Below are 144,179 nucleotides of genomic sequence, written 5' to 3'. Positions count from 1 at the left end.
TAAATTTAGGCCCAGCACCCAGGCAGAGGAGAGAGGTCCGGTAACAGACAATCTGGCTTCATGTCAGCAGAGAATCAGTCTTCATGTCATAGCAGAGAATCAGGCTTCACGTCACCCACCACTGCAACAGTCCATTTTCATAAATTTAGGCCCAGCACCCAGGCAGAGGAGAGAGGTCCCGTAACAGACAATCTGGCTTCATGTCAGCAGAGAATTAGTCTGCATGTCATAGCAGAGAATGAGGCTTCACGTCAGCCACCACTGCAACAGTCCATTGGCATATATTTAGGCCCAGCACCCAGGCAGAGGAGAGAGGTCCCGTAACAGACGATCTGGCTTCATGTCAGCAGAGAATCAGTCTGCATGTCATAGCAGAGAATGAGGCTTCACGTCAGCCACCACTGCAACAGTCCATTGTCAGATATTTAGGCCCAGCACCCAGGCAGAGGAGAGAGGTCCCGTAACAGAGGATCTGTCTTCATGTCAGCAGAGAATTAGTCTGCATGTCATAGCAGAGAATCAGGCTTCACGTCACCCAACATTGGAACAGTCCATTGGCATATATTTAGGCTCCGGCACCCAGACAGAGGAGAGGTTCATTCAACTTTGGGTAGCCTCGCAATATAATGGTAAAATGAAAATAAAAATAGGATTGAATGAGGAAGTGCCCTGGAGTACAATAATATATGGTTAAGGGGAGGTAGTTAATGTCTAATCTGGACAAGGGACGGATAGGTCCTGTGGGATCCATGCCTGGTTCATTTTTATGAACGTCAGCTTGTCCACATTGGCTGTAGACAGGCGGCTGCGTTTGTCTGTAATGACGCCTCCTGCCGTGCTGAATACACGTTCAGACAAAACGCTGGCCGCCGGGCAGGCTAGCACCTCCAAGGCATAAAAGGCTAGCTCTGGCCACGTGGACAATTTAGAGACCCAGAAGTTGAATGGGGCCGAACCATCAGTCAGTACGTGGAGGGGTGTGCACACGTACTGTTCCACCATGTTAGTGAAATGTTGCCTCCTGCTAACACGTTGCGTATCAGGTGGTGGTGCAGTTAGCTGTGGCGTGTTGACAAAAGTTTTCCACATCTCTGCCATGCTAACCCTGCCCTCAGAGGAGCTGGCCGTGACACAGCTGCCTTGGCGACCTCTTGCTCCTCCTCTGCCTTGGCCTTGGGCTTCCACTTGTTCCCCTGTGACATTTGGGAATGCTCTCAGTAGCGCGTCTACCAACGTGCGCTTGTACTCGCGCATCTTCCTATCACGCTCCAGTGCAGGAAGTAAGGTGGGCACATTGTCTTTGTAGCGTGGATTCAGCAGGGTGGCAACCCAGTAGTCCGCACAGGTTAAAATGTGGGCAACTCTGCTGTCGTTGCGCAGGCACTGCAGCATGTAGTCGCTCATGTGTGCCAGGCTGCCCAGGGGTAAGGACAAGCTGTCCTCTGTGGGAGGCGTATCGTCATTGTCCTGCCTTTCCCCCCAGCCACGCACCAGTGATGGACCCGAGCTGCGTTGGGTGCCACCCCGCTGTGACCATGCTTCATTCTCATCCTCCTCCACCTCCTCCTCATCCTCGTCCTCCTCGTCCTCCAGTAGTGGGCCCTGGCTGGCCACATTTGTACCTGGCCTCTGCTGTTGCAAAAAACCTCCCTCTGAGTCACTTCGAAGAGACTGGCCTGAAAGTGCTAAAAATGACCCCTCTTCCTCCTCCTCCTCCTCCTGGGCCACCTCCTCTTCCATCATCGCCCTAAGTGTTTTCTCAAGGAGACATAGAAGTGGTATTGTAACGCTGATAACGGCGTCATCGCCACTGGCCATGTTGGTGGAGTACTCGAAACAGCGCAACAGGGCACACAGGTCTCGCATGGAGGCCCAGTCATTGGTGGTGAAGTGGTGCTGTTCTGTAGTGCGACTGACCCGTGCGTGCTGCAGCTGAAACTCCACTATGGCCTGCTGCTGCTCGCACAGTCTGTCCAGCATGTGCAAGGTGGAGTTCCACCTGGTGGGCACGTCGCATATGAGGCGGTGAGCGGGAAGGCCGAAGTTACGCTGTAGCGCAGACAGGCGAGCAGCAGCAGGATGTGAACGCCGGAAGTGCGAACAGACGGCCCGCACTTTATGCAGCAGCTCTGACATGTCGGGGTAGTTGTGAATGAACTTCTGCACCACCAAATTCAGCACATGCGCCAAGCAAGGGATGTGCGTCAAATCGGCTAGTCCCAGAGCTGCAACGAGATTTCGCCCATTATCACACACCACCAGGCCGGGCTTGAGGCTCACCGGCAGCAACCACTCGTCGGTCTGTTGTTCTATACCCCGCCACAACTCCTGTGCGGTGTGGGGCCTGTCCCCCAAACATATGAGTTTCAGAATGGCCTGCTGACGTTTACCCCGGGCTGTGCTGAAGTTGGTGGTGAAGGTGTGTGGCTGACTGGATGAGCAGGTGGAAGAAGAGGAGGAGGAAGCTGAGAAGGAGGACGTGGCAACAGGAGGCAAAGAATGTTGCCCTGCGATCCTTGGCGGCGGAAGGACGTGCGCTAAACAGCTCTCCGCCTGGGGCCCAGCTGCCACTACATTTACCCAGTGTGCAGTTAGGGAGATATAGCGTCCCTGGCCGTGCTTACTGGTCCACGTATCTGTGGTTAGGTGGACCTTGCTACAGATGGCGTTGCGCAGTGCACACTTGATTTTATCGGATACTTGGTTGTGCAGGGAAGGCACGGCTCTCTTGGAGAAGAAGTGGCGGCTGGGAACAACATACTGTGGGACAGCAAGCGACATGAGCTGTTTGAAGCTGTCTGTGTCCACCAGCCTAAATGACAGCATTTCATAGGCCAGTAGTTTAGAAATGCTGGCATTCAGGGCCAGGGATCGAGGGTGGCTAGGTGGGAATTTACGCTTTCTCTCAAATGTTTGTGAGATGGAGAGCTGAACGCTGCCGTGTGACATGGTTGAGACGCTTGGTGACGGGGGTGGTGTTGGTGGTACATCCCCTGTTTGCTGGGCGGCAGGTGCCAACGTTCCTCCAGAGGCGGAGGAAGAGGCCGAGGCGGCAGCAGCAGAAGAGGCCGAGGCGGCAGCAGCAGAAGAGGTAGCAGGGGGAGCCTGAGTGACTTCCTTGGTTTTAAGGTGTTTACTCCACTGCAGTTCATGCTTTGCATGCAGGTGCCTGGTCATGCAGGTTGTGCTCAGGTTCAGAACGTTAATGCCTCGCTTCAGGCTCTGATGGCACAGCGTGCAAACCACTCGGATCTTGTCGTCAGCACATTGTTTGAAGAAGTGCCATGCCATGGAACTCCTTGAAGCTGCCTTTGGGGTGCTCGGTCCCAGATGGCGGCGGTCAGTAGCAGGCGGAGTCTCTTGGCGGCGGGTGTTCTGCTTTTGCCCACTGCTCCCTCTTTTGCTACGCTGTTGGCTCTGTCTCACCACTGCCTCTTCCTCCGAACTGTGAAAGTCAGTGGCACGACCTTCATTCCATGTGGGGTCTAGGACCTCATCGTCCCCTGCATCGTCTTCCACCCAGTCTTGATCCCTGACCTCCTGTTCAGTCTGCACACTGCAGAAAGACGCAGCAGTTGGCACCTGTGTTTCGTCATCATCAGAGACATGCTGAGGTGGTATTCCCATGTCCTCATCATCAGGAAACATAAGTGGTTGTGCGTCAGTGCAGTCTATGTCTTCCACCGCTGGGGAAGGGCTAGGTGGATGCCCTTGGGAAACCCTGCCAGCGGAGTCTTCAAACAGCATAAGAGACTGCTGCATAACTTGAGGCTGAGACAGTTTCCCTGGTATGCATGGGGGTGATGTGACAGACTGATGGGGTTGGTTTTCAGGCGCCATCTGTGCGCTTTCTGCAGAAGACTGGGTGGGAGATAATGTGAACGTGCTGGATCCACTGTCGGCCACCCAATTGACTAATGCCTGTACCTGCTCAGGCCTTACCATCTTTAGAACGGCATTGGGCCCCACCATATATCGCTGTAAATTCTGGCGGCTACTGGGACCTGAGGTAGTTGGTACACTAGGACGTGTGGATGTGGCAGAACGGCCACGTCCTCTCCCAGCACCAGAGGGTCCACTAACACCACCACGACCATGTCCACGTCCGCGTCCCTTACTAGATGTTTTCCTCAATATTATTTGGCCCAATGTATTGTATTCAAATTCAGCGGGATATAAATTTGAGGCCTAGTATTTAGGCGCTGGGTGACCGGTATGGATTTAGTGACAGAATTGGACTTGGAAATGCACAGTAGCGTGTGTGTGAAGTTATTCTGAATGACCCTATGTGCACCTTGAATATTATATACCCTTTTAGGGATAGATTTCAAATAGCTCTGATATAGCAGGAACCACTAAATTATGAAATTGCTAAATTGGGAATTGTATTTCAACCCAGAACAAAAAATGTGCTTTGGCGGACACTAAATAACTTTCCCAGCCACAACAGTACAGCGGTAACGAGAGATTTAGCGGGATATAAATTTGAGGCCTAGTATTTAGCCGCTGGGTGACCGGTATGGATTTAGTGACAGAATTAGACTGGGATATGGCCAAAAAATAACCACACTATTGCTGGTTAAATGTACTTGGTGACGGGCGCAGCTTGCCCCTGATGTAGTATATGGCCAAAAAATGAACAGACTATTGCTGGTTAAATGCAGTTGGTGTCACAGCTTGACCAACCACACTACTGAGGGTTAAATGCACTTGGTGACAGGCGCAGCTTGCCCCTGATTTAGTATATGGCCAAAAAATGAACAGACTATTGCTGGTTAAATGCACTTGGTGTGACAGCTTCACCCTGATGTAGGCTTTAGCCAAAAAACAACCACACCATTGAGGGTTAAATGCACTTGGTGACAGGCGCAGCTTGCCCCTGATGTAGTATATGGCCAAAAAATAAACAGACTATTGCTGGTTAAATGCACTTGGTGTGACAGCTTCACCCTGATGTAGGCTTTAGCCAAAAAACAACCACACCATTGAGGGTTAAATGCACTTGGTCGCAGCTTGTGCTGGCGCACCACAAGACACAAAATGGCCGCCGATCACCCCAGAAAAATGTGACTGACAAACGGTCTGTGCAGCCTAAAAACAGTGAGCAATTGAGGATCAGCAGCTCAATGATCCACAGCTGCAGATCGATCAATAATCAAGTCCTTTGGAGGAGTTAATCTGCCTAATCTCGCCCTACTGTCGCAGCCGCAACCTCTCCCTACGCTAATCAGAGCAGAGTGACGGGCGGCGCTATGTGACTCCAGCTTAAATAGAGGCTGGGTCACATGGTGCTCTGGCCAATCACAGCCATGCCAATAGTAGGCATGGCTGTGATGGCCTCTTGGGGCAAGTAGTATGACGCTTGTTGATTGGCTGCTTTGCAGCCTTTCAAAAAGCGCCAAGAAAGCGTCACAAAAGCGCCAAGAAAGCAACGAACACCGAACCCGAACCCGGACTTTTACGAAAATGTCCGGGTTCGGGTCCGTGTCACGGACACCCCAAAATTCGGTACGAACCCGAACTATACAGTTCGAGTTCGCTCATCCCTAATAGTAACACTTATCTAATAAAAAAATGACAGGCAGAGGCAGGCCACCCCGCAGGGGCCGTCATGGTCGTGGTGCTGTGATTTCCACTGGCCCTGGAATAATGCCCAGTGTTCAGAGGCCACGTACCCTGAACCCAAAAAATTCGGAGAAAATAGTTGACTGGCTTACACAGGACACCCAATCTTCAACAGCTTCCGCTAAGAACCTTGACGCTCCATCCTCCTCCAGCTCAGCTTTGGTCACCTGCTCTCATGTTACCACTCTCCCGCCCGCCGCGACCACCACCACAGCCACCACTACCACCACAGCCGCTTCACTTGATCCCTCAGAGGAGTTATTTACACATCAGTTGGATGAAATTAGTGATGTGCAACCATTATTGCCAGAGGATGTAGATAACAGGGATATGTCTCAGTCAGGCAGCATTACACACATGGACGTACAGTGTGATGATGATGATGATGTTGTACCCGCTGCTGCTTCCTTTGCTGAGGTGTCAGATACAAGTGAAGCGGTTGATGATGACGATGTGTCCGTGGATGCCACGTGGGTGCCTGCTTGAAGAGAAGAAGAAGAGGGGGAAAGTTCAGAAGGGGAGACAGAGAGGAGGAGGAGACGAGTTGGAAGCAGGGGGAGATCGTCACAAGGAGCTAGTGGCACAGTCAGACAGCATGTATCGGCACCCGGGGTCAGCCAGACAGCACGCCAATCAACGCATGCTGTGGCCACCACCAGAATGCCGTCATTGCAAAGCTCAGCAGTGTGGCATTTTTCTTGTGTGTCTGCCTCTGACAACAGCGATGCCATTTTCAACCTGTGCCAAAAGAAACGGAGTCGTGGGAAATCCAATACCCACCTCGGTACAACTGCTTTGCAAAGGCACATGATGGCACATCACAAACGCCTATGGGATCAACACATGATGACAAGTAGAAGCAGCACACAAGCTCAAAGCCACCATCCTCCTCCTGGTCCAGCATCTTCAGCCACGTCAACCACTGCTGTCCTCCTTGCCACCTCTCAACCACCCGCCACTCCGCCTCTCACCTTCAGCAGTTCCTGCTCATCTGCCCACAGTCAGGAGTCTGTTAAGGAAATGTTTGAGCGTAAGAAACCAATGTCACAGAGTCACCCCCTTGCCTGGCGTCTGACAACTGGCTTGACGGAACTCTTAGCCCGCCAGCTTTTACCATACCAGCTGGTGGAGTCTGAGGCCTTCAAAAAATTTGTCGCTATTGGGACACCACAGTGGAAGGTACCCGGATGAAATGTTTTTTCTAATAAGGCAATCCCAAACCTCTACTCAGTGATTGAAAAGGAAGTTATGGCATCTCTGGCATACAGTGTTGGGGCACGGGTCTATCTGACCACTGATACCTGGTCTGCAAAGCACGCTCAGGGCAGGTATATCACCTACACTGCGCATTGGATCAACCTGCTGACGGCTGCCAAGCATGGAATGCGTGTCTCTGCAGCGGAGTTGGTGACACCGCCACGACTTGCAGGCAGGCCTACTGCCACCTCCTCTACTCCTCCTACTCCATCCTCTTCCATAACCTCCTCGGCTGAGTCCTCCTCTGCTGCGGCGTCTGGCTGCACATCAACTGAACCCCCCCAGCTCCCCAGGGGCTATTCCACATCCCGGATACGACAGTGTCACGCTGTCTTGGGGTTGACTTGCCTGAAAGCAGAGAGCCACACCGGACCAGCACTCCTGTCCGCCCTGAACGCACATGTGGATCAGTGGCTGACCCCGCACCAACTGGAGATCGGCAAAGTGGTGTGTGACAATGGAAGCAATTTGTTGGCGGCATTGAATTTGGGCAAGTTGTCACGTGTGTTGTGCATGGCACATGTGTTGAATATCATCGTACAACGCTTTGTGTCTAAGTACCCAGGCTTACAGGACGTCCTCAAGCAGGCCAGGAAGGTGTGTGGCCATTTCAGGCGTTCCTACACGAACATGGCACACTTTGCAGACATTCAGCGCCGAAACAACATGCCAGTGAGGCGCTTGATTTGCGACAGCCCGACACATTGGAATTCAACACTCCTAATGTTCGACCGCCTGCTCCAACAAGAAAAAGCCGCCAACGAGTATTTGTATGACCGGGGTGCTAGGACAGCCTCTGCTGAGCTGGGAATTTTTTTGCCACGTTACTGGACGCTCATGCGCAATGCCTGTAGGCTCATGCGTCCTTTTGAGGAGGTGACAAACCTAGTCAGTCACACCGAAGGCACCATCAGCGACCTCATCCCATTTGTTTTCTTCCTAGAGCGTGCCCTGCGAAGAGTGCTGGATCAGGCTGTAGATGAGTGTGAAGAGGAAGAGTTGTGGTCACCATCACCACCAGAAAAAGCCTTGTCATCATCGCTTGCCAGACCTGCGGCAACTCTGCAAGAAGAGTATGAGGAAGAGGAGTCAGAGGAGGAATGTGGCTTTGAGGAGGAGGAAGACCAACCACAGCAGGCATCCCAGGGTGCTCATTTTTGTCACCTATCTGGGACCTGTGGTCTTGTACGTGGCTGGGGGGAAGAACAGACCGTAAATGACATCAGTGAGGAAGAGGAACGGGAAATGAGTAGCTCGGCATCCAACCTTGTGCAAATGGGGTCTTTCATGCTGTCATGTCTGTTGAGGGACCCTCGTATAAAAAGGATGAAGGAGAACGACCTGTACTGGGTGGCCACGCTACTAGACCCCCGGTATAAGCAGAAAGTGGCGGAAATGTTACCAAATTACCGTTTTTCAGGCATGTGCACATGCCTAATTTTTCTGGCCTCTGGTGCTGCACTGTGGCTGCAAAAACAAAACAAAAAAAAGGCACATACAAGTGTCAATTCCCCTTCGTGATCATTACCTTGTTGTGGTGAAGGGGCTTGCGTATCACAATGAAGCGATCATCACCTCTATGAGTGTGTTGGCAATGTTGCCACACCCCAGATGATAAGGCCGTTGCTTCATTATGATCAGACCAAAAGCGATCGGGACGGTTGGATGTTTTTTTATAGAAAAAACGTAAATTTTTTTATTTATCTTTTTTTAAGTTGTATGGGTTTTTAATACATAAAATAAAAAAAATCATAATAAAGTCTCTTAATAGTTTATTAGAAATAATGCAGACAATTTAAAAAATCCCAACAATTCCAATACAAAGCAAGTACAGAGCTCAGAACTAAATTATTCCAGGATGTCGTAATGGTTTGTTAATTCGACAATGGTTAATCAATTCGACACACGTCCCCGGATAGGGGAGGTAACATGGATTAAACTGATAGGAATAGTACTAGTTAAGACACCACTCATATAGGGTGTCACAGCACAGTGCTCCGTGCACGCGCAGTGCCCCAACTTGGGAGTAAGAGGAGCGACCAAGCTGCTTTTTCCATCTCCCGGTTCCTAAAATCAATTCAGTTTGGTGTATCAGAGTTTCGTCTGTCACTGTGAAGGCAGTCGAAGATACCCGGCCAAATTTTTTTTTCACAAAAGGCAATCCCTGATATGGGACGTAACAGGGATTAAACTGATGAGAATAGTACTACAGAAAATACCACTCATATCGGGTGTGACAGTAAATTGCACGGCGCAGACGCAGTGACTGTGGCGTGGATTCAAACAAAGGGAAGGGAGCCAGCAATTTTTTAACCATCTCCCCGTTCGAAAAATCTATTTAATAAATGGACCCCAGATTGGGGACGTCACGTAACAGGGATTAAACTGATGAGAAGAGAGAACTACAGGAAATACCACTCATATCGGGTGTGACAGTAAATTGCACGGCGCAGAGGCAGTGACCGTGGATTCAAACAAAGGGGAGGGAGCCAGCGTTTTTTTAACCATCTCCCCATTCGAAAAATCTATTCAATTCACCTTTCCGGGACCCTTGGTGTTGTACGTGGCTGGGTGGAGGAAGAAACCTTCAATGACATCAACGGGACATGGCTAGCTTGGTATCCAACCTTGTACAAATGGGGAGTTTGCAGTTGGGCAAATGGACTGTTTGCGGTGGTTTGCGGTGCATTAAAAGGGGAGTTTGGTCTGTCAATGTCTGTGAAGCGGGCGTAACCCTTACACTACCTGATCGATACAACATCATACCTGATAGTATACACACGCTGGATGTTTTAAAAAAAAAAATTGGATTGTTAGGTGATTTATGCCCTTTATGGATTAAAATCCAACTCTGCGTCAACGATGTAATTTTCCATGGGAGTTTTGCCATGGATCCCCCTCCGGCATGCCACAGTCCAGGTGTTAGTCCCCTTGAAACAACTTTTCCATCACTACTGTGGCTAGAAAGAGTCCCTGTGGGTTTTAAAATTCGCCTGCCCATTGAAGTCAATGGCGGTTCGCCTGGTTCGCCCGTTCGCGAACATTTGCGAAAATTTGCGTTCGCTGTTCGTGAATGGAAAATTTTATGTTCGCGACATCTCTACTGACCATTTAAAACATTAGGGTAAGGGTCTGCTGCTTAGCTGACCCTCTAGAACATTAGGAGCGAGGGCAGCCTAATAAGCATGTTGATATGATGGAGGAGGAGAAAAGGAAGATTGAGCATATACCCTTTTTTGTGGTGGAAGGGGTGCATGGGAATACAATGTATTCAATACACCATAAAAGCCAAATTTATAGTGCCTTTATGTTCAGCCACTTTCCTCTGGTGGAGTAGAGAGGTCAGGGGCAATCCAGGCCTTGTTCATTTTGATAAGAGTCAACCTGTCAGCATTTTCAGTTGACAGGCGGATGCGCTTATCAGTTATAATGCCACCAGCAGCACTAACTACCCGCTCTGACAAAACGCTGGCGGCAGGGCAGGCCAGCACCTCCAAGGCGTAGAGCGCCAGTTCGTGCCACGTGTCCAGCTTGGAAACCGAATAGTTGTAAGGCACAGATGGATCACTGAGGATGCTGACACGGTCTGCTACGTATGCTCCTTCATCATCTTCCAAAACTTTTCCCTCCTTGTGACACTAGGCCGCGCATCAGGATGAGGGTGCTGGCGGGGTGTCATGAAACTGTCCCAGGCCTTGGAGAGTGTTGCCCTGCCTCTGTTGGTACTACTGTGTGTTCTCATCATCTCCCCTCCTTGGTTGCCCAAGGAACTACCTACTCTGCCGCCAGCGTTGTCAGATAGAAAATTTTGGAGCCATTTTTCCACAAGAACCTTCTAGTATTGCACCAATTTGCTAGTCCTCTCCACCACAGGAATGAGAGATGAGAAGTTCTCTTTGTAGCGGGAGTTGAGAAGGGTGAGCAACCAGTAATCGGTGTTGGCCAAAATGCGTATAATGCGAGGGTCACATGAAAGGCAGCCTAACATAAAGTCAGCCATGTGTGCCAGAGTACCAACAGGCAAGACTTCGCTGTCCTCATCAGGAGGATGACTCTCATCCTCTTCCTCCTCTTTGGCCCATCCACCTGAACAGATGGAATAAACCTGCTATAGGTACTACCCTCTGTAGCGGAGGCAACTGTCTCCTCCTCCTCATCATCATCATCATCCAATTTGCACTGAGAAGACGAAATGAGGGTGGTATGGCTATCACCCTGTGTTCTGTCTTCCCCCATTCCCACCTCTGCCACATGCAAAGCGTCCACCTTCAATGTGAGCAGCGAGCGTTTCAGTAGACACAGAAGTGGGATGGTTAGACTGATAATAGCAGAATCGCCGCTCACCATCTGTGTTGATTCCTCAAAGTTGCGTAAAACCTCACAGAGGTCAGACATCCATGCCCACTCATCGCTTGTGAAGAGCGGAAGCTGACTGGAAAGGCGACGACCATGTTGCAGCTGGTATTCCACTACTGCCCTCTGCTGATCTCAAAGCCTGGCCAACATGTGGAACGTGGAGTTCCAGCGCGTGCTCACGTCACACAACAGTCGGTGAGCTGGCAATTGCAAGTGCTGCTGTAGCGTTGCCAGACCGGCGGCAGCTGTAGATCACTTTCAGAAATGGGCACACACGTGTCTCACCTTCACCAGTAGCTCAGGCAAATTGGGGTAGGTTTTGACAAACTGCTGAACCACTAAGTTGAACACGTGGGCTAGGCATGGTATGTGTGTGAGCTTGCCGAGCTCCAAAGCCGCCACCAAGTTACTGCCATTATCAGACACAACCATGCCTGGTTCTAGGTTGTGTGGCGAGAGCCACAGCTCAGTCTGGTCCCTTATACCCTGCCACAGATCTGCGGCGGTGTGCTGTTTGTCACCTAAGCAAATTAGTTTCAGCCAGGCCTGTGGCCGCTTCCCCACTGCAGTGCTACATTGCTTCCAGCTACTGACTGATGGCTGACTGGTGCTGCAAGATGAGAATTCAGAGGTGGAAGTGGAGGAGGATGCGGAAGAGGAGAAGGGGGGTTGCAGCCACTAATGTAGGTGGTGGCGGAAATCCTGATGGAAGTAGGGCCCGCAATCCTTGGCGTCGGAATCACCTGTGCCATCCCAGGGTATGACTCGCTCCCAGCCTCCACAGCGTTCACCCAGTGTGCCGTCAGGAAAATGTAGCGTCCCTGGCCACAAGCACTTGTCCATGTGTCATTAGTTAAGTGGACCTTCCTAATAACTGCGTTGGTCAGGGCATGGTTGATGTTACGGGACACATGCTGGTGTAAGGCAGGGGCGGCTGGGGACTGAGTAACAAGGGACGGTCGCCACTAGGATGCGGAAAGCCTTAGTGTCCACAAGCCTAAATAGCAACATTTCCAGGGCCAGCAATTTGGAATGGTGCGAATTTAGTGCTATGGTCTGTGGGTGTGTGGCTGTATATTTGCGCTTTCGTTCAAAGGCCTGGGGTATAGATATCTGTACGCTGCGCTGGGACACAGAAGTGGACGTGCTAGCTGATGGTGTTTGCGAAGGTCCAGGTGCAGGGCTGGAGGCCTGCGTCTTGAACAGGGGATTGGCCAGCAGCACGTAACACAGGGGAAGAGGAGGCAGTGGTGTGACCTGCAGACACTGATTGTGGACCCAGGTGTTCGGCCCACCTATTAGGGTGCTTTGATGCCATGTGGCGGAACATGCTGGTGGTGGGGAGGTTGCTAGTGTTCACGCCCCTGCTCATTTTGGTACGGCGCAGGCTTCAAATGACAATTCTTTTATCTTCCGCTTTTTCCTCAAAAAAGCGCCAGACTGCAGAACACCTACTCCTTGGCAAGGGATATTTCTGCAAGGGGGTGCTCGGGGGAACAGTTGTGGGCCTCTTTCAGCCTGTTGCGGTGCTGCAGATCCCTCCCCCTCTGTACTGCTGTCCTCGCTCGGTTTGCCATCTTCCCAAGTTGAGTCACTGATTTCATGGTCCACCACCTTCTCTTCCACTTTCTCACTCTGCTCATCCTCCTGACTTGTTGACCTAACAAGAACCTCACTTATTGACAACTGTGTCTCATCCTCATCATCAACCTCATGAGACACTAATTGCCGTTGACTTATTGGCAACTGTGTCTCATCATCATCATCCACCTTGTGAAACACTAATTGCCGTTCCCCACCGTTATCTTCTTCTGACTGTGGATGCTCAAGAGTTTGAATCAGGGCACAAGATCTTCTCATGTCGCTCTTCAAGCGGCCCCAAATCAAGGAATGTCGCTGAAAAGAGCTCCTCAGGAGATCCGAGTGTGGGATCACTTGTTTGCCAAGACTCTCCATGGTGGGAGGAAGGAGGATCAGGATGAGCATTCTGTTGATCTGACTCTTGGCTACTGAAGACAGGGTGGTGCTTAACCGACTGGAAGCATTATCTGCTGCAATCCAACCGACCACTCGGTAGCACTGGTCTGACTTCTAGAGTGGTGTCCTGGGCCGCCTTGCAAACTGGGACATGAAGCTAGGTATCGTGGATGAGTGTGTTTCTTGTGCTCTGGCAGCAGGCACAGTTTCACCACACCCAGGGCCATGGCCTCTGTGTGCACCATCAGCAGCACGACCACTTCCCCGTCCCTTACTGCTCGCCTTGAGCATATTAAATGGTATATATGCTTGTAAGTATGTCACACGTAAAGTAGCGCAGGTTTTGTATGCGCAAATGAATTACACTGAATGTGACAGATATTTAGGATGCGCAAACGTTATACAGGAGATGTAGCGCAGGTAATGTCACTGTCACCGGGGGCCAAACAATTGCACTGAATGTCACATATATTTAGGATGCACAAACGTTACACAGGAGATGTCACAACATAAAATGCAACAGCTCTCTGCGAACTAAATAAAGTACAAAAACATATTGGAATGCTAATTCTATGCTAATAAAGTAGAGATGCTTGGCAAATACATTTTGTACAAAATTATTTGAGCCCATCTGCCGCACGTCTAGCCGATCTCTGTAAGAAGGGAACCTAACACTAAGTTCTACCTGTTAAGTGCCATGACAGTGACCACTGGGTCCACTTTGGTTTTTATCATTTTTGGCGCCAAAATGGCCTCCATTGAATACAGAGGATGCAAGTACCAACATGCATGCTGAGTCCACTACCCACTCCATACCTCTCCTGGTGTCAGGGGCTTCCGGTGAGTGAGGAGGAGCAGGCTAGGCTTTATGCTCATGATAATTAAAGGGATTCTGTCACCAGAATTAATTATATGTAGATATTTATATGTGTCCATTAGTCTTCATGCAGTGTTTACAATGATCCCTCTGTTTATGCTCTGTGTGCCTTATATTCTTATAAAAATCGATCTTATTCATATGTCAATCACCTCTGTCAGGAGCCCAAGAGGTTGTCCCACGATCTCCTGGAGCCCAGCCGCGCCCATCGATCCGGAGCCCAGCACCGCCTGCTACTTAATTTATTCACTGCACTATCCTGACGTCATGTAATCTCTGCTCCGTAGTCTCGCGCAGGCGCAGTGGACACTGTAGTCTGCGCCCGTGCAACAGCGGCCAAACAATTGCACGCAATTTAGCACAGAAAATGTTGTAGGTGTATTCACTGGGAGCGCAACAGTATTCACTGGGAGCGCACTCTGTTCCGCAATTTCCTTTGGTGCAGCTTTCGACGATAAGAATAGTTAATCCTTTACTGTAGAAATTTTCTTCTGTATGGCCATACAGTATTATCGGAGGCTTTTCAATGCAGGTACATCACTTGTTTCACCATACGCGTTACGGGTAGATTCACTCTCCCTTCCTCAGTGGTCAAGTGTCTGCCTGCCTGGCCTCCATTTTTATCCATTCCTTTAATTGCTTCCCAAATCTCGGACACCTGTTGTTCATGCTACTCCCAGTTGGCCAGAGAATCCTCCCACATAATCAGGGGATAATTCCATACAGCCTTAAAAAAAAAAATGGATTATTTTTTTTCCTTTTTTCCTTCTTGCAGTTTCCATGCGTTTTTTATGCGTTTTTTGGGGGGACACATGCGTTTTTTGGCCCAGATGTCCCAATTGGTGTGATATATTATTGTGTGAAATATAAACTTGATATCTGATTGCTAACACTTATAAAATGACTTTTTATAATAAAATATTATTAAACAGATTTTCAAGATTAAAATATCAATATAAAAATGTAAAACAATAAATAATAAATGTATCCGAATAATTGTATCAAACTCTAGGATTCCTATGAAACTTTCACGATTCCTCACATTTATTATTTATTGTTTTACATTTTTATATTGATATTTTAATCTTGAAAATCTGTTTAATAATATTTTATTATAAAAAGTCATTTTATAAGTGTTAGCAATCAGATATCAAGTTTATATTTCACACAATAATATATCACACCAATTGGGACATCTGGGCCAAAAAACGCATGTGTCCCCCCAAAAAACGCATAAAAAACGCATGGAAACTGCAAGAAGGAAAAAAGGAAAAAAAATAATCCATTTTTTTTTTTAAGGCTGTATGGAATTATCCCCTGATTATGTGGGAGGATTCTCTGGCCAACTGGGAGTAGCATGAACAACAGGTGTCCGAGATTTGGGAAGCAATTAAAGGAATGGATAAAAATGGAGGCCAGGCAGGCAGACACTTGACCACTGAGGAAGGGAGAGTGAATCTACCCGTAACGCGTATGGTGAAACAAGTGATGTACCTGCATTGAAAAGCCTCCGATAATACTGTATGGCCATACAGAAGAAAATTTCTACAGTAAAGGATTAACTATTCTTATCGTCGAAAGCTGCACCAAAGGAAATTGCGGAACAGAGTGGCAACTCCTGCGATCTTTGGAACTCCCGCGAAATTTAAACCAGCTTGCTGTATGGAGCGACTGAATAAGCCGGCAAATATTTAAAGCTCCATTGAAGCAATAGGGAGACAGCAGACGCTAGACGGTAAGCCAAATATCGATTTAAAGTTTTCTTCAATTCAAAGCTCATATCGACTTTAAAAGGATATGCTATAAGAGACTTTTCACATTATCAGGATTCCTGTGGACACTTTATGAACATGTTGCGCTCCCAGTGAATACACCTACAACATTTTCAGTGACATTCAGTTTTCCAAATTGGGATAGAGTGCTAGAAGATAATACCCCCTCTTCCCAAATAACAGCATATACTTGAAGTTTTTTGGTGTGATATATATTATTGAATTTATCGACACTATTGAGTCATATGAATATAGTGTCGATCATATCTACCATAATATATGTGACTGTAATGTTGTATATTATTGCTACATTGTTCTTATAAATTTTATTACTTGTATTTTATGGGGATTTAATAAATATTTTCTGCACATGTCAATCTGGGTGCCAAGTGTATGAGTGCTCGCTCATTACTCTATTACTACAAACCGGATTCCAAAAAAGTTGGGACACTATACAAATCGTAAATAAAAACTGAATGCAATGATGTGGAGGTGCCAACTTCTAATATTTTATTCAGAATAGAACATAAATCACGGAACAAAAGTTTAAACTGAGAAAATGTACCATTTTAAGGGAAAAATATGTTGAATCAGAATATCATGGTGTCAACAAATCCCCAAAAAGTTGGGACAAGGCCATTTTCACCACGGTGTGGCATCTCCCCTTCTTCTTACAACACTCAACAGATGTCTGGGGACCGAGGAGACCAGTTTCTCAAGTTTAGAAATAGGAATGCTCTCCCATTCTTGTCTAATACTGGCCTCTAACTGCTCAATCGTCTTGGGCCTTCTTTGTTGCACCTTCCTCTTTATGATGCGCCAAATGTTCTCTATAGGTGAAAGATCTGGACTGCAGACTGGCCATTTCAGTACCCGGATCCTTCTCCTACGCAGCCATGATGTTGTGATTGATGCAGAATGTGGTCTGGCATTATCTTGTTGAAAAATGCAGGGTCTTCCCTGAAAGAGATGACGTCTGGATGGGAGCAGATGTTGTTCTAGAACCTGAATATATTTTTCTGCATTGATGGTGCCTTTCCAGACATGCAAGCTGCCCATGCCACACGCACTCATGCAACCCCATACCATCAGAGATGCAGGCTTCTGAACTGAGCGTTGATAACTAGAGTTGAGCGAACACCTGGATGTTCGGGTTCGAGAAGTTCGGCCGAACATCCCGGAAATGTTCGGGTTCGGGATCCGAACCCGACCCGAACTTCGTCCCGAACCCGAACCCCATTGAAGTCAATGGGGACCCGAACTTTTCGGCACTAAAAAGGCTGTAAAACAGCCCAGGAAAGAGCTAGAGGGCTGCAAAAGGCAGCAACATGTAGGTAAATCCCCTGCAAACAAATGTGGATAGGGAAATGAATTAAAATAAAAATTAAATAAATAAAAATTAACCAAAATCAATTGGAGAGAGGTTCCATAGCAGAGAATCTGGCTTCCCGTCACCCACCACTGGAACAGTCCATTCTCAGATATTTAGGCCCCGGAACCCAGGCAGAGGAGAGAGGTCCCGTAACAGAGAATCTGTCTTCATGTCAGCAGAGAATTAGTCTGCATGTCATAGCAGAGAATGAGGCTTCACGTCAGCCACCACTGCAACAGTCCATTGGCATATATTTAGGCCCAGCACCCAGGCAGAGGAGGGAGGTCCCGTAACAGAGAATCTGTCTTCATGTCAGCAGAGAATTAGTCTGCATGTCATAGCAGAGAATGAGGCTTCACGTCAGCCACCACTGCAACAGTCCATTGGCATATATTTAGGCCCAGCACACACACAGGCAGAGGAGAGAGGTCCCGTAACAGAGAATCTGGCTTCATGTCAGCAGAGAATCAGTCTGCATGTCATAGCAGAGAATGAGGCTTCACGTCAGCCACCACTGCAACAGTCCATTGGCATATATTTAGGCCCAGCACCCAGGCAGAGGAGGGAGGTCCCGTAACAGAGAATCTGTCTTCATGTCAGCAGAGAATTAGTCTGCATGTCATAGCAGAGAATGAGGCTTCACGTCAGCCACCACTGCAACAGTCCATTGGCATATATTTAGGCCCAGCACCCAGGCAGAGGAGAGAGGTCCCGTAACAGACAATCTGGCTTAATGTCAGCAGAGAATCAGTCTGCATGTCATAGCAGAGAATGAGGCTTCACGTCAGCCACCACTGCAACAGTCCATTGGCATATATTTAGGCCCAGCACACACACAGGCAGAGGAGAGAGGTCCCGTAACAGACAATCTGGCTTCATGTCAGCAGAGAATCAGTCTGCATGTCATAGCAGAGAATGAGGCTTCACGTCACCCACCACTGCAACAGTCCATTGGCATATATTTAGGCCTAGCACACAGGCAGAGCAGAGAGGTCCCGTAACAGACAATCTGGCTTCATGACAGCAGAGAATCAGTCTGCATGTCATAGCAGAGAATGAGGCTTCACGTCACCCACCACTGCAACAGTCCATTGGCATATATTTAGGCCTAGCACACAGGCAGAGCAGAGAGGTCCCGTAACAGACGATCTGGCTTCATGTCAGCAGAGAATCAGTCTGCATGTCATAGCAGAGAATGAGGCTTCACGTCACCCACCACTGCAACAGTCCATTGGCATATATTTAGGCCCAGCACCCAGGCAGAGGAGGGAGGTCCCGTAACAGAGAATCTGTCTTCATGTCAGCAGAGAATCAGTCTGCATGTCATAGCAGAGAATGAGGCTTCACGTCAGCCACCACTGCAACAGTCCATTGGCATATATTTAGGCCCAGCACACAGGCAGAGGAGGGAGGTCCCGTAACAGACAATCTGGCTTCATGTCAGCAGAGAATCAGTCTGCATGTCATAGCAGAGAATCAGGCTTCACGTCAGCCACCACTGCAACAGTCCATTGTCATAAATTTAGGCCCAGCACCCAGGCAGAGGAGAGAGGTCCCGTAACAGACAATCTGGCTTCATGTCAGCAGAGAATTAGTCTGCATGTCATAGCAGAGAATGAGGCTTCACGTCAGCCACCACTGCAACAGTCCATTGGCATATATTTAGGCCTAGCACACAGGCAGAGGAGAGAGGTCCCGTAACAGACAATCTGGCTTCATGTCAGCAGAGAATCAGTCTGCATGTCATAGCAGAGAATCAGGCTTCACGTCAGCCACCACTGCAACAGTCCATTGTCATAAATTTAGGCCCAGCACCCAGGCAGAGGAGAGAGGTCCCGTAACAGACAATCTGGCTTCATGTCAGCAGAGAATTAGTCTGCATGTCATAGCAGAGAATGAGGCTTCACGTCAGCCACCACTGCAACAGTCCATTGGCATATATTTAGGCCTAGCACACAGGCAGAGGAGAGAGGTCCCGTAACAGACAATCTGGCTTCATGTCAGCAGAGAATCAGTCTGCATGTCATAGCAGAGAATCAGGCTTCACGTCACCCACCACTGCAACAGTCCATTGGCATATATTTAGGCCTAGCACACAGGCAGAGCAGAGAGGTCCCGTAACAGACGATCTGGCTTCATGTCAGCAGAGAATCAGTCTGCATGTCATAGCAGAGAATGAGGCTTCACGTCAGCCACCACTGCAACAGTCCATTGGCATATATTTAGGCCTAGCACACAGGCAGAGGAGAGAGGTCCCGTAACAGACAATCTGGCTTCATGTCAGCAGAGAATCAGTCTGCATGTCATAGCAGAGAATCAGGCTTCACGTCACCCACCACTGCAACAGTCCATTGGCATATATTTAGGCCTAGCACACAGGCAGAGCAGAGAGGTCCCGTAACAGACGATCTGGCTTCATGTCAGCAGAGAATCAGTCTGCATGTCATAGCAGAGAATCAGGCTTCACGTCAGCCACCACTGCAACAGTCCATTGTCATAAATTTAGGCCCAGCACCCAGGCAGAGGAGAGAGGTCCCGTAACAGACAATCTGGCTTCATGTCAGCAGAGAATTAGTCTGCATGTCATAGCAGAGAATCAGGCTTCATGTCAGCCACCACTGCAACAGTCCATTGGCATATATTTAGGCCTAGCACACAGGCAGAGGAGAGGTTCATTCAACTTTGGGTAGCCTCGCAATATAATGGTAAAATGAAAATAAAAATAGGATTGAATGAGGAAGTGCCCTGGAGTCCAATAATATATGGTTATGGGGAGGTAGTTAATGTCTAATCTGGACAAGGGACGGACAGGTCCTGTGGGATCCATGCCTGGTTCATTTTTATGAACGTCAGCTTGTCCACATTGGCTGTAGACAGGCGGCTGCGTTTGTCTGTAATGACGCCCCCTGCCGTGCTGAATACACGTTCAGACAAAACGCTGGCTGCCGGGCAGGCCAGCACCTCCAAGGCATAAAAGGCTAGCTCTGGCCACGTGGACAATTTAGAGACCCAGAAGTTGAATGGGGCCGAACCATCAGTCAGTACGTGGAGGGGTGTGCACACGTACTGTTCCACCATGTTAGTGAAATGTTGCCTCCTGCTAACACGTTGCTTATCAGGTGGTGGTGCAGTTAGCTGTGGCGTGTTGACAAAAGTTTTCCACATCTCTGCCATGCTAACCCTGCCCTCAGAGGAGCTGGCCGTGACACAGCTGCCTTGGCGACCTCTTGCTCCTCCTCTGCCTTGGCCTTGGGCTTCCACTTGTTCCCCTGTGACATTTGGGAATGCTCTCAGTAGCGCGTCTACCAACGTGCGCTTGTACTCGCGCATCTTCCTATCACGCTCCAGTGCAGGAAGTAAGGTGGGCACATTGTCTTTGTAGCGTGGATCCAGCAGGGTGGCAACCCAGTAGTCCGCACAGGTTAAAATGTGGGCAACTCTGCTGTCGTTGCGCAGGCACTGCAGCATGTAGTCGCTCATGTGTGCCAGGCTGCCCAGGGGTAAGGACAAGCTGTCCTCTGTGGGAGGCGTATCGTCATCGTCCTGCCTTTCCCCCCAGCCACGCACCAGTGATGGACCCGAGCTGCGTTGGGTGCCACCCCGCTGTGACCATGCTTCATCCTCATCCTCCTCCACCTCCTCCTCATCCTCGTCCTCCTCGTCCTCCAGTAGTGGGCCCTGGCTGGCCACATTTGTACCTGGCCTCTGCTGTTGCCAAAAACCTCCCTCTGAGTCACTTCGAAGAGACTGGCCTGAAAGTGCTAAAAATGACCCCTCTTCCTCCTCCTCCTCCTCCTCCTGGGCCACCTCCTCTTCCATCATCGCCCTAAGTGTTTTCTCAAGGAGACATAGAAGTGGTATTGTAACGCTGATAACGGTGTCATCGCCACTGGCCATGTTGGTGGAGTACTCGAAACAGCGCAACAGGGCACACAGGTCTCGCATGGAGGCCCAGTCATTGGTGGTGAAGTGGTGCTGTTCTGTAGTGCGACTGACCCGTGCGTGCTGCAGCTGAAACTCCACTATGGCCTGCTGCTGCTCGCACAGTCTGTCCAGCATGTGCAAGGTGGAGTTCCACCTGGTGGGCACGTCGCATATGAGGCGGTGAGCGGAAGGCCGAAGTTACGCTGTAGCGCAGACAGGCGAGCAGCAGCAGGATGTGAACGCCGGAAGCGCGAACAGACGGCCCGCACTTTATGCAGCAGCTCTGACATGTCGGGGTAGTTGTGAATGAACTTCTGCACCACCAAATTCAGCACATGCGCCAAGCAAGGGATGTGCGTCAAATTGGCTAGTCCCAGAGCTGCAACGAGATTTCGCCCATTATCACACACCACCAGGCCGGGCTTGAGGCTCACCGGCAGCAACCACTCGTCGGTCTGTTGTTCAATACCCCGCCACAACTCCTGTGCGGTGTGGGGCCTGTCCCCCAAACATATGAGTTTCAGAATGGCCTGCTGACGTTTACCCCGGGCTGTGCTGAAGTTGGTGGTGAAGGTGTGTGGCTGACTGGATGAGCAGGTGGAAGAAGAGGAGGAGGAAGCCGAGAAGGAGGAGGTGGCAACAGGAGGCAAAGAATGTTGCCCTGCGATCCTTGGCGGCGGAAGGACGTGCGCCAAACAGCTCTCCGCCTGGGGCCCAGCTGCCACTACATTTACCCAGTGTGCAGTTAGGGAGATATAGCGTCCCTGGCCGTGCTTACTGGTCCACGTATCTGTGGTTAGGTGGACCTTGCTACAGATGGCGTTGCGCAGTGCACACTTGATTTTATGGGATACTTGGTTGTGCAGGGAAGGCACGGCTCTCTTGGAGAAGTAGTGCCGGCTGGGAACAACATACTGTGGGACAGCAAGCGACATGAGCTGTTTGAAGCTGTCTGTGTCCACCAGCCTGAATGACAGCATTTCATAGGCCAGTAGTTTAGAAATGCTGGCATTCAGGGCCAGGGATCGAGGGTGGCTAGGTGGGAATTTACGCTTTCTATCAAATGTTTGTGAGATGGAGAGCTGAACGCTGGCGTGTGACATGGTTGAGACGCTTGGTGACGGAGGTGGTGGTGGTGGTGGTGTTGGTGGTACATCCCCTGTTTGCTGGGCGGCAGGTGCCAACGTTCCTCCAGAGGCGGAGGAAGAGGCCGAGGCGGCAGCAGCAGAATAGGCCGAGGCGGCAGCAGCAGAAGAGGTAGCAGGGGGAGCCTGAGTGACTTCCTTGGTTTTAAGGTGTTTACTCCACTGCAGTTCATGCTTTGCATGCAGGTGCCTGGTCATGCAGGTTGTGCTCAGGTTCAGAACGTTAATGCCTCGCTTCAGGCTCTGATGGCACAGCGTGCAAACCACTCGGGTCTTGTCGTCAGCACATTGTTTGAAGAAGTGCCATGCCAGGGAACTCCTTGAAGCTGCCTTTGGGGTGCTCGGTCCCAGATGGCGGCGGTCAGTAGCAGGCGGAGTCTCTTGGCGGCGGGTGTTCTGCTTTTGCCCACTGCTCCCTCTTTTGCTACGCTGTTGGCTCGGTCTCACCACTGCCTCTTCCTCCGAACTGTGAAAGTCAGTGGCACGACCTTCATTCCATGTGGGGTCTAGGACCTCATCGTCCCCTGCATCGTCTTCCACCCAGTCTTGATCCCTGACCTCCTGTTCAGTCTGCACACTGCAGAAAGACGCAGCAGTTGGCACCTGTGTTTCGTCATCATCAGAGACATGCTGAGGTGGTATTCCCATGTCCTCATCATCAGGAAACATAAGTGGTTGTGCGTCAGTGCATTCTATGTCTTTCACCGCTGGGGAAGGGCTAGGTGGATGCCCTTGGGAAACCCTGCCAGCGGAGTCTTCAAACAGCATAAGAGACTGCTGCATAACTTGAGGCTGAGACAGTTTCCCTGGTATGCATGGGGGTGATGTGACAGACTGATGGGGTTGGTTTTCAGGCGCCATCTGTGCGCTTTCTGCAGAAGACTGGGTGGGAGATAATGTGAACGTGCTGGATCCACTGTCGGCCACCCAATTGACTAATGCCTGTACCTGCTCAGGCCTTACCATCCTTAGAACGGCATTGGGCCCCACCATATATCGCTGTAAATTCTGGCGGCTACTGGGACCTGAGGTAGTTGGTACACTAGGACGTGTGGATGTGGCAGAACGGCCACGTCCTCTCCCAGCACCAGAGGGTCCACTAACACCACCACGACCATGTCCACGTCCGCGTCCCTTACTAGATGTTTTTCTCATTGTTATGGTTCACCACAACAACAAATATATTATTTGGCCCAATGTATTGTATTCAAATTCAGCGGGATATAAATTTGAGGCCTAGTATTTAGGCGCTGGGTGACCGGTATGGATTTAGTGACAGAATTAGACTTGGAAATGCACAGAAGCGTGTGTGTGAAGTTATTCTGAATGACCCTATGTGCACCTTGAATATTATATACCCTTTTAGGGATAGATTTCAAATAGCTCTGATATAGCAGAAACCACTAAATTATGAAATTGCTAAATTGGGAATTGTATTTCAACCCAGAACAAGAAATGTGCTTGAACGGACACTAAATAACTCGCCCAGCTACAGCACTAAGGACAGATTTAGCGGGATATAAATTTGAGGCCTAGTATTTAGGCGCTGGGTGACAGGTATGGGTTTAGTGCCAGAATTAGACTTGGAAATACACAGTAGCGGGTGTGTGTGAAGTTATTCTGAATGACCCAATGTGCACCTTGAATATTATATACCCTTTTAGGGATAGATTTCAAATAGCTCTGATATAGCAGAAACCACTAAAATATGAAATTGCTAAATTGGGAATTGTATTTCAACCCAGAACAAGAAATGTGCTTGAACGGACACTAAATAACTCGCCCAGCTACAGCACTAAGGACAGATTTAGCGGGATATAAATTTGAGGCCTAGTATTTAGGCGCTGGGTGACAGGTATGGGTTTAGTGCCAGAATTAGACTTGGAAATACACAGTAGCGGGTGTGTGTGAAGTTATTCTGAATGACCCAATGTGCACCTTGAATATTATATACCCTTTTAGGGATAGATTTCAAATAGCTCTGATATAGCAGAAACCACTAAATTATGAAATTGCTAAATTGGGAATTGTATTTCAACCCAGAACAAGAAATGTGCTTGAACGGACACTAAATAACTCGCCCAGCTACAGCACTAGGGACAGATTTAGCTGGATATAAATTTGAGGCCTAGTATTTAGGCGCTGCGTGACAGGTATGGGTTTAGTGACAGAATTAGACTTGGAAATACACAGTAGCGGGTGTGTGTGAAGTTATTCTGAATGACCCAATGTGCACCTTGAATATTATATACCCTTTTAGGGATAGATTTCAAATAGCTCTGATATAGCAGAAACCACTAAATTATGAAATTGCTAAATTGGGAATTGTATTTCAACCCAGAACAAGAAATGTGCTTGAACGGACACTAAATAACTCGCCCAGCTACAGCACTAGGGACAGATTTAGCTGGATATAAATTTGAGGCCTAGTATTTAGGCGCTGGGTGACAGGTATGGGTTTAGTGACAGAATTAGACTTGGAAATACACAGTAGCGGGTGTGTGTGAAGTTATTCTGAATGACCCAATGTGCACCTTGAATATTATATACCCTTTTAGGGATAGATTTCAAATAGCTCTGATATAGCAGAAACCACTAAATTATGAAATTGCTAAATTGGGAATTGTATTTCAACCCAGAACAAGAAATGTGCTTGAACGGACACTAAATAACTCGCCCAGCTACAGCACTAAGGACAGATTTAGCTGGATATAAATTTGAGGCCTAGTATTTAGGCGCTGGGTGACAGGTATGGGTTTAGTGACAGAATTAGACTTGGAAATACACAGTAGCGGGTGTGTGTGAAGTTATTCTGAATGACCCAATGTGCACCTTGAATATTATATACCCTTTTAGGGATAGATTTCAAATAGCTCTGATATAGCAGAAACCACTAAATTATGAAATTGCTAAATTGGGAATTGTATTTCAACCCAGAACAAGAAATGTGCTTGAACGGACACTAAATAACTCGCCCAGCTACAGCACTAGGACAGATTTAGCTGGATATAAATTTGAGGCCTAGTATTTAGGCGCTGGGTGACAGGTATGGGTTTAGTGACAGAATTAGACTTGGAAATACACAGTAGCGGGTGTGTGTGAAGTTATTCTGAATGACCCAATGTGCACCTTGAATATTATATACCCTTTTAGGGATAGATTTCAAATAGCTCTGATATAGCAGAAACCACTAAATTATGAAATTGCTAAATTGGGAATTGTATTTCAACCCAGAACAAGAAATGTGCTTGAACGGACACTAAATAACTCGCCCAGCTACAGCACTAAGGACAGATTTAGCTGGATATAAATTTGAGGCCTAGTATTTAGGCGCTGGGTGACAGGTATGGGTTTAGTGACAGAATTAGACTTGGAAATACACAGTAGCGGGTGTGTGTGAAGTTATTCTGAATGACCCAATGTGCACCTTGAATATTATATACCCTTTTAGGGATAGATTTCAAATAGCTCTGATATAGCAGAAACCACTAAATTATGAAATTGCTAAATTGGGAATTGTATTTCAACCCAGAACAAGAAATGTGCTTGAACGGACACTAAATAACTCGCCCAGCTACAGCACTAAGGACAGATTTAGCTGGATATAAATTTGAGGCCTAGTATTTAGGCGCTGGGTGACAGGTATGGGATTTAGTGACAGAATTAGACTTGGAAATGCACAGTAGCGGTGTGTGTGAAGTTATTCTGAATGACCCTATGTGCACCTTGAATATTATATACCCTTTTAGGGATAGATTTCAAATAGCTCTGATATAGCAGAAACCACTAAATTATGAAATTGCTAAATTGGGAATTGTATTTCAACCCAGAACAAGAAATGTGCTTGAACGGACACTAAATAACTCGCCCAGCTACAGCACTAGGGACAGATTTAGCTGGATATAAATTTGAGGCCTAGTATTTAGGCGCTGGGTGACAGGTATGGGTTTAGTGACAGAATTAGACTTGGAAATACACAGTAGCGGGTGTGTGTGAAGTTATTCTGAATGACCCAATGTGCACCTTGAATATTATATACCCTTTTAGGGATAGATTTCAAATAGCTCTGATATAGCAGAAACCACTAAATTATGAAATTGCTAAATTGGGAATTGTATTTCAACCCAGAACAAGAAATGTGCTTGAACGGACACTAAATAACTCGCCCAGCTACAGCACTAAGGACAGATTTAGCGGGATATAAATTTGAGGCCTAGTATTTAGGCGCTGGGTGACCGGTATGGATTTAGTGACAGAATTAGACTGGGATATGGCCAAAAAATAAACAGACTATTGCTGGTTAAATGCACTTGGTGTGACAGCTTCACCCTGATGTAGGCTTTAGCCAAAAAACAACCACACCATTGAGGGTTAAATGCACTTGGTGACGGGCGCAGCTTGCCCCTGATTTAGTATATGGCCAAAAAATGAACAGACTATTGCTGGTTAAATGCACTTGGTGTGACAGCTTCACCCTGATGTAGGCTTTAGCCAAAAAACAACCACACCATTGAGGGTTAAATGCACTTGGTCGCAGCTTGTGCTGGCGCACCACAAGACACAAAATGGCCGCCGATCACCCCAGAAAAATGTGACTGACAAACGGTCTGTGCAGCCTAAAAACAGTGAGCAATTGAGGATCAGCAGCTCAATGATCCACAGCTGCAGATCGATCAGTTAATCAAGTCCTTTGGAGGAGTTAATCTGCCTAATCTCGCCCTACTGTCGCAGCCGCAACCTCTCCCTACGCTAATCAGAGCAGAGTGACGGGCGGCGCTATGTGACTCCAGCTTAAATAGAGGCTGGGTCACATGGTGCTCTGGCCAATCACAGCCATGCCAATAGTAGGCATGGCTGTGATGGCCTCTTGGGGCAAGTAGTATGACGCTTGTTGATTGGCTGCTTTGCAGCCTTTCAAAAAGCGCCAAGAAAGCGTCACAAAAGCGCGAAGAAAGCGACGAACACCGAACCCGAACCCGGACTTTTACGAAAATGTCCGGGTTCGGGTCCGTGTCACGGACACCCCAAAATTCGGTACGAACCCGAACTATACAGTTCGAGTTCGCTCATCCCTATTGATAACATCTTGGGTTGTCCTTGTCCTCTTTGGTCCGGATGACATGGTGTCCCAGATTTCCAAAAAGAACTTTGAATCGTGACTCGTCTGACCACAGAACAGTCTTCCATTTTGCCAAACTCCATTGTAAATGATCCCTGGCCCAGTGAAAACGCCTGAGCTTGTGGAATGGCTTAGAAATGGCTTCTTCTTTGCACTGTAGAGTTTCAGCTGGCAACGGCGGATGGCACGGTGGATTGTGTTCACTGACAATGGTTTCTGGAAGTATTCCTGAGCCCATTCTGTGATTTCCTTTACAGTAGCATTCCTGTTTGTGGTGCAGTGTCGTTTAAGGGCCCGGAGATCACGGGCATCCAGTATGGTTTTACGGCCTTGACCCTTACGCACAGAGATTGTTCCAGATTCTCTGAATCTTCGGATGATGTTATGCACAGTTGATGATGATAGATGCAAAGTCTTTGCAATGTTTCGCTGGGTAACACCTTTCTGATATTGCTCCACTATCTTTCTGCGCAACATTGTGGGAATTGGTGATCCTCCACCCATCTTGGCTTCTGAGAGACACGGCCGCTCTGAGAAGCTCTTTTTATACCCAATCATGTTGCCAATTGACCTAATTAGTGTTAATTGGTCTTCCAGCTCTTCGTTATGCTCAAATTTACTTTTCCCAGCCTCTTATTGCTACTTGTCGCAACTTTTTTGGGATTTGTTGACACCGTGAAAATTTGAATCAACGTATTTTTCCTTTAAAATGATACATTTACTCGGATTAAACGTCTGATCCGTCATCTACGTTCTACTACAAATAAAATATTGTCATTTGCCATCTCCACATCATTGCATTCAGTTTTTATTCACAATTTGTTTAGTGTCCCAACTTTTTTGGAATCCGGTTTGTACATTTGCCTTTTAAGAGAGGGTGGGGTGATTCCCTCTATATGAGCTTGCAGCACCATACCTTAACTACTTGCTAGTGAGCCACCACAACCTACCACTAATTTTGTGCAGGTTACGCTAATGATATATATGGCAGCCAGATAAAACAATAGTCCTTAAAAGGACTTTTGGGTCTCTAACACCTTTCACAGGTAAACCCTGCCTGAAAAAAATAAATAAAAGATTCCTGTGCCTACACTATCTGTCCCTTCTGCTGCAGCTCGCCGTGACTAAGACTGAGCCGAACCACGTGTCATTGGGTGCTATATAGCACCCGATGACGCGTTCCGGCCAGCCAATCACTGTAAGGCCAGTAACCAACATGGCTACGGCAGTACAGTGAGTGCCAGTACTTCCCCGCACGTGTATTGGCTCTCAATGCAGCACTTTTTCCTGACAATGTTCATTCCCATACAAATTGCGTACGTTGTCGGCAGCACATCGCCTGTGTACACGAAAGGGTGTCCATGTGCTACCAACAAACATTGATTTTCTGTTCTCATTAAAGATAACACTGGACAAGTTTACACAAATCAATGGCTGGGACCAAACCTTGTACAATCATCAATGATTGCCCCAGTGTAAATAGGCCCTAAGGTATCCAGGCACCGAAAACAAAGGAGTAAGGCTAGGTTCACATGCACGTTGTGAAATCCGGTGGCCTGTTCCGGTAGAGGTTCTGGTCCCTACTGCAGGTAGAGCAGTTACAAAAAAAAAATAATCATAGACATTAAAGTCGTGCTCATACATTATGACAATGTGATGATAACATACTTTTACTTTGCATGCACTGCGCCATTATAAGTTGCGACATTTGCATTGTGTACTGGTGGGCACAGTGGGAAGAATGCAAACATGGAGCCAGACTAGGTAATACGCTGTTAAGGCACATCTCGGGAAGGGGAAGTGTTTGTGGACCAGGAGAATACATGGAGTCTGTCAGGTATGAGACGAGTTGCGCATGTGGCTGACATTGCAGGAGAGATCCGGAGGAGTAGAGGTTGGACTATGTTAATGAAAGGCAGCGACCTAGAGAATCCTGCTAAGCACTTGTGGACTATCTCCAGGGCCTTCACTCGGAACTGGACTGCTGTATTATTTCCAAACTGTTTCTATACCAAGGTTGGGTGGAAGCTGCAGTTAAGCTGTATTTCCAATAGAAACTGTAACTGACAAGTTGTGTGCCCTTTAGAGATTGTAACCACTAAGCTATGTGCCACCTGAGACTATAATTACCAAGCTGTGTGCCTATCTGAGAATATAGCCACCAAGCTGTGTGCCATCTGAGACTATAAACACCCAGCTATGTGCCATCTAAGACTATAACCACCAAGCTATGTGCCATGTAAGACTAAAACTACCAAGCTGTGTGCACATATGAGACTATAACCACCAAGCTATGTGCCATTGGACAGTCTAACCACCAAGCTGTGTGCCATCTGAGACTATAACCACCAAGCTATGTGCCATGTAAGACTATAACTACCAAGCTGTGTGCCCATATGAGACTATAACCACCAAGTTATGTGCCATCGGACAGTCTAACCACCAAGCTGTGTGCCATGTGAGACTATAACCACCAAGCTATGTGCCATTGGAGACTCTAACCACCAAGCTTTGTGCCCATATGAGACTATAACCACCAAGCTGTATGCCAATCTGAGACTATAATCATCAAAATGTCTGCTATTGCTTGTAACCACAGAGCTGTGTACAGTTTATCAACAGTTTTTGTCATCTTCTTATAGGATGCAGCATACAGTGTTTTTTGGGTCCTGACGGAGACACTGATCCAGAATTTAAAGGATCACTCAGGGTATTATGCCTAGCAATTATGCCTAGCAAAGGACCTGAGGGGCGGTGCATCCGGTACTGTATGTATATTTTTCCTGGAGTGATAGTTTAAAGTCACATTGAGATAAATTTGAACCTAATTTTACACAATACATGAGTAAAGCCAAAGTTGTTTTTTTTTATAAGAACTTTTGTATTCGAAAGCAGATAAACTGATCTGCCTTCCATTGATTTTGATGGGAGGGAATATGTAACCCACATCCAATCCTGATGCTTCCCTTAAAATATAATTTAGGGGTGTTGTATGTTCAAAGTCTACATCTCGAAGACCATCATAATGATGATATAGAAGGACCTTCCCATCTTCACTGTATCCCTGGAATTTGCATTCTCATATTAGTAACCATAAATCAGAGCAGCCGTGTGTGGAATTACACTGGTTTCTTCACCATATGTACATACAGTAGGTCCCGGACTGGGAAAGTTTACATCTTACTTCACATTGAGGTTACCATGATATCCAGCTACTGAGGTTGAGGGGGTTGTCAAAGTCTACTGAGAACTTCTACAAAAGTAGATCACACTGAACTTCAATAAATTTACTTTTTTAACCACCATGATAGGCCGGTTTGACCTTCATCAAGTCTGGGCAAAATCCTTTAGGGCATGGCCACCCATGGTATATTTTGTAGCAGAATATCAAAAATCTGTGCCCCGGGGCAATTTGTGTGTGGATTCCATTGTGGAAATTTTCTGCAGCTAGTGGATAAGATTTGGTAAATTCGCATCCACTTTGCTGCTACTGTAAAATCAGTGGATTTTTCTGCACACAGTTCCACTCAACATACACCATGCATGGCCTTATCTTTAGTCGAGTTGAAAAATAATTTAGAACTTGAGAGAACAGATGCACAAAAAATTGTAATCAAAGGACTACTATTTCTTCTACTATTACTACTACTACTCATACTGCCATTACTACTGCAACTATTTCTACTACTCTAATAGTATCAGTGTTGTACGTTCCATGGAGGCAGACCACGCTACAGGGTCCAGGAGGGAGGTGGACTGACAAGAAAACATTGCATTTTCATGCACACACCACTAGGGGGTGCTCAGTGCAAAGAGCATTTGTAACTGTATAAATTCCTATGCACTGAGCTCCCCCTAGTGGTGGCTACAGGCAGCTCGTTTTGTAATATATCTGAAGGGAAGCAGTGATTTAGAGCTGTATGCAAAAAGATTTATCAATGTATGTATGCTAGTTGTCTGATGTAAATACATTGAGGCTATGCTGTTCAGAATGAGCGTCGTATTTCTGAAGCTCATGTTCCATTTTTTTTCCGTCATATAAATTGGTGTAAGGCAGAGGACAACTCTTTTATTACAATTGTTTCAGCTCAATAAGAAAATGGACATTTGTAAGAAATCTAGAGTGTTGCACTTAGCGTTGTCTAGAAATGTTTGAAGCACGCGTACTAGGAACCTGGATCTGTGTATTCCCCTGGCTACAACATCATCCTATGATCTGGTGGATTCAACGAAGAGGACAATCAATGGCTATGTGAATGGAACTAATCACAGAAACCATGAACATGTCATTGAAGCACCACCCAGAAGATGGAACTTTTTGAAAAATATCCCTTTGATTTGGTCTGTAAAAGAAGTTCGTAATAATAGTCCTAATTTTGCTGCTATTCTCCTGTAGATGGTTTAATAAAGCACAAGTGTCAACCGAGTGTTAGAACAGGAGTGGGCAAAGCCCTTTTATTGAGTTCATATAGACAAACAGATGGCCAGATGTATTGAGTGCCACCGAGCGGAGGCAGAACACCTGAAAATAAATACCATTTCACCTTTACAATTCTATGTTTTTGGTGATTGTGTCATTTCCTGATTAGGAACAAAAATGTATCAAATGCTTCTACTAATGACATTATTGACTGTTTTTACATGTTTGTATCACAACTTGTCACCTACAGAACGTACGAATGTGCAAAGTCATTGAGCTGGTTGTTCCAGTTAGATACTGGTGGTACTTCCTTCATGGCGGGCACACTACAGGTGTATATACATGCCAAGCACTTGTCATAAAAAGAAATGGTCACATTTTGGTGATGATTGCCTCTAACATGAAGTGCTGAAGTTGTGTGAACGTTACCCTCATGTAAACCTTTGTAGTTAAGAGCTGGAGAAGAATGCACATTCAGTAATGGTCACGGCATATTACATTTCTGTTTAATTTACAAGAGAATCTTTTGTGGATTTTTTATACAATGTCCATTCAAGTAGAGCAGCAATTCCCAACATTTTTTCATGTAGGAATTCCTGACAAATAATTCCTTTCAAAGTGACCCTACAACCACCCCATCCCTACTTTAAAGGTGACTTGCAGGTGCTGTCTCCTGGGGAACCCACGTAACCGCCGCATCTCTAATTTAAAGGTGATTGCTGGTGGTTTCTCCTGGGGAATTCCTACAACCACCTCACATCCCCTCATCTTTACTCTAAAGATGACTTGCATGTACTGTCTCCTGGAGAGTCCCAGTAACCATCTAATCATTACTGTAAAGATGACTTGCATGTACTGTCTCCTGGAGAGTCCCTGTAACCACCTCATCCTTATTGTAGAGATGACTTGCTGGCGCTGTCTTCTGGAGAATGCCTACAACTACAACATCCCTACTGTAAAGATGACTTGCAGGTACTGGCTACTGGAGAATCCCTACAACCACCTTGTCCCTACTCTAAAGATAACTTGCTGGTGCAATCTCCTGGAGATCCCTACAACCACCCCATCCTTGCTGTAAAGAAGACTTGCAGATACTGGCTTCTAGAGAATGCCCACAACCACCTGATCCCTACTGTAAAGATTACTTGCAGATATTGTCTCCTGGAAAATCCCTACAATCACCACATCTTCACTGTAAAGGTGACTTGCAGGTACTGTCTCCTGGAGAATCCCTACCATTACCTCATCCATACTGTAAAGATGACTTGCTGGTGCTGTCTCCTGGAGAACCCCTACAACCACCTCATCCTTGCTATAAGGATGACTTACAGGTACTGTCTCGTGGAGAATCCCTACAACCACCTCATCCCTACTGGAAAGATGACTTGCTGGTGCTGTTTCCTACAGAATCCCTATAACCACCTTATCCTTGCTGTAGAGATGACTTACAAGTTATGTCTCCTAGAGAATCCCTACAACCACATCATCCTTATTGTAAAAATCACTTGCTGGTACTGACTCCGGGAGAATCCCTACAACCAACTCACCCCTACTGTAAAGATGAATTGCAGGTACTGTCTTCTGGAGAATGTCTATAACCGACTCATCTCTATTGTAAAGATGACTTTCTGGTACTGTCTTCTGGAAAATCCCTACAACCACTTCATCTTCACTGTATAGATGACTTGCAGGTACCATCTGCTGGAGAATCCCTACAATCACCTCACCTGTACTGTAAAGATGACTTAATGTTGCTGTCTCCTGGAGAATCCCGATTAACCACCTCATTGTAAAGGTCACTTGCAGGTACCGTCTACTGAAGAGTCCCTACAACCACCTTATTGCTAATGTAAAGGAGATTTGTAGGTATGAATCACTACAACCACCTCATCTCTACTGTAAAGATAACTTGCATGTAGTGTCTCCTATAATCCCTACATCTTTACTGTGGGAGTGACTTACAGATACTGCCTCCTGAGGAATGCTACCACTGTTCCTCACTGTAAAGGTTACTTACAAGGTTTTGTCTCCTAGGGAATCCTTACAACCACCTCATCCCTACTGTAAAGATGGTATGCAGGTACTATCTCATGGAGAGTCCCTACAACCACCTCATTGCTACTATAAAGATGACTTACTGATGCTATCTGCTGGAGAATCCCCATAACCACCCTATTCTTATTGTAAAAGTGACTTGATGGCACTGTCTCCTGGGGAACCTTTGAACCATGTTCCGCAGATTCCAAGGGACCCTAGTTGGGAAGCAATGAAGTAGTTATATTTTTCTACTGCATTTGAGAAACCCAGTGAGTACTCACCACTTTATGACGACCATGGTAATAAATATACCAAAAACAACTAACTCAAAAGACAAATCACCATAAAGCATTGTCTCTTGGAATAGGCACTAAACAGTGTGTCTTTCAGAGTCATGGTCAAGTCTTGATGTTCAATGTCTATAGGATGGAAACACTTTACAAGATGCCCTCATGCCTTTCTGTAACTTTTAACGCTTCATGCATACTGGCAGCTGACAACCTCCTGTTGATATTGGTGTACTTACACCTCAACAAGTTCCAAAAAGTAGTCCTCAAATCCCTGTTGAAGAAGGCATAGATCAAAGGGTTTATGAGTGAGTTGGTGTAGCCCAACCACAGAAGTGTCCTCTCCAGTCTGAGGGGCACGCAACTACACCTAATACCACAAATGAAAGGCCGAGCTGTGGACAGCAAGAAGAAAGGAAGCCAACAAAAGGTGAAGGCTCCAACGATTATCCCAAGAGTCCTGGCAGCTTTCTGCTCTCGTTTGAAGATTGAGATGTTCTTCCTGTCTTGGCGTATGAGCTTGGACAAGGTGGCAAATTCTTCAACCGCTTTGTTCTTTTTGGAGCTTTTTTTAGGAGCATTTTTTTCTTCTAAGCAATAAATGCCTTCTTGTTCAATGAGTCTTGGGATGTTCACAAATTTGTGCTTCTCAGCACTGATTTTAGCTGCTACAAAGATTCTCTGATACATAATGAGCATGACAGTCATCGGGATATAGAAGGCAACTGCAGTGGAGTAGACAGTGTACCCAAAGTCTTGACTTATGAGACACATCCTCTCCACGGTGACATTTTGAGCCCATCCGAACAGTGGTGGGAGAGTGATGGAGGCAGAGAGAAGCCAGACTATAAACACCATCTTTGCCATCAGTTTGCCATTCTGTCGTGCTGGATAGGTCAATGGACGTGTTATCCCAAGATACCTGTGGAAAACAAAATAATAAGGTCTATGATCTGTAGACACAAGAAGACATTAAACAAATGATCTGTGATTGACCAGAATTGACAAAAGGATATTATTTTATTCCAAACACAGCCCCTCGTCTGTCCATGGGCTGTGTCTGGTATTGTAGCTCTTCACTATTCAAGTGAATTGGGCTAAATGGCAATACCAGTCTCAGGCTTAGGCCACTTTCACAGTATTTAGTCAGGATTTCGCATTCGTATTTGTATGCCAAAACCAGGAATGGAACATACAAAGGATAATGGAGATTTTTGTGCCTTTTATATTCTTATTTTTGGACCAACTCCTGCTTTTGGCTTCCAAATACTGATGGAAAATACTGACCAAATACTGGCCGTGTGAACGTGATCTAAGGACAAGAGTGACCCTGTTTTTGTCTAATTCTGGAAAAAAACTTTAAATAGATTAACAACGTGACAAAGGCACAGGAATATGCCTAAACGTTTAACCTCCAATGCATCCAACCCTTGAAACACGAATAGGAATATCAGCCAAACCATTGACTTACAGGGTACTTACCAATAGATGACACAAGCGAGACAGCTTTCATCCTTTTTAAAGGCTATGTACACCTTTGGGGGCAATTTTTTATTTATTATTGCAGTGTACTAATTTTGAGTTAAAAAAAAAAAATTGTTGGCCTTTATTAAAAATATGGAGCCCTTTTTTCTGTACATATCTGAGATGCTCTAGAAGCACCCTTTGGATTTCGGTCTTTCCCGTCAGACCAGGAGCTGACGGCTCCTTATCTCTGCTCTCTGACATTATAAACACTCATTATAGCTGTTACTGATAGGGATGTGGCTTAAATAAGTGTTTATGACCTCTTAGTAGTTTAGAGATAAGGTTTATTAGATGACCGGCACAAAGTGAAAGTACCATTCACACACAGTTAAGTCAATATTTTTAATAAAGGCCAATTGAAAATATGATTTTTAGCCAAAAATGAGTAAAATGCAATCATAAACAAAAATTGCCTCCAAAGGTGTCCAAAGGTGTCCATCGCCTTTGACGTTTCATCCTGATTAAGCTAATTTGCACACTTTTGTTCCCCAGAAAGCATTGAGTAACGCTTCCACCACCAGCTGGATCTCAAGATCTACCAAATATGAGCACACTCAGCTTAATCTAAAAATCTAAATAAAAAATAAAAAAACACATACACACACACACAAAAATCTTTACACCCAAAACGCAGTCATTTAAACATGAGGCCACCAAAAAAGGAAACCCAAAATATTCAACCTTATGAGCCTGTGACTAAGAACAGAGTGAATCTCAGATACCCCCTCTAAGGTGACCAAATAAAAAAATGAATAAATGTACAATCTTCAAAAAAATCTCTTTCCACTGCCTGGGACTTCTGTGATGTCCATTCTAATATCACCTTGTGTGGTCATGGCAGCCAGTCATTTCACGGCACTGTGCGGTCGTGTAGCTATGCCAAGATTGTCTTCTGAGGTTTAGCGACATCCTATGGATTGTATTTTGAGAAAACCAGCAGCAGTAAACAGGTTTTTTTAAATTCTCTAAAATCCTCCACTCCCGTCATTGACGACAATGATGGAACTGGAGATCATCGACTCCCAATGCAAAATTGGTAAATGGGCAGTCCACCTACACGCCATATGTCGTTATAATAATCATGTTGTCTCATGAGTCAGAGAGGCTTTCTGGCCTGACACACCTGAGTTTTTTTTATAAAAATGACCTTGGACACAATGTGCGTTGCTAAAAAAAAGAAGTATCCATGCACATGGCCAAGCCGTCTTCACAGAGTCTTGCCAGTGACTCATTGGGGAACCTACGGGTTTGTACTGCAGGGTGGTAGGTGCTCAGTGTGTCATCATATGGTGCCATAACGCAGTTCAGTTATACTCCTCTAGAAGCAATGCTATAAATACCCCCGTAATATGGTGGCTGTCGAAAGATGAGACAATTTTTCCACGGTCTACAGACAGTTGGAGGCTTTTGGGCTTCCACTTTCACAAATAGTAAAAAACTATTAAAAAGACACAAAGAAATCTTTTGTAGTTTTGGAAATAAAGCAAAGTTCTATGGTAAGGTGCAGAGTATGGCTCCAGCAGGTTGTATAGCGGCTCTTTATGAGAATTGCTCATAAGGCTGATAATTATGGGATTTTACTAAAGAATGACGTAAAGTCATGATTTTATTAAAGACACGGAGGCGAGTATTGCTTTAACCTTTCTTTACTTCTACCATAGCAGCAAAGAGAGAAAATGGTATACAAAAAAGAAACCATAGTAACAGACTCCTCCCCCTTATCCCAGTATATCCTTCCTTGTCTGTCTGAGCTCTTCCTCTTTCTTTGTGTCTCAAACAGCGCTGGTCAACCGGAACAACAGACGCCGAAACCACCGGGTAACGAAAACACCCCTTGAACTCGTCGGCTTGGACCGCCAGAACTGGACCTCCGACCGGAACCGTGGAACTCTAAAACATGAAGCCGTAAGCCTCTCAACCTAGGAAAAAAGGAAATAAGAGAAAAACCTTCTAAGAGCATAATCCAGTGCATTAGAAACATAGGATCCACTAGTTGGAAACACAGCAACAACTTTAAAATTCTGACCATAAGGTAAATCAACAAAACATACTTACGTCAAAAAACCCAAAGGGCGGGTCCAGGGAGGGCAATACTCGCCTCCGTGTCTTTAATAAAATCATGACTTTACGTCATTCTTTAGTAAAATCCCATAATTTTATAACAAGACACGGAGGCTCCTATTGCTGGTTTAAAGCTGAGCCACTATAGAATCAAAAGCATGCGAAGCCGGTCGGAAATAAAACTCCCGGAAAGTGGAAGATCTGGACCAATCCGCCAACCTCATAACATCCTCCAAACGAGCCCCAGATAACGTCATGGACGTAGCTGTCGCACTGCGGACCGAATGTGCCGTGAAGATAGACGTATCAATCCCGGAAAGGGATAGAATCCACTTGACCCAGCGAGATAACGTAACACTGGTAACCGGAGCAAACGGGCTGCGAAACGAAATGAATAAGTGGGGGAGAGAAGGAGACCGCAGTGGACGGGTTCTGTCCTCATACTCGCGTAAGCACGCTACAGGGCATAGTTGTGGAGAAGTCGGAAAACGGGGGTAAGAGACCGACCGGATACTGGTTTTCGTGCGACGGGAAATGTTGAAGTGGACCCCCTCCGGGGTGAAGGATCTGGCGTCCCAATCCAAAGCACGCACATCCGAAACTCTCTTACAGGAGATTAAACAGAATAAAGTGACCAATTTGGCCGATAACTGACGTAATGACAATAGCTCATTTGAGGGCCAACTGACTAGAAATTGCAAGACATCCGACACATCCCAGGTCGACGAAAACCGTGGCCGAGGTGGTCGGGCCAAACGTGAACCCTTGAGTAAACGACAGACCAGGGGGTGTTGACCCGCTGGACGGCCGTCGAAATCGTTATGTCTGGAGGAAATTGCTGACCTAAAGACATTGATGGTGCGGTAAGCCTTCCCTGCCTCAAAAAGTGAGGATAAAAAGGCTAAGATGGAATTGACAGGGGCCGCAACGGGATCCAGAGTCCGGTCGACGCACCAGCGAGACCAAGAACCCCAGGCGGCTCGATAAGCCCGTCTCGTCCCGGGCGCCCAAGCGCAGTCCAATAAGAACCTAGCTGTTCCTGAAAGTCCAGCGCCTCCTTCTGGACTCCCGATATCTTGCAAGCTAGGAGGCGTAGCGACCCGTTCTGCAGGAGTGGGTGAAATTCTCCTGCAGGCCCTCGGAGTAGTGACACCTGAGTGGGAAGGAGAAACGGAAAGTCCACTAGAAGCTCCAGGATTTGAGGGAACCAGGACTGGGTTCTCCAAAACGGAACAATCAGAACCAGGTTCGCCAACTGCTGACGAACCTGGAGGAGCACCCGTGGGATGAGCGCGAAGGGAGGGAATGCGTACATCAACGCTTCTCCCCAATGTTGAAGCAGAGCGTCCACTGCCTCCGCCAAGGGATCCGGCCTCCAGCTGAAAAACCTGGGCAGTTGGGTATTCAAACGGGAAGCGAACAGGTCGACTGCAAAGGGACCCCATAGAGAGGAAATAGCAGAAAAAAACGTCTCGTCTAACTTCCAGTCGCTGGAGTCCGATATGTAGCGAGAACTCCAGTCCGCCAGAGTGTTGTGAAGGCCTGGAAGGTACTCGGCCACCACAGAGATGTTCCTGTCGAGACAGAATTCCCAAAAATCCTTCGCCAAATGGGTCAGAACCACCGACCGTGTGCCACCCATACAATTGACGTACCTGACCGCAGATATATTGTCCATGCGGAGCCTGATGGCTGAGCTGACCACACCATTGGCAAAACTGCGAATGGCAAACGACCCTGCTAGGAGTTCCAGGGCGTTGATGTGAAGATGGGATTCCTCTGGAGACCATGGACCGCCCGTGGACACACCACTGCAATGTGCTCCCCATCCGTGCAGGCTCGCATCGGATTCTATGACCAGATCCGGTTGGGGGCCCACGATCGCTCTGCCATTCCACACTGACAGGTTGTGGATCCACCATCTCATCTCGTCCGTCGTCTCTGCATCTAATGAGACCAAATCTGCGTAAGAGGCCCCCGACCGAAGGTGAGCAATCTTGAGGCGCTGCAACGCCCGATAATGGAGGGGGGCTGGGAAGATGGCCTGTATTGAGGAGGCCAGAAGACCGATTATCCTTGCCAAATGTCGCAACGACATCTGAGGTAGGCGTAGAGCATGCTTCAACTCCTTGCGGATAGCCTTGACTTTCGAGAGCGGAAGACTGAGGGATAATTCTTCCGAGTCCACCTGGAAACCCAGGAACTCTATGGATCTGGAGGGGATCAAACAGGATTTCTCCTGGTTGACAATGAAGCCCAAATCGGAAACGAGCGTCACCGTCAGGTGGAGGTGTCTCAACAAGAGAGCCCGTGATTGGGCCATGATCAAGATATCGTCCAGGTAGACGATCAGACGAACACCTCTGCTGCGAAGCCAAGCCACCACTGGGCGCATGATCTTGGTAAAGCACCAGGGGGCGGAGGACAGGCCGAACGGAAGGCAGGTGAAGCGCCAGGCCTGACCGTTCCACAGGAACCGCAGCAGGTCTCTAGAAGAGGGAGACACTGGGACCGTGAGATAGGCGTCTTGGAGATCTATCTTGGCCAACCAATCGCCTGGAAGGAGCAGATCCCTCAAAAGATGGATGCCCTCCATCTTGAAATGTCGGTATTGTACAAAATTGTTCAGGGCTTTCAAATTGATCACCGGGCGCATCTGACCCCCTTTCTTTTGCACCAGGAAAATACTGCTGATGACACCCCCACGATTCTCCGGTGCGCGTTCGATCGCGCCTTTCTGCAGAAGATCCGACAATTCCCTCTGAAATTGGGACCGTGCCGCATAGGACAGTGGTACCGTAGGGGGGGCTGGGATGGAGCTCGGATCGGCAATCAGATCTATTGTGAACCCCTGTACAGCAGAAAGGACCCATTGGTCTGAGGTTATGCCTGACCACACATGAGAAAAGAATCGGAGTCTGCCCCCGACTAAATGGTCTAAAAAAGGAGGGGGACGAAGAACATAACTTACCGAATGGTCGACGGGAGCCTGGATTCCCTCTGAAACCTCGTGACCTGAAGGGAGCGCCTCGTGATGGAAAAAAGGACGGCTGGTGTCTCTGATCCTGGAGGGATGCTCTATAATTAAAGGAGCCTCTGCCGGAACCTCTGGCATGAAAGTTGGAACGGCCGGACAGTCGGCCCCTAGAACTGCCGGCCCTGTTGGAAAAACGCCCTTGAAAGACTCGACGCATCGAAGTCTGGGCTTTATCAAGAGCCGTAAAAGCTCCTACATATTTCCCTAGCTCTTTAATAAAAGAGTCGCCAAAGAGCAACCCCTGGGCGTCCTTGCCCGCTTCAGTCAATGCCAAGTTCGAGAGCTTTGGCTCGATCTTAATTAATATTGCCTTCCGTCTTTCAATGGCGAGCGAGGTATTGGTATTACCCGCTACGCATATGGCTCGCTGGGCCCAACCTCTCAATTCTACAGGGTCTACCTGGCTACCTGCCGCGATAGCGGACTCAGCCAAATCGAAAATCTTTGCTAAAGGACCTGTAATGTCCAGTAGCTTGTCTTGGACTGCCTTCAAGGCCGCGTCTAGCCCTTTACGGGGGTTAAACCCCGTCTTCGCCAGAAACTGGACCATCTTTGGATCCACTGATGGCGTCTCGCACACTTTGTGTGGGATTAAAGGACGAGGGCACTCCGCCCGCAACTTATTACGCGATTCCTTACTAAGCGGATTGCGTATGCGGGCCTCCATATACTGCGCCACATGTGTGGCGGGCATCCATTCCGCGGAGCGGGGATGATGCAGCTCCTCGGGGTTAAACAGCGGTTCCCCAGACGGATCCAATAAGAGATCCTCTGCTGATCCCTGTTGAAGTAACGGGGTTTCCGGGTCTAAATTACGAACCGGATCCACAGCAATATCTGCCAAATCGTCCTCCACCTCATCCGTCAATTCATAGACGTTGTCATGAGTCTCCTCCTCTGACTCCCTATCAGAGTCTGACCTAGGCTCAGGTAGAGACCTGGCAGTCTTCCATGCCCGCGTTTTTTCTGCCTGGCGGGTACAAGCTCGTTTACGCGACTGAAGCGCGTTGTCTTGGGATGGGGATGGCCCATCAATCTGAGGTGTTCTGGAGACAATAGGAGGTGGTCCTGGAGGTGGGACCAAAACCTGGGTAGTAGTAGCAGGGCGCGCCATAAGGGCCTGAGATATAGACTGGGTCAATGCAGATGACATCGAACCCATGGCGGTTATAATGGCATTAGATATAGATCTTTGCAGTGCCATCTCATGGTCGTCCGGGTGGATCACCTCGGACCTCCTATCCTGCGCAGGGGAAACCTGATCTACTTGGGGGGCTTCACTAGGGGCCACAGAGGCAACGGAATTCTTTCTGACAGACATGGTGAAGTAGCAAAAGGCAGGGGTTAGTCACCCCGACCGGAGCAGCAAAAATAGCACTAGAGGAGAAAAAGAGAAAAGGGGATCATGAAGCCAAGAACCATAGTCAGCTAGTGGGTAGAAAAAACGGAATAAAACGGAACTTACAAGGCTCAAGAGCAGTGGAAAAAACCGCCAGGAGATGCGCTGTGCAGAGCGGAAGGTCCGGAGTGTGCAGAGCGGGGAAACGCACAGAGACGGCGAAATCTCGCGAGATCTCGCCATCAGCAGCAGCCGAATGAGGAAAAGCGCGCCCGAGATCTCGAACTCGCGAGACTTCGGGCGGGAAGGAGAGGAAGAAGAAGCAGAAAGCGCGCGCAATGGCGGCGCAGTCTGAGGTAACGAGGGACAAGGATGACAGGGCAGAGAAACGGATCACACGGGGGGGGCAGCGGAGAAGCCGCAAGAACCGTTATAAAGGCAAACGCCTAGGTAGAACGGCCACAGAAGTACCTGAACGAAAACATATACATATATATACGTACCCTAGATAAATAAATCTATATATACATGAGAGAAATATGTATCTACGATAAGAGTCTAATAAGAATCTAAGAACCGAACGAACCGATAATCCAAGCACATAAAAATACAAATATACCAGACCCTGAGCAATGCCACAGAGCTGGAGAGTACTTATCTGCCTGGTAGCAGCAAAGAAAGAGGAAGAGCTCAGACAGACAAGGAAGGATATACTGGGATAAGGGGGAGGAGTCTGTTACTATGGTTTCTTTTTTGTATACCATTTTCTCTCTTTGCTGCTATGGTAGAAGTAAAGAAAGGTTAAAGCAATAGGAGCCTCCGTGTCTTGTTATAAAATCAAAGACAACCGATTAGGGCTGTTCTGAAACTCCCATTATGCCACTGCATGCTGGGTGTTGTAGTTTTGCCACAGGTTACAGACGACATGTTCATTGGTTTATTGACATGTCCAAAAAGTTTGTAACATTGTTGTGACATTTGACAATAGTTGGCAACTCATGGTGTGGATTGCTTCGAATATAGGACTCCCTCTCCCTACTGACAGTCTCCACAAGGAGAGAGAGTACCCCCAGTACTGATAACCAGCGACTGTGGCCACATGATTCATTTACTTAAAGGGGTTGTTCAGGATTTTTTAATCTCCTCCTCCCCCCCAGTAGTTCCTGTGAAGAGGTCTATGCTTTCCTGCTCCCCTCCTCTCTGTGCTCCCAGGTTTTCATCACTTCTGGTCTCCACCTGTTAAATCCCACACAGACAGGGTGATGTGTGCCACTGCAGCCAGTGAATGTCCTCACTGTTGGGTCACTGCTGCTTGTAGACATGCCGCTGCTGAGGCCAGTAATTGACTGCAGCTGCACACATGACCCCAGGGACCAAAAGTTCAGTAAAGACAGCCTAAGAGCCTTGGAGCTGGAACAGAGTGGAAGGTAGCCATAAGTATAGGTCCCATCCCAGGTACAACTGGGGGAAGAAGCTGAAGGTCTGGAGAGAAGCTGTCGCAGAGGATAATGGCATGAATTGGGATTTTTCAAAATTTTGGGAACAGATTTGCGAGTGCGATCGTCTAGGTTTTACACCCATAGGTCACCTTACCTATTCCTTTCTTTAAAGTATGGCGTGCCCTAGTGTTGGAATCATCTCAAGGAGGTTTCTCCCCAGAGATATTGACGGCATCAATAAGATCAGTGTCTGATGTGACATATTTTCTTCTGGCAATCTAGCACCTATTGTTTTGGGACCATAAGGTTACATTTGCCATTTTACATGAGCACAAGAGAGGCGGCAAGTAGTAACGCCAATTTAAAGTTACGGTAGTAGGTGTCGAACCTTTGTGTCGACCAACAGATTTGGTTATGAGCTGCTCCTAAGGGTATTATCCTGGCAGTCCCCTGTTTTTCACCCTTCAACCCCTGTACAGGGATCTGGACTTCACTGCAGAGGAACCACCAGGTCACTACCTCCTAGAAGCCTCTTTATGATTAACAGCTGACCCAAGGCGGTCAGAGACACTGGTGCAGAGCAACAAGGAGTCAGGCAAAATCATAGTCAGGAAAGTCAGTACAGACAGAGTACATGTAGCAGGAGGCAGCGGAGGGTCACAATCCAGCAAACAGTCCAAACAACAGAATACCACACTTAAGTAGGATACAAGCAAGCTAGAGAACCTATTGCTCAGGCAGCCTCCCACAGAGCAAGATGCCCCAAGTACACTGAAGTGCCAGCCATAGGCTGGAGTAAACTAGGGTGCACATAGGGTGGCCACTGGCTTCAACCAAGAAAGCCGGACCTCACCGGTCATGACCCCAAACTTATACACCACGCCTACCTCCATAAAGCCACGCCCTGCCTCCATGAAGCCATGCCCCCATCGCTGATCAGGGCAAAAAAATGGGGGGAGGAGAAGCAAAAAATTTCTGTGGGAAAGGTGAGCTGGGGGCAGCCGGGGTGCTTCTCTCCCCCTCAGTCAGCCACAGGGAGCCATGGCTGCGGCTCTAGTGACTGACTGGGGAGGAGACTCAGTTAGTTGCTGTAGCTCACGCTCAGACAGCGCAGTGCTGCTGTCTGAGCGTGAGCTACTGAAAGGGTGGACATCCCTGTGTCTGTCCAGGCCCTGCGCCGGATAGAGGACAGGGAGCCAGAAAACCGGGCTGTACGGCCAAAAACCGGATATCTGGCCTCCCTAGGTGAGACAGCCTGCATGGAGAGACAGAGCTTCTCAGACAAATTGGTGCATACTGCTCAATTGGTAGCGCAGGACACTTCCTGCTGCCCTTGGATTGGCCAGCACTGGTCATGTGAGCAATGCTGACCAATCCAAGAGCAGGGCTGGACCAACAGGAAGTTACTGGGACTAGCAAATACACAGTATACATCAGGTAGCCCGAGAGGTGGTGCGGCCATCTTGGATGACAGAAGAGGACTTCTGCATATGAAAAGGAGGGCAGCGGGAACGCTTTCTGTTCATTCTCCAGTTGTTTTTCTTGAACCAGGAGGTTGCTATAAGACATCCAGATAATTTTTTTATTTTTTTTAAATACATGCTAGTAAAGCCCCCATCAAAAAAGTCGCTACCGATGTCCTACGTCATTAGTGTCTGGTGGTAAATAATCCGAGAGCGGTGGTGAAATTCTCTTTCGTGTAATAAATGTCATATATGCGATTTTAACAGTGTAGCATGGCTGTTCATCATAATAGTGACGAGCGAGGTATTGAAAAAATGTCATTAGTCTGTATCTGTGAATTTTACAAAAAAAATTGCTTAATGATGAATTACTTGATCACAAAGCGCATTTCTTTGTATGTAGTGGGCGCGATGACAGGGATAGGCGATTGAGCTGCCCTTCCCCCATCATTGTACCCCTCAGATGCCACGTTCATCACTGATCGCAGTATCTGATATTAATATTACAGTGTAAAATACAATTTAAATATAATAAAATTATACCAACCCTCATCCATGTGATCGCGAAGAGCCGTCCACCGCCATCTCAATTATAGGTCCAGCGTGAAATCTCTCGCGGCTTGTGATGACATCATGGACTCGGCCGGCATGGTGGCGTCGCGCGGGATCTTCAATCTAGATGGCGGCGGACAAAGTGGAATTCAATCCACTATTCAGGCAAAATCAATTCGTTACCACAAAGCACAAGGAAATTCAGCTTCGCAGCGAATCAAAGTTTCCCTGAAATTCAGATGGAATTCCACTTCGTCAGGTTCGATTCATTCAACACTAATCGTAATACGCATTCAGGACTTTGATATTAATGGCCTATCCCAGAAGCGTACACAAATCTTATAGGACCCAATAGCAAACTTAGTAAGGGCCCCCTTTCCCCAGTAGGCGACAATCACTCCCAGGCTGACTCACTTACTTTTTTTTATTCCAACTTCAATGTTGGAAAAGCGGGAACAGGTGCTTCCTAAATATGGCGCTCATTCTGACCACCATATCTATGTATTCACCCCAGACAACTGCCATAAATAAACTGCTTCCTATCTATTACAAAGCTGGCTGCCTGCTGCCACCACTAGGGGGAGCTCAATTTATACAATTACAATTTACTGGAATGGAATCTCAAATAATCTGAGCTCCCCCTAGTGGCAGTTGTATGAAAATGTAGTGTTTTCTTGTCAGGAAAAGAAGTAGTTCTTCCCCCTGGGCCCCGTAGCAGCTGCATGGCCTCCTTCCTTTCAAAGCATGCCACTGGCCTACCCTCTGACACCCTGCTGATCAGCTCCTCGTGTAGTTGACGGAGCCGATTGCTGCAGCGCTGCTCCCATTGACGTGTATGGATGGAGCTGTGCAGTTCTGGCGCTGGAGCTATTGTACAAGGTAACAGCTGATCGGTGGGGGTGCAGGAGGTCCGACCCTTGTCAATCTGAGTACACTGACCTGTACTCACAGTAGTTCATACTTAAAGGCGTTGTGTCACAAAGCATATTCTACATTCTACATTTTTCAAACCAGCACCGGGATCTGAATACTTTTGTAATTGCATGTAATTAAAAATTTTGTATAACCAGTGAGCTATTCAATAAATTCTATCTGTGTAGCGCCACCTGCTGTTTGTTCTTTTCCTCATTTTTGTGTCCATCTCACTGAGCTGGTCGCACATGCTCAGTCTACATCTACTGTTTAACTGTCACCAGCCATTTCTTCTGTTAGATACTATAACAGTTACAGGGAAAGAGCTGCAGCAGAAAGGACATGCCCCATGAGCTGAAGATAATCTAGCAGAGCAATTGAAGCAGTGAATGCAGAGATCCATGTGAGGTCCAGGGCTCGTTCCAGCATGTCCTATATGATGTCTGATTTTAAATTTTTGCATCGATCATGGCATAAACCCTTTAAGGGGGGCAATTACTTTTTCACACAGATGATATAAAGTTTCATTAGGTTCCCTTTGCCAATATCACATTGACTTTATTTTAGAGACCCCTGAATGTTACTAATATCCAATAATTGGGGACATCGCTGGAGGGGGGTATAAAGTCTAGTTATTAGAGGAGAACACATTACCAGAACCCCATATCCCGCTACCCTCGCCAAACTGTTCTGAAGGAGAGAAGTGAGATCTTGTAGGTGATCCATTACCTGAGTCCATTGTGCTTGTGATTGTACAGGACATCAAATGGTAGCAGAGTTATTACTGACGTCTGCATGCACGGCCGACCGCTGGTAATAGTATCGCCGATATCCTACCGGACAGTCCACCTACATCTAACGTCAAATGATCGCCATAGGATCAGGATCAGCCCTTGATCAACCATGATTGCCAGGGGGAGCTGTGCATGGACACTGCCCCCGCAGGACCTATGTGGTATAACACACCACCATTCAGATGAGTACCCTTGTAAGGCTACTTTCACACTAGCGTTTTAGTTTTCCAGAATTGAGATCAGTCATAGGGGCTCAATACCGGAAAAAAACGCTTCCATTTTGTCCCCATTCATTGTCAATGGGGACAAAACTGAACAGAACAGAACGGAGCGCTCCAAAATGCATTCTGTTCCATTTGGTTGCGTTCCCATAACGGAGAGCAGCATGCTGCGGATTTGCTTTCCGTCCTGGGATGCGGAGCAAGACGTTTTCTCTGACACAATAGAAAACGGATCCGTCCCCCATTGACTTTCAGTGGAGCTCATGACGGATCCGTCTTGGCTATGTTAAAGTTAATACAACCGGATCCGTCCATAACAGATGCAGACGGTTGTATTATCAGTAGCGGAAGAGTTTTTGGTGATCCCTGCCGGATCCAGTAGAAACGCTAGTGTGAAAGTAGACTTAGCCGAGAATTCCCCTCTCCGATCTACCTCTTTTCTTCAGTTGGACTTCTGGCCTGTCCCCAACGTCCACCTCACAGGACACAGCGCTAGTCCTAGTCAGACTACAGAGCGGCCATTTTATTCTACATATGATAAGCCGAAAGTGTACACCCTTCCATGTCTGGCAGGGCATAGACGTAGTTGTCAACTGTCCCAAATATGCAGATTTTTTTAGAGACAGTCTTAACAAATTTGAGCAGTCTTGGGCCAAACCACACCCTTAAGTACGGGTTCCCATGCAGGTTTCTGGCATTTTTGGGGCAGGACTTATATTCCGCGAATGTACAATGTTAGTAAGCATGATTACACATGACTCCATCCACTGGAAGTAAGCAATGATTGTTTTTATTCAAAGACAGCAAGCAGACATCTTGAAAATCATGAAGCACTAGTACTTAAAGGGGTATTCCCATCACAATGATCACTGTTAAATCTGTTAATGATTTGACAGTGATCATTTTTGTAAATACATTTAATTACCCAATTCCCACCATTTTTGAGAAAATAAGTCCCCTCTTGCCTGATCGTTGTCTTTCGACTCCCCTGGTTACGGCCACATCTCCTGTCGAATCCCGCCAGGCCGCACTTGTGCAGAAGACTGTAGATTTTCTCCCGGCCGGGCCGCGCAATGTCCTGAACGCGCACGCCGCCATGATGACTTCTTCCTGGCCAGTATAGTACAGAGTCGCGCACGCGCACGCCGGCTCTGTACTATACAGGCCAGGAATAAGTCACCATGGCACATGCGCAGCGGCGTGCGCGTTCAGGACATTGCGGGGCCCGGCCGGGAGAAAATCTTCAGTCTTCTGCGCAAGCGCCGCCTGGCCGGCAGAAGAATCCAGGAAGTGAAGGTCGCGCTCAAGCAAGGTAAGTATGAAAAGGGAAGATGGGAATATCCCTTTAAGGCTCATTCACACGACCGTATTTTTCTTTTTTCTTTTCTTTCTACATCCGTTCCGCAATGTTGGGGATCAGATGCGGACCCGTTCATTTCAATTGGGCCACAAAAGAGGTGGACAGCACACAGTGTGCTGTCCACATCCGCACGTCCGTTCCACAGTCTCGCAAAAGAAATAAAAATAAACCATGTCCTATTCTTGTCCGTTTTGTGTACAAGAATAGACATTTCTATCAAAGGGAAGGACATTCCAATCCGCAAAATGTGGAATGCATGCGGCCGGTATACGTGTTTTGCAAAATCGCAAAAATTGATTATGGTTGTGTGAAGGCACCATTAAAAGGGTTTCCCGAGATTTTTTAATAGGTCATCAGTATCTGATCGGTGGGGGTCTGACACCCGGGGCCCCTGCCGATCAGCTGTTTGAGAAGGCACCTGCACTTCTGTGAGCGCAGCAACATTTTCTCAGCTTTTTTAGGCCGAGTGACGTCACTTTCATAGTTCACGAGGCGCAGCTCAGCCCAATTCCATTGATACTAAGCTGCGACACCAAGCACAGCCACTATACAGCGCTGTGCTAGGTGAGCTGCGAGAAGGCCGCAGCACTCACAGGAGCGCCGGTGCCTTCTTGAACAGCTGATCGGCGGGTCCCGAGTGTCGGCCCCCCACCGATCAGATACTGATGACCGATCATGAGAAAAAATCTCAGAAAACCCTTTCAAAGTATACTGGAAAATCTTACCTTTTTATCGAATACTCTGGTGCCACCCACGCAAACATTTTCCATTAAAGGGGTTGTGCCACCACTAAATGATATTTTAATATAATTCAGCATGAAACATAAGTTACTTTTATTATTTACTTTCTGTTTCAAAAATGCCCGAGTTGTGAGATATTCTTTACTTCATTAAGACGCTGCCCCCTGGTGTTTAATCTGTATAGTAATGTGCATGTCCATCTACTGAGGTGGTCGCACATGCCCAGCTCAATTTTTTAACTAGCACCAGCTGTATCTATTGTGAGAAGCTGACAGTTAGCGTGCATTCACACGATTGTATGTATTTTGCGATCCACAAAAAATACGGATGAGGTCCATGTTGCATCAGTTTTTTTTGTGGATCCATTGTAACAATGCCTATCCTTGTCTGCAAAACGGACAAGAATAGGACATGTTTTATCTTTTTTTCTGAGACTGCAGGACGGACATACGGATGCAGACAGCCCTCTGTGTTCTGTCTATTTTTTGAAGACCTATTTAAATGAATGGGTCAGCATCCTAATTGCAAAAAATGCAGATCGGATGTGGACCAAAAATATGGTCGCACGAATGGGGCTTTACAGAGAGAGAGCTCCAGCAGAAAGGATGTGCCCCATGAGAAAGGACATACTCACTGTGCTGCATCAGAAAGAACACAACCCCTGAGAAAGGACCACCCATTTTCATTACATTTAATGCCACACTAGTGTGAGATGGGGAAACAGCTCTCACTGTCTGAACACTGTTTGTGTGTGAATTAAATTAAATGTTCTGGACTGACGTTCTGCTGTTTGGCCACAAGATGCCGCTGTTTCCTAGGCACAGCTGACTGACTGCATATATATTTCCATATTCATGAGAGGTGTGGTTTTTCAGAGCATGGAGAAGGATCTGCAGCCATCTTAGGAGCTTATAGCTGAGGAGCTGTGTGTGAGCAGAAAAGCTAATGGATCCAGGAGTGAGAGGACCTCCTCTGTGACCACAGCTGCAGCTGAGTGAAGCTGATTGTTGTCCCAGTCCCAGATCCTGTCCAGGGAAAGGAGGATTGTTTCCAGGAAGGCTGACAAGATCTAAGGAACAAGCCGCATACCCTGTGGGACCTCGTGTTTGCTGGGGAGACTGGTTGTTCGGTTCAGAGACATCAGTGGATAAAGAGCAGACCCGGGTCGGTAAGATCGTGCACTCATCACACTGCAGTGTTGGTGCCTAGAGACTTAGACCAGGCCTGTAGTTAGATAGTTAGGGTCTCGGCTTTGTGTCAGGCCTAAACTGTTGCTACTGTACTACAAGGAGTCTATAAAAAAAGGCACATTGCACATTTGGGAGCTGATAAACACCCCCACGAACTCTATCCAGTTCAGCGTTTTTCTCAGGAGTAGAGATGAGCGAACTTGTGTTTTAAGTTCGGCGTCTAAAGTCCGGCTTCCGTTTAGCGGAGAATCCCGATATGGATTCCGAATACCGTTGTGGTCCCTGGTAGCGGAATCAATAATGGCCGATTATTGATTCCGCTACCACGGACCACAACGGAATTCGGAATCTATATCGGGATTCTCCGCTAACCCGAACCCGAACTTTAGACGCCGAACTTAAAACAGAAGTTCGCTCATCTCTACTCAGGAGAAATAATCAGGCACGTGCTACCGGACTAGTTATGGGAGAGGGAATAATATAGAGCACGGTAAGATTGTGAACTGCTGTGTTGCACCACAGGCCAGCCTGTACTAATCCCCCAACCAATTGTTCGTGTTTGTTTCAGGGTAATAATAGGTACGGCGGGGCAGTTTTAGTTGTGCCCGCCAGTAGGTAAATTACTGCAAAATTTCTGCTGGCATCAATCAGGGGGTGCAGTGCAACACAGGGGTCTCAGCCTTTGGGCTGGGTGTATGTAAATGTATTTCTGTTCTCAGCATTTGTGGTTTTGTTTATTATCACAGGTTAGTAAAATTCTATTTTTGCAAAAGCTGGTGTCAGAGTTGCTTTCCTCGTTCGTGACTTTGCTGCATCCTGGGGAGCCCACCACGGTACACGGCTTACACTAGTACAGTTAAAGCTTCCACCCCCACCAGTATGATTAACGCTGTCATCCAACTTTATTGGCAAATAATGTTGCCACATACAGGGCCAATATGGAGGTCCCAGCGATCAGACTCCTCTTTAATACCCCTATGGCAGAATATAACATACTGTCTCAATAAGGTTTTTAAAGGGGATATATCATCTCTCCTGACATGTCTGTTTCAGTAGTTACGTGTATTCCCCATTCTTATGACTCTATGACGTACCATTCCTTTATTATTCCTGCTAGAATTTATAAATGAATTGCTAGAAGTTTGCAGTAAAGGTGTTTCTTAAAGGCTATGTACAACCTTGGGGGCATTTTTTATTATTATTATTGCATTGTACTCATTTTACGCTAAAAATATGCTTTTAAATTGGTCTTTATTAAAAATATGGAGCCCTTTTTTCTGTACAGAGCTGAGATGCTCTACAAGCACCCTTTAGATTTTCTGTCTTTCCCGTCAGACCAGGAGCTGACAGCTCCTTATCTCTGCTCTTTGACATTATAAACAATCAATAAAGCTCAATCCTTATCTTACTGATTAGAATGTGCCTTAAATAAGTGTTTATGACCTCTTGGTAGTTTAGAGATAAGGTTTATTAGATGACCGGCACAAAGTACTAGTCACACAGATAGAAAAACAGTAAACCCTTTGTGACAGAACGGCTCAATTTTTTTTTTGATGAAGGCCAATTGAAAAAGTGATTTTTTGCCAAAAACGAGTAACCTGCAATCATAAAAAAAATTGCCTTCAAAGTTGTACATAGCATTTAAATACATATTTTATCACAATCTTTGGTTTTTTATTCTATTTTTCCATCTATAAGTAAAAAAAGATTCCTAAAATCTCTCAATTTTCATACTAGCCACTAAGCCTAATAATATGTCGATGCTTCCTGTTATGAGGTACATGAGGTACTTTGTATACATTTTGATCGAAATAATAACCCTAATCGTCAGGTAAAGATGACCTCTTTCGAGTTGGTCTCTACTCTACTAGGGTGCAGTGCCACATGGTGACCATCACAGCCACAAATCACATTCGCTGGCAGTGCAACCCAGAAGCCCAACCCAACAACACCCCTGCTGTCAGGCTAAGCCTCCCATGGCACTGGGCTCCATCAACCACAGGCAGAGCGTCACAGCAACAACAGCCACTGTGCAGCACTGCCCTGTGTGAACAGATCTAAAAAATTCAACTCTTGGCAGCACTGGTCGTCATGTGGCACTGTGCCAACTTACAGTAGGGACTAGAGATGAACGAATTTCTTAAAAGTTCGATTCTGCTGATTCGGCGAATTTCACAAAAAAATTCCCTCCATGACGAATTACTTTGTCATGAACCACATTTTTTTGTAAGTAGCGGATTCAACGACAGGGAGCTGCGATAGCGCCGCCCCCGTCATTGTGCCCCTAAGATGCCGCGTTCATACATGATCGCGGCATCTGAGTGTAAAATTAACAATAAAACGTAACAAAAAAATTCTAACTTACCGCCTTGCTTGAAGATCTCAGCCGAAATCCTGCGCAGCACGAGATTAGGTGATTGTGTCGGTTGGCGTGGTGACGCATGACATCATCACGCCGGCCGGCGTGATGATGTAATCTCGCGCTACACGGGAAATCTTCAAGCAAGATGGAGACTTGCGGCCTGTCGCAAGCAAATGGAGGAGGTAAGTTTGAATTTATTTAGATTTTTATACTATTTCAGGTTAAATTGATTCGCTGACACAAAGCACGAGGAAATTCAGCTTCTAGGCGAATCGAATTTATCCCGAAATTCAGATCGAATTCCACTTCGTGGGATTCTATTCACTCATCTCTAGTAGGAACGTACTATAAAGACTTCACCTTAATGTGGTAAGTGAGCTTATACATTCTGATGAAAAGTATACAATGTACCTCATGTACTGTATATAAACAGCATTCTCGTATTAGACCTCACTCAAAAATAACTTTTTTTGCAACTTGAAGATTTTAGCGAACCTTAAAGGGGTTGTGCGAGTTATGGATAAAAAAAAAAACATAGCATTGTAAATCTGATGGTCAGCGATATATAACTAAGCTAAGCAAGTTTCAGGCAAAATAATATATATTTCCTCATTTCCCTGGTTCTCTTCTGGCCCTTTGCAATAAAAACAATCTCTGCCCCTCCCCCTGTACTGCAAAGGGAGTGGATACCAGTGCTGCCCTGAGTGACATGTCTGCCTGCTGGGAGACTCAGCAGCATGGTGTATGTGTAGGACTACAAGTCCCAGCTGTATAATGACACTGCTAAAGGAGTGGATACAAGAGCTGCCCTGAGTGACATGTCTGCCTGCTGGGAGACTCTGCAGCATGTTGTATATGTAGGACTACAAGTCCCAGCTGTATAATGACACTGCTAAGGGAGTGGATACAAGAGCTGCCCTGAGTGACATGTCTGCCTGCTGGGAGACTCAGCAGCATGTTGTATGTGTAGGACTACAAGACCCAGCAGTATAATGACACTGCTAAGGGAGTGGATACAAGAGCTGCCCTGAGTGACATGTCTGCCTGCTGGGAGACTCTGCAGCATGTTGTATGTGTAGAACTACAAGTCCCAGCTGTATAATGACACTGATAAGGGCGTGAATACAAGTGCTGCCCTGAGTGACATGTCTGCCTGCTGGGAGACTCTGCAGCATGGTGTATGTGTAGGACTACAAGTCCCAGCTGTATAATGACACTGCTAAAGGAGTGGATACAAGAGCTGCCCTGAGTGACATGTCTGCCTGCTGGGAGACTCTGCAGCATGTTGTATATGTAGGACTACAAGTCCCAGCTGTATAATGACACTGCTAAGGGAGTGGATACAAGAGCTGCCCTGAGTGACATGTCTGCCTGCTGGGAGACTCAGCAGCATGTTGTATGTGTAGGACTACAAGACCCAGCAGTATAATGACACTGCTAAGGGAGTGGATACAAGAGCTGCCCTGAGTGACATGTCTGCCTGCTGGGAGACTCAGCAGCATGTTGTATATGTAGAACTACAAGTCCCAGCTGTATAATGACACTGCTAAGGGAGTGGATACAAGAGCTGCCCTGAGTGACATGTCTGCCTGCTGGGAGACTCAGCAGCATGTTGTATGTGTAGGACTACAAGTCCCAGCTGTACAATGACACTGCTAAGGGAGTGAATACAAGAGCTGCCCTGAGTGACATGTCTGCCTGCTGGGAGACTCTGCAGCATGTTGTATGTGTAGAACTACAAGTCCCAGCTGTATAATGACACTGATAAGGGCGTGAATACAAGTGCTGCCCTGAGTGACATGTCTGCCTGCTGGGAGACTCTGCAGCATGTTGTATGTGTAGGACTACAAGTCCCAGCTGTACAATGACACTGCTAAGGGAGTGAATACAAGTGCTGCCCTGAGTGACATGTCTGCCTGCTGGGAGACTCTGCAGCATGTTGTATGTGTAGGACTACAAGTCCCAGCTGTATAATGACACTGCTAAGGGAGTGAATACAAGAGCTGCCCTGAGTGACATGTCTGCCTGCTGGGAGACTCTGCAGCATGTTGTATGTGTAGAACTACAAGTCCCAGCTGTATAATGACACTGATAAGGGCGTGAATACAAGAGCTGCCCTGAGTGACATGTCTGCCTGCTGGGAGACTCTGCAGCATGTTGTATGTGTAGAACTACAAGTCCTAGCTGTACAGTGACACTGCTAATACACACAGGATCTTCCCCCTACCTGCAATGCTCTGCAGAACTTGTCTTTCAGCTCCTGTGCCCAGCATTTGTCTCCTCACTGCCTGCAGCTACACAGTAAACACTTCAGCCCTGAGTCTGTGCAGCTGAAGGGGTGAATCCTGAGAGAGAGCAACAAGCAGCAGCCGCAGTGCAGGGGGGCGTGGCCAGCACAGTGTCCTGTACAGATCTCTCAGGCTTGTGCAGGAACATTATCAGAGCAGGGAGAGAAGCTGACATCACAGGTCATGTGACCCTCAGTGAAATCGGAGAAACCAGCCACTGCAGATAAAGTGAGTGAATTGGAAAGCTGTTATATTTGCCTAGTTAGAAACATAGAAAGAATAAAAAAATAACTTAAAAGGGTTTTCTTACTTCAGCAAATGGCATTTATTATGTACAGGAAGTTAATACGATATACTTACTAATGTACTGTGATTGTCATATTGCTTCCTTTGCTGGCTGGATTCATACTTCCATCACATTATACACTGCTCATTTTCATGGTTACGACCACCCTGTAATCCATCAGCGGTGGCCGTGCTTCCACACTATAGGAAAAAGCATCGGCCTCCCTGGTGGCCAGGACCGTCAGGGCAACATACAGTAGAATAGTGTTTTTTCTTATAGTATGCAAGCACGACCACCACTGATGGACTGCAGGGTGGTTGTAACCATGGAAACGAGCAGTGTATAATGTGATGGAAAAATGAATCCAGGCAGTAAAGGAAGCAATATGGACAATCACAATACATTAGTAAGTGTCTTGTATTAACGTCATTTACATAATAAATCCTATTTGCGCATGTGAGACAACCCCTTAAAGTGTCATTCTTAAAGGGGTATTCCTATCCTATCGCTAGGATATTCCCCCATTGTCTGATTGGTGCGGGTCCCACGCACCTACAACGAGAAGGAAGCGGGGAGCGCTGTGGCTGGAGGATTTCCCGGGGTCCGTCCACCACCAAGCACTGCTCCCATAGAAGTGAATGGGAGTGCAGCGCGCATGCATGGCCCATGCTCCCATTCATTTATATGGGGCAGACGGCATTAGGCTCGGCTATTTTCGGCGGCCCCATAGAAATAAATGGAGGGCGGCTGCGCATGCGCAGTGCGTCCTCTGTTCATTTCCCGGCTCCTTTCTCATTGTAGGTGCGGGTCCCAGCGGTGGGACCCGTACCTATCAGACAATGGGGCCATATCCTAGTGATATGCCCTCATTGTCCGAGATGGGAAAACCCTTTTAAAGACGCTGCAACAAAAATAGATTTTTTTCAAGTAAGTAATTCGCTGAGTAATAAGAAATCATGATTTTTCATTAAGAAAAAAAACAATTCTCTCACACTACACACCATGGGATGCACTGAGCCAGGGAGAAAAGAAGGGGAGGAAACTTCTGCTTCGAGGCTCAATATTAGTGAACCTTATACCGCTGGTGGACTACTCACTTCACTCAGTCCGCAGGGTATTCTTATGGTTAAGGACCTGAAACTGTCTTTATGGGAAGTTTTTAATATTTTAATAGAGTTTTTCAAAGCCTGTTGTTAACGACATTGCTAAACCTTCCTCTTAATATAAACAATATTACTATAAAACTGAACATGAATATCTATATATATAAAGAAGGACGTATATATGTGTGTATGTTCCGTGATCACTCAAAAACGCAACCATCGATTTCAACCAAACTTGGTATACACATGCCTTGCTACCTGGAAAGAAATCTTTTGAGGGTCACAGCTCTCTAGGACATACAATTCCTGAGATATTCCCAAAAAAGAGCCTGCAAGTTTTTTTCTTCATATCCCAACTGCCATACACACGGTCACATGTCCCTTATCAGCCAATAGAAGCTTGCAGACCCTTAGTCTCCACAAACACACAATTTTACTCCAGGTTACCATAACAACCCAGCCATTTTTCTTCACTGCTGTAGGTCAGCTTTAAAGGGGCAAGGCGCTATGTATGACACTGTTAAGGGAGCGGAGTGCTGCGGAGATCACAGTTCAGAAGGCAGGTAGGGTGGCTATACAGGCCACCCTCAAAAGACGGACTTAAAAACTCCACCCCCAGGTCCCGCTAAGCCACACCCCTGATCCGGTTAGACCACGCCACCTCCCACACTGCAGCCAATAGGGATTGAAAAAATGAAGGTAAAAATCTACTTCTGTCAGCTGCAGGGGTGGGAGGGAGGGTGACTTTCTCCCTGCAGCTCATGCTCAGACAGCACAGTGCTGCTGTCTGAGAGTGAGCTATTCAAAAGGACATCCCTGTGTAAAATATTTCCAAAAAGTGCATTAGCCAATACAAGCCTGGTCACATGACCCGTTTCAGCCAATAGAAGCTCGCAGACCCTTAGTCGTCACACACAGTTTTACACCAGTTTAACATAACATCCCAGGGTGAATTTCTCCCTCCAGCTTACACTCACACAGCACAGTGCTGCTGTCTGAGAGTGAGCTGTTCAAAAGAACATGCCTGTGTCCGTCCAGGTCCTGCGCCGAACGAAAGACAAGGAGTCTGAAAGCTGGACTGTCCTGCCTAAAACAGGACCTCTGGCCATCCTAGGGGCAGGCTGCTGTAAAGGTCACAGTTAGGCCCCATGCACACGGCCGTTGTTCACGGCCGTGTGCGGGCCGTGGAACCGCGGCCTGGATCCCTCCTGAGAGCAGGAGCGCACGGCGTCACTGGTTGCTATGACGCCGTGCGCTCCCTGCTGCCGGCACAGTACAGTAATACACTGGTACGATCTATACCAGTGTATTACTGTACTGTGCCGGCAGCAGGGGGCGCACGGCGTCATAGCAACCAGTGACGCCGTGCGCTCCTGCTCTCAGGAGGGATCCAGGCCGCGGTTCCACGGCCCGCACACGGCTGTGAACAACGGCCGTGTGCATGGGGCCTAAAGGTGACGGTCCGCTATGGAGTTCAGTGATAAGAGGCAGATTGCTGTAGAGGCCACTGTTAAGGGGATGGGGTGTTGTGGAAATCACTGTTAAGGATATGGGGTACTGTGGAGGTCACTAATAAAGGGGCTGCCGCTGTGGAGGTCACTGTTAAAGGGGTGGGCTTCTGTGGATGTCACTGTTAAGGGGGCGGGATGCTGTGGAGGTCACTGTTAAAGGGGTGGGCTTCTGTGGATGTCACTGTTAAGGAGGCTGGATGCTGTGGAGGTCACTGATAATGGGGCGGGATGCTGTGGAGGTCACTGTTCAAGGGGCGGGCACGGTGGAGGTCTCTATTATGTGTATGTGGAGACTAAGCACCTGCGAGCTTCTATTGGCTGATAAGGGACATGTGTGACCATGTGTATGGCAGTTGGGATATGAAGAGAAAGACTTGCAGGCTTCTATTGGGTAATGTAGGTCATTTTTTAGGAATATCTCAGGAACGGTATGTACTAGAGAGATGTGACCCCCACAAGATTTTTTTTCCAGGTAGCAAGGGATGTTTTATACCAAGTTTCGTTGAAATCGATGGTTGCGTTTTTGAGTGATCGCAGAACATACACACAAATATATATATAGCCTTCTTTATAAATATAGATAATACTGCTCCTATGTACAAGAATATAACTACTATAATACTGCTCATATGTACAAGAATACAACTACTATAATACTGCCTCCTATGTACAAGAATATAACTACTATAATACTGCTCCTATATACAAGAATATAACTACTATAATACTGCTTCTATGTACAAGAATATAACTACTATAATACTACTCCTATATACAAGAATATAACTACTATAATACTGCCTCCTATGTACAAGAATATATCTACTATAATACTGCTCCTATGTACAAGAATATAACTACTATAATATTGCTCCTATGTACAAGAATATAACTACTATAATACTGCTCCTATGTACAAGAATATAACTACTATAATACTGCTCCTATGTACAAGAATATAACTACTATAATTCTGCCTCCTATGTACAAGAATATAACTGCTATAATACTGCCTCCTATGTATAAGAATATAACTACTATAATACTGCTCCTATGTACAAGAATATAACTACTATAATACTGTCTCCTATGTACAAGAATATAACTACTATAATACTGCTGCTATGTACAAGAATAGAACTACTATAATACTGCTCCTATGTGCAAGAATATAACTACTATAATACTGCCTCCTATGTACAAGAATAGAACTACTATAATACTGCTCCTGTGTACAAGAATATAACGACTTTAATACTGCGTCCTATGTACAAGAATATAACTACTATAATACTGCCTCCTATGTACAAGAATATAACTACTATAATACTGCTGCTATGTACAAGAATAGAACTACTATAATACTGCTCCTATGTACAAGAATATAACTACTATAATACTGCCTCCTATGTACAAGAATAGAACTACTATAATACTGCTCCTGTGTACAAGAATATAACGACTTTAATACTGCCTCCTATGTACAAGAATATAACTACTATAATACTGCTCCTATGTACAAGAATATAACTACTATAATACTGCCTCCTATGTACAAGAATATAACTACTATAATACTGCTCCTATGTACAAGAATATAACTACTATAATACTGCTCTTATGTACAAGAATATAACTACTATAATACTGCCTCCTATGTACAAGAATATAACTGCTATAATACTGCTCCTATGTACAAGAATATAACTACTATAATACTGCCTTCTATGTACAAGAATATAACTACTATAATACTGCCTTCTATGTACAAGAATATAACTACTATAATACTGCCTCCTATGTACAAGAATATAACTGCTATAATACTGCTCCTATGTACAAGAATATAACTACTATAATACTGCTCCTATGTAAAAGAATATAACTACTATAATACTGCCTCCTATGTACAAGAATATAACTGCTATAATACTGCTCCTATGTACAAGAATATAACTACTATAATACTGCTCCCATATACAAGAATATAACTACTATAATACTGCTCCTATGTACAAGAATATAACTACTATAATACTGCTCCTATGTACAAGAATATAACTACTATAATACTGCCTCCTATGTATAGAATATAACTACTATAATGCTGTTCCTATGTACAAGAATATAACTACTATAATACTGCCTCCTATGTACAAGAATATAACTACTATAATACTGCCTCCTATGTACAAGAATATAACTGCTATAATACTGCTCCTATGTACAAGAATATAACTACTATAATACTGCCTCCTATGTACAAGACTATAACTACTATAATACTGCCTCCTATGTACAAGAATATAACTACTATAATACTGCCTCCTATGTACAAGAATATAACTACTATAATACTGCTCCTATGTACAAGAATATAACTACTATAATACTGCCTCCTATGTACAAGAATATAACTACTATAATACTGCTCCTATGCACAAGAATATATCTACTATAATACTGCCTCCTATGTACAAGAATATAACTACTATAATACTGCTCCTATGTACAAGAATATAACTACTATAATACTGCCTCCTAGCTGTGAGGACGTGTGTGAGTAGCTCTCCTGAGCCTGTGGATGTCTGTCCAGAGCCCAGGGTGTGGCCAGCCCGGGCGGGGAACTTCCCTCAGCAAGGCCCAGGCTTCCATGCCTACACTGGGAGAAAACTCCCAAACCATTTCTAAAGTGGATACTAATCCCAAAGTTTCCAGTCAGCAGCAGAATGAAGGAAATATTGTTGTTCTGAAGAAAGAAGAAGAGAGGAAGGTGAGTGCAGTGAAGATGCAAGCGGATCCCAAGTCCGGCCAGCAAGGTGCAGGGGTGATGAGCACAGGCCGTGCAGCAGGTGAGCAGCTCCCCTCTCCTGCACACAGACAGAGACGGACATCACTGGAGAAACAAACATTGCAAGAAAACCTGAAACAGCAAGTTGTGGCTTCCAGCATGGCCTGTCAGGGCCGCACCAGATCTGCAGCAATGCCTCTACAGGTAACCAGGAATGCCATGTCTACAAACACTGCAAAGTGTGAACAGGCCTCAGCAGATGCAACCGCAGGTACTAGCAGTAAAGCTGGGAAGGCAAAGCTGCAGGAGACCGGTGAATCCAAACAGCCTGGACCCCTGCCCCGACCAGGACAGCAGGTGAAGGAGACCACGAGAGCACCTGAGCTGCAGATGGCGGAGGAGATCCCGGCTCTGGTAAGGAGAATGGGGGAGTTAAAGCATCACAAACAACTGCTACAGATGCAGATAGACTGTGTATATAACCTGAAAACTGCACACCCCGATAGTAAGACATTGTACGATACCAAGCTGCACTCACTGAGCATAGAGCTGGCACAGTTGGTGAAGGAGATGGACTGTGTCCTGGAGATGATGGGGCCCCTGGCCGAGTCCTACGGGAACCAGGAACGCTTCTCACAGCAGAGACAGAACAGTGACTCTGGATCCCGCTCCTCTAGAGCACAATCAGGGTCCGTGTCCCCAGATGAGCCCCGGCGAGTGACACAACCAATACTGAAGCCTGCAAGTTTCTCTTTCCAGAAGGGAGGTGGGCAAGAGCAGCAGCAAGAACCTTCAGCTGTCCCTGAGCAACATCCTGGATATGTGGCACCACAAGTCCCAGCAGAGCCAGCCCAACAGCAGGACAGTGGACATGTATCCATGGGTCAGGGTGACGCGGTGACGCAGGAGAGCTCTGTTACTGGGGCACAGACCGGGGACATTGATATTGTACCTGAGGGGTTGGGGGCTGGGGATACTGTACAGTCTGTGTGGGATATAGAGGTGGATGGTGGTCAGGAGGGTGTACGGAATGATGTCTGTAATTTCCCCCCCTTAACACAACCGACGTCGGATGAGACTGTCCCTTCTAGTGCAGACGCGCGGCCCAATACTCAAGGTAGTGAGCCCCGTCAGGATCCTCCCAGAAATGCCTGGAGCCGCGGCGCTCCATCCTTCACCTCCAGTGCAGGCTATACAGGCCAGGCGTTTAAGAGGAGGAACGTGGTAAGGTTTAAGCACCGAGGCACCAAAGAAGACTTCCCCGATAGGAGGTTTGTGGTGAGAGAACTCCTGTGCCACCAGATGGGGTTTGCTCCAGAGGACATCCTGGCGGTGATAAATCTACCAGACAGGCAGGGCTATGATGTCAGCTTTAAGCTTATGTCTAGTCTGGATAGGTTCTGGGCAAACTTTGCCAGGGTTAGAGACACCGAGGGCTGGAATAAGTTCATTTTCATTCCCATTTCCAAGCCAGACACTGTTATTGTGAATGTTATTTTCTGGAATGAATCTGTTCCTCCCCAGGACATTGTGGTGTGGCTCCGGAGGCACTGTGACCTCGTGTCTGATCTCACTAAGAACAGGGACGATGATGGTGTCTGGACTGGAGGGTGGAAGGTGCTGGTGAAGCTGCGCCAGCACAATAACATCACCTTACATCTCCCTAACTCCTTCTTTATCGGTAGAGAGAAGGGCGTCTGTTTTTATCCTGGGCAACCTAGAAAGTGCTTCAAGTGTGGCAAAGTCGGTCATGTGGCAAATGTGTGCACAGTGGTCAAGTGCAACCTGTGCGGTGAGCTCGGCCATCTGAGTGCCACATGTAAGAACGTTAGGTGCAATCTCTTCGGGCAGATTGGCCACTCACATAAGGATTGCCCAGATGCCTGGCATAACGTATGCAGGGAGCTTCCAGATGAGGAGTTAGCGGAGGCCGCAGACGCTATAAAGGAGGAGGCTTTGATGTCAGGGACCATACTGACGAGGCACGAGGTACAACAGGGGTCAGGTGAGACAACACCCGAACCTCAGCCTTCAGAGAACACACAGGGCACCATGGAGGTGGTCACTCAGGACCAGTCTCAGGCAGCCGCCTCTGTATCACAGTCTGTATATGAAGAGGCCAAGAGGAACAAAAGGAGGAAAAAAGATAAGTCTTCCCGTAAGTCTGAGGAGGAACATAACCTGGGCCAAAATACCAGGAAAAAAGTCAGTACCGGTGCAGGCGTCATGGTCCTATCAAACAGATATGAGGCGTTATCAGAGTCTGATGGGGATTATGAGGAAGAGCAACAGAGAATAGATAATGAGTGTGAGGCAGACACAGGGGACCACCCAACAAAGAAGAAGCCCCCTCCTGTAGAAGCCCTTGTAGAGTCAGATATGGAGACCGGTGGTAGGCAGGAAGCCTCTGATCCTGACCTATGATGATGGGAGTCACTTATCTGCTCTTTCTATGTTGTCTTGTGATGGCTGTTTTTTTTCTAAAAGTTGCTTCGAGCAATGTGAACAGCATCAAAGTAAAAAGGACCAGATACGCGGTATACGATCACCTCAGATACCTGGATGCAGATGTCATCTTTCTGCAGGAGACACGTTTGAACACCTTGGGGCATCTACGTGAGGCTGAGAGTGAATGGCGGTCTGGTCCTTCTTGCTGGTCGCTGGCTGTGGAGCCTTATGCCGGGGTGGCCATATTGTTTAACACCAATGACGTGACTGTGCACAGGTTAACGGAGGTAGCTATGGGAAGGTGCCTGGTGCTGGAAGTGACCATCCATGGTAGACGGCTCCGCTTTATTAACATCTACGGCCCACAGACAGTGGCTGAGAGAATCCAGCTGTTTAATGATGTGAAGCAGTATCTTTTTACCTCTATACCTGTAGTAATGGCGGGGGACTTTAATGTCACTTTGTCATCGGGTGACCGGTCCTCGGGCAGGGCAGTGGTCAGAGACTCCAGAGTCTTAAGTAACATAATATCGCAGGCTGGCCTAAGTGATGTCTTCACATGGGGTGGCAGAAAGCCAAACTTCACATATTCTTGTGCTGACAGAAGCAGTAGAATCGACATGGCGTTTGTGAACCCCACAGAGACTGTTAGCGGGATAAGTGAGAAGGTCGTCCCCTACTCTGACCACCTGGCTTTGTTTTTTTGCTTGGGAGCCACTGGACGCTCTGATATTGGTAGAGGGCTATGGAGGCTTAATTCTAGCCTCCTGGATGATGTCTATGTCCAGGATTGTGTCCACTCTCTTTTCCAGGTTCAGCTTCAGAGAGTGGACTTTTATAACAACGTGGCCGACTGGTGGGAGGATGTCAAGGTGGAGATCAGATCCCTCTTACAGGGACTGTCAGTTAAAAGAGGGAAGAGTAAGTATAGCCAGTATCTCAGGCTGCGGAAAGAATTGGAGTCACTGTATTCGGCGGGTGGGGATGAAAAACAAAAGATCGACCAACTGAAATCTGAGATAAGGCAGTATCAGTACAGCAGGTACACCTCCCTGGTTCTGGAACGGGATTATGGGACCTTAGGGGCTCCTGATCCCTTTGAGAATTGCAGGGAACGTGTGGCTAATAGATCGGTGGCAGGTCTCACTGACTCCCAGGGTGTTTTGCAGGAATCTCGGGAGGGTATCCTGGGGGTGGATAAAGAGAAGATGACTCAATTCTTGGAGGCAACTCCAGGTCCTGATACTAATGATGTGGACTTTTCTCCTTTGACAGCGGAATTAACGGTGGAGGAAGTTAAAGTGGCCATTGATCAATTACATCTGAAGAAGGCACCAGGTCCAGATGGTATAACAGCAGAATTCTATAAGAAGTTCGGAGACCACTTGGCCCCAATCCTCGTGGACGTGTACAAAAATTGTCTAGAAAATCACCTGATGCCTCCGTCCATGAGGGTGTCCTCGCTAATTCTGCTGTCTAAAGGTAAGGAGCCTAGCGACATCAAGAACTGGAGGCCGATTGCCCTCTTGAATGTTGACAGGAAGATTCTGGCAAAAATCATGTTCTCTAGGTTAGTCTGTTTGTGCCGGGCACTGTTGGCAGGCTGTCAGTTTGGCACAGTAAAAGGGCGGAACATCTCTGGAGCAGTCATCTCGATAAGGGAGATGTTTGAGAGATGTAAAGCTCTGAGGTGTGGGAGATATGTTGTAGGTCTGGACCAGGCTAAAGCTTTTGACAGAGTGGATCACGAGTATCTATGGGCCACTTTGTCAAAGTACGGTATTCCAGGACAATTTGTAGATTGGCTGAAAACTTTATATTGTGAGGCGAAGAGCTTTCCTCTAATCAATGGTTGGCAGGGGGACACTTTTGAAGTAGAGGCAGGGGTGAGACAGGGTTGCCCTTTGAGTCCACTGCTGTATGTGTTTGCCTTGGACCCGTTCCTGAGGTCACTGCAGGAGTGCGATTTTCAGGGGGTGCCGGTCCCTCACTGCTTGCCTTTGAAAGTAGTTGCCTATGCGGATGATGTGACTGTGGTGATATCTGAGCCTCGTGAGGTGCAGATGTTGTCTGCAGCCATCAGAAGCTACTCGGAGGCCTCGGGGTCTCTAGTCAACCTTGAGAAGAGTCAAGCTCTCTGGACTTTAAAGAGGACCTTTCACCTAAAAAAAAAATGTAAACTAAGACCATAGCTTTACTTACATGCCCCCATGAAGTGTTGATCGTTTTTTCTTTTTTCAAACTGTGCCCCCGTTTGTCCGCTATGCCCCCCCGGAATAATTCCCGCCGTCTATGCTAATGAGCCAGCCTCAAATGGGCTGGCTTTAAAAGTTCTCCTCGGCGTGCCTTCTCTCTTCTCCCTGGCACGGAGCGCATCCAATCAGCGCGCTCCGCTCTTAGCCGGATAGACGAAATCGCTCCAGTTCTCTGAAGTCTCGCGAGAACTGGAGCGTCTTCTCCCTGGCTAAGAGCGGAGCGCGCTGATTGGATGCGCTCCGTGCCAGGGAGAAGAGAGAAGGCACGCCGAGGAGAACTTTTAAAGCCAGCCCATTTGAGGCTGGCTCATTAGCATAGACGGCGGGAATTATTCCGGGGGGGCATAGCGGACAAACGGGGGCACAGTTTGAAAAAAGAAAAAACGATCAACACTTCATGGGGGCATGTAAGTAAAGCTATGGTCTTAGTTTACATTTTTTTTTTAGGTGAAAGGTCCTCTTTAAGTACTGATCCAGACTTTGATCTGCCGCAATTTGCAAAGGCCTCCATCTATATTAAAATCCTTGGGGTCAAATTTGGGAGGGAAGATAATGCCAAACTAAATTGGGAAGAAAAGTTGGATTCCGGAAATGCAAAGGTTCAGCGATGGAAGAACTGGAGGCTGACCTATAGAGAAAGGGTTACTATGTTGAAGACTTACCTGGTCCCCGTCTTCTTGTACGTCTCTGTTGTCTTTCCTTTGCCAGAACCTTTCTCGGCTAGGCTCTTTAGCCTGTTCTTCCAACTTTTGTGGGGGAACAGGTTGAACCCAATAAAAAGAGGGATCACCTACCTACAGAGGAGAGAGGGTGGGCTGGATATGTTAAATCCAAGGGTGTTCTTTGACTCCATGTTTCTGAAAGTTAATTTTGGTTGCCTGGACTCAAACAGCAGCTCCCTGTGGGCGAACAGTGTCAGGGACTGGATATTGCCTTTTGCAGAGTCTTGGGTGCGAGGCGGCAGTCTCAAGAGGGGTCGGATTACTCGTGGCTTCCTCCCCCAGTACCTGGAATATGGTCTAAAGTGTGTGAAGAAATGGGGAATAGACAAGGTGTATCTGGAGACTAAGACCAGGAAGGATCTCTATATAAAGATCTGTAGGGCCTTCTATAACTTGCAGCCAGCACTGAGAGACTGTACAACGGCCACCTTGCAGAAAAGTCTTAGGTTCCTCAACGGACCAAGGCTTCCTGCAAAGTTGTTTGACATTGCCTGGCTGTCATTCCATGGGAAGCTTTTTGTCAGAGGCAATTTAAAGTTCCTGAGTGTTCTAGATCGCATGTGTCCCTTGGGCTGTCAGCAGGAGGAGACTATGGAACATTTTATAACCGAGTGCTGGGGAGGGCGACAGATATGGCAGGAGATAGCCAGCAAGCTAAAAATCCCAAGGCTGCAGTCTCTGACCTACCCAGACATTGTATATGGTGTGACATCACAGGTAGCTGACATTGACCGGGGGACCCTGCATTTGATTATTACCATTGTTAAATACTATCACTGGCAGACAAGAACAAGAGTGTCCATCCACAGTGAGCCCTTCAATCATGAGAAAGCCGTAAACCTCATCCTGTCGGAGCTAAGGTGGGTCAGATCTATAGAAGTTAGGAGAAAGGGCGAGAATGAAAAATTATGGAAGAATGTATATTTGGAGTAATTTCTGGTTCATGTATCCTGGAATTATGTTTATTTATTCATCTTTTCTCCCATTTATTTGCAATGGACTCTTAAGTTAAAGTTATTATAAACTTATTATTTTGATGATATGTATGATTTCAGTTCAATAATTGTTTGTTCATTCTCATTTCGGAATGTACTATTGTATTTTTGCTTGTTTTATACTAATAAAAATTGCCTCCTATGTACAAGAATATAACTACTATAATACTGCCCCTATGTACAAGAATATAACTACTATAATACTGCTCCTATGTACAGGAATATAACTACTATAATACTGCAAGAATATAACTACTATAATACTGCTCCTATGTACAAGAATATAACTACTATAATACTGCTCCTATGTACAAGAATATAACTGCTATAATACTGCCTCCTATGTACAAGAATATAACTACTATAATACTGCTCCTATGTACAAGAATATAACCACTATAATACTGCTCCTATGTACAAGAATATAACTACTATAATACTGCTCCTATGTACAAGAATATAACTACTATAATACTGCCTCCTATGTACAAGAATATAACTACTATAATACTGCCTCCTATGTACAAGAATATAACTACTATAATACTGCTCCTATGTACAAGAATATAACTACTATAATACTGCCTGCTATGTACAAGGATATAACTACTATAATACTGCTCCTATGTACAGGAATATAACTACTATAATACTGCTCCTATGTACAAGAATATAACTACTATAATACTGCTCCTATGTACAGGAATATAACTACTATAATACTGCTCCTATATACAAGAATATAACTACTATAATACTGCTCCTATGTACAAGAATATAACTACTATAATACTGCTCCTATGTACAAGACTATAACTACTATAATACTGCTCCTATGTACAAGAATATAACTACTATAATACTGCCTCTAATGTACCAGAATATAACTACTATAATACTACCTCCTATGTACAAGAATATAACTACTATAATACTGCCTCTAATGTACCAGAATATAACTGCTAGAATACAACATAACCTTAGAAACATTTGATGGATAGCACTTATCTATTTGGAAGGATTATAATGATTAGATATATAATTAGAATTATCTACAAGATGTAATTTGCTCTGGTTCTTCCATATAATAACATTGGATATGTCACAATCACATTTCCAAGGTTAGTCCTACGATGCACGGCCCGAATGCTGCTATTTTTTATATTAATCCTTCATTCATTGTCGTTCTCCATGACAACCTCTGAAGGTTGGACTTCATTGGGCTTCATTTAATACTGTTACTATTATTCTTTATTTAGTGCTGTGGTGACAGAGGTTGAAAAGCCTATTTGCACATTTATATACATCTAGATTTCCAACATTGTTCATTCAATTCAGGCATAGACACAATTAAAGAAATCCTGCTGCTTTGTAATACAATTCAAGGGTCTGTAAACCAATATCAGAACTGTCGGTATGTATGAGAGAGATGGGGGTAATGTACATTTTCACCAAAAGCAACAATTCTCATGGTTTTGGGTCATTCCTTGCAGAACAGGTTTGGAACCTACAAATGTATAGAGATTTGGGGTTCTCATGTTGGTAGCCATGACACAGTTTTCTGTTCCAGCTCCTAAAATTGGATGTTTACTCTCACCGCCCCTACAGCCACACCCCTAGACCTATGGGGGAAATTTTCATAAGTTCCCAAAAAGTTGGAATGTATGAATAGGCTAAGATACAATGGCCCAGCAGACAGTATCACACATTATAGCAGGGATGGCCAACCTGCGGCTCTCCAGCTGTTGCAAAACTACAACACCCAGCATGCCCAGTCTGCCTACAGTTATCAGCCTACAGAATGGTGGGAGTTGTAGTTTTACAACAGCTGGAGAGCCGCAGGTTGGCCAGCCCTGCATTATAGGCTTAGATACACTGTCTCAGCAGACAAAATTGATATGTACAATATCCTCAGACCAGACCCTCTAAAGAATACAGACCGCAGACCAGAAACCTATAAAATGCAGACCCCAGACCAGACTCTTCTTTACAGACCATTGACCAAACTAACATTTTACAGACATCAAAGCAGACAAATACTCATCTCTTCTTGATCCCGTGCTTTCTTTCTGCTCCTGGGCAATGCTTGTGTCACTCAGCATCAGGGGGCAGTGCAGGACAATGAGAGGGCAGTATGTGAGGAGAGGGCAGTATGTGAGGAGAGGGAAGTATTTGAGGAGAGGGAAGTATTTGAGGAGAGGGAAGTATTTGAGGAGAGGTGAGTATGCAAGGAAAGGTGAGTATGTGTGAAGGTGAGTATTTGAAGAAAGGTGAGTAAGCAAGGAAAGGTTAGTGTCCAAGGAGAAATGTGAGTATGCAAGGAGAAGTGAGTTTGTGAGGACAGTTGAGTAACGAGGAGAGGTGAGTATGCGAGGAGAGTATACGAGAAGAGGCCAGTATGGGAGAAGATGGCAGTATGTGAGGAGAGGGCAGTATGTGAGGAGAGGGCAGTATGGGAGGAGAGGGCAGTATGTGAGGAGAGGGCAGTATGGGAGGAGAGGGCAGTATGCGAGGAGAAGGCAGTATGCGAGAAAAGGACAGCCTGTGAGATGAGGGCAGTATGCGAGGAGAAGGCAGTATGCGAGAAAAGGACAGCCTGTGAGATGAGGGCAGTATGCGAGGAGAAGGCAGTATGCGAGGAGAGGACAGTCTGTGAGATGAGGGCAGTGTGCGAGGAGAGGACAGTCTGTGAGATGAGGGCAGTATGCGAGGAGATGACAGTCTGTGAGAAGAGGGCAGTATGTGCGGAGAGGGCAGTATGTGATGAGAGGGCAGTATGTGAGAAGAGGGCAGTATGTGAGGAGAGGGCAGTACCGTATGCGAGGAGAGGGCATTATGTGAGGAGAGGGCAGCATGTGAGGAGAGGGCAGCATGTGAGGAGAGGGCAGTATGTGAGGAGAGGGCAGTATGTGGGAAGAGGGCAGTATGTGAGGAGAGGGCAGTATGTGAGAAGAGGGCAGTATGTGGGAAGAGGGCAGTATGTGAGGAGAGGGCAGTATGTGAGGAGAGGGCAGTATGTGGGAAGAGGGCATTATGTGAGAAGAGGGCAGTATGTGAGGAGAGGGCAGTATGTGAGGAGAGGGCAGTATGTGAGGAGAGGGCAGTATGTGAGAAGAGGGCAGTATGTGAGGAGAGGGCAGTATGTGAGAAGAGGGCAGTATGTGAGAAGAGGGCATTATGTGAGGAGAGGGCAGTATGTGAGAAGAGGGCAGTATGTGAGGAGTGGGCAGTATGTGAGGAGAGGGCAGTATGTGATGAGAGGGCAGTATGTGAGAAGAGGGCAGTACTGTATGTGAGGAGAGGGCATTATGTGAGAAGAGGGCAGTATGTGAGAAGAGGGCATTATGTGAGAAGAGGGCATTATGTGGGAAGAGGGCAGTATGTGAGGAGAGGGCAGTATGTGAGAAGATGGCAGTATGTGAGGAGAGAGCAGTATGTGAGGAGAGGGCATTATGTGAGAAGAGGGCATTATGTGAGGAGAGGGCAGTATGTGAGAAGAGGGCAGTATGTGAGAAGAGGGCAGTATGTGAGGAGAGGGCATTATGTGAGAAGAGGGCAGTATGTGAGGAGAGGGCAGTATGTGAGAAGAGGGCAGTATGTGAGGAGTAGTAATCATCAGTATTTAAAGGGATTGTGTCACTTCAGAAAATGGCATTTATCATGTAGAGAAAGTGAACACAAGGCACGTTCTAATATATTGTTATTATCCATATTGCTTCCTTTGCTGGCTCGATTCATTTTTCCTTCACATTATATACTGCTCGTTTCCATGGTTACGACCACCCTGCAGTCCAGCAGCGGTGGCCGTGCTTGCACACTACAGAAAAAAGCACAAGCCTATGCATGCACCAAGGACCAAAATGTGAAGTTAATATGTACTTAATTTGCGGCCAGACAGGGCAAATTTTCTACGGAGGAATTTCTGATGTGGATCTGCCGCAGATTTCACCCTCAGCACTATAAAAGGGTGAAATCAGCAGTGAAATTCCATTTAGAAAACCTCTGCAAAGTAGCCTTTGCAGTGGCCACTTTTGTGGTGGCCCCAATGCTACGCTGGTTCCCTTGGACATCGTTGAAGTGTCACCACATATTGCTGCTCTCCAGAAGGGATGGTAAGGCGTGATGCACCCCAATAGAAAATAAGTCCAGAGAGTCAGGGTCTACAGTAAACCAGGGTGCTTCTGTACTAGAAGAACTTAAGTGCAAAACAATACAGGCGAGGCGTTGGGCTGGCTTCTCCAGTCTCCTCCCTGGCAGAAGGAAAGGTCTGAGCTAGCTGTCCCTTTATGTCTCTCTCAGAAGGCTGGTACTCTGGACAATGGCTTGAGGCACACAGTCTGTGGCAGAGTATCTCCATCTTAGTGTCTTCTTCTGGTCACTCAATAGTCTGGCAGAGTTTCCTCTTCTAAGCACTGTTCCCTAACTGCAGAACACTAGGGGCTCTGACTGCTCTCCTCATATACAGTTTGTAGCTGAACTAGAACGTTCTAGAGGGAGGGGTGGAGTGGACAAACTAAGCACAAACAGATACAATGTTACCACTCTCGTCTGGCATAGACTTACATTAGAGCTTCATTGATAGTCAATGGCAATGACACAGCAGTTTTTCCCAGACAAAAAAATGTTTTCAGACATAAGAACAGAGCTAAACGAGACATTCAAAAGGTCAGTCTAACTGGTGTTGGTGGTAAACAAGTCTGGCTTTTTCCCTCCAAAACATGCTCTTCTTTAAACCCTATAGTAGCTGTGGAAAATTACCAGCTTCTCATTATTAACTAGAAAGTCCCAAAAGTCTCTCGGTATTCATTAACCCTTTCCACATTGCTGTGTAAATACAGTGCAAATGAGCAAGATATATATGAAAACATACATATATATATATATATATATATATAATGCAGTTACACAATATTAAACAGTATAAGTTAATTCAAGTTAACCTTTAAAGTGAAATAAAGTTAGAAGTTTATAACTTTGCAGAGGGGAAATGTCCACACTTCTGTCTGTACTCCTGCTCCAGGGCACTATAGTTTCATATCTGTGGCAGGTAAATTCGGTAGTCTGTACCGGCAGAGGAGCAGACTACCAGTGTAACCATTTCCTGCTTAGCCAGAAACCGTCACACACCGCTGCATACTTTTTTGACTATCAAAGAGGGCTATTATGGTTCATTGCGTGAAAGTCAATTTTTCCTGCATATTTATCCACTTTAAATAATATTTTTCTTAGAGCACAAAAATTTGGCCTCTTTCACATTGTCAGTATTTGTTCAGTATTTTGCATCACTATTTGATCAGTATTGGTAAGGCAAAAACAGGAGTGGGTCCAAATATAATGGATAAAATATAATGGAAATACTTGCATCTCTTCTGTGTTTTGGAGCCACTCCTGCATTTGGCTTACAAATGCTGATCAAATACTGGCTGTGTGAACAGGCCTTATCTGAATAGAGAAATGTCTAAAATTCTAATTGCATCAAATAATGAAATAACATACAGATAGGAACCAAACATTTTCTGGATCAATATTAGAAATGTAATAATGCAACTATATCTGTCAGGATCAAAAAGAGGGACATTTCAGGATAAAAGAGGGACAGAGGGACTTGGGTCAAAAATAGGGAAAGTCGTTAGGTCTGCCACTGGGCACCGCCGTATCCGCATTCATTATAATAGGATCGGGCAAGTTTATAGCATTAGGGCTCAGGCACATATTTCCGTCCTATTCATGTCTGTATTACGGACAAGAATAGGACTGTTCTATAGATGGTAGGATGTTCTGTTCTGCAAACAGAACGCACACATCCGGTATACGTGTTTTGTGGATCCAAAATTTGTGGACCACAAAAATGGCTACGGGCATGTGCATGAGGCCTTAATGCTGAGATTCTGCTGAAAGAATACCGCCAGATCCCATTCACTATAATGGTGTCAGGTGGTGTCCGGCTAAGCCAGATACAGTAGCTTCGTTAGTCTTCTCCTCTGCTGGACCAGACTACCCTTGGGCATCATACAATCAGATTTCCAGCACGGTGTTGCTGTCTCCGAGTGTCCTCTAAATCAGTGTTTCCCAACCAGTGTGCCTCCAGCTGTTGCAAAACTACAACTCCCAGCATGCCCACACAGTCCAAGGCTGTCCAGGCATGCTGGGAGTTGTAGTTTTGCAACAGCTGGAGGCACACTGGTTGGGAAACACTGCTCTAAATAACAGAGGCGCCCCTATAACTCCTGCCTTGTCAAGCCTCTGTAACTAGTGCTTCTGAACTTCTCCCTTAAAGTGGTTGTCCAGCTCTCACACCCTTCTGGGCAGCACCCCTCCCTGCTGAAACCGTGGAGGGAAGCGTACTCCCCATGGCTCAGTTCTGGCTCCTTCGGGTCGCACTGCTCCACTTTCCTGCATGATAATTTCCGCTGGGGGTCCCATGTGCCGCTGAGGCCATAATCATGTCATTGACTGCATCCAGTCCAGAAGTTGACGAGCAGGGAACTGGAGCACAGAGAACCTGATGTGAGTGTGTTACAATATTTGATTTGGGGCCCCACTTCTAATTTTGCCCAGGGCCTTATATTGTCTAAAACCGTCCCTCTATCTAAGGACACCAGCGCTATTCTTCTGCAGCTGCTCCATGGCCCGCCATTTCTGAAGTTACACCATTTTAGCACAGATTACACTAGGAATAAACACAGATTTTTAGCTTTCTAGTGATTTTGCTTGTTTAACCTTTCAGGAAATGTATTGGAGCGAAAGGGGATGGGGAGGGGGGATATTTTCTCATTTTAAAGGGAATCTGTGACCACATACCTGCCTATTAATAAAAGCAACTGTTAGACGTACGCTGGTCTCCTGAGTAAAACGCTCTTCCTCCCATGCCGATTGGTGCCCACATTCCGGAGAAATTCAGTGCAAATTCACTGCTTAGTGCAACAAGGGTGTCACCATTGCACCTAGTTGCACTGAAGTCATGCTCCTTATTGCTCAGCACACACGCAGTACAGACGCCTGTACTCTGCGGCCCAGACTGTCGATGATGTAAGCTTAGACCGGCGGTCTAGACTAGCACTGGATTTATCCCAGGCGCTCCGCCTAGATAATAAATCTGACTCTATACCAACTAATGAGAGACAGATTTTGCACCAAAATGGCGCATATTAGGCCCTGCCCCCTTTCTATTAAGGCCAACACACTTTGTATTAAGCCCCACCCCCTTTTTGGGCATGTTGGGAAAGAAGAGTAGAAACCCTAGATATGCCAATTTGTTCCACTTTTTAAAACAGAGGCATTAGTAAATCTGGGCCTGTGCGTACCGATCCACGAGGCGGAAAGGGAACAGGGTACCAGGCCACGTGAGACCACACACCCCCTGCCTGGTCCTGTCACTGAAAGCTAGGGGGGCAGCAATAAGAAATGTGGCTTTCGGTGCAACGGTGACGCACAGGTATGTACATGCAGGTATGTGGTGACAGATCCCCTTTAAAGAAAAGAGGCTGTGACCACAACTGGTAACACCCAGGTGGACCTTTATTGCAAACTGCTAGCAATTGATTCATAACTTATAGCAGGAATAATAGGGGATGGGTTCCCTTTAAGGAACCAGCAATATTTGCTTGGTCACATATTTACAAAAGAGAGTGATCTCTCATCATATGGCGCTTTCTTCTCATGGTTAACCCCTTCTCGGCACAGGCAGTTTACCTTTTTTTCAATTTTTCCGAACGAGGGCTTGCTTTTTATTTTTTTCGCGAGTCGTGTTTTTTAATGGGAACCATATCATGTCCCGAGAAATGGATCTGTACAATTACGGCAATACCAGATTAATATTGTTTTTGCTTTGTGTTGCTATTTAAAAAATGTAATTAAATTAAAAACCTATAAAAAAACATAATACCATTTATTTTGTGTATTCAGATTTCTTTTCCACTGATGGGGCTGTGGATGGGTTTGCGTTATGTGGGGTCAAGCTGTGGTTTTACTGGTTTCATTTTAGGCTGGATACAGCTTTCTTATCATTTGTTTTGCAAGGTGAGGAGACGGAAAAAACGGCAGTTGCGACATTGTGCAATATTTTCACACCAATTGCCAATGGGAAAACTGGTGAATTCAATATTTTACTTTATGAACTATTTTTTTTCCCACCCTCTAGGAGACTTCAGATTCGCAGTGTGTTGTGCTGTTCCCTCTTTTCCAGTGCACCCCTTCAGTAGAGGGTACTGGGGGCACCGAGATGGCGCAGGCCTGGGGGTCTTCCCTGGGTTCCAACTGTCAAGACAGACTTCCGGAAAAATTCCATCCGCTCCTGGGCCCCTTACCAACCACTACAGCCATGCTGCACTCAGGTTGTGTTAAAAAATTGCATTTTTTGGGACACATTACTGACGAGAGGGACAAAATTCACCTCTGATCATGGGCCCTCCACTATGGGTGGTCGCCCCCTGGCCGGCACACCCCATAAGTCTCCCTGTCAAATGACTCCTGATTTCACTCCTCCTTGTCTTCATTCTCTCCCTCGTCCTGATCCTCCTTCTCCTCATCTCCATACTCCTTGTCCGCCTTCTCCTCCCCCTCCTCCTCATCCCCCTCCTCCTCGTCCCCCTTCTCTTCCTCCCCCTCCTCCTCGTCCCCCTTCTCCTCCTCTCCCTCCTCCCCCCCTTCTCCTCCTCTCCCTCTGCCTCCTCCAGAATTAAGTGTGGGAATCAGGACTGGACATTGTCTGAGTCAGTAGCACCCTCCTCTCCAGGGTTGCCAAACGTCCAGAAATTTCAGGACAGTCTATAAAAATAGGTGACTTTTTTTACTGTGTCTGTGACTGCGCAGTTCTTTCCCTGAAGCTGATGCCAGCACAGGGAAGGAACAGTATAGCGGCACTGCGCATGCGCGAGCTCGCGCATCGCGAGATTACGGCAATCTATAGTTGATGAAATGAGGAGATTCGGAGGACATAGGTGGTGCTGGGCTCCTTCACAGGCGAGCGTGGCTGGGCATGGCTTGGCTCCAGGAAGGTTCGTACAGCCCCTTGGACACATACAAGACTCATTTACATATCTATAAAATCCTTTTTTAAAGAAATTAAAACCACACAGCCCTATAGGACAGATATAATGCGGACATGCTAGCGGCAATCTAGCCGTGCATGTCCGCAGCTCTATAGCCCAAAACTTGGTGACAGAATCCCTTTAAAGACCTTTTTTGTGTGTATTAGTGGAAAAAGGAAAAATATCTTTGCCGCCTAGCGGTGCAGTTATCTGTTTGAAAGCCCTTTTTGCATGTACAAACCGGATTCCAAAAAAGTTGGGGCACTAAACAAATTGTGAATAAAAACTGGATGCAATGATGTGGAGATGGCAAATGTCAATATGTTATTTGTAATAGAACATAGATGACGGATCAAACGTTTAATCCGAGTAAATGTATCATTTTAAAGGAAAAATAAGTTGATTCAAATTTTCACGGTGTCAACAGATCCCAAAAAAGTTGGGACAAGTAGCAATAAGAGGCTGGAAAAAGTAAATTTGAGCATAACGAAGAGCTGGAAGACCAATTAACACTAATTAGGTCAATTGGCAACATGATTGGGTATAAAAAGAGCTTCTCAGAGTGGCAGTGTCTCTCAGAAGCCAAGATGGGTAGAGGATCACCAATTCCTACAATGTTGCGCAGAAAGATAGTGGAGCAATATCAGAAAGGTGTTACCCAGCGAAAAATTGCAAAGACTTTGCATCTATCATCATCAACTGTGCATAACATCATCCGAAGATTCAGAGAATCTGGAACAATCTCTGTGCGTAAGGGTCAAGGCCGTAAAACCATACTGGATGCCCGTGATCTCCGGGCCCTTAAATGACACTGCACCACAAACAGGAATGCTACTGTAAAGGAAATCACAGAATGGGCTCAGGAATACTTCCAGAAACCATTGTCAGTGAACACAATCCACCGTGCCATCCGCCGTTGCCAGCTGAAACTCTACAGTGCAAAGAAGAAGCCATTTCTAAGCAAGATCCACAAGCTCAGGCGTTTTCACTGGGCCAGGGATCATTTAAAATGGAGTGTGGCAAAATGGAAGACTGTTCTGTGGTCAGACGAGTCACGATTCGAAGTTCTTTTTGGAAATCTGGGACGCCATGTCATCCGGACCAAAGAGGACAAGGACAACCCAAGTTGTTATCAACGCTCAGTTTAGAAGCCTGCATCTCTGATGGTATGGGGTTGCATGAGTGCGTGCGGCATGGGCAGCTTGCATGTCTGGAAAGGCACCATCAATGCAGAATAATATATTCAGGTTCTAGAACAACATATGCTCCCATCCAGACGTCATCTCTTAAGGGAACTTCAGTTAAAGGAAATTGTGGAGTCCGCACACCTTTTATAGTGGAGGGTGCTCGTAGAGGACTTCAGTCGCAGAATAAATAGAGATAATCCACGGCACTCCAAATTTTCTTTTTGTTTTGCAAATTTATTATAGGTACAAAAAAAAATTCAAAAAATGTCAATATATGACTAGTCGCGCCAAAATCATAGTATAAACATATATTCATAGGCACACTATGGCGCGACTAGTCATATTCTGACATTTTTTGAAAAAAAATTTGTACCTATAATAAATTTGCAAAACAAAAAGAAAATTTGGAGTGCCGTGGATTATCTCTATTTATCTCTTAAGGGAAATCCCTGCATTTTTCAACAAGATAATGCCAGACCACATTCTGCATCAATCACAACATCATGGCTGCGTAGAAGAAGGATCTGGGTACTGAAATGGCCAGTCTGCAGTCCAGATCTTTCACCTATAGAGAACATTTGGCGCATCATAAAGAGGAAGGTGCAACAAAGAAGGCCCAAGACGATGGAACAGTTAGAGGTCTGTATTAGACAAGAATGGGAGAGCATTCCTATTTCTAAACTTGAGAAACTGGTCTCCTCGGTCCCCAGACGTCTGTTTAGTGTTGTAAGAAGAAGGGGAGATGCCACACAGTGGTGAAAATGGCCTTGTCCCAACTTTTTGGGGATTTGTTGACACCATGAAATTCTTATTCAACATATTTTTCCCTTAAAATTGTACATTTTCTCAGTTTAAACTTTTGTTCCGTGATTTATGTTCTATTCTGAATAAAATATTAGAAGTTGGCGCCTCCACATCATTGCATTCAGTTTTTATTCACGATTTGTATAGTGTCCCAACTTTTTTGGAATCCGGTTTGTATTAGTGGAAAAAGGAAAAATATCTTTGCCGTTCAGCGGTGCAGTGAGATATTTTACAGACCAGCTTGCAGTGTATTACTGGTGAAATACAACTATATTCGCCTTTCATCGTTGCACTTATCTGTTGAAAAGCCTTTTGTGTAAAAATAGAAAAATCATTGGGCCTAATTGCCGTTCAGCGGGGCAGTGAGATATTTTACAGCCCAGTTTGCCATGTATTCTTGGCGAAATACAAATATATTCGCCGTCAAGCGTTGCACTTATATGTTGAAAAACCGGTTCTGTTGTGTAAAAATAGAAAAAAATTAGGGCCTAATTGCCGTTCAGCGGTGCAGTTATATGTGGTTAAGCACTTTTCGCTGTATTTGTCGAATTATGTAGTGGTGACATTTTTTATGTAAAACATGCTTTTTGGGGGAAAATTTATGCATGGTTGTAGACTTTGTTCTGTATGAACCAATGTTATATGTTGAAAAGCCTTTAGTGTAGTGTAGCCTTTAGTGTGACTCCGTTTGCACAGGCAAACCAGGTGCAGAACAGCTTGAGAGTAATGGAAGGGGTCGCACATGGCTTGCATACACTAACTGCCTCCAATATAATTCTTGGATCTCTACATGAAAATAATAAATTTGCTGTAAATCGCAGAGGGGCATAGTTGGAGACATAGACTTCACAAGAGATACAGAGCAGCGGAGTTCAGCCACCACCTCTATTTGCTTTCCGCTGTTTACTGCTCCTGAATTTAAATCTGGGCAACCAGCCTCAGCTTCCTCTGATGAGCATGCCTACGGAGTCCTTTTGTTATGGCTTTGCACAGGGAGCAAGATTGTTACGCACAATTGTGATGGAACTCCTGATCTTAAGAAACTGGACTTGGACTCCAAAGCAGAGGCTCTCCTGTCATGTCTTGTATGCTGTGGAGATCGAATGCAGACGGAGCAGATAAAAACACATCAATATTTTCAACTTACTGAAGCTGCTTGATTTAACCCCTTAAGGACCAGCGCTGTACATGTACGGCGGGCTGATCGGGTGGGTGCAGGAGCTGAGCCCGCCCGATCAGCGCAGGGGTCCGGCAGTCACTGATAATATGAATATTTTCAACTTACTGAAGCTGCTTGATTTAATTGTGAAAAGATGGCAAAGGCAAAGTCTGCTGGTGTGTTGTCATCAGCGTCTTCAGTATGTTTGCTGCTGGACCCACGACGATGTAATTCAACACATAAAGCAAAAGGAGGTTTACAATCACCCATCAATTTTCCAGAAAAAAGCCTGTTTCACATAAAAAATTTCAACAATGAAAGGATAATGGAATTCGGTTCATTCGGTTATTGTTCTGACAGAGCAGAGGAAGAGCAAAATAATGACGTCAACACACACATACTGCTGACACCCTCTCCACTCTGTCGGGGGGGCTCTACTTGTATAAGCGTTTAATAGAACAGGTTCTGTAGACATCTATGTGGAATCATGGAGTGCGCTTCTTCTTGGCGCTAACATTGACCTGTAAGGCTGAGTTTATACTTGAGTTATTTGGTCAGTTTTGTCCCCATGACTGCCCAAATAAGTGAAGTGTGCAGTGATTCTAAGAGCGACGCCTGTCATCTACATGTCATACGGACTCACAGTATTATTTCACTACCACAGCAGACTCCCTATGCGTGTTACTGCAAGGCACAGTGTTCTACACCACTGGATCGAACCAAATTTTTCCAATTGTCTACTGGTGACATTTGACTAGATTATTTTGGTGTTAATTATAATAATTTTACAGCTCACAGTAAATGCTGATACAGAGTTCTTAGTATACTGAGCTATAGACATGTATTGCTAATAATCTCTATCATTCATTATGGTTTTCCAATTAGTCTGCAAAAACTGTTGGCTGTCCGTGATTTTGGAATAAGTTGTCTAGACAAAGGATCCATCCTGTCCCTCTCCCCTGTCTGACTTTACATACATAGATGACCTCTTCCTCTACTGCTCTCCCACTTATTTCTGCATTTCCGCTGTGCATAGACTTGAGAAAGGCCCTGAGTACAGATGTACTCCTGCAGTAAACAGTAAATGGACACAACACAACAAAAGCCATTAAAAATGTAACGTTAAAGTTTACTACATCTGTATATGGATTTATATATCATTGTAATGCAGTCAGTGGTGCAGAGGTAGCAGTCACAGCTAGGCGTCAGTGCCTGGAGGTCCGCAGGACATTCTGCCACACCAGTAGTATGATGGTGGGTGCACGTTATTATTACATATTTTATATTGGGCCCCATATAAGTAAAACCTCTGATCTAAATAAAAGGTTAGCCAGAGTCCCGTGTACGGCTCCATTGCTCCGTGTACAACCTTGCGATTGGCTAAAATAAACAAGTCTGTGCGGTGCGGAGAGGCAGTGTGTTCTATAGCAGGTAGAAGAGCTGATTCAGTCATGAAATTGTAGTCACCCAGCCAAAAACACCACAGCAAGCAGAAGATACCAAGAAGACACAGAGATATTACACCCAGGTATGTCCTCCCCTTCAGATGGCTTCGGCTTCAATCCTGCTCATTTTCTGTCAGCCTTATCTCTTCTATCTAATTTAGGAATCTGCAGGAGGTTTATTGGATTATTCTATTAGATCGGATTCACAGGGATCAGATAATGGTAGCTGGAAGCTACTGCACTGACTGCTCATCAAGCACTGTCATCTACTCCGCCGGTAAAAAGTATTCACACCCCCACCCCCATTACTATGATATACTGGACCAGTTTCTGCGATGGTGAAACAATAAATAAAATTAAGCAGCACTACCGTTAGGTCCAAATTGGACAGTCCATGTAGTGGCGGTGCCAGCACTCTGCTTGAAAAAGACTCATTGTGGTCGAAAGATCTCATTCTTGGTGAATAAATTAGGAATTGCAATAAAGACATCGCGTGCTGCAGGATTTCTCCCAAATCGGTGAAACATTAAATTCATGAGGGTTCTGCCAGGGATTGACTACAATCGTAACCACAAGACATGACCAAAAAAGAAATCCTCACCAATATTGCCCCCTAGAGGTCAGATTATATAGTCAAATGCAGGTAAATAAAGGTACAACTTTGAATGACTTCTGGCAACAATACCATGAAGACAAAAGAACTCTTTAAAAAAAAAAAATAATCTCTGACAAAGTTATTGAAAAGTTCCAGTCAGGTGATTGATATAAGAAGTTCAAGTCAGGGGACGGATATGAGAAGTTCCAGAAGGTGAGGGATATGAGAAATTTTAGTCAGGTGATGCCTATAAGAAGTTCTAGTGAAGTGATGGATATGAGAAGTTCCAGTTGGGTGAAGAATATGAGAAATTCCAGTCATGTGATGGATATAAGAAGTTCCAGTCAGGGGATGGATATGAGAACTTCCAGAAGGTGAGGAATATGAGATGTACCAGTCATGTGATGGATATGAGAAGTTCCAGTCAGATGATGGATATAATACGTACCAATCAGGTGATGTATATGAGATGTACCTGTCAGGTGATGGATAACAGAAGTTCCTTTCAGGTGAAGGATATGAGACGTTCCAGTCAGGTAATGGATATGAGAAGTATACATGGAATATCCATTAAAGGGTAACTGTCATGTTTTCATCAAAAAATCTGTTTTAGCACATGTTACTGCTGCAGCAGCATTATGCATAAAGCAATCTTTAGTTTCTTCACTTATCACTGTTTGCCTTGAGTTTTTCCCTTAGTTAAGGCTGTTTAAACATTTACAATATGAGGACCTTCTCAAGATGGCTCCTCTGCCAGTTCTCAGAGGCCAAAACTGCTTTCCCTCAGGTCACATACAAACTTGCTGTAGCCAGCAGCTTCCTGCCAGCCAATCAGATTGGATTACTGAGACACGCCTCCTCACTCTGAAGCCTAATGCAGGCATGCAGTGTGAAGGACCGCCCCTCCGTCTTCCTAGCCGGAGACAGATGAGCCCTGGCAACGGTCTTTTAAGGGAGCAGTGGAAAGGGACAGAGGACATTAATGAAAGCTGTTATTATAATGTAATTACAGATCTTTTGGCGATCACTGACAGAGTAACTCAGGTATACAGGCCTAGCTCTAATAAACTAGCAAATAAATAAAAATATGACAGTTACCCTTTAAAGTGAGGGATCTTTCACAACACAAAAAGGAGGTATGGCCGATTGTTTACATGCTCCGACCTGCAGCCAATTACCAACAAGGAACCTATTCGTTAAGTGGCGTAGACGATCTGCATTTACATGTAGTGATTACCTCCACGGAACTGCATCTTACTACAGTATATAAACCCATAAGAAGTGGACCCTAGCTCCAAAAGTCAGCTCCCATTGAGGTCTCCTACTTGACCTCTGTGGCCCATTGCTGTGTTTGAGCTTCAGCCCTCCTCAGAAGCCAGTAACATTGTTGATGCCAGCATTATGGTCGGGGGGGGGGGGGGGTGCTTTTCATCAGTCAGTCTTCGAAGACTGTGAAAGTAGAGAGTAAAACGAGTGCATGGAAATAAAGGAACTGCTAGATGAAAACCCGCTGCAGTTGAGAAGGTGCCAGTTGTTCACACGCTTCCTCCATGCAGCTTCACAACTTGTAAAGAAAACTTGCAAGTGTCCTCATGTGCAAATCTGGGAGAGACGTAACTTTTTAGAGGAGCAGGGTCAGGAAACTTCAATTCCGTTGATTTTATCCCTAGATGTGTTAGAATAATTTATAAAATATGTTGAGTGGATTTGCAAACGCTTCACTTGCCCCGTGTTATACTCCAGTCACATCCAAAGCTGCTATCAGAATTATATGGGTTACCCCTATCATGATTTGAGCTCCCATAATACAGTACTCTCTGGTAGTAGGAGTTAATCGGAATGAACGCAGTTTTGGATGTGACTGGAGTAGACCACATAATCTCATTGAAGATCAGACATAGGAGGTGAAGAAGTGATTAATGGGAATAATCATGGTGATCTATGGTGGTTATAGGGTAAAAACTAAAATTCGAAATTCTAGTTAAAGGTTAACTCCTAATAGTTCTGGAGGTTTAAGATAGTAAAAGGGTTAATTGTAGCGTCTTGGATAGCCTAGAATAGTAAACTGTGCTATATCTACCATTATAAAATCAGTTCCAAATCTCTTGGTTGCCCATAGACTTATAGAATAAAATTCTGAATGCCTACAGCCACCACTAGGGGGAGCTCACCACATAGGAATGTATACAGCTCAGATTGGAAGTCAATAGCAGCTGCATGAATCCATATGCAAGGTGCCTCTCCTAGTGATGCCAGCTGGTATTAAGGATTTTATCATTTTCTCTAGCTGTCTGGTCTTTTCTCCTTAGCAGAACTGTTAATCAGGGGGCCCCAAAGCAGGGATGGGGCCCATAAACACTTCCAGTATGGTTATAGTAAAAGAAGAGCCTTGTATCAGGCTGGTGGGCAGTGAATTGGATGTAAGATAACACCCATCATTTAGTCATCACTAGGGGTGAGCGAATCGACGTCGGATGAAGCATCCAAAGTCTATTCGCATAATACTTTGTTTGCATACTGTAGGGAGTGAGCGCTCCGTACAGTATTAGAATGTATTGGCTCCTACGAGACTTCGTGTAATAACTTCATAAATCTATTTGTTCTGTAAAAAAACATTTCCCGAACTCAGGTTCGGTTCCAAGGTACCCACTTCGCGAAGTACTAACTTACATATTATACATTCTAATACTGTACGGAGCGCTCACTCCGTACAGTATTCAAATGAAGTATTATGCGAATCGACTTAGGATGTTTCATCCGAAGTCGATTCGCTCATCCCTAGTCATAACCCACCCCACCTCCGCATCAGCAAATACTGGGTAATGGACGATGTCTGTCATGTTGTCAGCAGCATTAGAGCTCAGGCCGAAGCTTTCCTCATAATCTCCTTCATCTCCAACAACATAACACGAGGAGGGAGAAAAGCCTCTTATCCTCCTGTGATGTGGGGGCCATTCACATCACTAATGGGAGGCTCCGACATTCCACATCCACTCAGTCAGTGTACACAGAAGAGACTGCAGGCCGTGTACACGGAGGAGACTGCAGGCCGTGTACACAGAAGAGACTGCAGGCCGTGTACACAGAAGAGACTGCAGGCCGTGTACACAGAGGAGACTGCAGGCCGTGTACACTGAGGAGACTGCAGGCCGTGTACACTGAGGAGACTGCAGGCCGTATACACAGAGGAGACTGCAGGCCGTGTACACAGAGGAGACTGCAGGCCGTGTACACAGAGGAGACTGCAGGCCGTGTACACAGAGGAGACTGCAGGCCGTGTACACTGAGGAGACTGCAGGCCGTGTACACTGAGGAGACTACAGGCCGTGTACACTGAGGAGACTACAGGCCGTGTACACTGAGGAGACTGCAGGCCGTGTACACTGAGGAGACTGCAGGCCGTGTACACAGAGGAGACTGCAGGCCGTGTACACAGAGGAGACTGCAGGCCGTGTACACTGAGGAGACTACAGGCCGTGTACACTGAGGAGACTGCAGGCTGTGTACACTGAGGAGACTACAGGCCGTGTACACTGAGGAGACTGCAGGCCGTGTACACAGAGGAGACTGCAGGCCGTGTACACTGAGGAGACTGCAGGCCGTGTACACAGAAGAGACTGCAGGCCGTGTACACTGAGGAGACTACAGGCCGTGTACACTGAGGAGACTGCAGGCCGTGTACACTGAGGAGACTGCAGGCCGTGTACACAGAGGAGACTGCAGGCCGTGTACACTGAGGAGACTGCAGGCCGTGTACACTGAGGAGACTGCAGGCCGTGTACACTGAGGAGACTGCAGGCCGTGTACACTGAGGAGACTGCAGGCCGTGTACACTGAGGAGACTGCAGGCCGTGTACACTGAGGAGACTGCAGGCCGTGTACACTGAGGAGACTACAGGCCGTGTACACTGAGGAGACTGCAGGCCGTGTACACTGAGGAGACTGCAGGCCGTGTACACTGAGGAGACTGCAGGCCGTGTACACTGAGGAGACTGCAGGCCGTGTACACTGAGGAGACTGCAGGCCGTGTACACTGAGGAGACTGCAGGCCGTGTACACTGAGGAGACTGCAGGCCGTGTACACAGAGGAGACTGCGGGCCGTGTACACAGACGAGACTGCGGGCAGTGTACACGGAGGAGATTGCGGGCGTATACGGGAAGAGACTGCAGATAGTGTACACGTAGGAGACTGCAGGCAGTGTACACTGAGGAGATTGCAGGCCGTGTACACTGAGGAGACTGCAGGCCGTATACACAGAGGAGACTGCAGGCCGTGTACACAGAGGAGACTGCAGGCCGTGTACACTGAGGAGACTGCAGGCTGTGTACACTGAGGAGACTGCAGGCCGTGTTCACTGAGGAGACTGCAGGCCGTATACACAGAGGAGACTGCAGGCCGTGTACACTGAGGAGACTACAGGCCGTGTACACTGAGGAGACTGCAGGCCGTGTACACTGAGGAGACTGAAGGCCGTGTACACTGAGGAGACTGAAGGCCGTGTACACAGAAGAGACTGCAGGCCGTGTACACTGAGGAGACTGCAGGCCGTGTACACAGAGGAGACTGCAGGCCGTGTACACTGAGGAGACTGCAGGCCGTGTACACTGAGGAGACTGCAGGCCGTGTACACTGAGGAGACTACAGGCCGTGTACACTGAGGAGACTGCAGGCCGTGTACACTGAGGAGACTGCAGGCAGAGTACACGGAGTAGATTGCAGGCAGTGTACGCGGAGGAGACTGCAGGCAGAGTACACGGAGTAGATTGCAGGCAGTGTACGCGGAGTAGATTGCAGGCAGTGTACGCGGAGGAGACTGAAGGCAGTGTACGCGGAGGAGACTGAAGGCAGAGTACCTGGAGGAGACTGCAGGCAGTGTACACAGAATTGCTGGATCCAGCAATTTTTTTCCATAGGAATGTATTAGTGCCAGATCCGTCCTTCCAGTCTGAGCATGCGCAGACCGAAAAAAAGGTAAAAAAAAAAATGCCAGATCTGTTTTTCCAGATGACACTGAAAAGACGGATATGCCATTTCAATATATTTTTCTGACTGATCAGGATCCTGATCAGTCTTACAAATGCCATCACTTGGCATACGTTTTGCCGGATCCCTCTCCGGTGACGGAACTGCTTGCCGGATCACTCTGCCGCAAGTGGGAAAGTAGCCTAAAAGTTCTGTTGTTTACTACAATTGACTCCTCATCCTTCCTACCAACTTCATATGCACCTTGCGGTGCTGGCGTCACGAACAACCGGGGTGCTAGCCTCAAAAGCACCCTAAGCACCTCAACCATCTGGTTGGTGATCCCTGTACTACAGAGTGCCCCAGAGGATTCAGAGCTGTCTTCCCCATCACGTACGCCGGCCCAGGGAGGCTCTGCTGTCAGTAAACTACTACTACCCCCATCGGCCCACCGTAGCTCACATGTTACCCATGCGGACCCGGTCGCTGCCGTAGGTCATCACTATCAGATCAGTAGGGATCTGACACCCCAACCCCCATTGATCAGCAGTTTTGGGCAGCTGCCAGTACGTAAGACTATAGAATGGATGGAGTCAGAAGCAGAAGGCCCCATCCACTGTGTCATTTCTGGCGCCTGGAGCCTTCTGCAACCGGCTCTCTCCACTGTATGGCGGCTGCTCAGACTTCTAATTCATGGAGATGCCAGATGTCGGACCCCCACCGATCTGATATTGATGGTCTAAATACTGGAAAACCCCTTGAATAAAAAGGATTTCCCATTTCCAACAGTTTACCGTTATTATACACAGTGCAAAATAGCCACATCCCAACAATGTGCAGTATCTGTCATCAGCAGCTTGCTGATGGTTTCCAGTCAGTAAAATAATGACTTAATACAGCACAGAATGCAATAAAGCAAAAAACATAGGCAAAGCAGGCACTAGACGTATATAGTATGTAAGAGACAAGGTGCTGTGAATATGTGAACCCTGGTGCGTGTAGTGCTTGTTGATGGTTTCCATAGAAACATATTTGTTTACACGCTCACAGGAGAAAATCCGTCAGGTAAAATAATAAATATGTGTTACGCCACGCTGGATTTACATCTGCCGATAATATAACCAATATTTGTAAAGGGCGGCGTTATATACACATGCATCGCACCTACAACATAGTTTATAAGGCTGAAAAAAGACACCTGCCCATCCAGTCCGGCCTGTCATCCTGCAAGATGATCGAGAGGTAAAAACTGTGAGGTAGAAGCCAATTTTCCCCACTTTAGGGGGAAAAAAATTCCTCCCCGACTCCAATCAGGCAATCAGAATAAATCCCTGGATCAACGACCCCTCTCTAGAAGCTATAGCCTGTAATATTATTACACTCCAGAAATCCATCCAGGCCCCTCTTGAATTCCTTTATTGTACTCACCATCACCACCTCCTCAGGCAGAGAGCTCCATAGTCTCACTGCTCTTACCGTAAAGAATCCTCTTCTATGTTTGTGTACAAACCTTCTTTCATCACAGCCACAATCCTGATTTGTGGCAGGACTATGTTCTCATCATGTGCCCCCTCCTGACCATGATTTACATATTTACCATTCCTTGGGAGCGTGCCAGTCTGGCGCCTGCGCGGTGCGCTGCTTGTGACTGCACGATCCCATCTCGGGCTCCTGCAGTCAGCCGGGCATAATGCGAGCGCGTCGGAAATAATCAGCATGCACGCTCGCGCCGGTGAGGTGAGTTACAGCGCGAGCGTGATCAATGGCTTGCCTTTAAATATAACTTGCCGGCGCGAGCACGCGCGCTGATTATTGCCGGCGCACGGCGAATCGAGCCGGCCGACGCATGCACAGTTACAACATTAAGCTGACTTTGGGAGCTCCAGATGGGATCGCACAGTCACAAGCGGCGCACCGCGCAGGCGCCAGACTAGCACGGTCCCAAGTAATGGTTAATATGTAAATCATAGTCAGGAGGGCGCAGGGAAAAGGCGGGCATTGCTTGACTTGAAGCAAGGAGGCCACTGCCCCTTGACTTCAAGTCTGACTGCAAACAGAGCGCTCAGGGGGATTAAAAAAGCATTTTTCTGAAGTATGGATTAACACATTTCTGGCTCACAGACATGATCAGTTACAGACTAGGGGCTGCTATAAGGTAATGCTGGCAGTTTTATACCACTTTTGGAGGTGGCAGGTTCCCTTTAAATATATCAATGCTAAAATACCAAGGTCTGAGCAGGTAGGTCCCCTAAATATCACTAAAGATATGGAAAAGACAAAGCTAAATGTTTTTTTTTTAGCTCTGTATATTCAAAAGAAGAAAAAGTAGCTGATGTCAGTGGTGCATCACCAGAAGCACCAAAGCTTCTTAACTGTAAGAACTGTGAATCTGTGGAATAGACTCCTCAAGACGTGGTCACAGCAGGAACAGTGGACAGTTTTATAAAGGGTTTAGATGAATTCTTAAAAGAAAATGACATTAATGCTTATGTAAATATGTAGAAATCTGAATCTCACTTCCTTTTGCGATTGACGTCCCACCTATCCCTTGGTTGAACTTGATGGACTTATGTAACTATGTAACATGGCCTTATGAGGGCTTATTTTTTTGCAGGACAAAATGCATTTTTTCATGTCGCCATTTAATTTACTATATCTTGTATTGGTAAACAGGAAAAAATTCTTTGTATAGTAAAATTGAAAAGAAAAAGAAACACAATTCTGCCAAGGGTTTTGGAGTTTTGACTTCACAGTGTTTACTGGGCCTGCTTGCAAGAGTTCTAGTCATAAGAAGGGAGTATGCTTTTTCTGTGGAAAAAGGGGACATTTTGTTAATGTTTGTCCTTACATTCTGCGTCAAGGTTAAACGTAGAAGAAAACGTTTTCCCATCTCACTCTTGGTGGAGTGGGTGGGAAGTCAGAGAACTTACTTTTGCCATTTACTGGTAGTACCCGATTTCTCCTGTCTGCCAAGGTGGCGCTTAAGTACAAAACTGTGAGAATTGAGGTGTTTATTGACAGTGGGGCAGGGGTTTACCTAGTTGATGGTCAGTTCGTGATTTTCATCAGTAATCCATTTCGTGTTTTGTGCTGCAGGGTCTGCCTGCTCCATTGGTTTGGGGTTTACCATGGTTGAGCAAACATAATCCTATCATTGACTGGCAAGCGAGACAGATTCCCGATTGGAGTGATTATTGCATGGACAACTGTCTTAATACATCTCTTTCTGTCTTGACCACTAACGCTGTTCCCTCTTTTATTTCAGATTTTTCTGATGTATTTTCTGAGAGTGCTTGCTAGGGGTTACCCCCACATCGGGAATATGATTGTCCAAATCTAAGTTATATAACCTCTCTGAACCCGAAAGAGCGGCCATGCAAGAGTATATTGCCGAGAGTTTGGCTAAGGGACATATTAGACCTTCCAAGTCCCCAGTGGCAGGGGGGTTTTTCTTTGTAAAGAAGAAAGACGGAACCCTTAGGCCATGCCTGTACTTCCGTGAGATCAATCGTATTGCGGTCCGTGATCCGTATCCCCTTCCTTTGATCCCTGACTTGTTTAATCAGATTGTTGGTGCCAAAGTGTTCTCCAAGTTAGACCTTAGGGAGCATATAATCTAGTCAGGGTCAAGGAAGAGGATGAATGGAAGAGGGTGTTTAATGCCCCAGAGAGTCATTTTAAGAGTCTGGTAATGCCGTTTGGATAAACTAATGCTCCTGAGGTTTTTCAGCATTTTGTTAATGATATCTTTCATCATCTGGTGGGGAGTTTGTTGTTGTGTATCTGGATGACATATTAATTTATTCTCCAGATATGGAGACTCATCAGGATCACGTGAGACAGGTGTTACAGATCCAAAGAGAGAATAAATTGTATGCTAAGATGGAGAAGTGTGCATTTGCAGTTCAGGAAGTACAATTCCTGGGTACCTACTCTCATCTTCAGGTTTTTGTATGGATCCTGAGAAGAAGGTCCATGCTGTGTTGGACTGGGATTTACCCGAAAATCTGAAAGCACTTATGCTGTTTTTGGGATTCACCAACTTCTACCGTAAATTTATTTTGAACTACTCGACTGTGGTCAAACCTTTGACGGACATGACTAAGAAAGGTTTGGATGTCTCAATCTGGTCTGATGTGGCATTACAAGCCTTCTCTGCGGTGAAGGAATGTTTTGCTTCTGCTCCTATACTGGTGCAACCTGATGTGTCACAACCATTCATTGTGGAAGTTGACGCATCTGAGGTGGAGGTAGGAGCAGTTTTGTCGCAGGGTCCTTCACCTAGTAAATGGCGCCCATGTGCTTTCTTCTCTAAGAAACTCTTGGCCACAGAAAGGAATTATGACGTTGGTAATAGAGAGTTGCTGGTCATTAAGTTGGCTTTTGAGGCATGGCATCATTGGTTGTAAGGAGCTATTCATCCTATTACTGTGCTTACTGACCACACAAATCTGGCTTATCTGGAGTTGGCTAAACAACTGAACTCTAGGAAGGCCAGATAGTCATTGTTTTTCACCAGATTTAATTTCATTGTCACCTATCACCCTGGGGTTAAGAACGTCAAGGCTAATGCTTTGTTGCGTAGCTTCTTTGGGAGGGTGATTCCGAAGATCCTGGTCCGATATTGTCTAAAGGGGTAGTCATATCCGCCCTATATCTCGACCTTGAGGCAGAGGTGTTGGAAGCCCAGGGATATGCACCAAATTCTTGTCCTCCGGGGAAGTTGTTTGTTCCTTCTGGATTAGATCACAAGATGTTCAAGGAACATCACTGTATGGTTCTCACTGGGCACCCTGGGCGCAGATCCACTTTCGATCTGATCTCTCATAGATTCTGGTGGTCTGGGTTGCGTAAGAGTGTTGAGGACTATGTGTCTGCTTGTAGTACTTGTGCACGATCTAAGGTGACACATACTTGGCCTTCCGGATCTTTACTTACGTTGCCCATCCCGTTCAGACCTTGGACCCATTTGTCCATGGATTTTATCACAGATTTGCATAATTGTTCAGGAAAAACTGTGATTTTGGTAGTTGTTGATCGCTTTAGTAAGATTGCGCACTTTATAGCATTGCCAGGTCTACCTAATGCTAAAACTCTTGCACAATTGTTTGTCGATAACATCGTAAAATTACATGGTATTCCTTTTGATGTGGTGTCTGATAGGGGGACTCAGTTTGTTTCCAAATTCTGGAAGGCGTTCTTTACTCGTCTGGGGGTACAATTGGCCTTCTCTTCAACCTTTCATCCCACTGAACGCACTGACCAGAATCTGGAGACTTATTTAAGATGTTTTGTCTCGGAGAACCAGCAGGAGTGGTCTTCATTCTTGTCTTTAGCCGAATATGCCATAAATAACCGTAGATAGGAGTCCACTGATAGGTTGCCCTTTTTTGGGGCATATGGGTTCCACCCGCAATTTGACACGTTTTCTGGTAAGGAAACTTCTGGTATACCAGAAGAGGAACGATTTTCCTCTTCTTTGTCATCTATTTGGCAGAAGATTTAACATAATCTAAAAAAAAAATGGGCAATAAGTATAAACATATGGCTGAGGGGAGACGTATGAATGTTCCTGACCTGAGAGTGGGTGATTCTGTGTGGCTGTCCACAAGAAACATTAAGTTGAAAAGTACCCTCTTGGAAGTTGGGTCCAAGGTTTATTGGTCCATAAAATATCATTGCCATTGTTAACCCAGTTGCCTTTTGTCTTGAACTCCCTCAGGCTTTGAAGATTCATAATGTGTTCCATTGTTGTCGAAGAGATATGTCGAACCTGTTGAACCGTCCTCCTTGCCTTCCGAGCCTGTCATGGTGGACGTTAATCTAGAATTTCAAATAGCCAGGATAGTGGACTCCCGAATTCTCCGTAGATACATCCAGTATCTCATCCACTGAAAGAGTTACGGACCAGAGGAGAGGATGTGGGTTCCAGCAGCCGACGTTAATGCTAATCGTCTTGTTAAAGCTTTTCACAGGGCTCATCCGGATAAAGATGGCCCTGGCTGTCCGGAGGCCACCCGTAGAAGAGGGGGTACTGTCACGGTCCCGCCTGTGACAGGGACTAGAAGATCGAGGAGACTGGCTGCACGTGATTGACAGTCTCTTTGGTTTCACTTTTCTGTGTTGTTGCTCTGGATGACCACACCTCTTGTCTCAGGTGTAGCTTAAATGGTCTTTCTTTCCCTGTATTTAGTCTGGCCTCACCCATCATGCTATGCGGTTGATAGATCCTTGTTTGTGGAAGTCCTGGTGTTGGTTCTCTCTGACCTCCTGCTCATCCGCATACTTCTGGAAGTAAGCTTATTTTCTTTGTTGTTTGTTGTTTTCCCCTACCTGCTATTAGGCCTGAGGGGGTCTCCTCTGGGACTGAATAGGTCATCCGTGTCCTGACACTATCTGCAGGGTCCTGTTAGGGTGAGATTGGGATTAGGTTCCTGTGTATGAACATTCGTACCATCAAGGTCTGTTCATACTGATAGCAGTCAGGGCTCGCCGTAGGGACTAACTAGGTGTGATAATTTCCCTTTCTCTAGGTTCCAGGCCTAATACCTTTTCCCCTCCCTTCTGTGTTCAGTGTGGAGTGTATTTACCACACTGCGCCGTGACAGCAAAGGTGTAAATATAGAGGTAAGGAGGTTCCAATCCTGATCCTGCTCTGCTTCTGTGCAAGGTATCGTCTTCATTAGCAACCCAGAGAGGAGAACCGGTGGGAGATCACTCTGCTCTTATCTCTTACTAGGGGGCCAGTCTTTGTTGGCATGAACCAGCACCACCAGGAGGAGCACAAAATTGGCAGTCCCTGTGGGGCCCTCTACTGTTGGGGGTTGGGTTTAATAATTGTTAAAACTGAATAGATACAACCACAAAGCCTTCCCTGCATATAGTATATGATGCTATAGGGATATAAGGGGTGAAAAGGAAGCCTAGCTTACAATAGCAACCAATTAGATTGATTTTTAAATTTTCCAGGGGAGCTCTCACTTTTAATACATCTTTCCCAATAGTCACATGGTTGTAGTAGAATAAGATATAATAGCACTGATGGTAGATATTGGATCTCTACAGTATTACAATCTGCCCAGTTTTGTATTTTCCGGAAAAATGAATTTTTTTTTTTTTTTTTATACAAGTGAGAAATAATATAAGATTCCGGAGGGGTGGTAGTATTTCTTCATATGGAAAATGCCAACTAGACGTTCTCCTTAAGGAGATATAGTACCCTGTGAATCCTGACCTAGGCCTCTCAGCCAGTTTAGCCAGTACTCTCTGATGAGGGACATTATCTCCGAAACAGCAGTCTGTAGATGAGGTGCTGACTAAGTAATTGTCTATGTCATGCCTCAAGGCCTGTGTACAAGGTCGAGCCTCGACTTACTGGATAGCCATCTTATATATCGAGGCATCAGAGGCTTAGCCTTCTTATCCTATTGGAAAGATATGATTTGCTCCTTCTTCTAATATAAGAATAAGCAGAAAGAGGGGTGTAATATAAAGTAAAGATGCAGGATTACCACGAAAACATTGAGTCACAGGCCTCAGTTATCAACACTGTCTAAAAGGAAAACTGTCTTTGGCCGCCGACATTGGACCGTTAGTTATACCTGCACTGTTAGGTTTAGGTCAGTCATCAAGCCCTCCTTTGGTGCACCAGTGGCGCCGGATTAAATACCGTGGCGACCCTTTACTTATATCTTATTTTTACTTGATTATCTTTTCTGTTTTGTCCTATCTCTGTCCCCTGATACGTCTGGAGCAACCAACCCTTACGAAACGTGTTGGAATAGCTTTTTGTTAATAATATTATTTGTTTTTTGGGGGTTTTGGACATTCATTTTAGTATTCCTTCCCCTTTTCCCCTGACAGGGTATAAGTTAGGGCCTCATAATAGAGACAGGTTCTGGACGGGGCCGCCCTTATCAGGGCGATGACTCCGTATTTAGGAGGTCATTAGGGTATAATAGACCTGATAGGGCATTTATAGGGGGAAAAAAAATATTCTTTCCCCTACCCGCCGTACCAGAACCTGCTGGAAAAGACCCGCAATTCAAGTGTCTAGCAACCATTTGTCTTCTATCAGCATACCGGACAGACCTTTCCTTTTCAAGAGTATTTTTGTTATTTGTCTGTTTTGGGTTTTAGATGCGATCAGATTAAAAGCTGTTAATTAATTATTCTTTTGAACATACTTCCCCTTCTGTGGTCCTTTTGAAAACTCTCTTTGTCGCCAATAACAACCATACACAGCTCCATTTATTTAAACTGTTTTGATAAAATGAAAGCTGCACTGTGATTGGTCAATGAGTATCACCGAGTGACTGCCTATATGTATGTGACCACTACAGATTATAAAACATAAGACTTTTTATACATTAGTATATATATGTATATATATATCTATATCGATCGATGTTATACCAGACTTCTATATAGTGTATAAAACAGAAAGTATACTAGATTTCTATATAGTGTATAATACAGAATATATACAGTTATTATATACAGTGCATAATATAGAATCTATACAGGACCTCTATATAGTGTATAATACAGAATCTATACAGGACTTCTATATAATGTATAATATAGACTGTATACAGGACTTCTATATAGTGTATAATATAGACTGTATACAGGACTTCTATATAGTGTATAATACAGAAAATATACAGGACTTCTATATAGTGTATAATACAGAATGTATACAGGACGTCTATATAGTGTATAATATAGATTGTATACAGGACTTCTATATAGTGTATAATACAGAATGTATACAGGACGTCTATATAGTGTATAATATAGATTGTATACAGGACATCTATATAGTGTATAATACAGAATGTATACAGGACCTCTATATAGTGTATAATATAGACTGTATACAGGACTTCTATATAGTGTATAATATAGATTGTATACAGGACTTCTATATAGTGTATAATATAGATTGTATACAGGACTTCTATATAGTGTATAATACAGAATGTATACAGGACTTCTATATAGTGTATAATACAGAAAGTATACAGGACGTCTACATAGTGTATAATACAGAATGTATACAGGACTTCTATATAGTGTATAATATAGAATGTATACAGGACTTCTATATAGTGTATAATACAGAATGTATACAGGACTTCTATATAGTGTATAATATAGATTGTATACAGGACATCTATATACTGTATAATATAGAATGTATACAGGACTTCTATATAGTGTATAATATAGATTGTATACAGGACTTCTATATAGTGTATAATATAGAATCTATACAGGACTTCTATATAGTGTATAATACAGAATGTATACAGGACCTCTATATACTGTATAATATAGACTGTATACAGGACTTCTATATAGTGTATAATATAGATTGTATACAGGACTTCTATATAGTGTATAATATAGATTGTATACAGGACTTCTATATAGTGTATAATACAGAATGTATACAGGACATCTATATAGTGTATAATACAGAATGTATACAGGACTTCTATATAGTGTATAATGTAGAATGTATACAGGACATCTATATAGTGTATAATACAGACTGTATACAGGACTTCTATATAGTGTATAATATAGACTGTATACAGGACTTCTATATAGTGTAAAATACAGAATGTATACAGGACTTCTATATAGTGTATAATACAGAATGTATACAGGACTTCTATATAGTGTATAATACAGGATGTATACAGGACTTCTATATAGTGTATAATATAGATTGTATACAGGACTTCTATATAGTGTATAATACAGAATGTATACAGGACATCTATATAGTGTATAATATAGATTGTATACAGGACTTCTATATAGTGTATAATACAGAATGTATACAGGACATCTATATAGTGTATAATACAGACTGTATACAGGACTTCTATATAGTGTATAATACAGAATGTATACAGGACTTCTATATAGTGTATAATACAGAATGTATACAGGACTTCTATATAGTGTATAATACAGAATGTATACAGGACTTCTATATAGTGTATAATATAGATTGTATACAGGACTTCTATATAGTGTATAATACAGAATGTATACAGGACTTCTACATAGTGTATAATACAGAAAGTATACAGGACGTCTACATAGTGTATAATACAGAATGTATACAGGACTTCTATATAGTGTATAATACAGAATGTATACAGGACTTCTATATAGTGTATAATATAGATTGTATACAGGACTTCTATATAGTGTATAATACAGAATGTATACAGGACTTCTATATAGTGTATAATACAGAATGTATACAGGACTTCTATATAGTGTATAATACAGAATGTATACAGGACTTCTATATAGTGTATAATACAGAATGTATACAGGACCTCTGTATAGTGTATAATACAGAATGTATACAGGACTTCTATATAGTGTATAATACAGAATGTATACAGGACTTATATATAGTGTATAATACAGAATGTATACAGGACTTCTATATAGTGTATAATACAGAATGTATACAGGACTTCTATATAGTGTATAATACAGAATGTATACAGGACTTCTATATAGTGTATAATGTAGAATGTATACAGGACTTCTATATAGTGTATAATATATACTGTATACAGGACTTCTATATAGTGTATAATGTAGAATGTATACAGGACTTCTATATAGTGTATAATACAGAATGTATACAGGACTTCTATATAGTGTATAATGTAGAATGTATACAGGACTTCTATATAGTGTATAATACAGAATGTATACAGGACTTCTATATAGTGTATAATACAGAAAGTATACAGGACGTCTACATAGTGTATAATACAGAAAGTATACAGGACGTCTACATAGTGTATAATACAGAATGTATACAGGACTTCTATATAGTGTATAATACAGAATGTATACAGGACTTCTATATAGTGTATAATACAGAATGTATACAGGACTTCTATATAGTGTATAATACAGAATGTATACAGGACTTCTATATAGTGTATAATACAGAATGTATACAGGACCTCTGTATAGTGTATAATACAGAATGTATACAGGACTTCTCTATAGTGTATAATACAGACTGTATACAGGACCTCTGTATAGGGTATAATACAGAATGTATACAGGACTTCTATATCGTGTATAATACAGAATGTATACAGGACTTCTATATCGTGTATAATACAGAATGTATACAGGACTTCTATATAGTGTATAATGTAGAATGTATACAGAACTTCTATATAGTGTATAATATATACTGTATACAGGACTTCTATATAGTGTATAATACAGAATGTATACAGGACCTCTATATAGTGTATAATACAGAATGTATACAGGACTTCTATATAGTGTATAATGTAGAATGTATACAGGACATCTATATAGTGTATAATATAGACTGTATACAGGACTTCTATATAGTGTATAATACAGAATGTATACTGGACTTCTATATAGTGTATAATACAGAATGTATACAGGACTTCTATATAGTGTATAATACAGAATGTATACAGGACTTCTGTATAGTGTATAATATAGAATGTATACAGGACATCTATATAGTGTATAATACAGACTGTATACAGGACGTCTATATAGTGTATAATACAGAATGTATACAGGACTTCTATATAGTGTATAATATAGAATGTATACAGGGCTTCTATATAGTGTATAATATAGAATGTATACAGGACTTCTGTATAGTGTATAATACAGAAAATATACAGGACTTATATATAGTGTATAATACAGAATGTATACAGGACCTCTGTATAGGGTATAATACAGAATGTATACAGGACGTCTATATAGTGTATAATACAGAATGTATACAGGACTTCTATATAGTGTATAATACAGAATGTATACAGGACTTCTATATAGTGTATAATATAGAATGTATACAGGGCTTCTATATAGTGTATAATATAGAATGTATACAGGACTTCTGTATAGTGTATAATACAGAAAATATACAGGACTTCTATATAGTGTATAATACAGAATGTATACAGGACCTCTGTATAGGGTATAATACAGAATGTATACAGGACGTCTATATAGTGTATAATACAGAATGTATACAGGACTTCTATATAGTGTATAATACAGAATGTATACATGACTTCTATATAGTGTATAATATAGACTGTATACAGGACCTCTGTATAGTGTATAATACAGAAAGTATACAGGACTTCTATATAGTGTATAATACAGAAAATATACAGGACTTCTATATAGTGTATAATATATACTGTATACAGGACTTCCATGTAGTGTATAATATAGAAGGTATACAGGACTTCCATAAATTGGACCCATCATTTTGAAGGCTCTGCTCTCGTGATTACCTTCCCTACCACACACCATCCATATCTTTCACAAATCTGAAATAGGCAGACTATTCCCATGCTCTTGCATCCGACCTCTGCCAGCCATCCTGTGGCACCAGGCTGTCCACATCTCTTACCTGTCCACGCTGATGACACACAGGGTCATGATCGAGGCTGTGCAGCACATGACATCCATGGCTATGAAAACATTGCAGAACACTTTGCCAAAGAGCCATTTTCCACCAACTAAGTCTGTTATGATGACAAAAGGCATGACAGCGATGGCCACCGAGAGGTCAGCAGCGGCTAAGGACACCACCAGGTAGTTGGAGGGCTGTCTGAGCTTCTTCACTATGCACACTGAGATGATCACCAGGCTATTGCCAGCTATGGTGAAGATGGTGATGATGGATAGCACAACCCCAATGACAATCTTCTCAATGTCCCCATACAGCAAGATGTCCTTTCCACAGTCGGTGACGTTGGTGTGGTTGACAGTGGCCAAGTCTTGTTCAGTAGTAATTAAAGGTCTGTCAGTCATGAATGCAGGTGGGAGAAGGTTTTGTGGGGGACAGGGTGGTTGGGCACTGTATGGAGAGAGATGGATGGCTGCCTGTGGACTGGACTGGACCTGGATTAGCATCCCCCCTTCTTGATGTCCTCAAAGATGCCAAGGTTGCCAAGATCCTCGGGTAGACTCCTGGAGAAAACAAGAGCAGTGGGATAGGAGGACATAGATATGTATATACATAGGAGCCTGTGATATATATACACCTCATAGACATTATAATCATGATTAATTCAACATCTTACATCCTGTGTGTCCTTTATTTCTCATCTATCAAAGCCCTCAAAGAGACCTTCCATCCTGAGAAGATTGTTTCCACTCCAAGTGATTCTAAGTGAGTTCGAGCTATTTGTTCAGCCGTAGGTTTTCTATGTCACCTCTCATTAAACTAAACATCCAGGGTCTCCTTCTACCTCTGGCAGCCAGGTAGTGGCATCTCTGAAGACTGTCTCAACCTATCTGGTTCATCCGACTTTCCTACCACAAAGCCTAGCCAGATGCAAGCTCCTCAACAGTAACACCCACCCCTATGTGCTATTGACAATCACTGCACTCATCCAGCAAGCCTGTACTGTAGTCTAAGGCGTGCAACAAAGTACAGATGTAGCAGAGCCAGCTTTGTAATCTAGCTCTTATGATGAATGCCCTGGAAATGCAGTCCAAAAAGCACTCTAGAGGCTGTGAATTGCACTATGCAAGGATCCAGCTTGTGAACAGTTAAATGTGACATTGGCTGGTGCTGGCAAAGAAGGACACCCAGGTCTAGTGGTAAATGAAGCAGAAAGTGCAAAGCTTGCAGAGTCAGTGCATATGGTTTATATAAGGGGGCGCTCATGCAGGGCTAATAGGTGGATAACCCACATTCTGCGCTGTCTATAGGGTCAGGCTATATTACCTTCTGGGTATAGGGTGCACTTTAAGACTCCTTCAGTCACAGTCATCTTCTTGATGCCACTCTTGGTTCTTCAGGAATAAATCCAGTGTTGCTGGGTGCAGAAGTCACCCCTCTCAGGTCTCACCATGGTCCCCTGTGCACGGTCCTGGCTGCGCTCCTCTGCAGGATCATTGTGTGCAGTCACTTCCCATACATTCCTCCTGGCAGAGCTTGTCACACACTGCTGCCATCCCTAGTCCTAGCCTCCTGGAAGCTGCCAGCCCTGCCTCTGCCCTCTCCTCCTGCCACTCAGGACTCTACTTCTGCAGCAGGAGTCACTTGCTTGCTCTGATGATGTCACATTCCCCCAGCAATGAGCAGCAGGGGGTTTATCTGATCTTAGTAGATTACAAGTCCTCCCCAGTCATGCATTGAGTGGATGTGGAGAAGGAGGCGCAGCTCCTTACCATCCTGAAGTTGGCTTCTTCTCCACGTCATTTTTATTTCATTTTTTATTAATGAGATATGAGGAGAACTTATCTCAATAATAAAACATGTTGCACTGAGCTGCCCCGGGATGAAGGCGATGTGGGAACGGCTGGCACAAAAATGGGCATCAAGGAGGGATCTCACACTGCCAGCCTACAGAGGTTTATGTCCCATATCAAATTCAGTGGCGTTCAACCTGGCCCGGACAGGTTCTAGACATAAAAACCGGCATCGGAGTGGGCGGACGGACACCTTTTGTAGATCTGAATACGTTACTGGCTTTAGGCTTCTGATCTTAGGTTGTGTTCACACCAGGTTTTTGTCCTCAGGATAGGTCATCAATATCTAATCGGTTGGGGTCCGTCTGGGGTTGCCACCTTTCCCAACAAAAAATACCAGCCAAGTTAAGCCACAACCCACAGCTCAAAGGGGGTGTGGTTGTGGGGGCGTGGCCTGACACAGGGTGTTAAGTGTCTATGTCATAATGTGGCTCCCAGTGTTAATAATGCCCCCATTAGTGCCCCCAGTAATAGTAATGCCTCCATTAGTGCCCCCCAGAATTAATAATGCCCACATTAGTGCCACCCAGTAATATGAATGCCCCCTTTAGTGCCCCCACTAATAGTAGTACCTCCATTAGTGCCCCTAGTAATAGTAATGCCCCTATTAGTGCTCCCAGTAATAGTAATGTCCCCATTAGTGCCCCCAGTAATAGTAATGTCCCCATTAGTGCCCCCAGTAATAGTAATGTTCCCATTAGTGCCCCCCAGAATTAATAATGCCCTATTAGTGCCCCTGAGTAATATTAATGCATTCATTAGTGCCCCCCAGAATTAATAATGTCCCCATTAGTGCCCCCAGTAATAGTAATGTACCCATTAGTGCCCCCCAGAATTAATAATGCCCTATTAGTGCCCCTGAGTAATATTAATGCATTCATTAGTGCCCCCCAGAATTAATAATGTCCCCATTAGTGCCCCCAGTAATAGTAATGTACCCATTAGTGCCCCCCAGAATTAATAATGCCCCTATTAGTGCCCCTGAGTAATATTAATGCCTTCATTTGTGCCCCCCCCCCCCCCGAATTAATAATACCCCTCATTAGTTCACCCAGTAATAGTAATGCCCCCATTAGTGGCTGCAGTATTAGTAATGTCCTCAATAGTGGCCCCAGTAATATTAATGCCTCCATTAGTTTCCCCCAGAACTAATAATATCCTCATTAGTACACCCCAGTAATAGTAATGCCCCAATTAGTGCCCCCAGTAATAGTAATGCCACTATTAGTGCTCCCAGTAATAGTTAAGCCCCTATTAGTGCCCCCAGTAATAGTAATGCCACTATTAGTGCTTCCAGTAATAGGTATGCCCCTATTAGTGCCCCCCAGTAATAGTGATGTACCCATTAGTGCCCCCAGAATTAATAATGCCCCTATTAGTGCCCCTGAGTAATATTAATGCCTTCATTAGTGCCCCCCCAGAATTAATAATACCTCTCATTAGTGCACCCAGTAATAGTAATGTCCCCATGAGTACCCCCTAGAATTACTAATGCCCCATTAGTGCCCCCCAAAATTACTAATGTCCCCTTCTGAACTTGTGGGAAAAAAAAGCCGTTGTGAACCCTCACTGGATGTGCAGGACAGGACCTGCGCTCCAGCGTGATGACATCTCGCCGCTTCCAGTCAGCAGTGAGTGTTCACCGCAGTTTTTTTTTTTTAACACAAGGTGGGGGGGGGGGGGGGGATTTAAAGGCTGTACTAATTAGTGCTCCACAGTGGAAGTGCTCATTAGTAACAGTCCTTAAAGGAAAATATCAGCAATTATTATTACTGGCAGGGGCGCTAAATTACCGGCTTGGCTGGTGAGTTACCGGCCGGGTGGCAACCCTAGGTCCATCTCCCACCCCCCACCCAATCAGCTGTTTGCAGAGGCTATGAGCACTGCGACCTTCTCACAGTTTACTAAGCACAGCGCCGTACATTGTATAGTGGTTGTGCTCGGTACTGCAGCTCAGCCCCATTCACTTGAATGATACTGAGCTGCACATATGTAGGACCTGATTTTAATAGCAAAAATATAAATGTGCCCCATTAAGATTTATTTTCTCCCATTCGACGACAGAAGGATCCACACTCCCCTTACATGATTATTTTGCCAAGTACTGCAAAGGTAAAAGGGATGGAACCACCCAATTAACGGGGCTATCCTATGATGTACAAAATGAAAATCAGAAATCATATGGTACATTACAAAGAGGGATATTTATAAAGCTCTTTTCGCCAATATTGTGCAGATTATAGTGCACGCCATGTATGGGGCTTCTCGACACTTTTCTGGGCTTAGCGCCGCCAGCTACAATTACTATAACAAAAGAAACAAATAAAATGATGTCTGGAGATGCCCTGACACGGATATCGGACTAGTAGTTGACATTTTCACTGAGATTTCAAATGTTATTATTGTCCTGGTGGTAAAACACGTGTTGTAAAGTTTTGAGCCCCCCCCCCCACACATAAAATACTGACTCCCTGGCCGTTTTTCGGGCAGATGCCATCATATCCAACCACGCTCTCTCACAGCCCAGCATAGAATGACGTTCTGCTAGGGCACCTCCTCCTGCTGCACTGATTGGCTCATCCGGACTGTCTGTCAGCCTGGCAGCCAATCAGGGCAAGCTCTCAGGGTCATGTGTGCATCCGTCTTCTTCCTCCCTAGTGTTTTTCCTGGCGTTACACACTGTTTTACCGGACTCATTCAGAATTAACATGAAAAGTTCATCTGCGGACAAAATTTTGGGAACTTAGTAACAAACTCATCTCTAATCCTTATGTAGGAATAATGGGGGGGGGGGGGGGCACCCTTACTACCAGGCTCCACTGAAGATTACAGGTGATCGAAGTAAGACTGAGACACACTTAGCATAACCACGCCCCTTTGCACAGACCACGCCCCTTTTGCGTTACACTACCAAGACCAGGGATCAGCAACCTTCGGCACTCCAGCTGTTGTGAAACTACAATTCTCAGCATGATCCATTCATTTCTATGTGAGTTCTTAGAAGAGCAGAGTAAGTATGCATGCTGGGAGTTGTAGTTTCACAACAGCTGGAGTGCCGGAGGTTGCCTACCCCTGACCTAGACTGCAGCGCCAAACACAAGGCAGATTCCCGGGAGTCGCTGGGAGATTTGCCAAGTCCTCTCAGAGTCCAGGAGGTCTCCCCGGTTTTCTGGGAGATATGTGCTATGAGCTGGTACAGACGTGAGCTGTAATTTACACTGGACAGTATCACACAGGGCAGGATTAGATACACTGGACAGTATCACACATGGCAGGATTAGATACACTGGACAGTATCACACAGGGCAGGATTAGATACACTGGACAGTATCACACATGGCAGGATTAGATACACTGGACGGTATCACACAGGGCAGGATTAGATACACTGGACGGTATCACACAGGGCAGGATTAGATACACTGGACAGTATCACACATGGCAGGATTAGATACACTGGACAGTATCACACATGGCAGGATTAGATACACTGGACAGTATCACACATGGCAGGATTAGATACACTGGACAGTATCACACATGGCAGGATTAGATACACTGGACGGTATCACACATGGCAGGATTAGATACACTGGACAGTATCACACATGGCAGGATTAGACACACTGGACAGTATCACACATGGCAGGATTAGATACACTGGACAGTATCACACATGGCAGGATTAGATATACTGGACAGTATCACACATGGCAGGATTAGATACACTGGACAGTATCACACATGGCAGGATTAGACACACTGGACAGTATCGCACATGGCAGGATTAGACACACTGGACGGTATCACACAGGGCAGGATTAGATACACTGGACGGTATCACACAGGGCAGGATTAGATACACTGGACAGTATCACACATGACAGGATTAGATACACTGGACAGTATCACACATGGCAGGATTAGATACACTGGACGGTATCACACATGGCAGGATTAGATACACTGGACAGTATCACACATGGCAGGATTAGACACACTGGACAGTATCGCACATGGCAGGATTAGATACACTGTACAGTATCACACATGGCAGGATTAGATACACTGGACAGTATCGCACATGACAGGATTAGATACACTGGACAGTATCACACATGGCAGGATTAGACACACTGGACAGTATCGCACATGACAGGATTAGACACACTGGACAGTATCACGCATGGCAGGACCAGATACATTGTACAGTATCGCACATGACAGGATTAGATACACTGGACAGTATCACATATGGCATGATTAGATACACTGAACAGTATCGCACATGGCAGGATTAGATACACCATACAGTATCACACACACCAGTGTTAGATACACTAGGTGGTATCTTATTAGATACACTAGACAGTTTCACACATGACATGATGACATACACTGGGCAGTATCACATATGACAGGATTAGATACACCATACAGTGTCACTCACAACAGGGTTAGATACACTAGGTGGTATCTGATTAGCTATACTAGACAGTATTACACATGACATGATGACATACACTGGGCAGTATCACATATGACAGGATTAGATACACCGTACAGAATCACACATAATAGAGTTAAATACACTAGGCGGTATCTGATTAGATACACTGGACAGTATCACACATGGCGGAGTCGGAGGGTTCAGTGCCAGCTGGCGGAGTCGGAGGGGTTGGTGCCACTTGGCGGAGTCTGAAGGGATGGTGCCGACTGGCGGAGTCGGAGGGGTCAGTGCCTGCTGTCGGAGTCGGGGGATTGGTTGTGGCTGGCAGAGTCAGAGAGGTTGGTGCTGGCTGGAGGAGTCGGAGGGGTCGGTCCTGGCTGGCGGAGTCGGAGGGTCATTGCCGGCTGGCGGAGTCGGAGGGGTTGGTACCGGCTGGCAGAGTCGGAGGGGTCGGTGCCGGCTGGCGGAGTCAGAGGGTCGGTCCTGGCTGGCGGAGTCGGAGGGTCGGTGCCGGCTGGCAGAGTCGGAGGGGTCGGCCCTGGCTGACAGAGTCGGAGGGGTTGGTGGCGGCTGGCAGGGTCGGAGGGGTCGTGCTGGCTGGCGGAGTCGGAGAGGTTGGTGGCGGCTGGCGGAGTCAGAGGGGTCAGTGCCGGCTGGCAGAGTCGGAGGGGTTGGTTCTGGCTGGCGGAGTCGGAGGGTCAGTGCCAGCTGGCGGAGTCGGAGGGGTCGGTCCTGGCTGGCGGAGTCGGAGGGTCGGTGCCGGCTGGCAGAGTCGGAGGGGTCGGTTCTGGCTGGCGGAGTCGGAGGGTTGGTGCCGGCTGGCAGAGTCGGAGGGGTCGGCCCTGGCTGACAGAGTCGGAGGGGTTGGTGGCGGCTGGCAGGGTCGGAGGGGTCGTGCTGGCTGGCGGAGTCGGAGAGGTTGGTGGCGGCTGGCGGAGTTAGAGGGGTCAGTGCCGGCTGGCAGAGTCGGAGGGGTTGGTTCTGGCTGGCGGAGTCGGAGGGTCAGTGCCAGCTGGCGGAGTCGGAGGGGTCGGTGCAGGCTGGCAGAGTTGGAGGGGTCAGTCCTGGCTGGCGGAGTCGGAGGGGTTGGTGGCGGGTGGCAGGGTCGGAGGGGTCGTGCTGGCTGGCGGAGTCGGAGAGGTTGGTGGCGGCTGGCGGAGTCGGAGGGGTCGGTCCTGGCTGGTGGAGTCTGAGGGGATGGTGCTGACTGGCGGAGTCGGAGGGATCGGTGCTGGCTGGAGGGATCGGTGCTGGCTGGAGGGGTCGGTGCTGGCTGGCGGAGTCGGAGGGGTCAGTGCTGGCTGGCGGAGTCGGAGGGATCGGTGCCGGCTGGAGGGGTCGTCCTGGCTGGCAGAGTCGGAGTGGTCGGTGCCGGCTGGCGGAGTCGGAGGGGTCAGTGCCAGTTGGCGGAGTCGGAGGGGTCAGTGCCGGGTGGCGGAGTAGGAGGGGTTGTCCTGGCTGGCCGAGTCGGAGGGGTCGGCCCTGGCTGACAGAGTCGGAGGGGTCGGTGCCGGCTGGCGGAGTCAGAGGGGTTGGTGGCGGCCGCCTATCTCTTCGTGAGCCCTTCTACAGCCTCTTATTTTTCAGAGGTGTAACCTAAACTTCCTGACACCCTCACCTCCATGTGCTATTTCTAGTACCGATCTCCTAATAGGGGCCCCTCAGACTTCTGGACCGCACCTCTGCACCCTCTGCAGTGTGTCACACCCACCCTGTGTATTTAGGCTGCGGAGTGCTTTCTGCATGCGGTGCTCACCCGGGTTACTATATACACGTTCCCTGGACATACTGGGCATCGGGCGCTCTACCCGTTGACACTGTGCAAGCACCTCCATTGTCCGCTTATCTGCACCCCAGATATGGACACTTCAAATAGAAATTTCATGATGAGAAAATCAGAGGCTGTTTATTCAAGGATTTATTTCACTGCACAATAGTAGAAATAAATGAAGCAGGCGTGAGGAGCCATACGCCCCCTTTACAACCGCTTACTGGACTGCTGCCAGGAACGCAGATGTAGCAGAGCTGTGTCTGTCATCAGCTGCTTCTTCATACTAAATCTTTGTACTCCTCTGATTTCATACATGCCATCTTCCAACAGCGGGGGTTTCGCAAGAAATGTTTTAGCCCCATAGCAAATATTTGCATGTGCCCCCTCCCCAACACTCTGCCAGCTCCAGGGAGGCTAAAGTCCCACTTGTCAGACGAGTTGCGGTAAAAAAGTACAACTCGCTGCATGTTCTGATACAATCAGATGTGCCCAATATACTATATGTTAGACCCCAAAATATATTCAGACCCCAGACCAGTCCCCAAGATAGATTCAGACCCCAGACCAGTCCCCAAGATAGATTCAGACCTCACAATTTATTTAGACTCCAGAACCAAAGCCAAATTAAAGGGGTTGTCCCGCGAAAAACATTCTACATTATTCACACCTGCCCCAGGATCAGAATACTTTTGTAGTTGCAAGTCATTCAAATTTTACTACTGCCACTGAATTATTCAATTAAATCTCTCTGCATAGCGCCACCTACTGTTTGCTTTATTTCTAATTTCTCTGTCCTGCTCACTGAGATGGAAGCACACGCTCAGTTTCAACCTTCAACTGTCACTAGGTTCAGAAGTAAGGACACATCACGGAAAACAAATAATAATAACACAATAGATGCAGACATTATATATGGACTAAGCCCTCATTCTAATATAATAAAATATGAGACTCTCAGCCAATATATTTTGATCAAAACACATCTGTGCCCGCCTACCAGCACCAAGGTAGTCTCAGTTAGGCAGGTTCTACTCTAAACCTACCTATGCTGTTGGGCATCTATAATCAGGAGAGCATACCCTGCACATATGGTGTGCTGCTCCTAGTCACCTCTGTGTGCATCAGCAACCAATGAGAGGAAGAGCAAGCATATGTACCACCTAATCAAGGCGGTCTGTTTGATAGGAAGGGCAAAAGTGCACAGGAAAAAAATAGGAGCGCATTCACACTTGAAGGTGCCACTCCCTCAAGTACATACTACAAACTAAGCAAAATCAAACTAAGCTGGATGCACATACAGGTGACTAGGAGCAACACACTATATGTGCAGGGTCTGCTCTCCTGAATGTAGATGCCCAACGGCATAGGTAGGTTTAGAGTAAGACCTGCCTGACTGAGATTACCTTGGTGCGGGTAGGTGGGCACAGATGTGTTTTGATCAAAATATATTGGCTGACAGTCTCAGATTTTATTATATCAGAATGAAGGCTTAGTCCATATATAATGCTTGTATCTATAGTGTTAGTGCGTTTTTTTTTTTTCCTGTGAATTATTTTATTTCATAAATGTAGCCATGGACATCCGCATATTAATTTATCATATCGTGCAGGATGTTTTATCTTTTTTTTCCTGTGATTTTTGCTTAGTAAGGACACATCCCCTGAGACAGTGCCCCCTAAGCCGCTAGCTTGAAATAAATCTAGCAGAGCAATTATTTATTTATTTTATGCACGTATATAGCGCTACTATATTCCGTAGCGCTTTACAGACATCAGCATCAGTTGGAGAGGACCCTGGATCGGTAAGTGATTGGCCTCTAGTGTTGGGCCCTCAGAGTAGCCTATAGTTATGTAATGCAGCAATACTCTAATGGGGCTGTATTATATAATATGTTATCATGTGGCGTCACATGGAGTACTTATAGCTCCTTAGTTTAGAGCCATATGGATTCATGAACCACCATTCTGGCCATTGCCAGAAGAATATCTTGAAGTTCTAGTGTCGAAGGTTAAATCTACATCAAGGCCTCCCTCATTCCCAAGAAGCCACGCACATCAGATAAATGTTGGCTGAACCTGCCGATTTTTGCCATGCCTAGTTGACCTTGTCCCGTGGTGGCCTCCCTACTCTCCCAGGCCTTGGTGTGGTACCACTACCACCTATTGCCACCATCTTTTAGCTGTTGAGCTATGCCTCAGTGTCCACATGATGAGAAAGAGCAGCAAGTATAATGAGGTTTTGGCCTCTTCTTCAAGATTTTTATGTTTTTGTTCTTTTCTTTGTCGCGAAAATCAGTGATCACAAGTTGTGAGAAGGAAGCATTCTCTGAAGGAGGCTGTTGTGTGGTGTTAGCGGGTGGAGTCGTATTGTTTGTTTGGTTTTCAGTGCTTGGCAGGCAGTCACCACGGGACGGGCAGGCGCTCCTATAGTCAGCCTGTTTATTCTTTCTGTGTGCTCAGTTGTTGTGGATTTTACTAAATACTTTTATATCACGTTCTAGCAAGAGGCAACGGCAGCGAGACTAATGGATCGTAGAGAAAACACTGGTTGCTAGACAGCAGCTTAAAGGGATTGTGCCATGACTGATGTACAAATGAAAGTCAGACATCATATAGAACATGACAATCTCTTTCTAAGAAAGCTGGAACCAGCGCTGGACCTCACATGGATCCAGAGATCTCCTCATTCACTGCTCCAATTGTTCTGCAACATTACCTTCAGGCTGACACCTCATGGGCGTATCCTTTCTGCTGTAGCTCGCTCCCTATCACAGCTCAGAGGGGTGTCCTTTCTGCCGTAGCTCTTTCCCTGTAACTACTACAGCTCCTAACAGAATAACTCAGTGGCCATAATAAATGTTTTTATTACATGTAATTACAAAAATGTTCAGATCCAGGGGCTGGTTGGAAAAATTTTGAATGTGTTTAATGCCACAACCCCGAAATACAGTAGGAACCACATAACTTGCATAGCATTAGCCACATGGGATGCAGAGGTAGCAATGCAGCGAGCCGGACCTGTGGTGCCAGCACCACCTAGGGGCGAATGAGTGAAATGACAATGCCAGACTGATAATAGGAAATACCATACAATGCAAATAAATACATAAATAGGCAGATGTTTAAAGTGTTCCATTTACACAAATGTGGGACGCTGCAGCAATCTCAACTGGTATCTGAGAGGTAAAGGTCCCTGTGCCACCTAATGAGACACCAATATTATACACATATATTGCATAAGTCGCCAGGAACCATGACATGCAGGTTAGACCTGCAGTGGTCGGGTTTGGGGTAGGCTGGGTCACCCGGACACCATCGTGGTGTCACCACATGCTGCCACTCTCCAGAAGAGATGGTAAGACATGGTGTACCCCAATGAGAAATAAGTTCAGAGAGTCAGGGTCTGCAGTAAACCCGTGTGTTTGTTTACTGGAGGAACTCAAATGCAAAACAATACAGGTGAGGCATAGAGCTGGCTTCTCCAGTCTCCTCCCTGGCAAAAGAAGGGCTTGATGCTGAGGAAAGGCCTGAGCCAGCTGGCCCTCTCTCTCTCAGAAGGCTGGTAATCTGGCCAAAGGCTGGAGGTCCACGGTCTAGGGCTCAGTAGTCCTCCTGGCCCCTTGGTCACAGGGCTGGTGACCCATGGTCTGTGGCTCAGTATCCCCATCTCAGCATCTTGTAGTGGTCACTCATGCAGACTGGCAGAGTCTCTTCTAATCACTGATCCCTAACTGCAGAACACTAGGGGCTCTGACTGCTCTCCTTGCTGAACTTGAACCTTCTAGTGGGAGGGGTGGAGTGGAGAAGCACAGCCTAAACAAATACAAAGTTACAATTCTCATCTCTCATAGACTTGCATTAGACCTTCATTAATACTCAATGGCAATGACTAGCAGTCCCAAATGTCTCTCAGTATTCATTATTATGCAATGTGTACTGATATAAAGTATATACAACAATGTGCTGATATGTGAGGTATGAGGTATAATGGATGCAGTGTGTACAGATATATAATTTATACAGCAGTGTACTGATATGTGAGGTACAAGGTATTTTGGATGCAGTGTGTACAGGTATATAGTATATATAGCAGTGTACTAATATGTGAGGTACAAGGTATAATATATGCAGTGTATACAGATATATAGTATATACAGCAGAGTACTGATATGTGAGGTATGAGGTATAATAGATGCAGTGTGTACAGGTATATAGTATATACAGCAGTGCACTGATATGTGAGGTATGAGGTATAATATATGCAGTGTGTACAGGTATATAGTATATACAGCAGTGCACTGATATGTGATGTACGAGGTATAATAGATGCAGTGTGTACAGGTATATAGTATATACAGCAGAGTACTAATATGTGAGGTACAAGGTATAATATATGCAGTGTGTACAGGTATATAGTGTATACAGCAGTGTACTGATATGTGAGGTACGAGGTATAATAGATGCAGTGTGTACAGGTATATAGTATATACAGCAGAGTACTAATATGTGAGGTACAAGGTATAATATATGCAGTGTGTACAGGTATATAGTATATACAGCAGTGCACTGATATGTGATGTACGAGGTATAATAGATGCAGTGTGTACAGGTATATAGTATATATAGCAGTGTACTAATATGTGAGGTACAAGGTATAATATATGCAGTGTGTACAGGTATATAGTATATACAGCAGTGCACTGATATGTGATGTACGAGGTATAATAGATGCAGTGTGTACAGGTATATAGTATATATAGCAGTGTACTAATATGTGAGGTACAAGGTATAATATATGCAGTGTGTACAGGTATATAGTGTATACAGCAGTGTACTGATATGTGAGGTACGAGGTATAATGGATGCAGTGTGTACAGATATATAGTATATACAGCAGTGTACTGATATGTGAGGTACGAGGTATAATGGATGCAGTGTGTACAGATATATAGTATATACAGCAGTATACTGATATGTGAGGTACGAGGTATAATGGATGCAGTGTATACAGGTATATAGTATATACAGCAGTGCAATGATATGTGAGGTATGAGGTATAATGGATGCAGTGTGTACAGGTATATAGTATATACAGCAGTGTACTGATATGTGAGGTACAAGGTATAATGGATGCAGTGTGTACAGGTATATAGTATATACAACTGTATACTGATATGTGAGGTATAATAGATGCAGTGTGCACAGGTATATAGTATATACAGCAGTGAACTGATATGTGAGGTACGAGGTATAATGGATGCAGTGTGTACAGGTATATAGTATATACAGCAGTGTACTGATATGTGAGGTACGAGGTATAATAGATGCAGTGTGCACAGGTATATAGTATATACAGCAGTGAACTGATATGTGAGGTACGAGGTATAATGGATGCAGTGTGTACAGGTATATAGTATATACAGCAGTGAACTGATATGTGAGGTACGAGGTATAATGGATGCAGTGTGTACAGGTATATAGTATATACAGCAGAGTACTGATATGTGAGGTACGAGGTATAATATATGCAGTGTGTACAGATATATAGTATATACAGCAGAGTACTGATATGTGAGGTACGAGTTGTAATTTATACCTCATGTCAGTACACTGCTGTAGATACTGGCCAGGAACGGGTAGTGGGAGCGGCTTTGAATGGGGCATTGGGGCCCAATTTAGATTCTTGTTATGGGGCCCAGTGATTTGTATGCCCCTGGCAGTTGGATTTAAACATGGCCAGTTCTTTTGATAAACCAGTCAAGGACTCTTAAAGGGATAGTCCATATATACTCCCTTCTGTCCCAATGAGGCATACTGACCAACATTGTAGCTGGCAAGTAAACCCTGTCCCGGGATCACCCAGAAACTCATCCAAGTACTGTATGCCCATTACCCAGGTTCAGCCTGTATTTTCCTGTTTCTAAAAAGTCCCTGCCAATTTGGGACTGTTGGCAACTATGAGAAGGTGGTGGTGAAATGAAGCACCAGAGGGGCCCCTTCTCATTTGTGGCGGACATACAGTATATTAATTCCCGGGACGTCTTACATTGAAGCTCCCGGGCATGAAGCTTGTTCCTGACACTGACGTATCCCTCATTAACAAGGTGTTATTAAGTTGTCCCATAATTCTCAGTTTTTATTCTCCCACATAAAAGCGAACTCGCTGCTATTTTGTCGGAAATCCTCGCCTCTCACCATTTAATTAATGCCTCGTTATTGTGCAATCTGCTTAGTGGCGAAATTACGACAAGCGGCATCTGATCCTGATATTCCCTGGAACGTCGTCCCTGGTGCAATAAGTCTAATTATACTAATGGATATCATGTAACTGAGGAGAATGCGAAAGCTTAGGGACTAATGAGGATAATTCACACATTTCCCCCGTAACCATAAAATATACCGTTCAGTGGAGACCAGAAATGTATCTGCAGTCTGGGGCGTAGCCCGGCGGGGGCTGAAAGCAAAGTGCGGCCACCAATTTTAGACAGTTTTCTTGTATTGTATACTGTATATAAAATAATACCGCCACACAATGCCAATATAATACCGCCATATGTTATCCAAATAATACAGTACCCTCACTACAATGTTATATGTTGTCCTTCACGGCCCAAGAGCGGCAGGGGCAATATTCAAATTCACAATATTTTGCGAATATTCATCATATATTCGTGAATTTGTGATCTCCAGTCATTATTTTTCTTGATTTGCAAAAATCGCCATTCGGAAAATTCACGATAAAGAATCGCGATATGAAAATTCGCGATCAACGCTACTCCTAAAGTCAAAGATATTGCAGCTTCCTCATTGGCCGACAAGCAAAAAGCAGTGAGGGATCATGGGTACTGCTGAAAAAAAACCTCGAATACTCGCGATTACGAAGATATAGCGCTATATTCTAGATATTCGCGAATTCTCGAAGTGCCAATTTTCGCGATAAAAATTAGCAATACGAATATTCGCGCTCAGCACTAAATTAGAGTGTCCAATTAAAACCATAATACAATTCCGAAATAATACTGCCATATGCAGGATCTAGAGCCCCAAAAATACTGCCATACAGATCTGTGCAGTCAACCGACGAGCATGAGAGCTGGTTTGTCTTTAATCGCATCTTTTATCGCCCCACGCAAACGGTCCAATTAATGATCGCCCCCCCCCCCTTGATATATTATTGATCAGTGCAGTAAGTCAGCTCGTGTAAGAGGACCCCTAGGCCCACAACAGCTTGGGCAGCACCAGCGCATATTCAGGGTTGGTACCCAGGACCCGGTGGACTTGGTCTTTGTCACCCACACAGTGCTCTGGACTACTGACCTAAGGTCCACTAGGGAGTAGAGATCCCTGACAAATTTTTAGGCACTTACTAATGTATTGTGATTGTCCACATTGCCTCCTTTGCTGGCTGGATCCATTTTTGTATTATCTCATACACTGCGTGTTTCCATGGTTATGACCACCCAGTAATCCAGCAGCGGTGGTCGTGCTTATACACTATAGGAAAAAGCGCGGGCCTCTCCAGGACCGTGGGAGCTCACATAGGCTGGTGTCATTTCCTATAGTTTGCAAGCACGACCACTGCTGATGGATCGCAGGGTGGTCGTAACCATGGAAACAGGCAGTGTATAATGTGAAAAATGAATGCAGTCAGCAAAGGAAGCAATAAGGACAATCACAATACATTAGTGAGTGGCTTCTATTACCTTTTTCTACATAATAAATGTAATTTGCTGGAGGGAGACTACCCCTTTTATAACTTAAAGGGTTATACCATGACTAATGTAAAAAATGAGAATCAGACATCATATAGCACATGACAATCTCTGTCTAACAAAGCTAGAACCAGCCCTGTACCTCACATGGATCCAGAGATCTCCACATTCATTGCTCTTCTAGAATTATAACAAGCTGGGAGCTCAGAGGCGTGTCCCTTCTGCTGCAGCTCACGGGGCTGTGTCCTTTCTGAGGCATCTCTTTAGCTTTACAGCACAAGAGAAAGTTGAGGGATTTTACTGAGCACGTGCGGCCATCTCAGTGAGCGGGACAAAGAAATAAGAAAACAAACAAACAGCAGGTGGCGCTATACAGATAGATTTTACTGAATGAACTTTTAATTACATGCAATTACAAAAGTATTCAGATCCAGGGGCTGATAGAATATTTTGAATGTGACAACCCCTTTAATTGCTCCACACATACTATACTTTAATATCAATACTTCACATTAGGAATGGTATACTAGGGCTGCAAAAAAGTATTCACGCCCCTTGACTGTTAATGGGTATCTGATCACACAGCAGTGTTTTATACCATAGGTGTGCAAAAATAATCACGCCCTAAATTAAAAAATAAAATCCTGCCCTATACTTTGAGGCTGGATTCCTCTGACTGAGGGACGGTACAGTAGATTTGGGCTGTTTCCGGCCTCCGCAGCGCATAGACCGGCTGTTACCACGGGGGCCTTCTCTGCGGCACACTTTGTGCTGTTTGTTCTCCTTCCTCCAGATCGGCGCCAGTTGGAGGAACAATGACATCTGAGCTCCATGTCTTCTCAGTCCAATCATCCTCCGGAGGAGAACGCTGTGTATCGGAATGTAACAGGATCAGGGGGTTTAGTATCCCATTATTCCTGAAGATTATTATTTTCTATGTGACATATAACTAATCCCTACTATTCCGACAAACTGGGTCAATGTAAATGTAGAGGTTTTGGAAAGTGACATCTAATCTTATGTAATCACGTCAAATTCTGAGCTTAGGTTTGGTCCGGCTCCAAAATCAAATGTTCTCACTGATTACAATGTCCTCTATACCATTGTCCACGTCCACCTATAATCCGAAGAGTCCATCTTACTATGACCGGACGACATACGGAGGACGCCATCTCCTGTAATTACCATCTACAGTATGCACTTATTCCTCAGCATTATAGAGAGTACCGTGTACTCATTCCTCAGCATTGTAGAGAGTACCGTGTACTTATTCCTCAGCATTATAGAGAGTACCGTGTACTTATTCCTCAGAATTATAGAGAGTACCGTGTACTCATTCCTTAGCATTATAGAGAGTGCCATGTACTTATTCCTCAGCATTATAGAGAGTACCGTGTACTTATTCCTCAGCGTTATAGAGAGTGCCGTGTACTTATTTCTCAGCATTATAGATAGTGTTGTGTACTTATTCCTCAGCATTATAGAGAGTGCCGTGTACTTATTCTTCAGCATTGTAGAGAGTACCGTGTACTTATTCCTCAGCATTATAGAGAGTGCCGTGTACTCATTCCTCAGCGTTATAGAGTGTACCGTGTACTTATTCCTCAGCATTATAGAGAGTACCGTGTACTTATTCTTCAGCATTATAGAGAGTACCGTGTACTCATTCCTCAGCGTTATAGAGTGTACCGTGTACTTATTCCTCAGCATTATAGAGAGTACCGTGTACTTATTCTTCAGCATTATAGAGAGTACCGTGTACTCATTCCTCAGCGTTATAGAGTGTACCGTGTACTTATTCCTCAGCATTATAGAGAGTACCGTGTACTTATTATTCAGCATTATAGAGAGTCCCGTGTACTTATTCTTCAGCATTATAGAGAGTGCCGTGTACTCATTCCTCAGCATTATAGAGAGTACCGTGTACTTATTCCTCAGCATTATAGAGTGTACCGTGTACTTATTCCTCAGCATTATAGAGAGTACCGTGTACTTATTTCTCAGAATTATAGAGAGTACCGTGTACTTATTCCTCAGCATTATAGAGAGTACCATGTACTTATTCCTCAGCGTTATAGAGAGTGCCGTGTACTTATTCCTCAGCGTTATAGAGAGTGCCGTGTACTTATTCCTCAGCGTTATAGAGAGTACTGTGTACTCATTCCTCAGTATTATAGAGAGTGCCGTGTACTTATTCCTCAGCATTATAGACAGTGCCGTGTACTTATTCCTCAGCATTATAGAGAGTGCCGTGTACTTATTCCTCAGCATTATAGAGAGTACCGTGTACTTATTCCTCAGCGTTATAGAGGGTGCAGTGTACTTATTCCTCAGCGTTATAGAGAGTACCGTGTACTCATTCCTCAGCATTATAGAGAGTGCCATGTACTTATTCCTCAGCATTATAGAGAGTGCCGTGCACTTATTCCTCAGCATTATAGAGGGTGCCGTGTACTCATTCCTCAGCATTATAGAGAGTACCGTGTACTTATTCCTCAGCATTATAGAGAGTGCCGTGCACTTATTCCTCAGCATTATAGAGAGTGCCGTGTACTTATTCTTCAGCATTATAGAGAGTGCCATGTACTTATTCCTCAGCATTATAGAGAGTGCCGTGCACTTATTCCTCAGCATTATAGAGAGTGCCGTGTACTTATTCCTCAGCGTTATAGAGAGTGCCGTGTACTTATTCCTCAGCATTATAGAGAGTGCCGTGTACTCATTCCTCAGCGTTATAGAGAGTGCCGTGTACTTATTCCTCAGCATTATAGAGAGTGCCGTGCACTTATTCCTCAGCATTATAGAGAATAGCGTGTACTTATTCCTCAGCGTTATAGAGAATGCCGTGTACTTATTCCTCAGCGTTATAGACAGTGCCATGTACTTATTCCTCAGCATTATAGAGTATAGCGTGTACTTATTCCTCAGCGTTATAGAGAGTACCGCGTACTTATTCCTCAGCATTATAGAGAATAGCGTGTACTTATTCCTCAGCATTATAGAGAGTGCCGTGTACTCATTCCTCAGCGTTATAGAGAATAGCGTGTACTTATTCCTCAGCGTTATAGAGAGTACCGTGTACTCATTCCTCAGTGTTATAGAGAGTACCGTGTACTCATTCCTCAGTGTTATAGAGAGTAGCGTGTATTTATTCCTCAGCATTATAGAGAGTGCCGTGTATTTATTCCTCAGCATTATAGAGAGTGCCGTGTACTTATTCCTCAGCATTATAGAGAGTGCCGTGTACTTATTCCTCAGCGTTATAGAGAGTACCGTGTACTCATTCCACAGCATTATAGAGAGTACCGTGTACTCATTCCTCAGCATTATAGAGAGTATCGTGTACTTATTCCTCAGCGTTATAGAGAGTACCGTGTACTCATTCCTTAGCATTATAGAGAGTGCCATGTACTTATTCCTCAGCATTATAGAGAATGCCGTGTACTTATTCCTCAGCATTATAGAGAGTGCCGTGTACTTATTCCTCAGCGTTATAGAGAGTGCCGTGTACTTATTCCTCAGCGTTATAGAGAGTACTGTGTACTCATTCCTCAGCATTATAGAGAGTGCCGTGTACTTATTCCTCAGCATTATAGAGAGTGCCGTGTACTTATTCCTCAGCATTATAGAGAGTGCCGTGCACTTATTCCTCAGCATTATAGAGAGTGCCGTGTACTTATTCCTCAGCATTATAGAGAATAGCGTGTACTTATTCCTCAGCATTATAGAGAGTGCCGTGTACTTATTCCTCAGCATTATAGAGAGTGCCGTGTACTTATTCCTCAGCATTATAGAGAATAGCGTGTACTTATTCCTCAGCATTATAGAGAGTGCCGTGTACTCATTTCTCAGCATTATAGAGAGTGCCGTGTACTTATTCCTCAGCATTATAGAGAATAGCGTGTACTTATTCCTCAGCATTATAGAGAGTGCTGTGTATTTATTCCTCAGCATTATAGGGAGTGTCATCCAGGCTCGGACTGGCCCACAGGGATACAGGTGAATCCCCTATTGGGCCCCTGAGCAAGGTGGCCCTAGTCTCCCACCCCCTGCACAAGTGGCACAGAGCACAGTAGACTTGCTGCACTACATACATTTATCCAATATACAGCACCTCCACCAGCCGGTGTTCATAGAAAAAACTTGATAGTTTATTAAAGAAACTCCCCAGTTTATTATTATAGACACAATCAGCGTTGAGATGACTTCTAGTTATTATTATAGACAGTACCATGTCCTTATTCTTTAGCATTATAGAGAGTATCGTGTACTTATTCTCCAACATTATAGAGAGTACCATGTCCTTATTCTTCAGCATTATAGAGAGTATCGTGTACTTATTCTCCAACATTATAGAGAGTACCATGTCCTTATTCTTCAGCATTATAGAGAGTATCGTGTACTTATTCTCCAACATTATAGAGAGTACCGTGTACTTATTCCTCAGCATTATAGAGAGTACCGTGTACTTATTCCTCAGCATTATAGAGAGTGCCGTGTACTTATTTCTCAGCATTATAGATAGTGTTGTGTACTTATTCTCCAACATTATAGAGAGTACCATGTCCTTATTCTTCAGCATTATAGAGAGTGCCGTGCACTTATTCTTCAGCATTATAGAGAGTACCGTGTACTTATTCCTCAGCATTATAGAGAGTACCGTGTACTTATTCCTCAGCATTATAGAGAGTACCGTGTACTTATTCTTCAGCATTATAGAGAGTGCCGTGTACTTATTCTTCAGCATTATAGAGAGTACCGTGTACTTATTCCTCAGCATTGTAGAGAGTGCCGTGTACTTATTCCTCAGCATTGTAGAGAGTACCGTGTACTTATTCCTCAGCATTATAGAGAGTACCGTGTACTCATTCCTCAGCATTGTAGAGAGTGCCGTGTACTTATTCCTCAGCATTGTAGAGAGTGCCGTGTACCTATTACTCAGCATTATAGAGAGTACCGTGTACTCATTCCTCAGCATTGTAGAGAGTGCCGTGTACTTATTCCTCAGCATTGTAGAGAGTGCCATGTACTTATTCCTCAGCATTATAGAGAGTACCGTGTACCTATTCCTCAGCATTATAGAGAGTACCGTGTACTTATTTCTCAGCATTATAGAGTGCCGTGTACTTATTTCTCAGCATTATAGATAGTGTTGTGTACTTATTGCTCAGCATTATAGAGAGTGCCGTGTACTTATTCCTCAGCATTGTAGAGAGTGCCGTGTACTTATTCCTCAGCATTGTAGAGAGTAACATGTACTTATTCCTCAGCATTATAGAGAGTACCGTGTACCTACTCCTCAGCATTATAGAGAGTACCGTGTACTCAGTACTCAGCATTGTAGAGAGTGCCATGTACTTATTCCTCAGCATTATAGAGAGTGCCGTGTACCTACTCCTCAGCATTATAGAGAGTACCGTGTACTTATTCCTCAGCATTATAGAGAGTGCTGTTTTCCTATTTCTCAGCATTATAGAGAGTACCGTGTACTCATTTCTCAGCATTATAGAGAGTACCGTGTACTCATTTCTCAGCATTATAGAGAGTGCTGTGTATTTATTCCTCAGCATTATAGGGAGTGTCATCCAGGCTCGGACTGGCCCACAGGGATACAGGTGAATCCCCTATTGGGCCCCTGAGCAAGGTGGCCCTAGTCTCCCACCCCCTGCACAAGTGGCACAGAACACAGTAGACTTGCTGCACTACATACATTTATCCAATATACAGCACCTCCACCAGCCGGTGTTCATAGAAAAAACTTGATAGTTTATTAAAGAAACTCCCCAGTTTATTATTATAGACACAATCAGCGTTGAGATGACTTCTAGTTATTATTATAGACAGTACCATGTCCTTATTCTTCAGCATTATAGAGAGTATCGTGTACTTATTCTCCAACATTATAGAGAGTACCATGTTCTTATTCTTCAGCATTATAGAGAGTGCCGTGTACTTATTCCTCTGCGTTATCGAGAGTACCGTGTACTTATTCTTCAGCATTATAGAGAGTGCCGTGCACTTATTCTTCAGCATTATAGAGAGTACCGTGTACTTATTCCTCAGCATTATAGAGAGTACCGTGTACTTATTCTTCAGCATTATAGAGAGTACCGTGTACTTATTCTTCAGCATTATAGAGAGTGCCGTGTACTTATTCTTCAGCATTATAGAGAGTGCCGTGTACTTATTCTTCAGTATTATAGAGAGTGCCGTGTACTTATTCTTCAGCATTATAGAGAGTGCCGTGTACTTATTCCTCAGCGTTATAGAGAGTACCGTGTACTTATTCTTCAGCATTATAGAGAGTACCGTGTACTTATTCCTCAGCATTATAGAGAGTACCGTGTACTTATTCTTCAGCATTATAGAGAGTGCCGTGTACTTATTCTTCAGCATTATATAGAGTGCCGTGTACTTATTCTTCAGCATTATAGAGAGTACCGTGTACTTATTCTTCAGCATTATAGAGAGTGCCGAGTACTTATTCTTCAGCATTATAGAGAGTACCGTGTACTTATTCTTCAGCATTATAGAGAGTGCCGTGTACTTATTCTTCAGCATTATAGAGAGTACCGTGTACTTATTCTTCAGTATTATAGAGAGTGCCGTGCACTTATTCTTCAGCATTATAGAGAGTACCGTGTACTTATTCCTCAGCGTTATAGAGTGTACCGTGTACTTATTCTTCAGCATTATAGAGAGTGCCGTGTACTTATTCTTCAGCATTATAGAGAGTGCCGTGTACTTATTCTTCAGTATTATAGAGAGTGCCGTGTACTTATTCTTCAGCATTATAGAGAGTGCCGTGTACTTATTCTTCAGCATTATAGAGAGTACCGTGTACTTATTCCTCAGCATTATAGAGAGTGCCGAGTACTTATTCTTCAGCATTATAGAGAGTGCCGTGTACTTATTCTTCAGTATTATAGAGAGTGCCGTGTACTTATTCTTCAGCATTATAGAGAGTGCCGTGTACTTATTCTTCAGCATTATAGAGAGTACCGTGTACTTATTCTTCAGCATTATAGAGAGTGCCGTGTACTTATTCTTCAGCATTATAGCGAGTGCCGTGTACTCATTCCTCAGCATTATATAGAGTGCCGTGTACTTATTCTTCAGCATTATAGAGAGTACCGTGTACTTATTCTTCAGCATTATAGAGAGTACCGTGTACTTATTCTTCAGTATTATAGAGAGTACCGTGTACTTATTCCTCAGCATTATAGAGAGTGCCGTGTACTTATTCTTCAGCATTATAGAGAGTACCGTGTACTCATTCCTCAGCATTATAGAGGGTGCAGTGTACTTATTCCTCTGCATTATAGAGAGTACCGTGTACTTATTCCTCAGCATTATAGAGAGTGCCGTGTACTTATTCCTCAGCATTATAGAGAGTGCCGTGTACTCATTCCTCAGCATTATAGAGAGTGCCGTGTACTCATTCTTCAGCATTATAGAGAGTGCCGTGTACTTATTCTTCAGCATTATAGAGAGTGTCGTGTACTTATTCCTCAGCGTTATAGAGAGTACCGTGTACTCATTCCACAGCATTATAGAGAGTACCGTGTACTCATTCCTCTGCGTTATAGAGAGTGCCGTGTACTTATTCCTCTGCGTTATAGAGAGTGCCGTGTACTTATTCCTCAGCATTATAGAGAGTACCGTGTACTTATTCCTCAGCATTATAGAAAGTGCCGTGTACTTATTCCTCAGCATTATAGAGAGTACCGTGTACTTATTCCTCAGCATTATAGAGAGTACCGTGTACTTATTCCACAGCATTATAGAGGGTGCAGTGTACTTATTCCTCTGCATTATAGAGAGTACCGTGTACTTATTCCTCAGCATTATAGAGAGTGCCGTGTACTTATTCCTCAGCATTATAGAGAGTACCGTGTACTTATTCCTCTGCGTTATAGAGAGTACCGTGTACTTATTCCTCAGCATTATAGAGAGTGCCATGTACTTATTCCTCAGCATTATAGAGAGTACCGTGTACTCATTCCTCAGCATTATAGAGAGTGCCATGTACTTATTCTTCAGCATTATAGAGAGTACGGTGTACTTATTCCTCTGCGTTATAGAGAGTGCCGTGTACCTATTCCTCAGCGTTATAGAGAGTACCGTGTACTCATTCCTCAGCATTATAGAGAGTGCCGTGTACTCATTCTTCAGCATTATAGAGAGTACCGTGTACTTATTCTTCAGCATTATAGAGAGTGCCATGTACTTATTCTTCAGCATTATAGAGAGTGCCATGTACTTATTCTTCAGCATTATAGAGAGTGCCGTGTACTTATTCCTCTGCGTTATAGAGAGTACCGTGTACTTATTCCTCTGCGTTATAGAGAGTACCGTGTACTCAATCCTCAGCATTATAGAGAGCACCGTGTACTCATTCCTCAGCATTATAGAGAGTGCCGTGTACTTATTCCTCTGCGTTATAGAGAGTACCGTGTACTTATTCCTCTGCGTTATAGAGAGTACCGTGTACAGTCCTGCCCAAAAGTTTTGAGAATGACACAAATATTAGTTTTCACAAAGTTTGCTGCTAAACTGCTTTTAGATCTTTGTTTCAGTTGTTTCTGTGATGTAGTGAAATATAATTACACGCACTTCATACGTTTCAGAGGCTTTTATCGACAATTACATGACATTTATGCAGAGTCAGTATTTGCAGTGTCGGCCCTTCTTTTTCAGGACCTCTGCAATTCGACTGGGCATGCTCTCAATCACCTTCTGGGCCAATTCCTGACTGATAGCAACCCATTCTTTCATAATCACTGTGATGAATACCACCCCTCGTGCCCGCTGACGTCAACCACGTCGAGCTCACGAGACCCGGTATGATCACAGGGTTTACCAAAAACGTGAAGTTACGCCCTCCAGAGGAGCACGTAAGGTCAGGCTGGTATAGTTTACACACACACCTCCTGTCCACGCGGGCACAGAGAGGCAACAAGCTGGGAGAGCCTTTTCACTGCCACAGTGAAAACAGCCCACACTCAGCCCGGGTAACTGCCACCAGTTTCTCGTCTGATATAAGCCCGGTCCGCTAACGGGATTATATAGGGTCAGAAACCAACCCGCGGTAGCTTATAACTAGGCCAAAACACGGACGTGGGGATTCGTGATCGAGATACAAGACAGCACAAGATTCAATGATATATTTAATCGCTGTAAGAGCACACTAGATATAACACGATATACACAGACAATATATACAGTGGTCTGAGATTACAGATACAGATTATATGGGTACAACTGGGTTACGCAGTGTAAAAGTAAGTTACCAAGTATGATGAAAGTTCCTTGTGATGTCCTGAGCTGGAGGCCACACGAGGGGCTGTGATCTCCTGCTATTTCCTGGGTCCCTCTAAACACATGTGTAGGATGTGACCCCTCTTCAGAGAAAGACCGCGCCTACTTGCTGGCACCAGGCTTTTAACCTGCAGCCGGCCCATCCCCTCCCTGCCTCAGGGAGGGGTCAACTCCCCCTCTTCTGGGCTGACGGTGAATGACCCACAAAACCCTTTAGGGGTCATAGCTCCAGACCAGAGGGTCACAGGGAGATGGTTCTGGGACTAATGGACCTGCCTGGGTTCCGGCTACAAGTAGAGCCCAAACCTGGTACCGGTAGGTGGCTTCTATGGGGAGATATGGGTATCTCCCTACCCCGACTGGGTACGAGTAAACAAAGACCATGGGACCGTACCTCGTGGCCACCGGGACACAAATATGTATCCGGTTTGCGCCTGCGATGGCCGGGCGCTTCATAATTCCTTATGAGAGGTAGGTGCCAAGATGTCTGGGAAGTCTCATTGATCCGGGCAAGAGCAAATACCCCCTGCTGAGAGTTTTCCTGCCGGATTCAGGTGGCTCCAAACTGGTGCCTGGAGGTGTGAACTTCTCCTTGAAGCTTGGACCCCCTGGGGCGTCTTCCTGGCCCACTGACACTCAGATGGCTGGGGGGGGGGTGGAAACTTATTTTGCATATACACTGAATCATGCCAAGAGGTGCATAAAATTACAATCAGGGCTGGGGGCTTTGAAGCAGGGAAATCCTGTCAGCAAATGGGGGGTGTGAGGACATGGCTGACAGTAAATATTAATCCATATTCCTCACAATCACTTCTTGGAGTTTGTCAGAATTAGTGGGTTTTTGTTTGTCCACCCGCCTCTTGAGGATTGACCACAAGTTCTCAATGGGATTAAGATCTGGGGAGTTTCCAGGCCATGGACCCAAAATGTCAACGTTTTGGTCCCCGAGCCACTTAGTTATCACTTTTGCCTTATGGCACGGTGCTCCATCATGCTGGAAAATGCATTGTTCTTCACCAAACTGTTGTTGGATTGTTGGAAGAAGTTGCTGTTGGAGGGTGTTTTGGTACCATTCTTTATTCATGGCTGTGTTCTGGGGCAAAATTGTGAGTGAGCCCACTCCCTTGGATGAGAAGCAACCCCACACATGAATGGTCTCAGGATGCTTTACTGTTGGCATGACACAGGACTGATGGTAGCGCTCACCTTTTCTTCTTCGGACAAGCCTTTTTCCTGATGCCCCAAACAATTGGAAACATGCTTCATCAGAGAATATGACTTTGCCCCAGTCCTCAGCAGTCCATTCACCATATTTTCTGCAGAAGATCAATCTGTCCCTGATGGGTTTTTTTGGAGAGAATTGGCTTTTTTGCTGCCCTTCTTGACACCAGGCCATCTTCCAAAAGTCTTCGCCTCACTGTGCGTCCAGATGCGCTCACACCTTCCTGCTGTCATTCCTGAGCAAGCTCTCCACTGGTGGCACTCCGATCCCGCAGCTGAATCCTCTTTAGGAGACGATCCTGGCGCTTGCTGGACTTTCTTGGACACCCTGAAGCCTTATTAACAAGAATTGAACCTCTTTCCTTGAAGTTCTTGATGATCCTATAAATTGTTGATTGAGGTGCAATCTTAGTAGCCACAATATCCTTGCCTGTGAAGCCATTTTTATGCAACGCAATGATGGCTGCACGCGTTTCTTTGCAGGTCACCATGGTTAACAATGGAAGAACAATGATTTCAAGCATCACCCTCCTTTTAGCAGGTCAAGTCTGCCATTTTAACCCAATCAGCCTGACATAATGATCTCCAGCCTTGTGCTCGTCAACATTCTCACCTGAGTTAATAAGACGATTACTGAAATGATCTCAGCAGGTCCTTCAATGACAGCAATGAAAAATGCAGTGGAAAGGTTTTTTTGGAATTAAGTTCATTTTCATGGCAAAGAAGGACTATGCAATTCATCTGATCACTCTTCATAACATTCTGGAGTATATGCAAATTGCTATTATAAAAACTTAAGCAGCAACTTTTCCAATTTCCAATATTTATGTAATTCTCAAAACTTTTGGCCACGACTGTACTTATTCATCAGCATTATAGAGAGAACCATGTGCTTATTATTCAGCATTATAGAGAACGTTGTGTACTTATTCCTCTGCATTATAGATGTAGCATACTAAACCACAGGGGAAAACACGTGAGGCTCACAGTGGGCCGATGGGGGTAGTAGTTGTTTGTACTGACAGTTAGCAGATGCCTCCCTGGGCTGGTGTACAGTGCATGGGAAGAAAGCACGAAATCCTCCGGGGCACTCTCGGTTGCAGGGAACACCAGCCAGATGTTGGTTGAGGTGCCCTTTATGGTAATTGGTGTTAGGTGGTTTTGCGGCTGGGCCCCTGGTTCGTGATGTCAGCACCATTAGGTGCAAATTTTGAGAGTAGTAGTAGTAAGAATGAGGAGTCGGTTGTTGTAAACCAGTTGAACATTTACTAAAGAATCCATAATCTCTGGACAGTTGGCACAGTTCATCAATGGAAAGAGTTCTGTATAGCACAAATAATAATAAGTTCACTGGTAATCCTATTATCAGGCAGTGGCAGTGGTCAATGGAGGGATTCTTCTAATGCTGATACTTTACAGGCAAACTGAAGATTTACTTTAAGTTCCAACTCTAGCACTCTGGTGCTGGATATGACATTTGCTTACTTTATATTTTGAGTTATCCAATAAGGGTGTCCCCCTCGCAGCAGGCAAAGGCACTCGGAACGTTGCTCTCAGGCACTTGTGGTAATGAGGTCCATAAGCTGAGTTTAGCTGTTACTCTCACTAGCTTCTCCTCATATCCATATTTAGACTTACTGTCTGGTGCTTTGCTGCTGTAGATTAATGTCCGCTGTACTCCGTTAGCCTGGCCATGACCAAGGGGTAGAAATATCAGACAACATGTTGGACGATGCCTGTTCCTCTCCTCCATGAACTTGCTTCTCCTCCATGAACTTGCTTCTCCTCCTCTCACACCCCACTATATATATATATGTTATGTGGTGCCAGTGTAACATCCCGGAGTATGTCACTAAACTCTTTCTCCCTGCTACAACATGTTAGGTGTAATTTTCTATGCCTGTTTCATATAATTGCTATAATTTTCCATGTACACCAGCAGGTGGCAGCAATGTGTTTAGCATAGATTTAGTTTAGTTTAGTATATCTAGAATGGAATAGTACATTCCAGTCTAGCTCCCCCCCCCCCCACTCTCTTTGAGGAGGTGTGGAATGTTCCCACTTCCTGCCTCATGGGGAGGAAAGAAAGTTCTAGTTAGTGTACCAGCCGCCCGGCTAGGGGAAGGCTGTGTTCGTAGGAGCTCCCAGTTACAGGGATCCCAATCTAGGATCCAGCCTCGGCTGAGGCCAAGGATCACTCTTCCCAGCCTGAGTCATCTACCTCAGCTGGTGACAAGCAAGCAACACCTCCAGAACTACAGGTCTCCAGGAAGAATCATTCCCTGCGAGCAGTCCTGTGAGTACTTATCCAGAGTCCAGGAGAAGCCAAATTCCTCCTCAGCTAGTCAGGCCCATGCCAAGCAGAAGATAGACAGAGCAGAAGATAGATTCCTGCCAGATTCTCCAGGCACATAGTATAGAAGCAGAAGAGATATTAATCCCTGCCATACATTGCCAATACTTGCTGGGACCTAAAGACTATTGCTGTAACTCGTATGGATTTCTGTTGCCATCCAGTAAAGACAAGTTGCATTATACTTCAAGTCTGGATCTCACTCATTCCTCAATGACTCCTACTAACAACACTCATTTTATTGCAAGTGAGCCAAGATCCAGGAGTCCAGCCGTACCCAGGTAGGGGACACCGTTGACTATAACTATAACTACTTACCCTAGAGAGACATTATCCCCTCTGGCATTCCTCACCTGGTACGTGAGTTATTACATCTTAAAGGGCCCTGAGACTATAGCCTGCGCAAGCTGCAATTGGTGTCACAAACAAACCATAGACTTTCATACATTTATCCTGACCCACTGCATCATTGGTCACCGTACCAGTGTCCTGCTCATTGCATTAAGTGGCCTCACGGGAACAGGATCGGATCCAATTGTGTGCCTATCCCTGACAACAGAACCGGATGCAATTGTGTGCTTAACCGGATCCAACTGCATGTTTCACAGTACAACAAGATCTGAAAATTGAGTTTATTGCTTCATTGCCGTGCCAGAAAGCACCATGCGGTGCCCACGAGTACTCAAAGGGTTAATTCGCCATATTCACCAAAATGGCGCCGCTTGCTGGAGGCGGGAAAAGACAAGAACGCCCTCTCAAGAGCGCGAAGATGTCGAGTACGCCCCCCTAGAAGCGGGAAAACTAAAGACTGCCCACCATGAACTTTGTATTGTGAACCAAGGGAGTACCGACTCCTCCCTCTGGGCTCCACCCTTACCTCCTGCATGCACCATGATGGAAAAGAAGATGGCTGCCAACCCGGAAACCAAGATGGCCGCCGATGCTGAGCCTGCTCCCGCGGAGGACGCCACTGATACAGTCGCTAAGGCTTTGGACCAGCCTGCACCGCAGACGGTGATTGGACCCCGCGATGACCACCAGGAGGCACCGGAACCGGCCGTCCGGCCGCGACATCAGGTAGGAGCATGATAAAGATAGACCACGGCACTCGTTTTTATAAGTTTGAATCAATTGTATTTTTTATATTTTCATCAGACCATCCAGGAGTAAATAATGTGCAAACTGGCCAACGTTTCGGTCCTAACACAGGACCTTGTTCACGGCCTTAGTTACTTGTGGCATGCTTCCTGTTGGACAGAACAGGAAGCATGCCACAAGTAACTAAGGCCGTTGGCCAGTTTGCAGATTATTTACTCCTGGATGGTCTGATAAAAATATAAAAAATACAATTGATTCAAACTTATAAAAACGAGTGCCGTGGTCTATCTTTATCATGTTACTTCTATTACCATTGAGCACCGTACCAAAGAAAGAGGAGTGCCGTCCAACACAATTCTTAATCAGGTAGGAGCAGACGCTCTCCCTGAGGCCCAGGCCCGGTCCGTACCTGCCCCTGCACTGCTCCCTGAGGGTCCCGATACCCAAAACAGACCTAGGCCTGCTCCGCCAAGGACACTTACTGGTGCGGCGGAGGCGGCCAGAACTTCCACTTCGCCACCCAGAGCTACTACTGCCAGAGCGGGACACCTCAATCCTGAGGTCCCCATAGTGAGCTCTGAAATTCCTGCGGCTCCAACTCTGCAGGTGGGGAAAATAAATAACTCTGTCCTGACTTTCAATCCCAGAGTGCAACCCTACGTACTGCCCTGGAAGCTGCCACAGGCACCCTCAGTTTGCCTACCAGAGCCCCTTCAGCTGGAGGTTTTAACCACCTCTGCACCGGCAAGGGATCCCGGCTTGCAGCATGTCACAACTGCATTCACCAGGCTTACTGCTCAGCCAATTCCAAAAGACACCACAAGAGGGCAGTGGTGCACCACTACAGCTGCAGAGAGCACCCAGGTTAAAGAAGAACTTTTGCCTCCTCAAACATGGGATCCAGGAGGAAGATTTCCAGACTTTCCTGTGAGGAAAACTACCCACTGTGGAAATTACCCACTACCTTGTTTGGATTACATGTAACTCTTATTGTTCCTGTGGATTACAATTACCTCTTATTGTTCCTGTCCACAGTCAAGCACTTCAAGAAAAAGGACTCAAGTCATATTTGAGCGTATTATTACACTGATATTTGCATAATGTTTTTGCACTCATTTTTCAAGTTTACAAGTTATGTAACGTTTAAGATAACATGCTGTCACGAGGGTGTCAAGAGCCACGTCTGACTCAGTTATACCCGGGGTCAGGAAGTTGCAGCGGGTGGCTGCGCGCTCTATGTCTACAGATAGTGCTGTTTCTTAATGGTAGCTTTCTGGGTTTGCCTTGCAATCCTTTTTGGCTCACTCAGGGATCCGTAGCTTCTTCTCCTTAGCTGTTTCTTGTCCAGCAATCCCAACCTCCTTATATTCCTCTCTCCCACTTCTCTGGTTGCCAGATATAGAGCTTCCTGCCTGGACTTCTATACTGACCCACTGGAGCTGTGTAGCTGTGATTCCCGGTGCAAAATTACCCAAGACCAGGTTATATAATCTTTCGGGTCCCGAGAGACAAGCCATGAAAGATTATATCTCCGAGAGTCTGGCTAAGGGACACATCAGACCCTCTTCTTCACCCGTGGCTGCAGGGTTTTTCTTTGTTAAAAAGAAAGATGGGGGCCTGCGTCCTTGCCTAGATTTCCGCGAACTAAACCGAATAACCATCCAAGACCCATACCCTCTTCCTCTCATTCCTGACCTGTTTAATTAGATTGCGGGTGCTAGGTGGTTCTCCAAACTTGATCTTAGGGGGGCCTACAATCTTATTCGTATCAAGGAAGGGTGTGAAGGATGCTCTTCTATGGTTGTCCGCATGTTTTCCTCTCCCTGCATAAAGGAGACTTTTACTAACTTTTGAACCCTGGTCTAATTCGTGCCAGGTTGGGATGTGTTACATGTCTATGTGTATTGTAAAGGGTGGGACATTGTATATTTGAGTAAGTGATGTCTGTCCTATTGTGTCCCCGTGTGTATTGGCGATTTCCCTTTGTCCTGAGAGATAATGGAATTACACCTCGGTTGTCTCCAGACAGAGGACATTGTGTATTGTCCTGCCTGGGATCATTATGTTAACCATTGTACCATAATTATATCACAGGCAGACGGGAGGATGTTATGTGGGTTGTAACCTTTGTGTTGTGGGTTGATGTATATTTGTTGTGGGTGTAAGAGAGATTGTATTTTTGAATGTGGTGTGCTTCCAGTAAAGTCTTGTTCCAGTATCCAGCTTTGGCTCATATGTGGAATTATTCAGCGCTACCAGCGATTTCTTATTTGGCGAATGGGGGATTCTTCAACTAATTGGAATTAAGGAATTACAAGGTGGTGAGATACAGTGATACCGTCACAACTGGTTGGCAGCAGCAGGATTTTCCTTTTTTCCCCCAAACGAAGAATCCAAAGGAAACGGGGGTACAGCTAATGGAAAGCTGGTACACACAGCTCAAGCGCAGCACATTAAAGGAACTATTGGAAGTTCGTGGGAAAAGTGCAGGCGACAAGGCAAAGCGGGTTATTATAGCCGAATTGATGGAGCTAGACCGAGGCATCTTGGCTGAGCCAGGAACGATCGGTCAGGAAACCGAAATACCGGCCGTTTGGGAGATGGATATACCGACGGTTCGGGAAACTGAATCTCACATGAACCGGGAGATGCGAGAGAGACTGGCATGGTTTGGACCGAACCCAACGCCGGAAATCATCATGCAGGTGATGAAAATCATAGCGGAAGAAAATACACAGAAAGCACAGGAACTATTGGAAGTTCGTGGGAAAAGTGCAGGCGACAAGGCAAAGCGGGTTATTATAGCCGAATTGATGGAGCTAGACCGAGGCATCTTGGCTGAGCCTAGGAACGATCGGTCAGGAAACCGAAATACCGGCCGTTTGGGAGATGGATATACCGACGGTTCGGGAAACTGAATCTCACATGAACCGGGAGATGCGAGAGAGACTGGCATGGTTTGGACCGAACCCAACGCCGGAAATCATCATGCAGGTGATGAAAATCATAGCGGAAGAAAATACACAGAAAGCACAGCTGGAGCTACAGTTAAAACTGGCAGAGACACAGCAAGCAGCCGTAAGTTCCCCAAGCAGAACCAGCAGCACTGGGGACTCCAGAAAGGTTCCCTTCAGTACATTTAAAGCATTTGACGAAAAGGACTGTGAAATTGATAGGTACCTGGCAAACTTTGAGCGCCAGTGTATCCTACATCAAGTACCAGCAGAAGACTGGGTTTCCATACTCGCAGGGAAGCTATCGGGCAAAGCAGCAGATGCCTTCCGAGCGGTACCCTGGGAGGATGTTCACAGCTATGCCCGGGTTAAGGAAGCACTCCTCGCCCGGTATGCAATAACCCCAGAGGCATACTGGCGAATATTCAGGGATTTACGGAAGCTGGAAAAGGACTCTTACGCAGAATGGGCCTGTCACCTGCAACAATCAGCTACCCATTGGATCACCAGCTGCAAAGCTACAACCCTGGATGACGCCCTGCAGTTGGTACTACTGGAGCAGTTCTACGACCACATCCAAGCAGAGGTGAAAGAGTGGGTAAGAGACCGCAAGCCCTTTTCCCTACCAGAGGCTGCCAAATTGGCAGACGAGTATGCAGATACTCGGAAAACTACAGCACCTACTCCAAGAACCCAACCTCCACGTCCCACAGTACCCACAGCTTCAGCAGCCCCCAGGTACCAACAGCCCAGCAGGCCGGTGACAGCTACACCTCGCTATTCCCGGCCACCCAACAACGACATCACTTGTCATCGGTGTCGCCAAGTGGGGCATATGCGGAAAAACTGTCTATTGGAGCCCCCCAGAACCAGCTGGACCCGACCCGGTTTCCCTCAACCCCAGGCGGCCGTTCACTGCGTGGATTACCAAGTACCCTCTGTGTGGGATGCCAAAGAATTAAGCCGGGAAGAACCCCTGGGTAACTTGTATGAAGCCCTTAGTGTTCAATCCACCATCACTGACAACCGCAAACATCATTGTCAGCTGGTGATGATTAATGGGAAAACTGCCCGCGGACTATGAGACAGTGGCGCTACCATAACCCTGATACAAAGGCACCTCATTGACAACAAAGAGAGACCGGGGAAATCGATTGCTGTGCGAGTGGCGGGGGGGGCAGTGTACCGGATTCCTACCGCTAAGGTACATCTGGACTGGGGTGCCGGAGTAGGCAACGTACAGGTTGGGGTAATGAAAGAGTTGCCGGCTGAGGTAGTGTTGGACAATGATATTGGCCCTTTGACTTCCGCTTTTGCAGCCACTTCTCCGCAAGAAGTACAAGCCATGACAACCCAAGCCCAAAGTCGTGCTACCGAGAGCCACCCACAACCAACCGAGACCCAGGTAAGCCAACTGACTATACCCTTTACTGTAGCCCCCCTTCCCTGGGATACTCCAGAGGATTTTGGGAAGGAAGTGGGGGGGCCCACCCTCAGCTATTACAGGGAAAAAGCTAAGGGAGGGCACGGGGGGTTAGAAAAGGAGCAGCTAGTATGGGAGGAAGGTCGCTTGTATCGTTTTACTGAGACTCGGGTCAATGCACCCGGGCCCCAGCAAAAGCGCCAGCTGGTAATACCGAGCAAATACCGGCAAGATCTATTGCGAGTAGCGCATGATGTCCCGTTAGCTGGGCATTTAGGAAGACGCAAGACGTTACACCGGATAACCCAGAACTTCTTTTGGCCTGGGGTATCCGACGACATCCGGGCGCACTGTCAAACCTGTGAAGTATGCCAACGGGTAGGTAAGAGAGGGGATCACCCGAAGGCTAAATTGATTCCCCTTCCTATAATAGAGGAGCCCTTTGCGAGAGTTGCAGTGGACATTGTAGGACCCCTAGCGAAGCCTAGTCACTCCGGTAAGCGCTATATACTTACCGTAGTAGACTACACCACCCATTATCTGGAGGCCGTAGCCCTCCCAAATATTCAGGCCGAGACAGTGGCGGATGCCCTGGTCAAGATATTCTCTCGAGTGGGATTTCCCAAAGAGATTCTATCAGACCAGGGCACACAGTTCACTGCCGAGGTCACCCAACAACTATGGAAGTTGTGTGGGGTTAACTCGATAACCAGCTCCCCGTACCACCCCCAGACCAATAGGCTCTGTGAGCATTTCAACGGAATGTTGAAACAGATGTTGAAAGCATTCATAGGAGCCTATAGGGACTGGGAGCAATTCCTGATCGCACTTACTGTTCGCCTAACGGGAGGTGCCGCAGGAATCCACCGGGTTTTCACCCTTTGAACTATTATACGGGAGGCGGGTGAGGGGGCCACTAGATCTCATTAAGGATCACTGGGAAGATCACACAGAAATAGAAGGGGCCCCGATTGTACCATATGTGTTGGAGCTGCGGGACCGCATGGAGGAGTTGACTCAGGCTGTCCAGAACAACCTCCGGGCGGCCCAACGGTGCCAGAAAGTATGGTATGACAGGAAGGCCAGGTACCGAAGCTTTCAAGTAGGACAGAAGGTGATGGTACTGAGACCTGTCCGTACCAACAAGATTCAGGCTGCCTGGCAGGGACCTTATAAGGTTATAGGACAGGTATGTGATACAACCTATACGGTCGCTAGCTGTGAGAATGAGGAGGTGAAACGGACGTTTCACATCAACATGCTCAAAGCATATTAGGAAAGAACGGAAGAGGTAACTGCCATCTGCGCCCCTGCCGGCGAGGACACAGAGGCACTACCATTACCCGACATGTTAGGGGGTACCCGAGAAACAAGAACGATAGTTAGTCCGGTTAGGGGAACAACTAGCACCCCAGGAGAAAACTCATGCAGTCCGCTTACTCGAGTCCAAAAGGGCCACATTCTCCCAAGAACCCAGGTACACCCCACTGACTGTCCACAAAGTGGAAACTCCAGGGCAGACGACACTAAGGCAACCCCCTTACCGCATCCCTGAAGCTGTCAGAGATGGGATGCGTAAAGAAATAGAAGAAATGCTCCGGCTAGGGGTAATAGAGCACTCAGAAAGTCCTTGGGCCTCCCCTGTAGTTCTAGTACCGAAGCGGGATGGTACAACTAGCTTCTGTGTAGACTACAGGCGACTGAATGACAAGACGGTCACAGACGCTTATCCCATGCCTCGGATGGATGAATTACTGGACCGCATATCCACGGGGGAGGTATCTGACCACGATCGATCTATGTAAAGGGTACTGGCAGATTCCTCTCGCGGAGGATGCGATCCCCAAATCCGCTTTCATCACCCCGTTTGGCTTATACCAATTACGGGTTATGCCGTTCAGGATGAAGAACGCCCCGGCCACATTCCAGCGGATGGTGGATCGCCTATTAGAGGGTCTCCAGGATTATGCATGTGCCTACCTGGATGATATCGCCATCCATAGCGATACCTGGGAGGCACACTTAGAACATGTAGGGGAAGTATTGGATAGGATTAGGGGGGCCGGTTTAACCTTGAAGCCAGACAAGTGTCACTTCGGTATGGCGGAGGTACAATATTTGGGCCATCGAGTAGGTTGCGGTAAGCAACGACCGGAACCGGCTAAAATTGAGGCCGTTGCTAATTGGCCCACTCCCCGTACCAAGACACAAGTCATGGCCTTCCTGTGGACAGCCGGCTACTACCGACGTTTCATACCCGACTACAGCACCCTAGCCAAACCCCAGACTGACCTCACAAAAAAGAAATTACCCCGACAAGTCCTGTGGTCCGCGGAGTGTGAGGTGGCTTTCCAAGCTTTGAAAAATGCTCCTGTGTTGGCTGCCCCAGATCCTAACAAAAGGTTTATGGTTCACACAGATGCCTCAAGGTTTGGACTGGGGGCAGTATTAAGCCAGGTCGGCGAGGATGGAGGGGAGCACCCAGTGATCTACCTGAGTCGGAAATTGTTGCCAAGAGAAGTCAGTTATGCGGCCATTGAGAAAGAGTGCCTGGCGCTGGTCTGGGCCCTCAAAAAACTCACCCCCCATCTGTATGGCCGTTCCTTTACTCTCATGACTGACCACAACCCCTTGGTCTGGCTCAACCGGGTCTCTGGAGACAATGCTCGTTTATTACGGTGGAGCCTGGCCCTCCAACCCTATGATTTCACCATCCATTACCGCCCTGGCAAGCAAAACGGCAACGCGGACGGGCTGTCAAGGCAAACTGACTTACTATCTGACTGAGCCTGAAGCACCGCCAGCCCCTACTAGACCAGAAAAGGTCTAACCGTGTCTGCCGGAGCAGGGAGAAAAAGGGGGGCCATTGTGAAGGATGCCCTTCTATGGTTGTCCGTATGTTTTCCTCTCCCTGCTTAAAGGAGACTTTTACTAACTTTTGAACCCTGGTCTAATTCGTGCCAGGTTGAGATGTGTTACATGTCTATGTGTATTGTAAAGGGTGGGACATTGTATATTTGAGTAAGTGATGTCTGTCCTATTGTCTCCCCGTGTGTATTGGCGATTTCCCTTTGTCCTGAGAGATAATGGAATTACACCTCGGTTGTCTCCAGACAGAGGACATTTTATTTCAAGACACGGAGGCTCATATTGCTTAACCCTTTCTTTACTGACACTCAACAGCAGCAAAGAATCCAATAACAAAATCAACCAATGGGCACACAGCCCTCCCCTTAGCCCCAGTATAAAGGGACCACCCCTTCAGCTCCTCTTCCTCTTTCTTTGCTGCTGCACTCAAAGTTAAGTAGTCCACCCTCCTGCTTGCAGGGGTTGGTGGTTATTATTCTGTATAATATATTGTTTTTTCCCGTTGGTTTTCTCTCCTCATATATTGGGGGGTATTAGGTGTGGTATTTTATCCCCTTCTGCTCGTTTTGACCGTTTTCTGTCGGTCCTCCCCTCTGTTATCTTCTCCCCCCCCCCCTCTTTTTGTTGCTTCTACCCTGCTTGTGGCTCTACTTTGTCCCCACTTGCTTGCCCGGTGCTGCTTGGGGCTGTTGTTTGTGGAGCGGCGCTGCGCCTCTTACCCTGTGGTCCCGCTCCTCTCCGCTCCTCCGTGCGTCCGAGATCTCGCGATTTTTCACGGGATCTCGGGCGGTTTTTCGCTCCTGTTCCTGCCGCTGGCTCCCGCCGTCTCTGCTGGTGCGCCCGAGATCTCGCGAGATTTCGGGCGCCATTTCATTGTCGCCTTACCGCTCCGGTCATTAGGGAGGCGATTCTCCAGCGGCAGCTTCTTACTTCGGATCGGCGGCTCCTTCTGCAGGGTGACTAACCCTGCATAGTTAGTTCTGGTTAGGGTGGTACCGCAGCATAGGGGATTTTATATTATTACCTGGTGTCACTATCGTTCATACCACACAGCTATGTCCGCCCAGAAGGCCACAGCTTCAGCCCAAGGGACCCCCTCTCAGGGTGAGGTCCCCCTTTCCCCTCAGAATTTGGGGATTATACCTTCTGCCATAGGGGTTGCTCCCGTGCCATCGGACACTCAGGCCATGACCCTGCAGAGATCTATATCTGAGGCCATTATGTCTGCCATGGGTTCTATGTCGTCAGCCTTGACGCAATCTATATCCCAGGTCCTCATTGCGAATACATCACCTCCAGCTGTGATTCCTACCCCTGCCCACATGCCAGCCCCTAATGCCTCCAGAACCAATATGAATGATGGCCTGGCCCCATCCAATGACGGCGCGTCTCGGCCGCGCAAAAGAGCCTGTCCGCGCCAGGCAGAAAGAGCACGGCACTGGAAGTCTGCCCGGTCCCAGCCGGAGCTAGAGTCCGATTCTAATGTGGAATCCGAGGAGGAGGCTTGGTTAGAATCTTATAATGATTCTGAGGATCTAGACATTGATGGGTCGCCTGTCCAAGGCACCTCCGTTTCGTTTTCGACCTTGCCACAAAGACCAGTGGAGGTCGACCCGACGGACCCTGGCGAGTCCGTTTCCCTTGTAGACCCGACGGGTGTCCCGCTCTTTGACCCGGACTCCCTTCATCACCCCAGATCTGCGGAGTGGCTTCCGGCATCCCACGTTGCCAGTTATCTGGAGTCCATGGTCCGCAAGCCACTTAGCAAAGAGGCTCGGAACAAACTCCGGGCTGAATGCCCTCGGCCGACGATACCTAATAAGGTATGCGAAACCCCGGTCGTGGACCCGAAGATGGTCCAGTTCCTGTCTAAGACGGGATTTAGCCCCAAGAGAGGCCTAGACTCGGCTCTCAAAGCTTGTCAGGACAAGCTATTGGATATTATGGGGCCCCTGGCAAAGATCTTTGACTTGGCGGAATCAGCCTTGGCGGAAGGGCAACTGGTCGACCCGGAGGAACTCCGTGGTTGGGCCCAAAGAGCCATTTGCATGGCAGGAAATGCAAACACCTCCCTGAGTATAGAAAGGCGCAAGGCCATCCTCCTGAAAATCGAGCCTAAGCTGACCAATATGGCCCTGTCAGAATCAGGTAAAGAGGCCCAAGGTTTCCTCTTTGGGGATCCCTTCGTTAAGGAGCTAGGGAAGTTTGTAGGGACCTTTACCGCCCTTGATAAAGCCCAGACGTCAATGCGAAGGGTATTTAGCGGTAGGGTTTCCGCTAGGGCCGGCAGTACAAGGGGCCGTCTGTCCGGCCGCTCCTCGTTCCAGACCCGAGGCTCGGGTCGAGGCTCCTTTGCTTCCTACCGTCCGCCTGTCCATGACCAGAGACACCAGCCGTCCTTCTTCCCCTCCCGTGGTGCTCAGGGTCGAGGACGATCTTACAGAGGAAATCCGAACCTCAGACGCCCATTTGGTAAGTCTACCTCCTGTTCTCCCTTTTTCGGAACATTATGTCGGGGGCAGACTCCAACATTTTATGCATGTTTGGGCATTCATCACCAGCGACCCGTGGGTATTGTCCACGGTTCAGGGTTTCCGCATAGAGCTTGTCGCCCCTCCCGTGGTCCCGCCCCCTCTTCCTTCCACGTTCCGGTCGCAGGTATCACAGAACCTGGTGGACGTGGAGCTGCGGACCCTTTATCTCAAAGGGGCGGTGGAACCGGCCCCGCTCGATCGCGACGGCGTGATCAGCAGTATTTTCCTGGTGGAAAAGAAGGGAGGCCAGTTCCGTCCCGTCATCAACCTAAAGGCCCTAAATGCATTCGTCAGGTACAGACATTTCAAGATGGAGGGCATTCACCTCCTGAGGGACATGCTGCTTCCCGGAGACTGGATGGCCAAGTTGGACCTCCAGGATGCATACTTGACGGTTCCGATAGAGCTTCCCTCCAGGGACCTTCTTCGTTTCCACTGGCGGGGGTCGATATGGCGCTTCACGTGTCTCCCCTTCGGGCTTTCGTCCACCCCCTGGTGCTTCACCAAGCTTTTACGCCCGGTGGTGGCGTGGCTTCGTTCTCGGGGGGTGAGACTTATAATCTATCTGGACGATATCCTGATCATGGCCGTGGACCGGACCTCCCTCCTGTCCCACCTTCAGTTGGCGGTGCGCCTTCTCTCCTCCCTGGGTTTCATAGTCAACCGGGAGAAGTCTTGTCTGGTTCCTGCTCAAACCATGGAGTTTCTCGGTTTCCAAGTGGACTCCCTCTCTTTGACTCTGAGTCTTCCTCCTTTGAAAGTACGGTCGATCCGCAAGGAGTTGCGTCGCACCCTCTCTCTTCCGCAGGTCTCACTGCGTCATTTGGCCAGGGTGATAGGTCTCTTATCGTCGTCCATTCAGGCTATCTTTCCGGCTCCCCTTCATTATCGGGCCCTCCAGCGTCTCAAGATCGCACACCTACAGGCTGGTGCGTCTTATGCGGATCTAGTCGCTTTGGATCCGGAGACGAGGGACGAATTGGAGTGGTGGATTGCCAACCTCTCTGCATGGAATGGCAGGGCTCTGTTTGGTCCCCAACCGGATGTGGTGATCGAATCGGACGCCAGCCTTCACGGTTGGGGCGCCCATTGCGAGGGGGTTTCCACGGGGGGCCCTTGGTCCTCAATGGAGTCTCACTTACACATCAATGCCCTGGAACTTCTGGCGGGTTCCTTTGCCATTCGCAGTTTCACCTGTGGGAGAGCCAGGGCATGTATTCGCCTTCGCATGGACAACATCTCAGCTGTCCGGTACATCAATTCCATGGGAGGTACCCGATCGTCGATGTTGACTCATCTGGCCAAGGACTTTTGGGATTATTGCCTGGACCGCAACGTCTCGGTAGTGGCGGAGTACCTTCCGGGCTTACACAACACGCTGGCCGATTGGAACTCACGTTACATCTCGGACGCCAGCGACTGGAGATTGGATGTGGAGGTCTTCGCTACCATCGTATCTCGTTGGGGTCCGTTTTCGATAGACCTTTTCGCTTCGCGCTGGAACGCACAGCTTCCCAGGTACTTCAGTTGGAGACCGGACCCAGGCCGCGGAGGCGGTGGATGCCCTGCTTCAACAGTGGTCGGAGGGAGTGATGTATGCCTTCCCACCGTTCTCGCTGATCCCGCGGATTTTGGCCAAGATACGACTGCATGCCTCGGAACTGGTGTTGATACTTCCTTTTTGGGGCACTCAGTCGTGGTTCCCGCAGCTCTTGGAGCTTCTGGTGGAGGTTCCCCTGCTACTTCCTCTCCGGACGTCGCTGCTGCTGGATCCTCTGAACCATCCTCATCCTCTAGTACTGGACGGATCCCTTCGTCTTCTGGCATGCAGGGTGTCGGGTTGTCTTGGCAGACCGAGGGACTTTCGGAGACGGCTGTTTTCTTATTGGAAAGTGCGTGGGCCCCAGGTACCAGAAGAGCCTATAGGGCAGCTTGGCGATCTTGGGCTGGTTGGTGCCTCCTTCGGAACGTGGATCCCTCTACGGCCGCTGTAGGTGAGTTGGTTCAATTCCTCAGTTCCCTTTATGATGACGGGAAGGCCTATCGCACTATTAATGTGTTTCGGTCGGCCATTTCGTCCGGCCATAGGGGCTTTGATGGTTGTCCAGCTGGACGCCATCCGCTGGTGTGCCGGTTGCTCAGGGGCTCCCGGTTCGCGCGGCCCCCCAGGCCTCGTTTTTCTAGTTCTTGGGATGTTTCTTCCGTTCTCTCTTTTCTTTCCTCCTGGCACGCCAATGAGGACTTATCCCTGCGCCAACTTTCGGCCAAGTTGGTTACCCTCTTTTGCCTCATTTCTTGCAAGAGGGTTTCGGATGTCCGGGCCTTGGATCATGACGCCCGGTCCTTCTCTCCGGAGGGCGTGACGTTTAACATTTCTCGGCGTACCAAGACTCACATCAGGTCGGTTTCTTACCCTGCTTTTCCTTCATCGGTGGCGCTTTGTCCGGTTGCTTGTCTGAGGGAATACGAGGCTAGGACTCGGTCTTTGCGGTCCTCCTCTGCTTCTCAGTTGTTCATATCTTTCCGGAGACCCTTTGCTCCGGTGGCCACTGTGACTCTCTCGCGTTGGGTGAAATGGATATTGTCCCTGTCTGGCATTGACACTGCCCTTTTTACGGCACATTCCGTTCGTGGTGCCTCAGCGACCTCCTTGACTCTCTCCGGGGCTCGTCTGGAAGATGTCATGAGGTTGGCGGATTGGTCCCGTGCCTCCACGTTTAGGGAGTTTTACTTTAGGCCGGATCCTCATCTTTTCGCACCACTTGTTGGAAGGCTTTAAACTAGCAATATGAGCCTCCGTGTCTTGAAATAAAATTGTATGATTTTCCTAAAATATGACGTAAAGTCATGATTTTATGAAAGACACGGAGGCGAGTATTGCCCCGCCCATTGTTGTCCCTCCCTTGGGTGTATGGATTTCGTTTGATACGTTTATGGGGTCTGTAATTGTTTACTGTTGCTATTTATGATTACCGAATGTTAATTTATTGTTGCTTTATTGCCGCGTCCGGTGTTCCGGTTATGTGTGTAAGATATGCGCGTCTTCGACGCCCTTGATGTCGTTATTATTATTATTATTATTTATTTCTTTAAGGTTGATTCGTCGCTGCTGCGGACCTGCTGTGGATATCTTCGGTGGTTTCGGTGGATACCGTGGCTCCGAGTCGTTCGTTCGAGGATGTGGTGATCCTTTCGTTGGAGTTTTTTCCTGGTTCCGGTTGTTCCAGTTTTTTCCGTTGGTGGACTTATGGAGACAAAGAAAGAGGAAGAGGAGCTGAAGGGGTGGTCCCTTTATACTGGGGCTAAGGGGAGGGCTGTGTGCCCATTGGTTGATTTTGTTATTGGATTCTTTGCTGCTGTTGAGTGTCAGTAAAGAAAGGGTTAAGCAATACTCGCCTCCGTGTCTTTCATAAAATCATGACTTTACGTCATATTTTAGGAAAATCATACAATTGTGTATTGTCCTGCCTGGGATCATTATGTTAACCATTGTACCATAATTATATCCCAGGCAGACCGGAGGATGTTATGTGGATTGTAACCTTTGTGTTGTGGGTTGATGTATATTTGTTGTGGGTGTCTCCCTTGCATGGGAGCAGGGTATAAGAGAGATTGTATTTTTGAATGTGGTGTGCTTCCAGTAAAGTCTTTTGGCTTTGGCTCATATGTGGAATTATTCAGCGCTACCAGCGATTTCTTATTTGGCGAATGGGGGATTCTTCAACTAATTGGAATTAAGGAATTACAAGGCGGTGAGATACAGTGATACCGTCACAAAGGGGATGAGTGGAAGACAGCTTTTAACACCCCTGAGGGGCATTATGAAAATCTAGTCATGCCTTTCGGTCTGACCAATGCTCCTGCTGTCTTCCAACATTTCGTTAATTACATTTTTAGTCATCTTATCGGCAGGTTTGTGGTAATATACCTAGATGATATCTTAATTTATTCTTCTGATCTGAAAACACATGAGGTACATGTTAGACAGGTACTGCAGGTCCTACGGATGAATGAATTATATGCTAAGATTGAAAAATGTGTCTTCGCCGTTCAGGAAATACAGTTCTTGGGATTTCTATTATCTGCTTCAGGTTTCCGTATGGATCCTAGGAAGGTCCAGGCAATTCTAGATTGGGATCTTCCTGAGAACCTTAAAGCGCTGCAACGGTTCTTGGGTTTCGCTAATTTCTATAGAAAGTTCATTAAAAATTATTCGGTGATTGTAAAACCCCTTACTGACATGACTAGGAAGGGGACTGATTTTTCTAAATGGTCTGACGCCGCTAAAATTGCATTTTCCTCTCTAAAAGAGAGGTTTACCTCGGCACCTGTACTAATCCAACCTGATATCTCCCAGCCTTTTATTTTTGAAGTAGATGCGTCAGAGGTGGGAGTGGGGGCGGTGCTGTCTCAGGATCCGTCTCCTGGCAAATGGCGTACTTGTGCTTTCTTTTCTAAAAAACTATCTGCAGCGGAGAAGAACTATGATATTGGAAATAGGGAACTATTAGCTATTAAACTGGCGTTTGAAGAATGGCGTCACTTCTTAGAGGGGGCAGTCCACCCCGTCACTGTGATTACGGACCACAAAAACCTTCTGTACCTCGAATCAGCTAAGCGTCTCATCCCTAAAAAAGCTAGGTGGTCGCTATTTTTTAACAGGTTTAACTTTTTCATCACCTATCGTCCTGGGGCAAAAAATACCAAGGCTGATGCACTATCTCGTAGTTTCCCTGGAGGGGGTAATGTGAGTGATCCGGTACCCATTTTACAAAGAGGAGTGGTTGTCTCTGCTGTACACTCTGTTCTGGAGGGGAAGGTGTTAGAGGCCCAGGGGGGACGCCCCGGTCTCTTGCCCCTCAGACAAATTGTTTGTACCGTTAAACCTGCGTCTCGAACTATTAAAGGAACATCATAATTCGGCACTTGCTGGGCACCTGGGTAGTAAAGCAACCTTGGAGCTATTATCTCGACGTTTTTGGTGGCCAAGGTTGTGTCAGGATGTAATGGATTTTGTGTCTACTTGTTCTACTTGTGCACGCGCGAAAGTCTCTCATACACGTCCTGCAGGGTCTTTATTGCCACTTGTCATTCCCAATAGGCCATGGACACATCTGTCAATGGATTTCATCACTGGCTTACCTTTGTCTGCGGGTAAAACAGCTATCTTGGTAGTAGTAGACAGGTTTAGCAAAATGGTACACTTCATTGCGTTACCCGCACTACCTAATGCTAAGACTCTTGCTCAGGTATTCATCAGTGAAATCGTGAAGCTTCACGGGGTCCCTTCCGATGTTGTTTCGGATCGGGGAACCCAGTTTATTTCTAAGTTTTGGAAAGCTTTTTGTTCCCGTTTGGGGGTACCCTTGTCCTTTTCCTCAGCTTTCCATCCTCAGTCG

The 144,179-nt window shown here is 46.0% G+C and overlaps 2 protein-coding genes across 2 annotated transcripts; both read right to left on the bottom strand.

The window, feature by feature from the left end:
- Positions 1-34,065: 34,065 nt before the first annotated feature.
- LOC122926554 (5-hydroxytryptamine receptor 7) lies at positions 34,066-100,814 on the bottom strand. Its single transcript, XM_044277996.1, has 3 exons — positions 100,550-100,814; positions 99,224-99,786; positions 34,066-35,090 (listed from the first exon to the last, which is right to left on the bottom strand). Exons 2-3 carry the CDS (start codon positions 99,727-99,729, stop codon positions 34,319-34,321), a joined length of 1,278 nt encoding a protein of 425 aa, XP_044133931.1. The 5' UTR covers positions 99,730-99,786; positions 100,550-100,814; the 3' UTR covers positions 34,066-34,318.
- A 5,042-nt stretch (positions 100,815-105,856) lies between these two features.
- Positions 105,857-128,796, bottom strand: LOC122924473 (proline-rich receptor-like protein kinase PERK9). The gene is made up of 2 exons (XM_044275584.1): positions 128,781-128,796; positions 105,857-106,455 (listed from the first exon to the last, which is right to left on the bottom strand). Exons 1-2 carry the CDS (start codon positions 128,794-128,796, stop codon positions 105,857-105,859), a joined length of 615 nt encoding a protein of 204 aa, XP_044131519.1.
- Between the last annotated feature and the right edge of the window lie 15,383 nt (positions 128,797-144,179).

This window comes from Bufo gargarizans, chromosome 1 (genome assembly GCF_014858855.1).
Source record: "Bufo gargarizans isolate SCDJY-AF-19 chromosome 1, ASM1485885v1, whole genome shotgun sequence".
In the NCBI taxonomy this organism is placed as follows: domain Eukaryota; kingdom Metazoa; phylum Chordata; class Amphibia; order Anura; family Bufonidae; genus Bufo; species Bufo gargarizans.
Note: the sequence above shows the minus strand (reverse complement) of the source record. Positions and strands in the feature narration are given on the sequence as shown.

Excerpts from the sequence above, each read along its gene's own strand:
- LOC122926554 (XM_044277996.1), bottom strand. The coding sequence starts at position 99,729 with ATGCTAATCCAGGTCCAGTCCAGTCCACAGGCAGCCATCCATCTCTCT. Across the intron at positions 35,091-99,223 it reads TGTGTCATCAGCGTGGACAG|GTATCTTGGGATAACACGTC; the intron begins GTAAGAGATGTG and ends TGTTTTCCACAG.